The sequence below is a fragment of the Equus caballus genome, chromosome 27 (genome assembly GCF_041296265.1).
Source record: "Equus caballus isolate H_3958 breed thoroughbred chromosome 27, TB-T2T, whole genome shotgun sequence".
Lineage (NCBI taxonomy): Eukaryota > Metazoa > Chordata > Mammalia > Perissodactyla > Equidae > Equus > Equus caballus.
In genome coordinates, this window is record NC_091710.1 from 14,751,176 (window position 1) to 14,895,354 (window position 144,179).

The 144,179-nt window shown below is 46.8% G+C and overlaps 1 protein-coding gene and 1 long non-coding RNA gene across 9 annotated transcripts; one reads left to right on the top strand and one right to left on the bottom strand.

Annotated features, from left to right (window-relative positions):
- Positions 1–28,895: 28,895 nt before the first annotated feature.
- LOC138921112 (rho GTPase-activating protein 20-like) lies at positions 28,896–85,101 on the bottom strand. Of its 8 annotated transcripts, none has more exons than XM_070253488.1 (23): positions 84,838–85,101; positions 83,731–83,898; positions 76,976–77,125; positions 75,954–75,995; positions 75,233–75,317; positions 71,187–71,264; positions 68,869–68,935; positions 66,282–66,437; positions 63,385–63,554; positions 61,850–62,011; positions 58,973–59,082; positions 57,407–57,596; positions 55,732–56,197; positions 53,397–54,835; positions 51,568–51,772; positions 49,335–49,456; positions 47,857–48,470; positions 47,329–47,434; positions 46,340–46,424; positions 42,743–42,831; positions 39,792–39,953; positions 35,049–35,134; positions 28,896–34,680 (listed from the first exon to the last, which is right to left on the bottom strand). In XM_070253488.1, the coding sequence occupies exons 1-14, from the start codon at positions 84,900–84,902 to the stop codon at positions 54,687–54,689; spliced, it is 2,058 nt and encodes a 685-aa protein (XP_070109589.1). In that variant the 5' UTR covers positions 84,903–85,101; the 3' UTR covers positions 28,896–34,680; positions 35,049–35,134; positions 39,792–39,953; positions 42,743–42,831; positions 46,340–46,424; positions 47,329–47,434; positions 47,857–48,470; positions 49,335–49,456; positions 51,568–51,772; positions 53,397–54,686. The 8 variants fall into 8 exon arrangements, with proteins under 8 accessions (XP_070109589.1, XP_070109588.1, XP_070109592.1 ...); XM_070253487.1 differs by having other exon boundaries at positions 34,934–35,134; XM_070253491.1 differs by lacking the exon at positions 28,896–34,680 and having other exon boundaries at positions 34,687–35,134; positions 49,335–49,450.
- Positions 85,102–85,240: 139 nt separating this feature from the next.
- Positions 85,241–100,768, top strand: LOC138921113 (uncharacterized). Its single transcript, XR_011433398.1, has 4 exons — positions 85,241–85,373; positions 89,041–89,159; positions 98,794–98,989; positions 100,523–100,768. It is a non-coding gene; the product is annotated as an uncharacterized lncRNA (long non-coding RNA).
- The last annotated feature ends 43,411 nt before the right edge of the window (positions 100,769–144,179 follow it).

Sequence of the window (144,179 nt, forward strand, 5' to 3'; positions counted from 1 at the left end):
GCCAGACACACAGGAACCACCTGCCAGACACTTCGCAAACACCTGTTGGATATGCTGAGACCACGTGCCAGATACACTGAAACCAATGGCGAATACGCCAGAACCAGGTGCCGGACATGCCACAAAAACCTGTCAGACAAGCCAGAACCACCATCCTAACATGCTGGAAAAACCTGCCAGACATAACAAAATCACCTGCCAGATACACCAGAACAAGCTCCTGGATACACCAGAACCAATTTCTGGAAAAGGCTGGAACAACCTACCAGACAGACTGGAATCCCCCACTGCACATGCGGGAACCGAATGCCAGACATGCCGGAATCAACACCTGGACACTGTGAGCGCACCAACCACACACAACTGAATCAGGTCCTGGACACTCTGTAGCCACCTGCCAGACACGCTGGAACCACCTTCAGAACATACCGGAACCACATGCCAGACACACAGGAAACACCTGTCAGACACCATGGAACCAACTGTCAGATACGGAACCAGGCGCCCGGTACGCTGAAGCCACCTGCTGAATACGCCAGAACCATGTGCCACACACGCAGGAACCATGTTATGGATACGCCAGGAACAGGTCCAGCACAGGCCAGATCCAGGTGCCGGACACGCCTGAAACAGCTGCCAGACACCCTTGAATCACCTTCTAGACCAGCCTGAACCACTTGACAGAAAATCCATAACCTTGTTCCGGTGTGCCCAGAATGTGGTTACGGTATCCGGTACCTGATTCTGCCATATGTGAGAGGTGATTCCGGCATGTCTGACAGTTGGTTCCGGGATGTCAGGCTCATGCTTCCACCGTGTTTCACGGGTGGATCAGTGCTGTCCAGCACGTGGATCAGTTGTGTCTGGTGGTGGGTTGCAGCATATCTAGGGGTCGTTGCAGTGTGTCCAGAAGGTCGTTCCATCGTGTCCAGCATGTGGTTCTGGCGAGTCAAGCAGGTGGTTCCAGCGTGTACTGCAGGTGGGTCAGGCATGTCTGTCAGCTGGTCGAGGTGCCTCTGCCAGATGGTCCAGGCATGGCTGTCCCCTGACCCAGGCATTTCTGAAATGTGGTTCTGACGTGTCCGAATGATGTTTGGGCATGTCCTGCATGTGATTCAGTCCTCTCAGGGAGGTGCTTTGGGGTTGTCCGGCAGGTGGTCCGGGTGTATCCAGGAAGTGGTTCGGCATAGCCGGCGTGTCCTTTGAGAATGTGTAGCCTGGGGTTCTGGCATATCCCACAGGTGGTTCCAGCGTGTCTTGCACCTGGATGTAGCATGCTCGGCTTCCAGCATGTCCACCAGATGGTTCCAGCTCATCCTAAAGGTGGTTACGACGAGTTCATCAGGTGGTTCAGGCTTGTCCATCACTTGGTTCAGTCGTGTCCAGGACCTGGTTCCAGGATGTGCGACACCTCTTTCTGGTGTATCCAGTAGGTGGCTCCAGGGTGTCCTGCAGGTGGTTCAGTTTTGTCTGGCACCTCATTTCGGTGTGTGCGACACCTTTTTCTAGCACATCTGGCAGGTGATTCTGGCATGTCTGGCAGGTGGTACTTGCATGTCTGGCAAGTGTTTTGGGCATGTCCAGCAGGTTTTTCTGGCCTTAGGGCACCAGATTCCGCCGTGTCCAGCAACTGGTTCTGGCATATCCAACAGGTGTTTCTGGCATGTCTGGTAGGTGTTTGCAGTGTGTCTGGCAAGTGGTTCTGTTACATTGGTAAGGTGTTTCCGGCATGTCTGGTAGGTGTTTGCGGTGTGTCTGGCAAGTGGTTCTGTTACATTGGTAAGGTGTTTCCAGCATTTCCAGTGGGTGCCTCCAGGGTGTCCAGCAGTTGGTTCAGATGTGTGTGGCTGGTGCTTCTGGCGTGCCTGTGTGGTGGTTCTGAAGTGCCTGGCTGGTGCGTCTGGGGTGTCTGGCAGTTGATTCCCACGTGTCTGGCAGGTGATTCCAGCGTATCTGGCAGGTGGCTATGGTGTGTCCGGGACCTGATTTCGTCATGTCAGGTGGTGGTTTAGCATGTCTGGGTGGTGGTTCTGGCATGTCCATCAGTTGATTTTGACATTGAAGTTGGTTCTGGTGTATTCAGGACCTGGTTATGGCATATCCAGCAGGTGATTTCAGCTTGTCCTGCCTGTTGTCTGGCGTGTCTGGTGGGTGGTTCCAGCATGCCCGGCAGGTGGTTGTGATGTGTTTGGCATCTGCTTCTGGCATATCCTGCATGTGGTTTTACAGTGTCCGGCACCTGGTTCTGCCATGTCCGACAGGTGGCTCCAGTGTGTCAGGCAGGTGTTTCTGGGATGTCAGGCAGGTGGTTCTGGTGTGTCCGGCTCGTGGTTCAGCTATGTTTGGCAGGTGGATCAGTGCTGTCCAGCAGGTGGATCAGTCATGTCCGGTGGTTGGTGGCAGCATATCCAGGGGTGGTTCCAGCATGTCAAGAAGGTGGTTCCGTTGTGTCCAGCAGGTGGTTCTGGCATTTCCAGAAAGTGGGTCCACTGTGTGCAATGGGTGATTCTGCCGGTTCCTGCACGTGATTCCAGCATCTCCAGGACCTGATTCTGGCATCTCCAGTGCATGGTTCCAGACTGTCTGGGTGGTGGTTCCGAGGTGCCCAGCTGTTGGTTCCAGCATGTCAGGCAGGTAGTTCAGGTTTTTCCAGTGGATTGTTTCAGTATTTCCAGCGGGTAGTTCAGGTGTGTCTGGCAGGTTGTTCAAGCATGTCTGTCAGCTGGTCCAGTTGCATCTGGCACTTGGTCCTGGCATGGCCGTCCCATGTTCCAGGCATTTCTGAAACGTGGTTTTGATGTGTCCGAAATGTGGTTTTGCCTGTCTGGCATCTGATACATTCCTCTTCAGGAGATGTTTTGGGGGTGTCCGGCAGGTGGTCTGGGTGTTTCCAGGAAGTGGTTTGGCATGTCTGGCATGTCCTTCAATTATGTCTTGCCTGTGTTTCTGGCGTGTCCAGCAGGTGGTTACAGTGTCTCTGGTACCTGGCTCCTACGAGCGCAGCAGGGGCTTCCGGCATGTCTAGCAGGTGGAGCCACCTGCTGGAAATGCCAGAAACAGGCACAGCCGGACACACCAGAACCACCTTAAGAATGTACCAGAACCACATGCGAGTCACACAGGAACTACCTGCCAGACACCATGGAAGCAACTGTCAAATATGCCGGAACCAGGGGCCCGGTACGCTGAAGCCACCTGCTGAATACACCAGAACCATGTGCCGGACACGCTGGATCCATGTGATGGGTACACCAGAAATAGGGCCAGCACAGTCCAGAACCAGGTGCCGGACACACCTGAACCACCTTCTAGACCAGCCTGAACCACGTGATGGACAATCTAGAACCACATGCCGGGCACACCAGAACAAGTTGTCCAACATGCCAGAACCACCTGCTCGACACTCCTGAACCACCACTCTGTCTTGTGAGAACCACCTGCTGGATACACCAGAAACAGATGTTGCACATGCCAAAACGAGGTGCTGGACATGACTGAACCACCTGAAAGACATGCGAGAACCAGATGGCAGACATGCTGAAACCACCTGCAGGACACGTCAAAATCCCCTGCCGGATACAGGGAAACCATGTGCCGCACACGCCAGAATCACCTACCAGACATGCCAGGACCACCTGTTAGATATGCCAGAATCAGGTGCCTGATTCGTTGAAACTACCTGCCGGACATGCCAGAACCAGGTGTCAGACATGCCTGGACAACCCACATGACACGTTAAAATCACCTGCATGATACCCCGGAACCATGTGCCAGACATAATGGAACCACCAGCTGGACACACCAGAGCCACCTGCCGGATATGCCAGAAACAGGCACAGCACATGCAGGAACCAGGTGCCCCAGATGACTGATCCACCTGCCAGACAAGTCTGAACCATCTGCCGGACATGCTGAAACCACCTTCTGGATGTGCCTGAACCATCTGTGGCACACGCTGGAACCACCCACCGGACATGTGTGATGCACCTGCCTGACGAGCTGGAACCAGCTGTCAGACACATAAGGACCATCATCTGGGCACTCTAGAACCACCCACCACAGACATGAGAATCAAGTCCAGAATGCGCCAGAAGCAACTTCAAGACATGCCAGAACCTCCTGACTCATATGCCAAAATCACCTGCCAGATATGCCAGAACCACTTGACGGACACTCTGGAAGCACATGCCAGGCATGCCTGAACCACCTCTCAGATATGCCAGAGCCATGTGCTGGACATGCCAAACCACCTCCCAGACACACCTGAACCACCTGCTGGACATGCCTGAACCACCTGCCAGATATGCTGGGACCAGACCCCTTAGACGCTGGAAAAGCCTGACAGACATGCTGGAACCACCCACCGGACACACCAGAACCACCTGGAACCACCCACCAGACACACTGGAACCATGACTCTGACATGCCAGAACCAGCTCCCGGACATGCCAGAAGCACCCAACAGACATGCCATAACCATCTTCCAAACCTACCAGAACCACATGCCAGACACACAGGAACCACCTGCCAGACACCAGGGAACCAACTGTCAGATATGCCGGAACCAGGCGCCTGGTACCCTAGAGCCACATGCCAAATATGCCAGAACCATGTGCCGGACACGCCGGAACCATGTCATGGATACACCAGAAACAGGTCCAGCACAGGTCAGAACCAGGTGCCGGACATGCCTGAAACAGCTGCTGGACACACAAGAACCACCTGCTAGACCAGCCTGAACCACTTGACGGACAATCCAGAACCACATGCCAGGCACAACAGAACCAGGTGCCCAACATGCCAGAACCACCTGCTGGACATGCCTGAACTACCTGCCTGTCTAGTGAGAATCACCTGCCAGATACACCAGAAACAGGTGTCGCACACACCAAAACCAGGTGCCGGACATGACTGAACCACCTGCAAGACACGCCAGAACCAGCTGCCGCACACACTGGAACCACCTGCCGGACAATTCGAAATCACCTGCCGGATATGCTGGAACCATGTGCTACACATGCCGGAATCACCTACCAGACACGCCGAGATCACCTTTTTACTATCCCGGAACCAGCTGCCTGATTCGCTGAAAGTACCTGCCAGACATACCAGAACCAGGTGTCCGATACGCCTGGAAAAACCACAGGAAGTGTGTAAGTCATCAGCATGATACCCTGTAACCATGTGCCAGACGTAAGGGAACCACCTGCCGTATATGCCAGAAACAGGCACAGCACACGCCGGAACCAGGTGCCCCACACGACTGATCCACCTGCCAGACGAGATTGAACCATCTGCCAGACACTCCGAAACCACCTTCTGGGTGTGCAGGAACCTGTGGCACACGCCGGAACCACCTGCTGAACTTGTGTGACCCCCCCCCCACCTGAGATGCTGGAACCAACTGTCAGACACGTTGGAACCATCATCTGAATACTCAGGAACCACCCACCTCAGACGCGAGAATCAGGTCCAAAACTCACATGAAGCACCTGCAGGACACACGAGAATCACCTGCTTCACATGCCGAAATCACCTGCCTGATATGCCAGAACCACTTGACGGACACTCCGGAATCACATGCTGGGAATGACAGAACCACCTCTCAGATATGACAGCATCACGCGCCAGACATGCTGGAACCACCTCCCTGAAAGACATGAACCACCTGCTGGACACGCCTCAACCACCTGCTGAACATACTGGAACCACCTGCTTGACTGGCCAGAACCACCTGCCAGACACACCAAAATCACCTGCCAGATACCCTGGAACCAGGCCCATTATACACCAGAAAAAAGTGACAGACATACCAGAACCACTTGCTGGACACTCTGGAACCACCACACAGACACGCCAGAACAACCTGCCAGACACACTGGAAACACCCACTGGACACGCCAGAATCACCTGGAACAACCAGCTGGAGACACTGGAACCATGACTCTGACACACCAGAACCAACTCCCGGAAATGCCAGAAGCACCAAAAGCACACACCAGAACCATCTTCCAAACATACCAGAACCACATGCCAGACACTTCGGAACCACCTGTTGGATATGCCGAAACCACGTGCCAAATACCCTGAAACCATCTGCCGAATACACCATAACCAGGTGCCAGACAAGCCACAAACACCTGCCACACAAGCCGGAACCACTAGCCTAACACACTAGAACAACCTGCCGGACACTCCAAAATCAGCTGCCGGATACAGCAGAACCAGGTCCTGGATATGCCACAACCAATTTCCGGAAAAGGCTGGCATAACCTGCCAGACATATGTGGGAACCAACTACCAGACACGCCGGAACAAACACCTGGACACTCTGAAAGTACCAACAGCACACGACGGAATCAGGTCCCGGACACACGGTAGCCAGCTGCCGGACACGCGGGAACCACCTTCAGAACGTGCAGGAATCACCTTCAGAACATAGTGGAACCACATGCCAGACACACAGGAACCAACTGTCAGAAACACCAGAACCAGGTGCCCGGTACCCTTAAGCCACATGCTGAATATGCCAGATCCATGTGCCAGACACCCCAGAACCGTGTGATGGGCACACCAGGAACAGGTCCAGCACAGGCCAGAACCAGGTGCCGGACACACCTGAAACACCTGCCGGACACACTTGAACCACCTGCTAGAACAGCTTGAAACACTTGATGGACAATCTGGAACCACATGCCCTGCACACTGGAACCATGTGCCCGACACGCCAGAACCAACTGCTGGACGTGCCTGAACCCCCTGCCATTCTAGTGAGAAGCACCTGATGGATACACCAGAAACAGTATTGCACACACCAAAACCAGGTGCCGGACACGACTGAATCACCTGCAAGACATGCCAGAACCAGGTGCTGGACACACTGGAACCACCTGCTGGACACTTTGAAATCCCCTGCTGGATACGCCAGAACCATGTGCTGCACACGCCAGAATCACCTACCAGACATACCGGGACCACCTAATGGATACGCCAGAACCAGGTGCCTGATTCCCTGAAACTACCTGCCTGACATGCCTGGACAACCCACAGGAAATGTCAAAATCACCTGGATGATACCCCGGAACCAGGTGCCAGACATAACTGCCTGACACGCCAGAGCCACCTGGCAGATACACCAGAAACAGGCGCAGCACACACCGGAACCAGGTGCCCCACACGACTGATCCACCTGCCGTACAAGACTGAACCATCTGCCAGACATGCCGAAACCACCTTCCGGATGCGCCGGAACCGTCTGTGGCACACGCCAGAACCAGCCGCCGGACATGTGTGACCCACCTGCCTGACACGCTGGAACCAACTGGCGGACAAGTTGTAACCATCATCTGGACACTCTGGACCACCCAACGCAGATGCGAGAATCAGGTCTAGAAAGTGCCAGAAGCACCTGCAGGACACGCCAGAACCACCTGACTCACATGCCAAAATCACCTGCTGGATATGCCAGAGCCAATTGACGGACACTTTGGAATCACATGCTGGACACGCCAGAACCACCTCTCAGACATGCCAGAACCACCTGCCGGACAAGCCAGAAACACCTGCCTGACACGCTGGAGCAATCTGCTGGACGTGCCCAAATGACCTGCCACATATGCCAGAAGCAGGTCCTGTAAAAACCTGCCGGACACGCTGGACCCACCAGACGGACACGCTGAAACCACCAACCCAATATTGGCGGTCCCGCATCTGGTTCCACCATGTCTGGCAGGTGCTTGCTGCGTGCCAGGACCTTATTCTACTGTCTCCAGTGGGTGGTTCCAGAGTGTCCTTGTGGTGGTTCTGATGTGTCCGGCAATTGGTGCCAGCATGTCAGGCAGGTGGTTCAGGCGTTTCCAGGAGGTGCTTTGGGGTGTCTGGCAGGTGGTCCGGGTGTGCGTGGCACCTGGCTCCGGCGTGTTCAGCAGGTGGTTGGGTCATGTTCACCAGATGTTTCTGGTGCATCCTGAAGGTGGTTATGGAATATCCGGCAGGTGGTTCAATCATGTCCAGCAGCTGGTTCAGTCTTGCTCAGCAGGTGGTTCAGTCGTGTCCAGCACCTGCTTCTGGCATGTTCAACACCTGTTTCTGGCATATCCGGCAGGTGGTTCTGGCATGTCTGGTAGGTAGTTCAGTCATGTCCAGCAGGTGGTTCAGGCTTGTCCGTCACTTTGTTCGGTCATGTGCAGCACATGGTTCCAGTGTGTGCGACAACTGTTTCTGGCATATCAGTTAGATGGCTCCAGCATGTCCGGCAGGTGGTTCACTCATGTCCAGCACCTGGTTTCTGCATGTGAGACACATTTTCTAGCCTATCTGGCAGGTGATTCTGGTGTGTCCGGCAGGTGGTTCACACAAGTCTGGCAGGTGGTTCCGGCCTGTCCAGCAGGTGGTCTGGCCTTAGGGCACCAGGTTCCACTGTATCCAACACCTGGTTCTGGCATATTCATCAGGTGGTTTGAGTGTATCCGGCACCTGGTTCAAGCTTATCCAACAGGTGGTTCTGGCGTGCCTGGCAGTTGGCTAATGTGTGTCTGGCATGTGATTCTGGTACGTTCGGAAGGTGGTTCCGTCATTTCCAGTGGGTGCTTCTTGCGTGCCCAGCAGTTGTTTCTGGCAAGTGTGATGGGTGGTTCTGGCATGTGTGTGTGGTGATTCTGACATTCCAGATCAACATTCCAGGCATGCTGGAACCAGATGCCTGACACACAACTACCACCTGCTGGACACACCTGAACCACCTCACATCCTAGTGTGACCACCTGCTGGACATGCTGGAGCCACATGCTGGATATGCCTGAAACAGTTTTTGCACATGCTGAACCCAGGTGCCGGACACGACTGAAGACCTGCCAGACACGATGGAGCCACCTGCCTTATACACCAGAAACATGTGTTGTGCATGCCAGAACCAGGTGCTGGACACTACTGAAACACATGCTGGAAAAGCATGAACCCCCTGACAGCCTTGCATGAACCACCTGCCAGACACGCTGGGACCACCTGCCTGATATGCCAAATACAGGTGTCAGACATGCCAGAACCAGGTGTTGAGCACGACTGAGCCACCTGCCTGACCAGCCTGAACCACCTGGTGGGCACGACAGGACCAACTGCCTGATGTACCATAATCTAATTCAGCATGCACTGGAACCATCAGTTGGACATGCCGGAATCACCTGCACAGCACGCCAGAGCCAGGTACCGGACACTCCAGAACCACCTGCTGGACACACTGGAACCACAGGCCAGACATACTGGAACGACATGCCAGACATGAAGGAACCACATGCCAGACCAACCTGGACCACCTGCCTGACACCTGAATGCCCTGCCCAGAGAGGCCTGAATCACCTGCCAGACATGCCCAACGCACCTTTCGGACACATAAGAACCACGTTTCAGAAATATGTGGACCTCAGAAGGGCCATTCCTTGACCATGTGCTTGATGCACCTGGACCAGCTGACAGACATGCCTGAACAACCTGCCGGACATGCCAGAACTACCCACTGGACACACCGGAACCATCCAACAGAAACACGTGAACTGCCGGGGTCCAGCCCCAGGCGAACAGGGTCTCCTGAGGGATGGACGGCGTCGGCGAGGGAGCAGGCAGTGAGACAAGGAGTTTAGTGTCCAAGTCTAACTTTATTTTGTGTATGTATGATTTATATAGGGCTCAGGGTATGCAAGGATGATTTCATGAAACAGTGCCAGGACATATCTTTGGCTCACGTAAGCGGGTTTTTGCAAGGTAGACAATAGTCCTAAGAGTAATTGATTGTAAGGTAGATTGTAAGAGCAATGGATTGTGTGCAGGCCCGAGGGGAGTCAAGCTTCTGTAATTCTGTACTTCAAGGAGGCTACCCCCAGCGGCCTCCTGACTCAATGGGCCGTGGCAACCACCGTCCTCCCAGAGAGATCTGTGGGGGCCACAGATTTCTTTGTTCCCTCTCCACTCCCATCGCTTCACCTGACCAAAGGACGGGTCAGAATGTTCTTTCCCTAGAAGATGTTTTTCCCCAGAACTTTCCCTAGAATATTGTATTGTATCATTCTCATTCCCAGGGCCAGGCTGAATTCCCCTGAAACACCACCAGGTGTAGAACAGAGTAAGCAGAAGCAGGAAAGTCAAAAGTACCAGGGAGACTTTTTGCAAGGGCAGTCTGGTAGATTCCCTTGAGGGTCGCCGTGAGTCCCCTCATCTCTCTCCTGGACCGTGTCACAAGGCAGAGGCTTAACTTGTAGGCTGATGGCTCCTGGCAGTGAACCATCTGCCTGACACGCTAGAACCAAATGCCAGACATGTCGGAACCACCACCCAGACACTCTGGAACCAGACATTGGAGACTCCAGAATCAGGTCTTGGACAGGCCGGAAGCACCTTCTGGACACTCTGGAATTACATACAGGAAGTGGAAAATCACCCACCGGACACAACGGAACCATCTTCTGGACACACCGGAACCAACTGACTGACAGGCTGGAACAACCCCCGGATATGCAGAAACCAACCGCCGGACACGACTGATCCACCTGCTGGATAGCACTGATCCACCCACCAAACACGGCTGAACCAGCAGCTGGACACACCGGAATCACCTGCCTGACACCCTGGATCCACCTGCTGGAATCTCTGGAACCACCTGTTGGATATGCCAGAACCAGGTGCCGGACACAGTAGATCCACCTGCCAGAAAAGCGAGAACCACCTGCCAGACATGCTGCAGCAGCCTGCTGGACACACTGAAATCACCGGCCAGATGTGCCAGGACCGGGTCCCAGATATGCCATAACCAAATTCCGGACAGACTGGAAATACCTGCCAGAAATGCTGGAACCACCACCTGGACATGCCGAAACTACCAACCCATCCCGATGCAATCAGGTCTCGGACACGCTGTAGCCACTTGCCGGACATGCCAGAATCACCCACTGGAAATGTAGGAATCCACTGCCAGACACCCCAGAAGCAAACACCGGACACGTTGGAACCACACATTGGATATGCCAGGCCCAGGTGACGGAAACACCAGAACCACCTGCTGGACAAGCCTGAACAACCTGCCAGACTTGTGTGAATCACCTGCTGGTCATGCTGGTATCAAGTCTAGAATGCGCCAGAATCATCTTCCAGACAGGCCAGAAAAACCTGCCGGACATGCCAGAATCACCATCGGAAACATTGATACCACCAACCAGACATGACAAAATCAGCTCCTGGACACGCCAAATCACCCACCAGACATGCAGGAACTAACTGCCAGACACCCCGGAAGCACCCACTGGACACGTCAGAACCACCTTACAGACATACCGGCAACTCATGCCAGACACACAGGAACCCCCTGCTGGACTCACTGGAACCACATGAATGACACATCAGTACCATTGGCCAGACATGCCGGAGCCACCTGCCAGACAAAACTGAACCACCTGCCAGACAAGACAGAACCACCTGCCGGATACGCCTGAAATATTTGACAGACTCTCTGGAACTACATGCTGGGCACACCGGAACCACCAGTCAGATATGCCAGAACTGGGTGCTGGACACGCCAGAACCACCTTCTGGACAGGCCTGAACCACCTGTCAGAGAAGAATGAAGCACTTGCCCGATACGCCTGAATCACTTGGTGGACAGTCCAGAACCACCTGCCGGGCATGCCAGCACTATCTGCCAGATAAGCCAGAACCAGGTGCTGGACATGACTCAACCACCTGCCAGGCAACCTGAACCACCTGCTGGAGAGACCTGAGCCATCTGCCGGAGCCCCTACAACCACCATCCAAACGTGCTGGAACAATGTGGTGGACAAACTACAACCACCTGCCAGACACACAGGAACCAGTTCATGGGCATGCCAGAAACACCTGTTGAACAGGAAGTAAGAAGCCGACAGACAACCCTGATCCAGTCAACGGACACGCTGGAACCACAGGTCAGACAAAACAGAATCATGCTCCAGACATGACGGAACCATGTGACTGAAATGCCAGAACCACAAGCCGGACACGATGTAACCAAATTCTGGACACTCTGGAACAAATCATCATACATACCAGAACGAAATGCAGGACAACAGGGAATGACATTCCAGACACAGCAGAACCACCTGACTGACAGGCTGGAACCAACTTTTGGACACATCGGAACCATCATCTGGACACTCTGGAACCACCCACCACAGATGTGAGAATCAGGTCCAGAACGCGCCAGAAGCACCTGCAGGACATGCCAGAACCACTGACTCACGCCGAAATCACCTGCCAGATATGCCAGAACCACTTGATGGACACTCTGCAATCACACGCAGGGCATGCCGGAACCACCTCTCACATATGCCAGAACCATGTGCCGGACACACCGGAACCACCTCCCGGACAGACCTGAACCACCTGCCGAACATGCCAAATCCACGTGCTTGACTCGCTGGAACCACCTGCCGGACACGACAAAATCACCTGCCGGATACGCTGGAACCAGGCCCCTTAGACGCCGGAAAAACCTGACAGACACGTGGGAACCACCCGCCGGACACTCTCGAACCACCACACAGACATGCCTGAATGACACTCCAGACACACCTGAAGCACCCACTGGACACGCCAGATCCACCTGGAACCACCCGCCGGACACACTGGAACCATGACTCTGACACTCCAGAACCAACTCCTGCACATGCCGGAAGCACCCAACGGACATGCTGGGACCATCTTCCTAACGTACCAGAACCACATGCCAGACACAAGGAACCACCTGCCAGACACTTCGGAACCACCTGTTGGATATGACGCAACCAGGTGCCAGATACACTGAAACCTCCTGCCGAAGATGCCAGAACCAGGTGCCGGACACCCCACAAACACCTGCCACACAAGCCGGAACCACCAGCCTAACATGTCGGAACAATCTGCCGCACACACCAAAATCACCTGCCAGATACACTGGAACCACGTCCTGGATATGCCAGAACTAATTTCCATAAAACGTGGGAAACACCTCCCGGACACGCCGGAATCACCCACCGGACATGTGGGAACCAACTGCCAGACACACCGGAACCAACACCCAGACACTCTGAAAGCACCAACCCGACACAATGGCATCGGGTCCCGTACACACAGCAGCGACCTGCCGGACATGCCGGTACCACCTTAAGAATGTACCAGAACCACCTGCCAGACACACAGGAACTACCTGCCAGATACCATGGAACCAACTGTCAGATACGCTGGAACCAGGCACCCGGTACGCTGAAGCCACCTGCCGAATATGCCAGAACCATGTGCCAGACATGATGGAACCATGTGAGGGATACACCAGTAACAGGTCCAGCACAGGCCAGAACCAAGTGGCGGACATGCATGAACCACCTGCTAAACCAGCCTGAACCACTTTACGGACAATCCAGAACCAGTTGCCCAACATGCCTGAACAACCTGCTGGACACTCTGGAACTACCCGCCGGACATATGCCCAGCGTCCACCAGAAACGCCTGAACCACCTCCCAGACACTCTGGAACCAACCGCTGTAAAAGTCGGAACCACTACCTGGACAATCTGCAAACACCTGCCGGAGACACCAAAATCAGGTCCCGGCAGGTGGTCCAGGTGTGTCTGGCACCTGGTTCCGGAGTGTTCGGCAGATGGTTCCGGCATGTCCACCAGATGGTTCTGGCGCATTCTGAAGGTGGTTACGGAACATCAGGCAGTTGGTTCAATCATGTCCAGCAGCTGGTTCAGTCTTGTTTGGGAGGTGCTTCAGTCATGTCCAGCACCTGCTTCTGGTATGTGCAACACCTGTTTCTGGCGTATCCGGCAGGTGGTTCTGGCATGTCTAGCAGGTGTTTCCCTCAAGCCTGGCTGGTGGTCCAGGCATGTCCATCAGGTGGTTCCGGTGTGTCGGGCACCTGGTTCCAGCACGTCTGGCATGTGGTTCTGGAATGTCCATAAAGTGGTCCTCGCTGGTCCAGCAGGTTGTCCAGGCTGGTATGGCAGCTGCTTCAGGCTTGTCCAGCACCTGGTTCTGGCCTTCCCTGGACTTGTTTCTGGCGTAACCAGCAGATGGTTCCAGCGCGTCCAAGAGGTGGCTTGGCTGTGTCCGGCAGATGGTTTCGGTGTATTCAGCAGGTGATTTGGACGTGGCCACCAGGTGTTTCCACCATGTCTGGCAACTGGTTCTGGCATATTCGGCAGGTGGTTTCAGGGTATCCAGTACCAGATTCTGCCATATGTGAGAGGTGATTCCGGCATGTCTGGCAGTTGGTTCTGGGGTGTCAGGCTGGTGATTCTGCCGTGTTTCACAGGTGGATCAGTGCTGTCCAGCAGGTGGATCAGTCATGTCGGGTGGTGGGTTGCAGCATACCCCGGGGTGGTTGCAGTGTGTCCAGAAGGTGGTTCTGTCGTGTCGGGCAGGTGGTTCTGGTGAGTCAAGCAGGTGGTTCTGGCATGTACGGCCGGTGGGTCAGGCGTGTCTGTCAGCTGGTCAAGGTGCATCCAGCAGATGGTCCAGGCATGGCCATCCCGTGGTCCAGGCATTTCTGAAACGTGGTTTCTGACGTGTCTGAATGATGGTTTGGGAGTGTCTGGCATGTGATTCAATCCTCTCCGGGAGGTGCTTTGGGGTTGTCCAGCAGGTGGTCTGGGTGTATCCAGGAAGTGGTTTGGCATGGCCGGCATGTCCTTGGAGTATGTCTGGCCTGGGGTTCTGGCGTGTCCAGCAGGCGGTTCCAGTGTGTCTGGCACCTGGCTCCAGGGTGTTTGGCAGATGCTTCCAGCATGTCCACCAGATGGTTCTGGCGCATCCTAAAAGTGGTTACGATGAATTCATCAGGTGGTTCAGGCTTGTCTGTCACTTGGTTCAGTCGTGTCCAAGACCTGGTCCCAGCATGTGTGACACCTTTTTCTAGCGTATCTGGCAGGTGATTCCGGTATGTCCGGCTGGTGGTACACGCAAGTCTGGCAAGTGTTTCGGGCGTGTCCAGCAGGTGGTTCTGGCCTTAGGGCACCAGATTCCACCATGTCCAGCAACTGCTTCTGGCATATCCAATAGGTGGTTCCGGTGTGTCTGGCAGGTGTTTGTGGTATGTCTGGCAAGTGGTTCTTTTACATTAGTAAAGTGGTTCTAGCGTTTCCAGAGGGTGCTTCCAGGGTGTCCAGCAGTTGGTTCCAGCGTGTGTGGCTGGTGGTTCTGGCGTTTCTGTGTGGTGGTTCCAATGTGTCTGGTGGGTGCTTACAGGGTTTCCAGCAGTTGTTTCCCACATGTCCGGTGGGTGATTCCAGCGTGTCTGGCAGGTGGCTATGGCACGTCTGGGACCTGATTCCGTCATGTCGGGTGGTGGTTTAGGCATGTCTGTGTGGTGGTTCTGTCATGTCCGGCAGTTGATTTCGACATGTAAGCCAGGTTTTTCCAGTCTGTGCAGAAGTTTCCTCTGGCGTATTCAGGACCTGGTTCTGGCGTATCCAGCAGGTGATTTCAGTGTGTCCAGCAGGTTGTTTCGGCATGTCTGGCAGGTGGTTCTGGCATGTGAAGCAGGTTGTTGTGGTGTGTTTGGCATCTGCTTCTGGCGTATCCCACAGGTGGTTTTACAGTGTCCGGCACCTGGTTCTGCCATATCCTACAGGTGGTTCCGGCATGTCAGGCAGGTGTTTCCTGGGTGTCAGGCAGGTGGTTCTGGTGTGTCCGGTTGGTGGTTGAGCCGTGTTTGCCAGGTGGATCAGTGCTGTCCGGCAAGTGGATCAGTCATGTCCAGTGGTTGGTTGCAGCATATCCAGGGGTGGTTCCAGTGTGTCAAGAAGGTGGTTCCGTTGTGTCCAGCAGATGGTTCTGGCGTTTCCAGAAGGTGGTCCACCGTGTCCAGCAGCTGATTCTGCCAGTTCCTGCAGGTGGTACCAGCATGTCCAGGACCTGATTCTGGCATCTCCAGTGCATGGTTCCAGAGTGTCTGGGTGGTGGTTCCGACGTGCCCAGCAGTTGGTTCCAGCGTGTCAGGCAGGTAGTTCAGGTTTTTCTGGTGGATGGTACCAGTATGTCTGGTGGGTAGTTCCAGTGTGTCCGGCAGGTTGTTTAAGCATGTCTGTCAGGTGGTCCAGTTGCATCTGGCACTTGGTCCTGGCATGGCCATCCCGTGTTCCACACATTTCTGAAACATGGTTCTTATGTGTCCGAAATGTTGTTTGGGCATGTCCGGCATCTGATTCAGTCCTATTCAGGAGGTGCTTTGGGGGTGTCCGGCAGGTGGTCCGGGTGTTTCTGGCAAGTGGTTCGGCATGTCTGGTGTGTCCTTCAATTGTGTCTTGCCTGTGTTTCTGGCATGTCCAGTAGGCAGTTCCAGTGTGTCTAGCACCTGGTTCCAGCGTGCTCAGCAGGTGCTTCCGGCATGTTTAGCAGATGGTTCCAGTGCATCCTGAAGTTGGTTACAGTGTGTTGAGCGGGTGGTTCAGGCTGTTCCGTCACTTGGTTCAGTCGTGTGCAGCACCTGCTTTCAGCATGTGTGACACCTGTTTCTGGCATATCCGTCAGATGGCTCCAGCGTGTCTGGCAGGTTGTTCACTCATGTCCGGTACCTGGTTTCGGCGTGTGTGACACCTTTTTCTAGCATATCTAGCAGGTGATTCCAGCATGTCTATCAGGTGGTTCGCACAAGTCTGGCAGGTGGTTCAGTTGTGTCCAGCAGGTGGCTCTGCACTTAGGGCACCAGGTTCCGCCATGTCCAGCACCTGTTTCTGGCATATTCGGCAGGTGGTTTCAGTGTACCTGGCACCTGGTTCAGGCATATCCAACAGGTGGTTCTGGCATGTCTGGCATGTGGTGCAGGGGTATCTGGCATATGGTTCTGTTATGTTCGGAAGGTGGTTCTGGCGTGTCCGGTGGGTGCTTCTGGCGTGTCTGGCAGTTAGCTCTGGCATGTCTGGTGGGTGGTTCTGGCGTGTCTGAGTGGTGGTACCAGTGTGTCCGACGGGTGGTTCTGGCATGTCTGTTGGGTTGTTCTCGCATCTAGGGGCCTGGTTCCAGCATATCTGACAGATAATTTTGGCCTATCTGGCTGATGGTTCCAGCGAGTCAAGCAGATGGTTGTGGTGTGTCCGGCAGGTCGTTCATGCGTGTCCAGCAGGTGGGTTCAGGCCTGTCCAGAAGGTGGTTTCAGCACTTCCAGCACCAGGTTCTGGCATATCTGACATGTGGTTCCTGCATTCCCGGCATGTGGTTCCACATTGTCCATCAAGTGGTTCATGCGTATCTGGCAGGTGGTTCAGCTTGTTTGGCAGGTGGTTCTGGCATGTCCTGCCAGTGGTACTGGCGTGTCACTCAGGTGGTTCCAGTGTGTCAGGCTTGGGGTTCCTGTGTGTCAGGCATGAGTTTCCGGTATTTTTGGAAGGTGGTTGTGATGTGTCAGGTGGGTGCTTCCAGGTTGTCCGGCTTTTGGTTCCTGCATGTCCGGAGGGTGATTCCAGTGTGTCCAGGACCTGATTCTGTATGTTGGGTAGTGGTTTTTGCATGTCTAGGTGGTGGTTCCGGAGTGTCCGGCAGGTGATTTCAGCATGTGCAGCAGGTTTTTCCAGACTCTGTGGAAGTTGCTTCTGGTGTATTCAGGACCTGGTTCTGGCGTATCCGGCAGGTGATTTTGGTGTGTCTGGCAGGTTGTTCTGGCCTGTCTGGCAAGTGGTTTCAGGGTGTCTGGCCATGGTTCTGCCGTATCCGACAGGTTGTCCTGGTGTGTCTGGCAGGTGTTTGCGTGGTATCAGGCAGGTGACTACGGTGTGTTCAGGACCTGATTCCCTCATTTCAGGTGGTGGTTTTGGCATGTCTGGGAGGTGGTTCCTGTGTGTCTGGCTGGTGATTTAGGCATGTACCACAGGCTTTTCCGGCCTGTGTGGAAGTGTGTTCTGGTGTGTCAGGCAGCTTGTTCTGGCATGACCGGCATTTGGTTCTGGAATGTCCGTAAAGTGGTTCAGGGTGGTCTAGCAGATGGTTCAGGCTAGTCCTGCAGCAGTTGCAGGCTTGCCCGGCACCGGGGTCCGGCCTGTGCTGGACCTGTTTCTGGCGTATCTGGCAGATGGTTTCGGCATGTCCGGCACAGGGTTTCAGCTTAACCGACAGCTGATTTGTACTTTTCAGGCAGGTGTATCTGCCATGTCCGGCACCTGGTTCTGGTGTATTTGGCAGGTGGTTTCAGTGTATTTGCCACCTGGTTCCCGCATATAGAACAGGTGGTTCTGGCATGTCTGGCAGGTGTCTGGCATGTGATTCCGGTATGTTCAGAAGGTGGCTCCGGCGTGTCCAGTGGGTGCTTCTGGAGTGTCCGACAGTTGATTCTGGGATGTCTGTTGGGTTGTTCCGGCATATAATGGCATGCTTCTGGTGTATCCAGGAAGGGATTTCGGTGTGTCTGGCAGGTTGTTCCGGCAAGTCAACAGATGGTTGCGCATGTCCAGCAGGTGGTTCAGGCCTGTCCAGAAGGTGGTTCAGGCCTGTCGTGAAGGTGGTTTTGGGGCGTCCGGCACCTGGTACTGGCATATCTGACATGTGGTTCTTGCATGCCCAGCATGTGGTTCCAGATTATCTGTCAAGTGATTCAGGAATATCTGGCAGGTGGTTCAGTCTTGTCTGGCAGGTAGTTCATCTTTGTCCGGCAGGTGGTTCTGGCATGCCCTGCCAGTAGTACTGGCATGTCATTCAGGTGGTGCCAGCATGTCAGGCAGGGGGTTCCTGAGTGTCTGGCATGAGTTTCCAGTATGTCTGGAAGGTGGTTCCAACGTGTCAGGTGAGTGCTTCCGGGGTGTCCAGCAGTTGGTGCCCACATGTCTGGCATGTGATTCCGGTGTGCCCTGAATCTGGCTATGTCGTGTCCAGGACCTGATTCCATCATGTCAGATGGTGGTTTTGGCATGTTTGGGTGATGATTCCAGCATGTGTGGCAGGTGAATTCAGCATGTCCGGCAGGTTGTTTTGGCGTGTCTGGCAGGCGGTTCCAGATTGTTCGGCATGTGGTTCTGGTGTGTCCAGCACCTGGTTCTGGCATACCCAACAGGTGGTTTAGGCATGTCTGGCAGTTAGCTCTGGCATGTCTGGAGGGTGGTTCTTGTATGTCTGGCACCTGGTTCTGGCATATCTGGCAGGTGCATTCGCATTGTCTGGCACCTACTTCTGCTGTATCCGACCTGTGGTTCCAGCTTGTCAGGAAGGTGGTTCTGGGGTGTCAGGCAGGTGTTTCTGCTGTGTCCAGCTGCTGGTTCAGCCATGGTTGACAGGTGGATCAGTTCTGTCCAGCAGGTAGATCAGTCATCTCTGGCAGTTTGCTGCAGCATGTCCTAGGGTGGTTCCAGCATGTCCAAAATGTGATTCCATCGTGCCTGGCAGGTGGTTCCAGCGTGTCAGACAGGTTCTTCTGGCGTGTCAGGAAGGTGGTTCCATTGTGTTTGGTGGGTGATTCTGGCAGTTCATGCAGGTTGTCCCACCATGTCCGGCAGGTGCTTCCGGCATGTTCGGGACCTGATTCTTGCTTCTCTGGGGTTGGTTCCAGAGTTTGCAGGTGGTGGTTCCCATGTTTCCAGCAGTTGGTTCCAGCGTGTCAGGCAGGTGGTTCAGGCGTTTCTGGTGGATGGTTGCAGTATGGCCAGAGGGTAGTTTGGCAAGTCTGGCAAGATGTTCAGGCCTGTTAGTCAGCTGGTCCAGGTGCACCTGGCACATGGCATGGCACATGGCATGGCCGACCTCTCCAGGCATTTCTGAAATACGGTTCTGATGTGCCCAAAAGATGGTTTGGGTGTGCCAGACATCTGATTTGCTCCTCTCTGAGAAGTGCTTTGGGGGTGTCCAGCAGGTGGTCTGGGTGTTTCCAGCAAGTGGTTTGGCATATCCAATGTATCATTTAATTATATCTGGCCTAGGGTTATGTGCCGTAACCACCCACAAGACATGTTGGAATCATCTGCTGGACACATTGGAACCACCTTGTGGAGATGCCAGACCCACCCCTGGATAAGCTGCAACCAACAGCCAGACTCGACTGACGGCTGGAACCAAGCTCCTTATACGCCAGGAAAACTGACCACATGTGCCAGAACCACCTGCAGGACACACTGGAGGCACTACAGAGACACACGAGAACCACGCAAAACACACGTCGCAATCAGGTAGGGGACATGGTGCAACCTCCTGCTGAATGGTCCGGAACCACCTGCCAGAAATGCTGGAACCAGGTGTCCAACATGCCAGAACCACCTGCTGGACGTGCCTGAGCCACATGCCCGACTTGCAAGAACCACCTGCTGGGCACACTGGGACTACCTGAAGTATAATCCAGAAACAGGTATTGCACACGCCAAAAACAGGTGCAGGTAATGAATGAAAAACCTGCAAAACATGACAGAACCAGGTGCCAGATATGCTGGAAACACCTGCTGGACGCGTTGAAATCCCCTGCCAGATACACCGCAACCATGTGCCGCACACACCAGAATCACCTACCAGACATGCCAGGACCACCTGTTGGATACGCTGGAACCAGGTGCCTGATTCACTAAAACTACCTCCTGCACATGCCAGAACCAGGTGTTGGACACGCTGGGACAACCCACGGGACGCGTCAAAATCACCTGCATGATACCCGGGAACCATGTGCCAGACATAATGGAACCACCTGCCGGACACGCCAGCGCCACCTGCCAGATATGCCAGAAACAGGCGCAGCACACGCCAGAACCAGGTGTCCCACATGACTGATCTAACTGCCAGACAAGACTGAAGCATCTGCCGGACATGCAGGAACCACCTTTAGAATGTACCAGAAACACATGCCAGACCCCATGGAACCAACTGTCAGATACGCCGGAACCAGGCACGTGGTACGCTGAAGCCACCTGCCAAATAAGCCAGAACCATGTGCCAGACATGCCGGAACCACTTCCTGGACAGACCTAAACCACCTGCTGTGCACGCCTGAACCACCTGCCGAACACACCAGAACCACCTGCTTGACTCACCGGAACCACCTGCCAGACACGCCAAAATCACCTGCCGGATACACCAGAACCAGGTCCTGGATATGCCAGAACCAATTTCTGTCAAAGGCCAGAACAACCTGCCAGACACGCCAGAATCACCCACCGGACATGTGGGAACCAACTGCCAGACACGCCGGAACCAACACCAGGACACTCTGAAAGCACCAACTGGACACGCCGGAATCAGGTCCCGGATACACAGTAGCCACCAGCCAGACACGCAGGAACCACCTTAAGAATGTACTGGAAACACACACACAAGACACACGGGAACCAACTGTCAGATACGCCAGAACCAGGCGCCCAGGATACTGAAGCCAACTGCTGAATATGCCAGAACCATGTGCTGGACACTCCTAAACCATGTGATGGATACACCAGAAACAGGTCTGGCACAGGCCAGAACCAGGTGCCGGACATGCCTGAAACAGCTGCCACACACACCTGAATCACCTGCTAGACCAGCCTGAACCACTTGATGGACAATCCGGAACCTCATGCCAGGCACACTGGAACCAGGTGCCCGACATGCCAGGACCACCTGCTAGACCAGCCTGAACCACCTGCCAATCTTGTGAGAACCACCTCCTGGATACACCAGAAACAGGTGTCACACATGCCAAAACCAGGTCCTGGACACGGCAGAGCACCGAAATCACCTGCCAGATACGCCAGAACCACTTCACGGATACTCTGAAATCACATGCCTGGCATGCCGGAACCACCTCTCAGATATGCCAGAACCACGTGCTGGACACGCCGGAACTACAGGTGACTTTGGCGTGTCCAGCAGGTTGTTCTGGCATGTTAGGCTGGTGGTTCTGGCTTGTCTGGCAGGTGTCTGTGGCGTGTCCGGCACCTGGTTCTGGTGTATTCAGCAGGTGGTTTCAGTGTATCTGGCACCTGATTCCGGCATATCCAACAGGTGGTTCTGACGTGTCTGGCAGGTGGTTCCTGTGTGTCTGGCATGTGGTTCTTCTACGTTTGGAAGATGGTTCCGGCGTGTCAGTTGGGTGCTTCCGGCATGTCCAGGAGTTGGTTCTGGAGTGCCATAGTCATGGTTCCACCGTGTCCAGAAGGTGGTTCCTGCATGTCAGTCAGGTGCTTCCAGTGTGTCCTGTGGGTACTTCTGGCATGTCCTGGCCCTGATTCTCGAGTCTCTGGTGGGTGGTTCCAGAGTGTCCCATTGGTGGTTCCAAGATTCCGGCAGTTCGTTCCATCGTGGCAGGCAGCTGGTTCACCCATGTCCAGTGGGCGGTTCTGGCATCTGCAACAGACAGTCTGGAAAGTGGTTTCGGCATGTCTGGCAGGTGGTGCAGGCCTCTCTGGCAGATGGTTCAGTCTTGTCCCTCAGGTGATTCAGTCGTGTGGGGCACCTGGTTCTGGTGTGTCTTGCAAGTGGTTTAATCATGTCTGGCACCTGGTTTTGGCATGTGCGACACCTGTTTCTGGCGTATCTGGCAGGTGGTTCTGGTGCATCTGTCAGGTGGTTCTTACAAGACTGGCTGGTGGTTCAGGCGTGTCCAGCAGGTGGTTCTGGTGTGTTGGGCACCTGGTTCTGGTGTGCCCAGCATGTGGTTCCGGATTGTCCGTAAAGTGGTTTAGGCTGGTCTAGCAGGTGGTTCAGGTGTGTCCAGCAGGTGTTTCAGGCATGTCCTGCACCTGGTTCTGGCCTGTGCTGGACCTGTTTCTGTTGTATCCATCACATGCTTCCAGCGTGTCCGGCACATGGTCCTGGTGTATTCAGCAGGTGGTTTCAGCATATCAGGTGCCTGGTTCCAGCGTATCTGACAGTTGGTTCCATGGTGTCTGGCAGGTGGTTCCTGTGTGTCTGGCACGTGGTTCCAGTATTTTCTTAAGGTGGTTCCGGTGTGTCCTACAGGTGATTCCTACATGTCCTGCAGTTGGTTGTGCTGTGTCCCGGGCCTGACTCTGGTATGTCTGGTGGGTGGTTCCGGTGTGTCTGAGTTGTGGTTCAGGCTGCCCGTCGGGTCATTCCAGCTTGTCCTGCATGTGGTTCCTGCATATAAGTGGCCTGGTTCTGGAGTATCCGTCAGGTGATTTCAGCACGTCCAGTATGTTGTTCTGGCGAGTCAAGCACGCGGTTCTGGCATGTCTGGCAGGAGGTTCAGTCATGTCCGGTGGGTGATTTGGGCTGCTCCGGCAGGTTGTTCAGGCTTGTCCATCTGCCAGTTCTGGTGTTCCTGCCAGCTGGTTCTGCTGTAACTGGCAGGGGGTTGTGGTGTGTCCCGCAGGAGGTTCTGGCATGACTGGCGGGTGATTCTGGTGTCTCAGTCAGTTAGTTCCTGCATGTCAGTCAGGTGGTTCTGGCATGCCCAGAAGGTGATTCCATCATGTCCAGTGGGTAGTTCCGGTGTGTCCAATGAGTGGTTCCAGCATGTCCGGAAGGTGGTTCCATCATGTCTGGCAGGTGATTCTGGTGTGTCCCGTGGGTGATTCAGCTGCGTTTGGTGGGTGGATCAGTTGTGTCCAGCTGGTGGATCATTATGTCCTGCATGTGGTTACTGTGTGTCCGGGGCATGGTTCCTGCTTGTCAGAAAAGTGGTTCCATCATCTCAGGGAAGTGGTTCTCGCATGTCCATCAGGTGGTTCTGGCATGTCTGGCAGATTGTTCAGGCATGCCCGTCAGGTGATGCAGGTGCTTCTGGCACCTGCTACAGGCGTGGCAGTCCCATGGTCCAGGCATTTCTGAAACGTGTTTCTGACATGTCAGAATGGTGGTTTGGGTTTGTCTGGAGGCAGTTTGGAAGTGTTTAGTAGGTTCTTCAGGCGTGTGTGGCAGGTGGTCCAGGTAGGTATGGCAGGTGGCTTGCTGTGTCTAGCATGACCTTCCTGCATATCTGGTCTGTGGTTCCAGCATGTCTGGCTGGTGGTTAAGGGTTGTCCAGCAGGTGGTTCCAGCATGTCCGGGTGGTGGTTCCCTCCAGTCCAGCGGTTGGTTCCGGCGAGTCCAGCACCTGGTTCTGGCATATCTGGCAGGTGGATCCTGCGTGCCAGGCAGGTGGTTCCAGATTGTCCCTCCAGCAGTTAAGGCATATCCAGCAGGAGGTTCCATCTTGTCTGGCTGGTGGTTCCAGAGTGTCCAGCATGTGGCTGGGGCAAGACCGGAAGGTGGTTCTGTCATGTCTGCTGGGCAGTTCTGGCATTTCCAGTGGATCATTTCACTATGTCCGGCAGATAGTTCAGGCGTGTCCAGCAGGTTGTTGAGGCATGTCCGTCAGGTAAGCCAGGTGCACCTGGCACGTGTTCCAGACATGGCCATCCCGTGGTCCAGGTGTTTCTGAAATGTGGTTCTGACATGTCCAAAAGGTGGTCTGGCTGTGTCCAGCAGGTGGTTTGGGAGTGTCCAGCACCTGGTTTTGGCATATTCAGAAGGTGGGTTTAGCATATTTGGTACCTGGTTTCAGCATATCTGGCACCTGGTTCCGGCGTATCCAGCTTGTTGTTTCAGTGAACCAGGCACCTAGTTCCAGTGTATCCGACAGGTGGTTCCCATGTGACTGGAATTTGGTTCCTGCGTGTCCGGCAGGTGGTTCCGGTGGGTCCTGCAGTTGGTTCTGGCATGTCTATAGGGTGGATGAAGTGTGTCTGCCTGGTGATTGAGGCATGTCCAGCAGGTGGTTCAGGCTGGTCTGACAGATTTTTCAGGCTTGAGTGGCAGCTGGTTCTGGCATTCCTGCCACCTCATTCTGGTGTAACCAGCAGGTGGTGCCAGCTTGTCCCTCAGGTGGTTCCAGCATGTCCGTTGGGTGATGCCTGCATGTCAGTAAGGTGGCTCCAGTGTGTCAGGTGGTTCCGGCGTGTCTGGAAGGTGGTTCTGTCATGTCCGGTGGGTGGTTCTGGTGTGTCTGAGGAGTGGTTCTGGCATGTGCAGAATGTGGTTCTGTCATGTCCAGAAGGTGATGCTGTCATGTCTGGACTGTGGTTATGGCATGTCCGTTGGGTGGATCAGGGCTGTCTGTCAGCTTTTCCCTTCCTGTTCAGCAGGTGGTTCCGGTGTGCCCAGGACATGGTTCTGGCATGTCTGGCAGGTGGCTCAGACCTCTCCAGCAGGTGGTTCAAGTTGTCCGGCAGGTGGTTTAGTCGTGTCTGGCACCTGGTGCTGGCTTAGCTGGCAGGTGGTGCTGGCGTGCCTGGCAGGTGGTTCTGGACTGTCTCCCAAGGGATGCAGGTTATTGGGCCCCAGCCAGACACAATGGAGCCACCTTCTCGACATGCCAGAACCACCTTCTGAAAACGCTGGAACCACCCCCAGATATGCTGAAACCAACCACCAGACATGACTGATCCACCTGCTGGACAGCACTGATCCGCCTGCCAAACACAGCTGAACCACCAGCCAGACACACCAGAACCACCTGCCTGAGACCCTGGAAACACCTGACAGTCACGCCAGAACCTCCTGTCAGATACAGCAGAACCAGGTGCTGGACACCATGAAACCACCCACCGGATACACAAGAACCAGGTGGTGGACATGCCAGAACCACCTGCCAGACAAGCCAGAACCACCTGCCAGACACACCAGAATAGCCTGCCAGACACGCCAAAATCAACTACTGGATACCCCAAAACCAAATCCTGAATACACCAGAACCAACTTCCACACAGGGTGGAAAAACCTGCCGTACATGCTGAAATCACCTGCTGGACACGCCAGAACCACCACCCAAAGATGCCAAAGCCACCATCCGACATGACAGAATCAGGTCCTGGACACGCTGTACCCACCTGCTGCACACGCTGGAATCACTCACTGGACATGCGGGCACCAACTGCCAGCCACCCCGGAAGCACCCTCCTGACACATCAGAACCACCTTCCAGACACACTGGAAACTCATACCAGACACTCAGGAAACCCCTGCCAGACATGCTGGAACCACCTGAATGACACGCCAGTACCACTGGCAGGACATGCCGGAACCACAAGCCAGAGAAAGCTGAACAACCCGCCAGACAAGACTGAACCACCAGTCGGATATTACTGAACCACTTTACAGACATCTGGAACCACATGCCGGGCACGCTGGAACCACATGTCAGATATGCCAGAACCAGGTGCCAGACGTGCAGAAACCACCTTCAGGACAGACCTGAACCACCTTTTGCACATGCCTGAACAACCTACTGGGACACACCGCAATCATCTGCTTGACTCGCCGGAACAACCTGCTGGACACGCCAAAATCACCTGCCAGATATGCCGGAACCTGGCCTCTTTTACGCCAGAACAACCCAACAGACATGCCAGATCTACCCACCGGACACACTGGAACCACCACTCAGACATCCAGAACCACCCTCCAGACATGCCGGAACCAACTGCCAGACACTCTGGATGCACCCACTGGACACCCCAGAACCACCTTACAGACGTACCAGAATCACATGCCAGAAACACCTGAATCACCTGCCTGACACACCGGAACCACCTGTTGGATATGCCGGAACGAGGTGCCAAATACACTGAAACCACCTGCCGAAATCACCAGAATCAGGTGCCAGACATGGCAGAAACACCTGCCAGACACGTCCAAATCACCTGTCAGATACACCAAAACCATGTGCAGGACATGCCAGAACCACCTGCTGGATACACCAGAAACAGGTCCAGCACAGGCCAGAACCAGGTGCCAGACAAGCCTGCTGCTGCTGCATGACTAGCCTCAACCATCTGCTAGACCACCCTGAACCACTTTACGGACATTCTGGAACCACATGCTGGGCAAGGTGGAACCAGCTGCCTGACATGCCAGAGCCACCTGCTGGACACTCTTGAATCACCTGCCAGACTTGCATGAAGCAACTGCTGGTCACACCAGAATCACCTGCCAGAAATGCCAGAAACAGGAGTCACACACGCTGGAACCAGGTGCTGGACACGACTGAACCAACTGCCGAACAAGCCTGAAGCACTTGCTGGACAGGACTGAAATACCTATTGGACATGCCGGAATGACCTTCAGGACACGTTGGGACCATGTGGTGGACATGCAGGAACCACCTACTGAAAAGCCAGGTGCTGGACACACTGGAATCGCCCACTGGACGTCCCAGAACCAAAGTCCAAACATTCTAGAAAGGCACACTGGACATGCCGGAATCAATGCTGGACACACCTGGACCGCCTGCCAGATACCACCAAAGCACCTCCTGGACAGTCCTGAATCAGATGCTGGACACACCCAAACCACCTTTTGGACACGTCAGAACCACGCTTCAGAAATGCCTGGACCACGGGATGGCCATGCCAGGACAATGTCCCAAATGCAACTGAACCTGCTGACAGACATGCCTGAACAACCTGCTGGACACACCTGAACTACCTGCTGGACATACCAGAACCATCCCCTGGAAACGCCTGAACCACCTGCCTGACATGCTGGAACCAACTGCTGGACACATCGGAACCACAACCCGGACACTCTGGAACCATGCACTGGAGACGCCAGAATCAGGTCTTGGACACGTTATAAGCCCCTGCCTGACATGCTGGAACTACCTGAATGACACGCCAGTACCCCTGGCAGGACATGCTGGAACCACCTGCCAGAAAAGACTGAAACACCTGCTGGATACGCCTGAAACACTTGATAGACAATCTGGAATCACATGCTGGGCACGCTGGAACGACATGTCAGATATGCCAGAACCAGGTGCTGGATGCGCTGAAACCACCTTCCGAACAGGCCTGAACCACCTACTGGACACACCTGAACCACCTGCCTGACACGCTGCAACCACCTACTTGACTCACTGAAACCACCTGCCAGACACGCCAAAATCACCTGCTGGACACGCAGGAACCACCACCCAAACATACCAAAACCACCACCCAACTTGATGGATTCAGATCCTGGACACGCCATAGCCACCTGCTGCATGTGGTGAAATCACCCTCTGGACATGTGGGAAGCAGCTGCCGGACACCCCAGAAGCACCGACCGGACACATCAGAACCAGCAAACAGACACGATGGAACCACCAGCCACACATGCTGGAACCAACTGCCAGACACACTGGAATCACCCACCAGACATGCCGGAAGCACCTTCCGAATGTAACAGAACCACTTCCCAGACACACCTGAACCACCTGCTAGACACACCGGAACCACCTGTTGGATATGCTGGAACCAGGGACCAGATACACTGAAACCACCTGCAGGATATGCCAGAACCAAGTGCTGGACACAGCGGAACCTGGTGCCCTAATGCCAGAACCGCCTGCTGGACACACCCAAAACACCTGCCAAACTAGCGTGAACCACCTGCTAGACATGCTGGAATCACCTGCCAGATACGCTAGAAAAAGTTGTTGCACACGCCATAACCAGGTGCAGGAGATGACTGAACCACCCACTGGACACGCTGGAGCCACCTGCCAGATATGCCAGAAACAGGTGACGCAAATGCTGGAACCAGGTGCTGGACACGACGGAACCAAGTGACGGACAAGCCTGAACCACCTGCTGGACACGCCATAACCACCTTCAGGATGCACCGGAACCATCTGGTGGACATGCCAGAACCACCTGCCAAGCATGCCGGAGCCAGGTGCCAGACACGCTGGATCTGCCTGCTATACAAACCAGAACCCCAGACCACACATACTCGAATGACGTGCCAGACATGCTGAACCACTGGCCGGAAACACCAGGACCACCTGTGGGACACCCCCAAAGCACCTCTTGGAGAGGACTGAATCAGATACCAGACACGCCCAAACCATCTTTCGGACATGTCAGAACCATGTTTCAGAAATGCCTGGACCACGGGACGGCCATGCCTGGACCATGTGCCAGATGCACCTGGACCAGCTGACAGACACGCCTGAACCACATGCCAAACATGCCATAACCACCTGCTTGACTCACCAGAACCACCTGCCGAACACGACAGAACCACCTTCTGGACACGCCACAACCACCGCCAGATATGCTGCAACCCACTGCCAGAACGACTGATCCACCTGCTGGACAGCACTGATCCATCTGCAAAACATGGTGGAATCTCTGGTCTGACACCCCGGAACCACCTGCCAGACATGCTGGAACCAACTTTTGCATATGGGGGAACCAGGTGCCGGATACACTGAAACCACCTACCAAATGTGCCAGAACCAGTTGCCAGATGTGGAGGAAACACCTGCCGGCCACTTCCAAATCACCTGCTGAGTACACGAAAACCATCTGCCAGACACACCGGAACCACCTCTTAGACACACCGGCACCATCTGCCAGATACACCAGAAACAGGTCCAGGACAGGCCAGAACCAGGTGCCAGACAAGCCTGAAGCAGCTGCCATACTAGTCTGAACCACTGCTGGACCAGCCAGGACCACATTACAGACATTCCCAAATCACATGCTGGGCATGCTGGAACCAGGTGCCCAACACGCCAGAACCACCTGCTGGACACGCCTGAACCAACTGCCAGACTTGAGTGAAAAACCTGCTGGACATGCCAGAAATACCTGCCTGATATGCTAGAAACAGGTGTCGCACGCACAGAAACAAGGTGCTGGACACAACTGAAACACCTGCCGGACTCACTGGAGCCACCTGCTGGATATGCTAGAAACAGCTTTCTCACATGCCAGAAGCAGGTGCTGGACACGACTGAACCACCTGCTGAACAAGACTGAACCACCTGCTGGACATGATTGAACCACCTGCCAGATATGCTATAACCACCTTCAGGATGAGCCAGAACCATCTGGTGGACTTGCCAGAACCACCTGCCAAACATGCCAGAACCAGGTGATGGACATGCCAGAACCACTGGCTGGACATGAGGAATTACAGGCCAGACATACTGGAAGGACACACCGGACATGCTGGAACCACTTGCCAGACACACCCGGACCACTCACCAGACACCCCCAAAGCACCTCCCAGAAACGCCTGTACCACCTGCCTGAACCAACTGCTGGACACCACCACAAGGACACTCTGGAACCACCCACCGGAGATGGCAGAATCAGGTCCCAGCACACCAAAAGCACCTGCCAGACACGCTGGAACCACCTGCAGGAACTGCCAGAATCGGGTTGGTGGTTTCGGAGTGTGCAGGTGGTGGTTTCAGTGTGTCTGGCAGGTTTTTCCAGGACCTGGTTCTGGTGTATGAGGCAGGTGATTTCGGCGTGTCCGGCAGGTTGTTCCAGCATGTCAGGCAGGTGGTTCCGGCTTGTCCAGCAGGTGGGTCTCTCGTGTCTGGCACCTGGTTCTGGCATATCCGACAGGTGGTTTCATCATGTCCAGCACCTGGTTCCGCCGAATCTGACAAGTGGTTCTGGTGTGTCTGGAAGGTGGTTCCTTCGTATCCGGTGGGTGATTCCAGTGGTTCCAGAAGGTGGTTCCAGAGTGTCCGGCAGGTGCTTCCGGTGTGTCCAGGATCTGATTCTAGTGTCTCCAATGGGTGGTTGCAGATTGTCCGGGTGTTGTTTCCAACATTTCCGGCAGTTGGTTCCAACATATCAGGCAGGTGATTCAGGCGTTTCCAGTGGATGGTTCCGGTATGCCTGGCAGGTAGTTCTGGGGTGTCCAGCTGGTTGTTCAGGCATGTCTGTCAGCTGGTCCAGATGCATCCGGCACATGGTCCAGACATGGCCGTCCTGTGGTACAGGCATTTCTGAAACATGGTCCTGAAGTGTCCGAATGGTGGTTTGGGCATGTCCAGCAGCTGATTCAGGCCTCTCCAGGATGTGCTTTGGTGGTGTCCAGCAAGTGGTCCAGGTGTGTGCAGCAATTGGTTCCTGCATGTCCAGCATGTCCTTCCAGTATGTCTGGGCTGTGGTTCCGGGGTTTCCAGCAGGTGGTGCTGGCGTGTCTGGCACGTGGTTCCGGCATGTTAGTCAGGTGGTTCCGGCATGTTATTCAGGTGGTTCCAGCATGTCCACCAGATGGTTCCGGTGCATCCGGAAGGTGGTTGTGGTGTGTCCACCAGGTGGTTCAGGCGTGTCCAGTAGGTGGTTGAGGCCTGTACTGCAGGTGGTTCCAGCGTATCTGGCATGTGGTTCTGGAATGTCCGTCAAGTGGTTCAGGCATGTCCAGCAGGTGGCTCAGTCTTTTCTGGCAGGTGGTTCAGTTTTCTCTGGCAGGTGGTTATGGCATGTCTGGCCGATGGTACTGGCATGTCATTCAGGCGGTTCCGCCATGACAGGCAGGGGGTTCCTGTGTGTCTGGCATGAGTTTCTGGTATGTCAGGAAGGTGGTTCCGATGTGTCCGGTGGTTGATTCTAGCATGTCCAGCAGGTTGTTCTAGCATTTTATGGAAATTGGTTCTGGCATATCCAGGAACTCTTTCTGGCGTGTCCAGAAGGTGATTTCGGCATGTCCAGCAGTTTGTTCTGGCATGTTAGGCAGGTGGTTCCGGCTTGTCTGGCAGGTGTTTTTGTCGTGTCCGGCTCCTGGTTCTGACTTATTTGGCAGGTGGTTTCAGTGTATCTGGCACCTGGTTCTGGCATATCCAACAGGTGGTTCTGGTGTGTCCGGTATGTGGTTCTGGTACGTTTGGAAGATGGTTCTGGGGTGTCTGGTGGGTGCTTCTGCTGTGTCCGGAAGTTGGTTCGGTGTGTCTGGTTGGTGGTTCCAGCATGTCTGAGTAGTGGTTCCAGTGTGTCCAGTGGGTGGTTCCAGGTGGTTCCGGCGTGTCTGGGGTGTGTTTCTGGCGGGTCTGGTGGGTGGTTCTGATATATCTGTGTGGTGGTTCCACTGTTTCTGGTGGGTGATTCTGGCATGTCTGGCTGGTTGTTCCGGCATATAAGGGGCCTGGTTCTAGGGTATCTGGCAGGTGATTTCAGCATATCCGGCAGGTGGTTCAGGTATGTCTGGAAGGTGGTTCCGGCGTGTCCGGCACCTGGTTCTGGCATACCTGACAGGTGGTTCTGGCGTGCTCGGCATGTGTTTCTGGAGTGTCTGTCAAGTGGTTCAGGGGTATCCGTCAGGTGGTTCAGTCTTGTCTGGCAGGTGGTTCAGTTTGGTCTGGCACGTGGTTCCAGCATGTCCGGCCAGTGGTACCAGTGTGTCATTCAGGTGGTTCCAACATGTCAGGCAGGGGGTTCCTGTTGTCTGGCATGAGTTTCCAGTATGTCCAGAAGGTGGTTCTGACGTGTCCAGTGGGTGCTTCTGGGGTGTCCGGTAGTTGGTTCCCCCATGTCTGGCAGGTGATTCCAGTGTGTCCAGCAGCTGGCTACGACATGTCCAGGACATGATCCAGTCAAATTGGGGTGGTGGTTTCGGCGTATCTGACTGGTAGTTCCGATGTGACCGGCAGGTTTTTCCGGCCTCTCTGGTTGTCGGTTCTGGTGTAACCGGGACCTGGTTCTGGCATATCCGGCAGGTGATTTTGGTGTGTCCAGCAGGCAGTTCTGGTGTGTCCAGCACCTGGCTCCGGCATGTTCGGCTGGTGCTTCTGGCGCGTCCACCAGATGGATCTGGTGTGTCCTGAAGTTGGTGATGGCGTGTCCTGCAAGTGGTTCAGTCACTTCCAGCAGGTGGTTGAGGCTTGTCCGGCAGGTGTTTCACTCGTGTTCAGCACCTGGTTCCGGGGTGTGCAACACATGTTTTTAGCATATCCAGCAAGTGGCTCCAGCATGTCTGGCAGGTGGTTCAGTCATGTCCGGCACCTTGTTTCAGCATGTGTGACACCTGTTTCTGGTGTATCTGGCAGGTGGTTCCCACGTGTCGGGCAGGTGGTTCAGGCGTGTTCAGCAGGTGGTTCTTACGTGTTGGGCAGCTGGTTACAGCGTGCCTGGCATGTGGTTCCAGAATGTCCGTAAAGTGGTTCAGGATGGTCCAGCAGGTGGTTCAGGCTCATCCAGGAGGTGGTTCAGGCTAGTCCAGCAGCTGCTTCGGGCTTATCTGGCACCTGGTTCCACCCTAGCTGTACCTGTTTCTGGCGTATCTGGCAGATCGTTCTGGCGTGTCCGGGAGGTGCTTTTGGTGTGACCAGCACATGGTTTTGGCATATCTGACAGGTGATTTGGACATGTCTGGCAGTTGGTTCTGGGGAATTTGGCAGGTGGTTTCAGTGTATGCAGCACCTGGTTCTGGCATATCCAACAGGTGTCCAGTAGGTGGTTCCAGGGAGTCAAGCAGGTGGTTGAAGCATGTCAGTCAGGTGGTTCAGGCATGTCCAGCAGGTGGTTCAGGCCTGTCCTGAAGGTGGTTTCGGCACCTCCGGAACCTGCTTCTGGCATATCGGACATGTGGTTCCGGCATGCTTGGAATGCGGTTCTGGAGTGTCTGTCAAGTGGTTCAGGTGTATCCAGCAGGTGGTTCAGTCTTGTCTGGCAGGTGTTTCAGTTTTGTCTTGCAGCTGGTTTTGGCATGTCCGACCAGTGGTACTGACATGTCATTAAGGTGGTTCCAGCTTGTCAGGCAGGGGTTCCTGTTGTCTGGCATGAGTTTCCAGTATGTCCAGAAGGTGGTTCTGACATGTGCGGTGGGTGCTTCCGGGGTGTCCAGCAGTTGGTTCCAGCATGTCCAGCAGTTGATTCCAGCGTGTCTGACATGTGGCTACAACATGTCCAGGACATGATCTCGTCATTTCACTTTCGTGGTTTTGGCCAGTCTGAGGGGTGGTTCCGGCGTGTCCGGCAGATTTTTCTGGCTTGCCTGGAAGTTGGTTCTGGCGTATCCGGGACCTGGTTCTGGCATATCTGGCAGGTGATTTCAGTGTGTCTGGCAGGCTGATATGGCGTGTCAAGCACCTGGCTCTGGCATGTTCGGCTGGTGCTTCCGGCATGTTCACTTGATGGTTCTGGCGTTTCCTGAAGGTGATGACAGCGTGTCCGGCAAGTGGGTCCCTTGTGTCTAGCAGGTGGTTGAAGCTTGTCCAGCAGGTGGTTCAGGTGTGTCCAGCACCTGGTTCCAGCATGTGCAACAGCTGTTTTTGGCATATCCGGCAGGTGGCTCCAACGTGTCTGGCAGGTGGTTCAGTCATGTTGGGAACCTGGTTTCAGCATGTGCGACACCTGTGTCTGGTGTATCTGGCAGGTGGTTCTGGCATGTCCGGCACCTGGTTCTGGTGTATCCGGCAGGTGGTTTCACAGTGACCGGTTCAGGTGTGCTCAGCAGTTGGTTCTGGCGTGTCAGTCACTCGGTTTTAGCGTGCTGGGCATGTGGTTCTGAAATGTCCATAAAGTGATTCAGGCTGGTCCAGCAAGTGGTTCAGGCTAGTCTGGAAGGGGCTTCACGCTTGTCTGGCACCTGGTTCCGTCCTGTGGTTTTCCTGTTTCTGGAGTATCCAGCAGATGTGTCCACGAGGTGGTTCCAGCATGTGTGGCACATAGTTTTGGCGTATCTGACAGGTGATTTGGACATGTCTGGCAGGTGTTTCCACCATGTCCGGGACCTGATTCTGGCATATTTGGCAGGTGGTTTCAGCGTATCCAGCAGATGTTTCTGGCATATCCAACAGGTGGTTCCGGTGTGTCTAGCAGCGGCCCAAGATGTGTACAGGATAGTGGCAAAGAGTGTGGGCTTTGACTTGGGTTTTAATCTCTACCCTGCCACTGTTTTAAATCCAAAGGTTGAAGGCCATATATGGCCTTGGGCAAGAGACGTAATCCTTCACAAACCTCAGTTTGATAACAGTCTCTTCTCCATGGAGTTTTAAGATAAATTATATTACAGTACCTGGCAAATAGTAGATTTTCAATAAATGGTACTTTAAAATACTAATAATGACAACAACAATAATAACAATATCCTTGGATCTACCATTAGAAATTATGAGCATTTTTAGTTAAAGTATTGAGACATCAAGAGCAAGAGGTATTGGTATAAAAAATTAGTAAGAATGACAAAATTTAACATTAGTTGGCCACAAGTATAAACTGTGGAGTCTTTCTAGAAAACAAATATAGAGATGTTTCCCAATCAGTCTTACATGTTTAGAGGATGAATAGGCTCTCACTTAATCCGGAACACAGTCAGCCATTGCTTTGGATCAGCATTTTCCCCCTTAAGTGTCCATTTGGAGACTTAAAGAAAGTAGAACTCACTCAAACTTTTCTTTTCTCATCCACTTATTGCTGCTTTCTTCCAGCAATAATTAAAAGCTGTTGATGATTCTTCCCTCAGAAACTGTCTGAGAAAACATAGCAGAAATACAATAAATATGTTAATTGGCATTTTTATTATGTAGATGTTTTATATAAGGTGACAAATATTTTTCTTTTATGCTGCTTTAGAACTCATAAAATATGATTAAAAACACTGTTAAAAAATCTCTGTAAAATTTAAACACACATCTCCAAAATCATCTCTGAAAATGTATAAATACAGAGTTGACAGACTGCAATTATTTACAAGTCACACACACATATTGACAAAGCCTGGGAGGAGCTGGGTGATCTGACAAGATCGCGTGACCCTTTCTTGTGTTTTAATTTCCACCAGCATTGTAATAATGGTTTTTATACAAAAAAATCGTTTAAAAATTCCTGCAAATAGCTCAATCTAATTATGTCCCTGATGATCTAATTAAATGTTAAATTTTCAGTTATTAAAAACCCACATCATTCTTTAAAAGAAAATGTTTTAATTAATTGCTGTATATGTTTTATGTTTTACATATGCTATATATTACAAATTAATCACTCTCTTCGTATTAGCTATTTAAGCTATTTCTAATTTTCCTATTATACATAATCCTTCAATTAACATCTTTTAAAAGGTCAACTTTTGTTCAAGCTTCTCTTTTATGTCTCAACATTAGATTTTTATTTCCTTGGTCTTTACAATGGAAGACAGGAATGGCACTCTTAAAAACTGAAAGAAGTAAAGATGCCTGTCAAACAATGCAAAATTTATACATTTCCACCCCTTTCTGTCCTTCCCCACCACTGCCATCTCCACATAAGTGTGATCCCTTTCAGTGTGTCCAAGTTTCTGATAATTTCTTAGGATACAATCTGAGACAGGGCAGTTACTGAGTAAATTAGAAATTATAGAAACATTAAAGGAAATTATTGGTGGCAAAATAGAAAAATTCAAATCCTATATATATGGAAATAAGAAACATTTACATCAAAGAAAACAAAGATAAAAAGAAAGTCAATGGAATGGGGTAATGCTTGCCATTAGTATGTCAGAGGGAAGTCTGGTATCTAAAATATAGAGAACTGCTGATAAATATTTTTGGACAGTAACTAGGATCTAGTGGATGAATAAATATTGGCAGAGGAGAAAAACGAGAGCTGGAGGGAAAGGAACTTGCCCACCTTCTGAAGGAAAGTAGACTGTGAAGAGCGTGCTGAGTCTGTGTGCTTGATTGTGCCGTCTTGCACTCTCTCTTATTCAGGGTGATGAGTATTTTGTACACGAAGTTTAGATCTCATGAGTAAACATAAAGTGTGATGTGCACTGATAGAGAATAGATGCAGGAAATGGGATGGAATGGAGCAGGGTGCTGGAATATGTATATACAGTGTGATGAGCACTGATAGAGAATATATACGGGAAATGGGATGGAATGGAGCAGGGTGCTGGAATATATATATATATATATATATATATAGTGTGATGTGCACTGATAGAGAATAGATGCAGGAAATGGGATGGAATGGAGCAGGGTGCTGGAATATATATATATATATATATATATATATATATATATATATATACATATATAGTGTGATGTGCACTGATAGAGAATATATGCAGGAAATGGGATGGAATGGAGCAGGGTGCTGGAATATGTATATACAGTGTGATGTGCACTGATAGAGAATAGATGCAGGAAATGGGATGGAATGGAGCAGGGTGCTGGAATATGTATATACAGTGTGATGTGCACTGATAGAGAATATATACGGGAAATGGGATGGAATGGAGCAGGGTGCTGGAATATATATATATATATATATATATATATATATATATAGTGTGATGTGCACTGATAGAGAATAGATGCAGGAAATGGGATGGAATGGAGCAGGGTGCTGGAATATATATATATATATATATATATATATATATATATATATACATATATAGTGTGATGTGCACTGATAGAGAATATATGCAGGAAATGGGATGGAATGGAGCAGGGTGCTGGAATATATATACATAGTGTGATGTGCACTGATAGAGAATAGATGCAGGAAATGGGATGGAATGGAGCAGGGTGCTGGAATATGTATATACAGTGTGATGTGCACTGATAGAGAATATATACGGGAAATGGGATGGAATGGAGCAGGGTGCTGGAATATGTATATACAGTGTGATGTGCACTGATAGAGAATAGATGCAGGAAATGGGATGGAATGGAGCAGGGTGCTGGAATATGTATATACAGTGTGATGTGCACTGATAGAGAATATATGCAGGAAATGGGATGGAATGGAGCAGGGTGCTGGAATATATATATATATATATATATATATATATATATATATATATATATGTATGTATATAGTGTGATGTGCACTGATAGAGAATAGATGCAGGAAATGGGATGGAATGGAGCAGGGTGCTGGAATATGTATATACAGTGTGATGTGCACTGATAGAGAATATATACGGGAAATGGGATGGAATGGAGCAGGGTGCTGGAATATATCTTTAAAGTGGTTTTACTGTACCAGAGGACATGATTGTGTTTGCGACTCTGATAAAGAAATATTTTGAATGATTTCTTCTTTTGAAAGACAGCGTGCTCATTACCATTGCCTTGTCACTCTTGCTAATTTTTGTTAGTGTTTCCTTCTAGTCATTTCCCAAGTATTCCTGAGAAATGAAAAATCCACTTTGTGCCGGATTTTTTTTGCATCGCCTGCTGCATCTGACAGGCGAGCTCCACGTGGAGATGGGGGCGAGGTGGGTGGGGTCGTGTTCAAACAGCAGGACGGGGGCCTCTCTGCAGGGTCGACAGCTGTCAATGCTGCCCAGGGACATGATGCCCCAGGGTCACATGGCCTGGGAATAAATACTGAGCCCCTGGAGAAAGGAAAATGGACAGGAAGCGGCTCAGGTTAATAGACCGACTTATAAAAATCAGATGCATCGAACGCCACAAGTGTCCACAGCTGCATAAATGGAGGAACAGCACACAGTCCGTTGTGGAGGGAATATTACGCAGCCGTGAAAAGGAAGGAGATTTTTGACATGGGCTCCTTTTCATGGCTGCATAATATTCCACTGCACAGATGGACCCTATTTTGCCCATTCGTTTTTGGTCTCATTTATTCCTCCTGCAAACAGCAGCTAGATCACCGTCCCAGGATGCAGGCATCTGTTTTTGTGCTTTCGGCACCGAGGATGGAGTGTCGGTTTTTGCACGGGGAAGGAGACAAGCAAATGTGGGGACCGACTGGGCCCTTTTGATGGTGGTTTTGAGGTTGGGAGGCAATGCTGTCTGGGAGTCGGTTTGTGATGGGTGATTTGGGTCAGTCACGTCCTGCGCTTCTGAAGGACGGTGGTCGGACCTCAGAGGTGGAAGGAGGCAGTGCCCACCATGCCCTGTGACCTCCCCACCACCAGGCTCATCAAAGGGGGAAGCGGCCTCTGACTCAAGACCCGAGTCATCCTTTGAATCAGAGATCAGTTTTTTCTGAGGAAGAGTGGCCCTGAACTCACATCCATGCCCGTTTTCCTGCATTTTGCATGCAAGATGCTGCCTCACATGGTTTGATGAGCAGAAGAGGCTGGAGGGACCCGACCCCATGACCCTTCACCCCAACCAGCTCCGAGTCCCTCCCAGAGCACCCCCCGCCCCCGCCTGCCTGGGTCAGTGTGCAAATGAGCCTCACCTGCTGCGTGGCCCGTGAGGCCCTTTGATGTGTGGCCGACACCGCGGGACGCTGCCTGGGAAACGACTCAGGAAACGGCAGCCGGCTTAATTGAGGTGAACATGAAAGCCACTGCTGCGTTAATTGGGGCTGCTTGGCCCCCAACCGAGTCAGGACTCACATCTTTCACGCAGCAAGCTGGGCATTAATCACCCCCGGACACAGAGCGCTCAGCCGGGGAGCCCTGGGGGGGGGCCGGGTGTCATCAGCCTAGATATAAAGGAATGGGGCGCGAGCCGAGGGCGTCTGCGTATCAGATGCCAGAGGGAAGATGGGGTTTAGGGGAATCGTTAGTGGGGGGCAGTTGCCTCCGGTCCCCCCACCCAGGTCGTCGGCCTGCCCTGTCAGGGCTGCCTGGGCCGCTCAGGGGCTGGGAATCAGGCTGAGGGGTGGCCAAGTCTGCAAAGCGGGATTGGATGGGTGAGGCAGAGTGCAGGTCTGGAGAGTTCCAGGTGAAGGGCCGTTCAGGGGCTTGAACCCCAGGGATCCGTCCTACCCCATCCTGGAGCCCAGAGTCTGAGGTCAAGGGTTGCAGGGCTGTGCTCCCTCCGGAGGCTCCACGGGAGGGTCCCTCCAGCCTCTTCCAGTGTCTGGGGCTCCAGGGTCCCTGGGCTGGTGGCCGCCTCCCTCCCGTCTCTGCCTCCGTCCTCACGGGGCTGCTCCTCTGCATCTGTGTCTCCTCTTCTCATAAGGACCCCAGTCCCGTTGCATCAGGACCTCATTTCACCTCCTTAAAGAGCCATCTCCAAATCCTGACATGTGCCAAGGTCCTGTGGTCAGCGCTCCTGCCCTGTTCCAGCCTGCAGTGCCTGGTCCCCTGGGATGGGGAGGAGATGTCCTAGTTAGGTGTCTCAGGAGAGCTGATGAAAATTCATTTCAAGAGCATTGTGGTTTAGAGCGAGTCCCATGAGCAACAGACATTTTCAATATCTCATAGTAGCAATAACTTACTTTGGTTTACCACTTTCAAAGGGGAAATCTGCCTGTCTTTCTTCCTTTCCCCAGATATTATCCAGCTTTGTAATGCAAACAATGGCTCCCCTGTTGTTCTCACTGAAGCGCGGGTTACAGTGGAAGGCGAACTCATGCCCTCTCTTGAAATCTCAAGCAAGCCTGTTTTAAACCAAAGACCAGAGTTAGTAAAATGATTCAAGCTGTGCATTTGTATCAAGTGAAGAACATGCAACTTTCTAAAGAGCAAATCATTGTATAAATACCTGACGATTTTCTAAACAGAAATCACACTGACGGTACACTGGGCCAAGGACTGGATGTAATACATGAGCATCTGACAGGAAGCAAGACAACGTGCTGAGTTTTTTGCCTCGTTGTCTTGGTCATGTCATTCTAGTCAGCTGTCATTCCCCCTTTACCACCTCTACCCATGAAAGGTCTTCAAGGTTTTCTCACAGAGGTTTTCGGGTCACTTTGAGGGCACTTTATGCTTACTTTGCAGAGAATAACGGTTACCTCCTTCCTGCCCTGCCAGCCTGCTTTTAATCCCTATTAATGGCAAATAAGAGCTTTCAAATACTCGGCTTCCTCATAGTTAACCAAAAGCCAAGTCCTGACACAGCAAGAGCTAGACAACATCGTTAAAGTTCAGTATTCCGATGCTAAGTTGTAAAGTCGTGACAATAAATGTGGTAAACATTCCATGATGTCAAGTGGAACTAATGAAAGTGCTGCTTGGCTTTTTTTTTTTTATTCAAAGATTTTATTTTTTCCTTTTTCTCCCCAAAGCCCCCCGGTACATAGCTGTATACTCTTAGCCGTGGGTCCCTCCAGTTGTGGCATGTGGGACACTGCCCCAGCATGGCTCGATGAGCAGTGCCATGTCCGCGCCCAGAACTCGCTCCAACGAAACACTGGGCCGCATGCAGCGGAGCGCCAGAACCTAACCCCTCGGCCACGGGGCCAACCCCACGAAAGTGCTGCTTGGCTTTTTGACCCCAGTTCCTGCACTTGGATGTCAAGGCAAACACAAGTCCTGGCTGTCGAATCACTAACTCTTTCCCTCAGTGTCTCAGCGAACCCCATAGAGCACTGACAGAATCAGCATGTGCTCTGGTTTTAAAGCAACGTCTGCACTCTAGACCTTTTAACAATGATTCTCTGTATGTTTTGATTCACCCAGTAATGAACACATACACCACACTGTGTCTTCCAATGATTAAATTCACAGGGAAAAGACCAAGATAGCCAATGGCAATAGAATTTGTATTTGACTGAAAATCCAATGCCTATATTTCCTCTGCAGTGAAAAGCAAGATACTGTCATCTCTACTGCCTTCAGTGTTCTTTTTTTCTTGTAATTCCTCACATAGAATTTGCAGGACCAAGCAATAATTTTTTCAGTTTAGACCACCTTAACCACTTCAACCAGAATTAGTTCTGAGTGGCCGCAGTGTCAGTCTGCATCTCTAGTGTTCCTGGAGCTAAAGTTTCCAGTGCAATAACCCTAAATAAAGCAAAGATATCTATATCAGTGTGGTCCTGCATGAGAGGGGTCGTACAGGGAGGAGAGCAGATATTAACAAATCATGAGTGCTGTGTGCACAGGGTAAGGTGTGCTGGGTCCTACCTTATGTTGGGAGGAAAGATGGATGAGGACATAGGCAGAGGGTATATATGTTTTGTACTTTGCTGTGAGGCAAGCTTTATTGTGAAGGGAAGAACTGTGCCATCAGAAGCTGTACAGGCTGTGTGGAAGTAGCAGTTGGCTTAGGGTGGTGACCTTCATGCGGAACCAGAGGAAGCTGGCTGGAGGTTGGAGTGAGTGGGCCATTTGGATGTAAAATGATCAGATCAGAGCTGAGTCTATCTCCTGCTAACAGAGGAGGTGGCTCCCTTTGACTCACCAGGAAAAAGGTGACAGACACTCATGGAGTCTGTTTGCAAATTATTGAATAAACCTGTGTGCACAGCTTGACTTTGTGCCTTTTGTGTCCTGGTCATAAGACCCAGAAACACAGATGAATTAATGGCTGCAGTAGCTTTAGTGGTACCACTGACCTCAGGGATGGGCGTACTGGACAGCTTCAGGATATCCTTAGCCTTCTTGTTTTACACGTAGGTATAACCAGTGGTGATCACCAGGCCCAGGCATCCCAGGGCAGCCATGGATCAGCACGGATTTACCTGTTAGCTCCAATCTTACCCCATCCTAGCTCACCTCAGTCAAACCAGTTCCAATGGCAAAGGTTGATTTATTTTGAGGAAGTCTTGTAACTTGAGGGATCTGTTCAAATCTTCTAAGTATATAGAGTCTGCTCAGAAAACTGGGGTTCTCCATCCTGCCACTTGTCAGCTGTAGACCAGGCTAACACCATAGGAATCTGTGACCCTGCTGTTGCCCCCACTATGAAGATAGAAATGGCAGCTGAGCTCGCAAGGTCCGAGACTGCACTGTGACCTGCACAACTGCGGGGAGGTTTGTACGCACATCAGGACAGAGTGGCATCACTTTCAAGCGCTCAGACCAACTCGGAACAATGTCCAGTGGGGTCTTTTTGTTTTCACACCTTGTTTTTGATGGGCATGTAGACATAATGTGCATGCTTGGTTTTTTACACAATGTATGGCTCAGAGGTGGAGAGACAGCCAGGCATCACATTACAAAAACTCCACGTTTCCTTGAGCTCTAAGGCTTTCACTGCCAGGAAACACCAACAGAATGGGTTTCCTGCTCTTCCTCTTTGTCCTCAGAAAGTAGGACTCTGTTTTATTCTTGATTCTTCTGGTTTAAGATTCAGTGAGGGAAACGTTGTCCCCGTATTGGGAATACATATTGATTTATAGGATAATCCCGTACTGTGGTATAGCCAAGATTCTAAATGTGTAGTTTTAAAAATTCTAAACCAATCAGCAAATACGACAGACTTGCTAATCTTGCTGTTCACCTGTTTGCATTGCGCTTCACTGTGCCCAGAATTGTTATCAGCATGCAAGGTGTGACTCCTCCAGGCAAAGGCAGGTCACAAAGCACAGTCTGGGAATAAAAAAATATACATGTGTTAAATATTCCATTTGCACTTTTGGTATCCTCTTAATATGTTGCCTCTATGAATCATTACTGTGTTGTTTTGGTAGCAAATTTTCATTATTTAAAAAAAAATTTAATTTATGTTTTTATTTTTTATCATTTTAGTTGCAGTAACATTGGATTATAACATTATATAGCTTTCAGATGTACATCGTGATATATTTCAAATTCTGTGTAGACTGCATCATGTTCAACACACAAAAATGAATTATAGTCCACCTCCTCACATGTGAACCTAATCACCCCTTTTGCCCTGCTCCAGCCCCGATTCCCCTCTGGGAACCACCAATCCAATCTCTGTTGCTAGGTATTTGTTTGTCGTTATTTTTATCTTCTGAGTGAGATCATACGGTATTTGACTTTCTCCCTCCGACTAATTTCACTCAGCATAATACCCTCAAGGACCACCCATGTTGTCACAAATGGCCGGATTTCATCATTTCTTATGGCTGAGTAGTATTCCATTGTGTATACATACCACATCTTCTTTATCCATTTGTCCCTTGATGGGCACCTAGGTTGCTTCCATGTCTTGGCTATTGTGTATTATGCTGCAATGAACATAGCAGTGCATGTATCTTTATGCCGTTGTGCTTTCAAGTTCTTTGGATAAATACCCAGCAGTGGGATAGTTGGATCATATGGTAGATCTATGCTTAATTTTTGCAGGAGGCAGAGGAAATTCCAGGCCTCAAATGCAAGGGAAATGCATGCATTTCCCACACCAAGGGCCCCCCAACCTGTGCAGGGCTGGCTGCATCCCCAGATCCCTCCCCACGTTCCCTGCTTCTGGAGGACTCTTCCAAGAGAATGGGGACCATGAAGAGCAGCCAAAGCCTGATCAAGTCAGCGGGGACTGAAGGACAGTCTGGCAGCAGAAAAGCCATGCTGGCTTCCAGGAGAGGGGCTGGGTGGGTGATGGGAGGAAGCCTGGTCTCTAGGGAAAGTTGCTTCTCTTCTCCAAAGCAGGTATGTGGAAAGTAAGATGCCTCACAGGCCAGGCCAGGGCCACATGGCACTGCTACTGCTCCGCACACTGTCACCACTGTGGCGGAGAGGGATGCTGGAGCTCATGCCGACAGAGACCCTGAGTGCCTGTGCACAAGGAAGGAGTGGAGGCACCAGGTTTTCTATGTCCCGGTGTGGCCAGGACAGCGGCACTGCTCAGGGATGTCAACGCTATAATGAAGTCTGTGCTATTTATCTGGCTACTCAGAAAGGGTTTTCAAAGCAAGAGGAAAGAGGAAATAGGGTAGGAAGGCAGGCCCGGGCCAAGCGGCCTCCGTCACCTCCATGGAACCTCTCTGGAAGGGGTTTCATCGACAGCCTTTCTTTCTACTTCCTGGGCACAGAAACTGAGCAGGAACCCAATGAGAAGGAGGGTTCTGGCATGGAATGGGGTGTAGCAGCTCCCCATTGGTTTGATCTGAAACTCCCAGGCCATGGAGACAGAGGCCAGGTATGGGGTCTTGGGTTCTTGCCTTTACGTGGGCCCCAAAGGCTTTAGACTTCCCCCTCAGCTTCCTCTGGTGCACTAGAATGACTCTGGCATCAGGCTGAGGAAGGGAGGCTTTCTCAGAGATCAGCAGCTCTCCTCTGGAAAGGCCCCACCTCACCCCATGAGACTGACTCACAGCAGCGTGGCCCTGATGAAAGTTCACAGCTTCCAGAAACCAGCAGCCTCAAGGTAATGCTCTGAGGAGCAAGGGGCAAAGGAAAAGAGACTCTGCCTGGTTGGCTTCTGCTGGGGCTTGGGAGGGGTTGAGTGGAAGAGGCTGGGACCCCAGACCACCCGGGCTCTAACAGACCCTCAGGGAAGTGGGGGCTCTTCCCACCCTGTGATCACATGGCTCCTGCTACCAACAGAAAAGGTGAAGCTTGGCCAAGGCCAGCATTATTTGGGGGAGGGGACGTCACAGGGGAGGGAACGGCTAGGGAGCAGGAGCACCATCAAATTCCATGGTCTGGGCCGAGCGTGTCTTCTGCACGTGCAGTTGCCTTATTTGGAGGCAGGAGGTCTGCTACGGCACTATTTCCAAGGTATTACTATGGAAACGCAGCGTAACCCTGAACGCTGTTATTCTGCCTGGGAGTTTTTTCTCTCAAACCAGCCAGCTTTGGGGGATTTGCATGTGTGTCTGCTGTTCCCCTGCAGGAAGCTGTTCAGTCTCCAGGAACAACTCCCATTTGATTTTGCCAGGGACACTACCTTCCAGAGGATGCTAGCCTAGGACTCCTTGGGGAGGGTAGACAGAGGGCAGACAATGACCATCAGCTGAGAGCAGGCCCAGAGCTGCACTCTACTAGTAGGAGGGTTTGTGCAGCAGCCCAGGGCAGGCAAATCCAGGGGAGACCCAGGGGGCGTAGAGGAGAAGGGGGACCCAGTTCCACCCAGGCTGATCTCTGCCACTCAGTGAAGGAGAGAGCACCAGGAAGGACTGCTGAACCCTGGGGGTAGCCATGTTCTGCTATGCCTGGACCTCTGCCAGGCTCTGGGCCTTGCAAGATGCCCAAGGGACCCCCAGTCTCCACTCTGCTCGTTCTCAGGGTTACTGCGAGGCTCGATCAGGCAAGAACACTTGGTAACAGTGAAGCCTGAGCGCAGAGGAAAGGAATAACATTTACTGAGCACCCACACTGGGCCCAAGACCTCCTTTCAAGCTCACAAATAATCCTATAACTGGATCAAAACAAGCCCATCTTGCAAATCAGTTCACTGAGGCTCAGAACCTTTCCTGGTGCCCTGAGCCCCTGGACACTGGCTTGGGAAGAGAAGGAAGAGGAGAGGGGTCTTTGGGGAAGGACTGGACCTGGTGGGACCACCCCAGCCACCTCCCACTCTGGTCACATGGGAGTCAGAGCAGGGGCACAAAAATCAAGACCAGCACCAATTTTTTCCATTTATGATCAAGGCCCCAGAGCAAGAGTGGGGTCCCCAAATTGCCCTTCACTTGGCTCCCCTTTCTCAGCCTGCTCTCTGCAAGAGCATCTCTGTGTAGAAAGTGGAACAGAGCTGAGTCGTTCCTTGGACTGTGGCGCACGAGGAGTGTGTGCAGCCAGCAACCCCTCCTGGCATGCTCTTTGCTTCCCAGCAGCTGGAAGGACAGCCAGGAGAAGAGACACACGCTCTGCTACTGCTTCTCAGCACCTGCCCCCTGGCTGGAAGCCTCCTGGGGCAGCCCCAGGCCACACAAGCAGGCCACCCTGTCCCTGTAGTGGGTCCTGCCCTGTGGCTTGAAGAGGACCATGCAGATTGTAGCCCACAGACCACTGGAAGGATGGAGACAACGTGCAGGGCTGGTGACCACCTCAGCCCTGACCTGAATCCTTCCCTCACCCCTAATTTTAGGCTGGGTCCTGAAGTCCTTGAATCTTCTGGGGTACTCTCGCTTTGCCCCAGCTCCTCATCTCTGAAACCACAAAGTGGACACCAACTGGCAAACCCACTGCCTACCTGTGGCGTGGGTGTCTCGACTTTCTGCTTCTTCTTCTGGTTCTGTTTGTTGGTCCTGGGATAGAACATGAGCATCTCCAGCCACCTGGGGAGAGAAGAGAGGACCGAATCAGACCCCTGCTCTCAGGAACTAGGACCATTTCTTGTTGGGTGGTCCAGGCACCAGGCTCAACACTTCCGGACTGGAGGCACCCACCCAGTGGCAGGCCTTTGAACACCCAAGCAGGGCAGAGCACTGCCCAGATTAGAGCCTGCCACTGCTGGGGCAGGAAGTGCCAGCAGCACAGCCTAGGACAAGCACTGTGCCAGGGTGGAAATGTTCACTCTCTTGATTGTGCTGATGTTTTCAAAGGGGTATAAATTGTCAAAAGGTATCAAATTATGCATTTCAAATATGGACCCTTTATTATATGTCCAGTCCGTATTAATTAGAAGAGCTATAAATAAAACAAATAAGGTGTTGGCTTGACTTCTGGCTTCTGGTCCATGATGTTAGGAGCCTGGAAGTCTCCACTCCATCCCCAAACACTAAACAGCTGAACAAACTGAAAAGGCTCCAGCTGTTCTTAGGTTCATAAGAGCAGTGAGGTCATAGGGCAAATTGCCACCCCCAGATTGGGGAGACTCACAGGTGAACGCAGAGAATCACAACTGAGCCCCCGAGGGGACCAGTGCTGGGGCAGGGAAGCCTAACCTGTAATGGACAATCTGCAGGAGGCCCAGTGTGGACAAGTGTGGACCCTCAGAGAGTTAAAACTCCAGGAGGACCTGGTCACAGGGGCCCAAACTTTTGTGAGTTTTGCCTCCAGCAGCTGGACCTGCTTCTTACAGTGAATGTCTGAGAAAAAATATTGTGCTTCTCACAGAGGAAAGAAAAAATGAAAAATTTTGAAATATGCTAGAGCATTCTGTTCTTAAAAAGTCTGCTCTAAGGAGAAACTATTTTACTAGAACCTGACGTGCTAAGGTTTGATCAGGGACACACCTACCTGTGGGGACTCCAGCCCACTTCAGCCATCCCGCCCTGCCTACGTGGAGGACGCAGAGCACACGTGACGTTCTCTAAGCACATGGATGTGATCTCTTCTGATGCCTCTGGGAAGGAATTGGGTCCAAAGTTACCAGAAATGAAAGGAGAACGACCATTTATTGAGTATCCACTAAACGTCAAGTAGTTTATTAAAATGTCACCCTGTCAGATCCTCTCAACACTGCATTTATAAACACTGTACATCTTTTTCAGAGAATACATTTAGTGAGATATTAATTCTTTCAATGTCAAACAATTCTAGTTTTCATTTCTTCGAAATTATCTAATTTTGAAGTTTGATATTTCATGTACTACTCCTTCAGTTATATACTCTAAGCATTTTGTGATCACCAGAAATTGCCCAGTTTTTTTTTTATTGTGGTAAGAACCCTTACCCTATGGTCGGCCCACTTAACCAAGTCATAAGCGCACACTGCAGTACCGGGAACTCTGGGCACAGAGCTGTGAGCAGCTCTCTAGAACTTACTCATCTTGCACGACTGAAACTTTGTGCCTGTCGGACAGCAGCTCCCTCTTTCCTCTTCCCCCAGCTCCTGGCAATCACCATTCTCCTCTGTTTCTGTGAGTTTGACATTTTTTTCTTCTTTTTTGGTTTGGGGGGTATTTTTCCAGTTTTAATAGGGCATCACTGCCAAATAAACGTGTTATCTCTTTACAATGACATGATTTGATACATTGCAAAAGGATTCCCCTCATCAGGATAAATAATACATCCGTCACCACACAGGTTTCTCTTTTCTTCTCTTTCTTTTTCTTGCGAGCATATTTAAGTTCTCTCTTCGCAAATTTCAATGACACAATGCAGTGTTGTCAACTATAGTGAGTTGAACCGTTTCAGATAGCTCGCATAAGTGGAATCACACAATATTTGTCCTTCTGTGACTGGCTTATTTCACTCAGCACAATCCAGCGATCCCACTTTGGGGTATATATCCACCAGAATTGACATCGGAATCTCAAAGAGACATCTGCATTCTTGTGTTGACTGCAGCCTTGTTCACAAGAGCCAAGATATGGAAACAGCTTAGTGTCCATCGACAGATGAATAGATAAAGATAATGCCAAGAAATATTACTCAGCCTGAAAAGAGAAGGGTATTTTGCATATGCAACAACATAAAGACATTTATTTGACAAGCGACTGCAGACTTCTGTTTGGGCCAAATGGAGTGAGCCCCATGCAGCCTCTCTCTCTCAGATGACAAATGAAACTCTGGCCAGAGAACAAATAATTGCCATCTGATTTTCTAAATTCACCAAGTGAACAACTCCCAGTAACTTGAATCCTGATACTGACCAGGTCTGAGACAGGTTCTGTTGGGGTTTTTACATAAAACAATATTTATATATTACAAATGCTTTAAAAATATACGCAAAATAAATTTGAAAATATGCACCAAAATACGGGCAGAGCTTAATAAATGGTTATAAGGCAGTCCCCCTATTGACCACCACCAAGGTCATGCCCGTCCTCTGTGACATTTGTTCAGTCTTAGTTGTACAGGAGACTGCAAATTAGTACTTCCTGTGTCCCTATGTTACTGTCTCTCTAGGCATTTCATTGTGTGGAGTTCGTCAATGTCTCTGGAATGAATCATGAGAAGAATATTATTTATCGTATTATGTAAAGAATGACACTGAAATGAGTCTGACCGAGTTGGTGTGAACGTTATGCAGCATTTTAAATGCCCTTTTCCCTCAGCAGTGCTATCTGGGGCAGAAGGAACGGGCAGAGCAGCTGAGGGGATTTGGAATTAGAGAGGAGCAGGAGGAAGACAAAACTTCTCCAGTAATCTTTGCAATTTAACCACCACATTGGCGTTCTCACAGCGTGAAATCAAATATGATTTTATGTTCATTCCAGGATTGCTAGCACATCATTTCATAAAATGTGCAGGGTTATTGTTTCCTTTCCCGTCATCTGTATTTGAGAGCCCCAACTCACCTCAGACAAAGGTCCATACTGAATTATTCTGTGTCTTCTATTAAACAAAGGATTCTTTGATACAGTGCAGAAAAATATGTACTTTGATGAGCACGAAATTTGAAGAGAAGGAGCATCTAAAACTTAAGAGGAAAAGGAAGAATTAGAAAAAATAATTGAATTATCTGAAAAACACAAATAATATCAGCTTTCATAAGTCACTGTAAAATATAGAAATAAATGACTAATGACATACTACTTATAAATAGCTACTAAAATTAGGACATTTTTAGAGCTAACGCATTTATTATATATTCCATCACGAATAAGTTGGGAGGCCATAGTAATGAGCCAGGACCCCTGACCTCTGCAGGGAGCCCTCACCCAACCCCAGAAACTGTCTCAGACACTCTCAAGGCATCATGGGTCAGAATCATTCCTTCCTATAGGGAAGGTGTGGAGCCAATGGTGAATGGAGGGATTGGGAAGCTGGATATGGGAGAAGAACCCGGGGCTCAGGGGCCCTTCACAGAGCAGGAAAGTGCAGGGAGGAGCTCCCCCTGGTGGTGTGCTGCTTGACCCAGGTCAGAGCTTTCCCTGGGCTGTGCTGTTTACGTCTGAAGGACCACGCTGATGCACACTGCCCACCATGGGCTAGAGGATCAATGAGTCCTGTTTCAGTGGGTCCAGTAACTTCATTTTCCTCTCCCGCAATGTGTCAAGTTTCCACCGCTAGAAGCTCACAAGCTCTCTCTGCGCTTGGGGCGTCTGGCATGTGTCTCAGTGCGTCTTCATATCTGCTGTCCCCCAATTCTGTGTTCACCATCGCCCAGAGATTTCAGTCATCTAGTCTCAGCCCAGATGCCCCCTGGTGTCAAGGTGAATGTTTCTGCATATAGCACTGATGGTACTTGCACCTATGCTCTGCTCAAGTGATACCGTTCCTGATGGTTTGGATTTCATTATTTTCCTAGAATCGGAAAATGAAATTGCCCTACATCCTCTCTTCTTTTTCTCTCTCTCTATATGTAACATATAATATACAACATATATAAGATGCAACATGTATCACATAATATGCAATATGTAGCATTTCATACATTATAATGCATTTTACATACGAAGTTCTCTCCATATAATACATTACATATATTTATGTTTTTATATGTAATTTTATAATATGCATATTAGTTTAAAATAAATATAAATTCCTTACTTTATATGACTGTTTGATGTAGCTAATATATTTTTAATCAAGTTCTGTAGTTTTACTCACTGTGAGGGCTGATAGAACAGGAACGTTACTACAATGGAACCTCCTCCCTATTTTAGGGCTCTTCTCCCATTGCTGTACTAAAAACTCTCATAGCCTGTGACTGTAATGTACTGGGCCCTAATCAAGATTTTTTTAAGAGCTCCATGGAATTATTGAGTGTTAGGTGTCTAGCATCTGAATCCAAAAGAACAGATGTTTATCCAGCACTTTCCCAACCAAGGAACCACAGGGAAGAGCAGGAGACGTTGTGGATTGACCTGAGGGAGGTGAGCACTGAATGAGATGGCATTGAATGTGGAGATTGCTGTGGGTGGTATTGATGGATACCTGTGCAGTATTGTCATCCAGTCCGTGAACATGGCTGCCCTTTCACTTATTTAAATTCGTTTTTTTCAGTAATGTTTGTATTTTTCAGTTTACAGCCTTTTCTATTTTATTATTTTTGATGCTTTTGGAAATGGAACTGCTTTCTTAATATCCTCTTAATCTTGCTCTTTGTTGTTAATTAGAAAACCAACTGATTTTTGTAGAGTATTACTACCCTTAAGTCCCGTAGTAGATACCAGATAGAACCCATTAGGGGTTATGATAGGAGTTGGTTTTCCTATCTTGAAACAGTAGGATAACAAGTATTAAGCCAGGTGGGAAAATGAAAATGAAGCACTGCCATCCATGAGCAGTACAATGAGTAACCCTGGATCCACCTCTAAAGGCATTGAGGAAAAGTAGGGATTTTCCTGAAGGTTTAGTGGAGGCCAGAGAATAGCTATCACAAAGTACACCTGAGAGCAAAGCTTCTTCAAAATCCCCTTCGAGTAGCTCTGTCTTCCTAGATTTCCATTCCTTTTGGCAGCTGCCCCAACTCTTTCTTCTCCCTCTCTGCTCGTTTTCCCCAGTCAAGCTCATTTCTCTCTGCATCTTTCTTCTCCAAACCCCCTCAGCTTGCATATCCACCCAGTGATAAATACCAAGCCCCACCTCGTGGTCATCCACTCCTCTGCAGCTTCTCAAGGTTGCCCCAGGACTCTGAAGCACCAGCATTCTTTCCATCTAGCATCACTTTGGAACGTGGTTAGTGACATAACTCATCGGTGAACAACATGGGCTCTAAATTCTGACTTCATCTTCGCAAACCGGGTGACCTCAAACAAACGATATCCTTCCTCTGGAGCTGTTTTCCAATCTATAAAATAAGGATAATATAAGTACGTGGCCAGCATGATTGCCGTGAGTATTAAATGCAATGATGCCTGCAAAATACCGGTCTGTAGTGACTGTGCAGTAACTGTTAGCCATCAGTACTATTATTCATCTGCTGGAAAATTCTATGAGGTCAGTAGGGCAGTGGTTCCTGTTTTGATATGAACAAAGCAAGGACCCCAGTGGTGAATTGATTTGCTCAAGGTTGTACAAGACAGGCAGCCAAGCCAGAGGTCAAATCCCATCCCTTGAGTCCAGAGCCTTTGGATTTCTGCCCAATTTCTTGAGGTCAAGACCTGACAAGCAAGTGCTGGTGAATGGGGTCCCCCACAGCTTGGATGCTGTTTAAGAATTCTGAGGAGAGGCGATACCCCTTCCTGGCTTCAGTTTTCAGTGCCAACATTAAATTATGATGATGTATGACATGAAATTGTGTCCCCTGCTGGCCCCTGAAAGTTGCATTTCTTCTGAGGGCGACTACAGAGGATCCATTTTGCTGTTCTCAGTAGGTCTGGAGTGACCTACTCTAGTCCCTCTGCTTGGAACACAAAGCTCATTGCCCTCATGAGCCATTTCTCACAGCAGCCACTCAGGGACTTCCTACATACTTCTAGTTTGCCTGGATGGTGCCCCCCGTTGGGGTGTCATCACTTCATTAAAATACAGAATTAAAGTTTGTCACTGGACACCCAGCCAGCTGTCAAGATCCCCCCTCCTCCTGCCAATGTCACACACTTGGTACTTCCCAGTATAGTGTGGTGTTTAGGGAATTCTGGAGTCAGACAGATATGAGTTCAAGGTCTAGGTGTGACACTAAATGTGGACTTGGTTCAATTTTTCAGCCTCTCTGAATCTCCATTTCTTCATCAGTAAAATGGGTATTTGGATAATGAAAAGCAGGCAGTTAATACTTCCTCGGACTCTGGTAGTTCATGAGACTGTGTCAGTGAGCTATGACTACACTAATGTCACATAACAGATAACCATAAACCTTAGGGGCACATGACAATCAGCAATCCACAGAAGAACAAATGTAAGTAGCCAACCCAAATGTGGACAGACTTCCCTGCATTAGTAAACAAAGCATGTCCAATTAAAGAAAACCCAAGATACCATTTTTCATCTATACTTAATGGGAACTCTTTAAAAGATAGACTTTACTTTTTAGAACAGTTTTGAGATTGATAGAAAATTTAAGAAAGACAGCACAGAGAGTTCCCATACACCTCTGTTCTGGTTTGCTATTACTAGCATCTTACCTCAATCGGGGATATTGGTTACAACAGATGAAATTATACAGGTTCATTGTTATTAACTAGATGTATGACTGTTGATGTTGACCTTGATCGCCTGGCTAAGGTAGTGCTTGTCCGTTTTCTCCACTGCAAAGTTACTGCCCCCTCTTTCCCTACTGTGCACTTTAGGAAGGAATTCCATGCACAGGTCTCTCCCTGGTTGATGCCCCCTCAGCTCTCAGGATCAGGGCAGAAAAAGGAAGATGTGCACAGCTGACTCTCTCCCAGTTCAGGCCTCATCCTGATGCAGTACCACGTGACCTATATAGTGAGGGGTATGTCTTCAATAGCAAATATTTACTGAATACCTACCTGGTGTTGAGTCTGGTGGTTGGCAGTGGAATGCCAGGCTGTGCTAGACAGCCTCATCCCTGCTCAGGGAGCTTGCCCTGAAGTAGGAACATTAGGGTGGGAGGCAGACATGGGGCCATCCTTCCCCAACTTCACCACTGGAGACAGGGAGGCCAGAGAGGACACTGCTGCACTCATGGGTCTGTGATGGGATGAGCGTTGATGGGATGATAGGAGAGCAGGGAATCAGAGGCAACACGAGAGCTGAGGGCACCTGGGAATGACGTGAAGAGTCCTCGGGTTTAGGCGGAGATGTGGAAAAGTCCATGAAACGATATAAACAGAGGAAGATGGAGATAAACAACATGACCTGGGAGAAGTGAACTACCAGGGAAATGAGATTAGAATTCAGGAATTACGAGACCCTGGCAGGGCAAGTGCCTTAGGAATCCCAGAAGATGTGCTTTGGTTTGTCAGGTGGAGGGGCTTGGTCGGTTGAATGTGATCTACTGAGGCTGCTGGAAAGGAAGACAGGGAGAGGCCACATGTCAGCAGGGTGAGAAGTGAAGGGTGGGTGAGAGAGTTGACAGAGGGAGGACAGATTCCCCTCCAGGAAACCTTGCATGGGAAGTGTAAGATGGAGGAGTCCAAATCTGGATGTCCTTCACTGTGTGTCATAAAAATAGAATAATGTTAATTTGTAGATTTTTGTCACAGGGGAAGATAAATTCAAAGCTTATAGATTGATTACCCTTTAAAACATTAACTGTTTATGTCCAACAAAGAAAATTTGCTTCTTTGGCCCCAGCTTGGTGCCATAAAAGTACTATACTCAAAAACATTCTTTACCACCTTACTGGTCTCCTCAGTAAGATGAGTTGAATAACATTTGGACTCAAGTTTAGACTCTAGTGTGTGAGATTCATGTGTTTAACTTTGTGAAAATTGGTCTCTTACAAGTTGGGAGCGTATTTCCTGAGATGTCTGAGAGGATCCTTCCATCTAATCTACTGACCCTGTGGTGACTGAGGACTGGAATCTTCAAGCTCAGGAATTACTGTTCTTGAGTCCTGAGGTGATTCCCAGGAGCTACGAAAACTTTCCTTTTCTGACCCTGTATTTTTCTAGAAATTCACCACCCCCACACACTTTTTTGTTACAAGGGGCTGAAAATGATTTCGGGGGCATTAGCTGACTGGTGTCTACGTGATGAGAACATAACGGAGGTAGTAGAATTTTGGAGAAAGCGTTCTTGGTGGGATATTACAGGAAGGAAAGGAAAGGAAAGTGTCGAGTATGATTATGGAGACTCTAATCTTCAGTGACTGAAAGCATTGCAGACAGGGAGCTGGGTGGACCCACGCCACGTGGGGCCTCGGCGTCATTCTGCAGTTGTGCCTTTTTGTAAGTCACTATCACTCTCACTGGCTTGGATTCAACAGGTTGCTTGGTTGACACTCCTGAAATGAAAAACCAACGATTGTCTTAGTATAAGCATATTCTCAGATACTAGACTCATCTCATTGGGATGAAATGGATTTTCCTAAAGACTTCCTCAGAGCATTGAGGTAAATGTCTGAAACCAAGAAATGTCAAAAATAGGAAGGGGCTCATGATACAGGCCCCCAGGTTCTGAATCTAAACTCTACCTTCTAGAATGGACTCCTGCCCGTTAGCTGTGATTAGCGAGGCGCCAATAATACCAGCTCTAGCATCAGGGGCACTTCTACTAGCCTTCTTAAATACTTTTTCACAAATTTATTTTACATCCATTATCTTACTTAATCTTTACAACGCTCCTAAGATTTAAACATTATTACCCCCCACAGTTTAGAGATGAAGAAACTGAAAACGAGCTAGAATAATTGGACAAAGATCAAACAGCCAGGAAATGGTAGCACAGGAGTCTGCAGTACTCTGAAAGGTTGTCTGACATCAAGTCAGCTCCTTTTTTCTCAATGATGCTGCTCCTCTTAATCTGTTTCAACGAGCACTGGAATTCCTCGGTGCTTCAGGGACCACTGAGCAGCAGCGCCTCGGGGCCCTCACTCTGGTTTCAACCAGAGGACGTCTATTATACACATAATAGATTTGAAGTTTTGTTTGAAAATGTTCCCAGACACTCTATTATCCCATGATGTCTCCTAAAGCTGTTATGAGCTGCACCAGCAACTTCTTGAAGTCAGAGACCTCGACTTCTTTCTTTGGTCTCACAACAGTGTGCAACCCTGCCTGACCTGTGAGCCAGCCTGTGGAAGGAGGAGCAGATGGGAATCACTGCCCTTGGGATGTGCTCTGGGATCCCCCGTCTAGGTATCTCCCATGACCCCTGGCGGCCTCGCTGCCTGTTTCTCACCGAAGTCAGTCGAAAGATCTGCAGCCTTCTCGCTGCCATCACAATGCATGGAGCTCTCCCCCAGGAGGGAAGCAATGTCTTCTCCGAGGTCAGTCGAAGGATCTGCAGCCTTCTCGCTGCCATCACAATGCATGGAGCTCTCCCCCAGGAGGGAAGCAATGTCTTCTCCGAGGTCAGTCGAAGGATCTGCAGCCTTCTCGCTGCCATCACAATGCATGGAGCTCTCCCCCAGGAGGGAAGCAATGTCTTCTCCGAGGTCAGTCGAAGGATCTGCAGCCTTCTCGCTGCCATCACAATGCATGGATCTCTCCCCCAGGAGGGAAGCAATGTCTTCTCCGAAGTCAGTTGAAGGATCTGCAGCCTTCTCGCTGCCATCACAATGCATGGATCTCTCCCCCAGGAGGGAAGCAATGTCTTCTCCAAAGATCTGGAGGCAATTCTCAATCAAAAATTGCACAAGAGAAATCTGCAACACAAAAGGGTAAAAACGGGGTGTTCTTTTTCATATGGCATAGTTATAAATCACATTTCATACATGAATCTTGGCTCTAACAAAAATTGTGAAAGAATACTAAGAAAAATTCAGAGAACCAGTTTTCTCTAAGAACGAACTGTGATACTTTCGTGAGTACTTTGGGCACAGGTTTTAAAATACTTTTCATCAGTGGACTAAAGGCATAATTTGTGGTCTAGTTTAAAAGCTAACATTTTTATATCAATGGTTACATCTTGAAAACAAAGGCAATTTTCAAATGTAACCCACATAGGATGTTTGGGGGAAGATGTATAGTCTCTTATGAAATTTTATCTATTCATTTTCATTAAACATTTTTTCCAGTTTTGTTGAGATATAATAGACATATCACATCTTAGGAAAATTTATAAAGCACCCAATAGACACGGATAAGTGAAATTCATTTGTAAGTTTAGGTGCTGCTTAAACTTGGGCAGCAGAGATTTCTGTGGGTTTTTGTGAGGGAAGAAAGCAGCTGGAGAGACACCATTCAGTTTGTCTGGCTGCAGCCCCTCCTCTTGCATTGCCTGCCCCACCCTTACTTTCTGGAAAACTCTCTTGGGAAACAGCTATGATCTTATTGGGCATGTTGTAGCTCTGATAGGATGTTCTGGAATCTTTTACTAGTTTCCTCACCCTATAGCAGAGGCAAAATAGTAGCCAAGTATTTTTCTGAATGAGCCAAAGCTGGCAGAGGAAGGCCAAAGTGTGTGGAGCCATGGGTGCTCATATTGCCCAAGCTGCCTAGGATGTGCCAGTAATGACCAGAGGAGCTGGGTGTTGTCGGCATCGTGTGATGAAGAAACCATGGCTTGGAAACTTTGCCCAGGGTTACACATCCCTCAGTGATTAGGCTGAGAGTTGAACCTTGGCTTGTCACACTCCAAAGCCCAGGTTCTTTTCTGTCATATCGGGCCACTCCTCTCTCTGCTGTTCAGTCCGTCCAGAGTTTAGTCTCATGGACAGGAAGGGAGGAGAGACTCAACTGCTCACAGTTCCCCCTTAACAACCCTCCTTCCCATCCCCACAGAGGAGGATAAATGACTCTGCCACTCAACGGATACACTTTCAAAAACTGGTCTGTCAGAGTTAACACCGTCCATTTTGGGTTCCAAGTGGGGACTCTGACCCCTAGGGCACGCAAATGAGAGCTTTCATTACCTTTCTTGTGATGTCACTTTCTAATTCTGCGCTGCAGGCATTGGGCAAACAAAGAATGCTTGGGGCTATGCAGGTGGCTAAGTTGTAAGCTGTCATCTGATTGACGGACGAATGCTGCTGAATGTTGTGCAGCACTCCAAAAAGATAGCGCAGGAGCTCTGCATTGGCTCTGGGCAGCTCATCCAAAAGCCTAAAGACACAAAAATGGACCTTTAAAGACAGCACGTCATTTTGCTCAGGAAGTTGGAAATACAGAGAAAGGGAACAGAGGACTTCTTTGTAGAGCAGGCACAAAGCCCAGTGAACATGCACGAGAATGCAGAAATGGCCCTCCTAAACATGCTGCCTGAAATATTTTCCCTGAAACGCCTAGAACGTGTTCTCATTTGGGCACATCTTATTAACATCGAATTTAATCTAAATATATTTTAAAACTCTGAAACATTGCAGAAACTCTTCAATTAAAGTTCACAAAAGCTCATTGATTAAATTAAACAGCGATGAAATTTCAAAGGCTCCCTTTGTTTTGAAGGTAGCAATATAGGAACACTGTCTCAGGGTAAGAGCCCAGCAAAGTTCCAGGCAAAAATGTTTCATTGAGTTCAGTTCCTGAACCAGATAAGAACTTCTCTGGCTAGTTAAGTGTTTGACAAAGGTAAGACCATATCCCTGGAAGATTGGTCCTTTAGCATCTCTCTTGGACCAAAGGATTTCATCTGCTCTCAGTTTCATATTGTCAAATAAAAATGGCAAGTAATAGGATATATTGGAATATATGAGGAAGCCATTTTGGTGTAAACCTAATTCGGGCCTGACCTTGTCTTTCCAAAAGGGCCTGACCGAGGCCGTTGAGCATGCATTGTCTATCTGCTTTAGAGATTCCCTATGGCAAGAGCAAAAGGCCCTTGAGATAAAGGTGCAACTTCCCTCCCCCTGCCAACGTTGGTGTCTCCTTAAGGATTAAGCATCTTTCCTTAGGCTAGAAACTGATTGCTGCGCTCACCTGTGACCACCCAGCTTGAGACAATAGACTTGCCTCCTGCTGCGCCCTTGGAGATAGCAGACCCACTACCTGCTGTGTCCATCAAGTGCTGTGCCGACAGGGCACTCTTGTGGCTATTGTGGGAGGGACATTTAAATCATGTGAAACACCCTCTTTGAGGGTATATAACCACCCTATGTACCCCCACTTCTTTGGAGTGCTCTGTTCCTTTGTGGAAAGACCTCCCGGGTTATAATCCTAAAATTTAAGCTCAGAATAAACTCACCCAAATTTTCATTTATTGATTGGTTATGGATTATTCTCATCGACAACATATTCAGAAGGTAGAAAATGGTCAAGGATTCCTTATTAACAAGACTAGGAGAAGAACAAGAACTCAATAAGAGCAGTAAGGCATGCCACTGTTTTTGAACTGGCCTCCGTGGGAGTGGTCAAATCAAACTCTTTGGCATTGGTCATTATTTTGGTGGACAAAGCTGTAAAGTATAAGCTAATATTTTCCTAAGAGTATGTTGATTGTACTTTGGAGGTGTGCCCCAGTAGAGTAATCATGGCATCGTTACCTCTGAGTGGCAGCGATTTTCTCCTCCTCGTTCTCTCCATCAGTTATACTGACCCATTTAGCATAGAGGTCAGATGTAAAGACACTCCCTGGGATGTTTCGAAGAAAATCCTTACACACATCAAAAGAAGAGTATTATTCTTATGGCAAATACATATTGGACAAATTACAGGGAAAACATGGAGTTGAAAAGTTGAGTTTCTGTCCCCACTTCCTTCTCAGGCTCTCCACACTGTGACCCACGCAGCGCTCAGCTCCACCTCTCCACTGACTTGCACACCCTGAAGTGGGTGCTTGGACTTCTAAAACTTAGAAGCACCAAAGCAGAGTGGGCCACAGTGGGAGCGAAGAGAAAGCCCCCTTCTATCACCTGGAACTTCCTCTTGGTGTCCATTTTAGTAAACTAGTAGAAACTGACAAGGTCCGGTGAGACGTCATCCTCAATCCTGCTAGTTTCTTGAGAAGAAATACCCATCCCCGTTTGAGACACAGTGCTTGCTCTTAACTCAAGCAAGAGAAGTTCTGAAACAAACCAAACGCACACACCCTCGTGCTCTCGCACACATATTAAGAGAGAACTGAGCCTTCTGACTTGAGGTATGTGTGCTCCTTGGGAGAACACTGCATCACAATAGCCTCGTTCATCCTGGTTTTAACTGTATGAACGTTCGATCCTGCAGACTGGGAAGCAGCAGACATTGGAAATATATTAAAATCCCCATTGGGTAACAATGTGTTACCCCTTACAGTCTGTGAGTGGGACATACAGATCCTTCCAAAAGAAGAAACTTACTAAAAACTTAGATACATCGCAACTTCAGGCCTCTGAGTATCAGGGCTACAGACGCACAAATGTCAGCTTCCTAAGTGGAGGCCTGGAACATCTGTCACTTTAGAGGGCTGAGGAACAAGTTTAACATCGTAGAATTGGGCCTATTAAAATTTACGAAGCTTTAATGTTTGTGCAAGCCTGAGGGGAAGTTGTCACATTGTCTTGCTAGCTTCCAAGCACACCTAGCTTCCATTGTTCTCACTCAGCAGCACATGCCTTCTCTTAGTGGTGGCTTGCTCGAGAAGTGCCTCAGGGCAACTATCCTAATTAGAATCTAATGATGGTTCACTCATGCTAATCCCTATTGAGCTGCTGTTAGTGCCAGGCACTATTGTGAGCACTGGGGACAGAGCAGAGAAGCCAATGGACAGAGTCCCAGTCCTCTCACTTTGACTATGTTGATTGGTGTGTGGTACCCATGGTATTGTAGCTAGCCATGGTAGTTAGTGCTTTTCACCGTGTTTCCTATGGAGTGCTTCCAATATATTTGGAGGGAGGAAGCAGTCCAACTCTGGCCGGCTCTTCAAGTCTGGGAGCGTGCAGGAGGGCCCTTGCCTCATGCGTACCACACTACATGCACTCGGAGCATGTGTCTCCTCTCTGTTTCCTGAACCCTGTTCTGTGGGAGCCCATTGGTGAGGCTGAGTGTGGTGAAGCCAGAACATGACCCGAGCAGAATATGCCAAGGGTATTCACTGCTGGACCTCTGTTTTTAGACAGCTCAATGGCAAACTCAATGTGGTCCTGATGATGTACTCATTTCTGGTTTAGGTCAACACCCCAGTTCATTGGGCATGGTATTATCAAAGCCAAGTTGCAAAGTCTGATTCCCCACCAAGATCAGTCAACTTTAGGAATGTCTAAGAACTATACCCACGAGTGGCCACCCCCTTGCTAGTCTGTACTTATAACAGAAAGATAGGCAAGACTCTGCTGATGGGCAACTCTAACTCTTGCTGGAAAATCAGTTCCAGGTGGGCACCTCACAGAAGGCAACACTCAACTTGCTATTTGTATGCCTAGAGTATATTTCTAATCATCCCAATGTCACAGTGGTCGACTCTAAGCCACTTCTGAACTGTCCCTATTTATGACAGAGCTGAACAATCATGGGGAACAAGGAAAGACCAAATGGAATCTCGATTATAAGAGAATTTTAATAACCTATTGTAGTCATTTCTACTTATGACATTCCTCTTTACAGCTGTTAACAAATACCAAGATGGATTGAGTCAATTCTTTCCCTGTTCTATGATTCCCTTCATAGAAACATAACTGGATATTTGTGATTTAGCGGTATCATTTAAAAACCTTTTTTGTATAAATCTATTGAATTTTCAGAATTCCAAACAAATTTCGTTGCTGCACCTACTTTAAAAGTCAGATTTATAAGAAGAAGCATGTGGTAGGAGCTTGTTACTGTGTGACCATAATCGTGGGTGGTGGGTTAAGCTTAACAAACATTAATAAAGGATGCCAAATTTGGTAAGGGTGAAAGAAGGCAAAAAATAGTGAAGTCACCCCTACACTACTTTTAAATTAAAAGAGGCAGGCGAAAGAAGGATGAGGAAGTGAACGGAGCTTTTGCTCACTCATTGAGCATTTTTTGATTCATTGAATGACAAATGTTGGCTTACTGACTACGGTCAACCTCTCTATCTATTTTCAAATGTTTCATACGAATTTTCTTTTGTAAACTTTGCTTTCATTAGGACAATGGTGAAGAAGTCATCAAAAACAGGATGTTTGTTCTGGTAAACGTTCTGTATATCTAAGTGTGTGTTCAGAATTTTTATTATTATTATTCTGGGATAATGTTCAGGAATGAAGAAGGAGAAGGTAGTGTGTGATGAAAAAGGAAAGTATATCTAACATTTGGGGCTTTTAACCCCCAAACTAACGCCCTTAAATTTGGACTTCGTGAAGTGTTTTTCAGTTTCTCAATCTATTATGCCTATTATGGTTCCTGGGCAATCACGGTGAAGGAAATTGATCATGTACCTTCAGAGTTACGCTGTGTGTGGATAATGCTAGAAGTTTCCCTACCTTTAAGACACATGCGACCACAAGAACAGATTCACAGTTCAGGTTCACTTTGTCCCCAGCATTTAATGTCTCCTTTAGGGCTCTGCATAATTTCATATTGGCCGATTTTCTGAATATGCCCTCTGTGAGCGGCCCTTTTTGCTTAAGAAAGCAAAGCATATCCTATCGGGAAGAAGAGAAAGGAAAAATCAATGGCACCTTGTATCCAGGAGCCCAGAGCACCAGCTCCCCCCTTGTCTGAGCTGGGGTAAGCGAGGTGCAGTGCTGGAGGGGGGGGCATGCAAGCAAACGTAGAATTTTTTTTCTCAGTGTCTCTATTTTCTACCCAACCATCCCTTCTACACTCATATGCTGAAACATTTCAAACAGTTGTTAAGTCAGATTTTCCTTTTCAGTGAACTGACACTTTTGAATGAAACTTCCCTGCTTCCAGGCCTTTGTGGAATCACCCGCTCCTACTCCACCAATCTTTCCTCATCATGCCCTAATATAGCTGCTCTTCCCCAGCTATGGAAATCTTGGTGCCATACCCGTGTCCCATTGTTCGTTCCCCTTTAAGGGGCTGCGTACCCCATTTCTACTTCCTGGATTGCTTTCCCTCCTTTCAAATCGGGCTCTCCAAACCCCTCTCCTCCTCCTCTAATTACATCCCCTTCTCATCACTCTTTCCTTTCCTTTTGCTGCATCTTCATGTCCTCTGCTTGTGGTGCAGAAAGGCTCTAGGTATTGGAGTCAGGTAATCCAAGGGACCCGAATCCTATGATGCTACATCTTGGCTCTGTGGCCTTGGGCACAGTGTGCACTTTAGTGAGGTTACTTTTATTCTCATTTGTGAAGTGGGAATGATGATAATCATAGCTACCCCCTAAATTTGCTGTGAAACTTGCAAGGACTGAGGTAGTAGGAGCATGGGACTGGCATGACACATTTCTTCATCGTTAGCCTAAAATTCCCTAGATCTGGTAGAGTGCTTGGAGAGATACTGGACACTCAATAAATGTTGAAACTGACAATTCCATACACCAACTTGAGTTAACACAGGCCAAATTCTGTGGCTGTCACTTGACACATTCTATTTGGATGAAAGGATCCACATATGCCAGAGGCTGAGTCTGTATGCTTCAGCACTGGAAATACAGGTCAAAATCACCTGAGAGATTCTGAGGAGTGAGATTGAGTAGACTCAGCTGAAGGAGGCTGAAGACTACGGTGGAGTTCAGAGAAGATGAGACGGGGTGGACTCTCAGAGACTCATCCACATAGAGCCCATTTGCATTGATCTGAGCAGGCATATGTGGGTCTTTGCTGAAACCTATGGAATGGACATGGGTATCTTTTCTTTGTCGTGTTTGCTTTATGACTCAGCAGTACCTAAATCAGATTTTATTCTTTGACATAATATTAGCAAAGCTTTTCCCCCAAAGCCAGCGGCTGTCTAAAGATTTCTCCATTTAGGGATAGATTTAAACGAGACACTTGACCTCTCAGAGTTCTCCCTCCTCAGGAAAGCCACAGAAGACCAAAATGAGACCCACCAGAAGAGAAGGGGGCAGGCTGTCGCGTTCACACACATCCCCGAGGCTGACGCCGAAGAGCTGCCCTGGCTTTGGGGATGGTGGCGTCACGTGCAGAAGGTCCTGGCAGGTGCTGGAGCCACGCCGGAGGGCCCAGTTGCCCATAAAATTAATTCTCACTGACTTCTGGCCTGAATCCAAAGAAGAAGTGAGATTATCAGTAGTAGTTAGTTTAATTTACTTACGGCACATTCATTGCAATGGCAAGAAGAAAGAGGAACTGAGTCAGCTTTTGCACAGAATTTCCCACGTTTGGAAATTGGCCAACTGCATCCTTGTGGTGTTAATCTGCTCTTCTTCCCCTCATCCTGCAAACCTAGAGGCTTGCTCAGACTCGGGGTCACTTCTTCCAGGGGAAATGCTTCCTAGGCAGTGCTCTCTCCTGCCTGTTGCATGAGACACTTCACTTGTACTTGTCCGTGTTTTCTGATGTTTAGTATGAACAGTGGATTCAGGTGACAGATCACATTTTGAAAGCTAACCAGGTTTGGTTTTCAAATCAAGCAGAGTTTGGCAATCATCTACTTTCATAGTAAGTCTCCTCCCACTCTTAGATTCCCTGTTTGCTTTCTGAACGCCCAACCATGGTCAACTTTCTTTCAGCAAAAGGATCTGCCTTTCAAGACACAACCTGCCTGAGCCCACTTCTCAGCCGGCCTCTGGCCTCTGCTCTGGGGTCCACAATGCTCAGGCAGCTCCATGATGACTATCAGCAGTCAGGGTCCTTGGGAAGTGGTCATTAAATACTGGCTATGTGGTAAGATTCCAGGTGGCCGTGTTTCTTCGGACACCCCACAAAGCTACCCAGAGATGATTTTTAACTACCCAACAGCCCCTGTCAAAAGAATGCTTTTCAAAGGAAAGGTGATCAGCAAGGAAAAGCTGAGTTCCAAGTTTCTAATGCTCAGCTATGAATGTTTACCTAAGAAGGTACCTTAACATTTGTTTAAATCACATGTTTATACCGAATACTAAAAATGTCAACAGAGGAGCCAAGTTGTAGAAGGATAAACAGTGAAGCAACATTTCACCAAGTAGCCTTCAGCGTCCAACCACTCGGCCTTCCTGGGAAGGAGTGAGTGCATCTCCATGTCCACTCACGTGGATGCAGTGCTCCTGGGGCTGGACCAGAGAGAGCAGGATCTGAGAAACAGAAGGCTCCTGGTTCTGCCGCTTAGTCGGATAAGTTTACTGAAAACTCTTTGAGCTTTGGTTTGGTCAACTTTAATGTAAATGATGCTACCTACACCTCTTTGGACTAAATACTAGAAGGTCCCACTCAGCATAAGGCATGGCTCATAGCAGCCTTGATAAATCTCATCTCCCTCACTCAGAGGCCTAAGGAGGCCTAGACATCTGTCTCCTCCCCCCAAAGCAGACCCCACCCCCATTCTCCATTTGATTTCACTGCCTCCAGAAGGTAGCAGTCATGAAGGAATGCCACCACTCCCCTAACTAAGGCTTCTTCCTGCCTGGCATTTGATACCCCTACCATTTTAAAAAGAGAGAAGAAAGCCAATACATTCTTAACTCCAGGAGAAGATTTCTATATGTCTGCATGTACAAATGTTTGTCTCAGATACACGTTAAAATGTAGGTTGAGTTGTTGTATGCAACCTGGTTTTCCTACTCTTAACCTGATTTTATTATTTCTAAAACTATCCAAATGTATTCCATTATTCAGCTTAAACAAGAATGCTCTGAAGAAGTGTGCTCTATCCCTTGATACAAAGCTACACATTCAGCTACTCTATGAGCATAGACAGAAAGTATAGACAGTGAGCTAACATCTGTTGCCAATCTCCTTTCTGCTTGAGGAAGAGTGGCCCTGAGCTGACATCTGTGCCTATCTTCCTATATTTTGTATGTGGGTCGCCTCCACCACTTGGCTTGATAAGTGGTGTAGGTCAGCACCTGGGATCCAAACCCACAAACCCTGGGCCACCGAAGTGGAGCGCACTGAACTTAACCACTACACCACCGGGCTGGCCCCCAAAACCTAGCTAGTTTTAAACAGTCCTGGCAAGATTTAGTTTAGTGTTTCCTCATGCTCCAATTAGGGTCTGTGTATTAAAAAATAAATTTTTTGAAAATTTATCCTTCTAGAATAACAATCATAATAAAAATACTTTGAAGTAGAAATTCTATTCTGGCTCAAATACTTCCCAAATAAATAAAATGTCTTCTTCAGAGAAAGAAATATCAATGGGAAAATATTGGAGTGGTAGGGGAAAAAATGACAAGAAGGAAGATAAAAAAGCCCTGACCGTAAACATTCAGTCTAGTTTTGGTCTCGCCCTGGGTCTGAAGCAGACGTGGAAAGCAAGCTTGCTGTGGGAACAGACTTGAGAGTCCAGTTCTCTCTGGAATCCCAAGGCCACTTCAGCCGAAGCCCAGAAGAGAGTCCAGTTCAATTCCATAACTCTTCGCTCCACTGGAGTTTTTGATTCCAGGTGTGTCTAAGACATGTGGTCATTTGGTCCCCTCCCGTGACAGGCCGAGATACTGGACAAATCCCTGAGATCGGGAAGGCACGTTCTCGGGTTGTAGAAGCACATGCTCTGAGAAGACACATGGATGTGCAGACACAGAACTATATGGCAACAGTGCTCTGGGGATACAGAAAAGGGAGCAACTGTCTACCTAGAAGAATTAAAAAAGAAAAAAAACCTTCCTAGAATTGAGCTGGGTCTTGATTTCAGACCTTTGGAGTTTCTCTAAGCTTGATTCTGGGCGGGTACTGGGTTCCTGTCCACACGGGCCCTCCACCCACACATGGAAAATCAGCTTTGTGTCACGCATTTGGGAAGTGGAGACATGAGCCAAGAGAAGGCGCTTGCCGGAGGGGAGGGGCTTACCTTTCCTCTGCTGGTTCCTGGCTGGGTGCCTTGGCTTCAGGATGAATTGGCCTTGCATGTCTGGGGACTCCTGGAAGGTGGAGCCCTCTGGTCCCTGTGGCAGGAGCCCAGTGGCTGGACGATGGCTCATTTTAATTATGTAGGGATGCTCATGTCCTGTACAGAGAAAAATCTAACTATGCATCAGGATGATGGTGATGGATTAGGATCAAACCTCCTTACTGTGAGCGTGTGGGCCACACCAGTGTGTGCTGCCATTCTCCTGCAGCTTCTGGATGAAGAAGGCTGTGCTCCCGAGCGAGTGCCACGTGCACCCTCACGGGCGACACCTTGCAAAAAGCAGGTGCCCAAGCAAAAGAGTTTAAAATGGAAAGAGAAAAAGATTTTTAACCACGTTGCTTTCTTTGGAATGCATAGATCCGTAAGTGCATTGCACAATGTTGACTTTTGCTGTGTTTCCCTCCGAGAATATTTAATGCCTTCTAGTTTCTGCCTTGACACTAACTAGATCTGTACATCTGAGGCAAATTGCTTGACCTCTCTGAGCCTGACATTCATCCTTTTAAATGCTTACCCTCACACAGACTTATAAGGATCAAGGAAAATATATTAATAAACATTGGTGGTCAATGGTTTTTAAAGAATTGGACCATATATGTTCAGAATTGCTGTGATCACTGTTGTCTCACTCGTAATGTCATTTTAACACAGAGTTTTTGTTTCCTTTTGTCAGTTCTAAAGACAAGGGCTCCTCAAGAGCAGCAGGGCTCTGTGCCTTCAGCTGCCCTCCCACGGCTGCCCACCCTCCCAGGGCCCTGCCAGGCAGCCATCAGAGGGAAGGCTGCATGGTGTTGGAAACCCAGAAGCAAAGTGCAAAACAGTGTTTACAGAGTGGAAAACTGCCCCCAACATCACCGGGAGTTGCCTGCCATGTGATTTGTTTTGCTCTTCCATGCTTTAAATTGCTTCCTCTCCATAGAGTTCTCTGTGGAGAATTGCACTTTTCCCCAACAGTGTGGTGTGGATTTCATTCTTGAAGAATACAGGCATGCCTAGTTTTATTGTGCTTCCCTTAATTGCATTTCACAGATACTGTGCTTTTTACAAATTGAGAACTTCCGGCAACCCTATGTCAAGCAAATCGATCAGCACCGTGTTTCCAACGGTGTTTGCTCGCTTTATGTCGCTGTGTCATATTTTGATAGTTCTTGCAATATTCCAGTCTTTTTCATGATTATTATAGTTGTTATGGTGATCTGTGATCAGTGTCTTTGATGGTACTATTGTAATTGTTTTGGGGCACTATGAACACTGCCCATCTAAGATGGAGACCTTAATGGATAAATGTGTGTGTGTTCTGACCTCTCCACTGACCTGACATTCCCCTCTCTCTCCATATCCTCAGGCCTCCCTGTTCCCTGAGACATGACAATATGGAAGTTAGGCCAGCTAGTAACCCTACAATGGCCTCTAAGTGTTCAATGAGAGGAAGAGTCACACACCTCTCACCTTAAATGAAAAGTGAGAAATGATTAAGCTTCCTGAGGAAGCCATGTCGAAAGCTGAGGCGGCTGAGAGCTAGTCCTCTGGCACCAGAGAGTTAGCCAAGTCATGAACGCAAAAGAAAAGTTCTTGAAGGAAATTCAAAGTGCTCCTGCAGTGAACACATGAATGAGAAGAAAGCAAAACAGCCTTATTGCCGACAGGGAGACAGTGTTAGTGGTCTGGATAGAAGATCAAACCAGCCACAACACTCCCTTCAGCCCAACCTCATCCAGAGCAAGGTCCTCACTCTCTTCAATTCCGTGAAGGCTGAGAAGACCTCCTGCCAGGTCTGCGACAGAGCCTGTCCCTTCCCTTGTCTTAGTCCCTCTATTTTCCACACTGAACAAATTTGCTGATCCAAGAATTATTATTATTCTTTTAGCTCACTTGCTCTAATAACGATTTTAGGAGAGGTGTAATCGATTTATCAATAACCTCAAGAACAATGCTAGAAAACTCGGCCTGAGAAACAGCAAAGTACCGGTGGTTTAGTCAGTGAAGATGTGAGGAGTTAACTGCGATTATCTCATCTTTCTTATGATGCTGAGAAAAGTTTCGGACACAGAGCAAGTATTAAATAAATATTTGTACTTGGATTCAGAGGTATGGCTGGATTTTTTAAGATTCTCACAAAATAGAGGCTACTTAGTAGTTAGGAAATGGAACAGAGGAATTCAAGAGTGGAATATAAAAAAAATAAATAGATGGGAAAAGAAATTCCGATCCAGGTTGCCATCATACCTGAGGAAGTAAGTATGTATAAGTTTTTCAAGACAGCTCTGCTTGTCAAGTAAAAAAGTAAAGAAGAAAAACTCACATTTCCCACAAACTAGACCATAAGCCATGGAATGAAGAGATGTTATCAGTGCCTGGGATAGAGTAAGTGCTTAGTAATTATTTAATAAATGTAGGAAGGAATATTGCATAAGATTTTCACTTTTAAGGGTCTTGGAGCTTGAGACTGAGCAACCGTTCCTTTGAGACTTCAGAGTTGCAGTTTTCCACCCAATCAGCCCCCTCTGAGATGTTCCCAGACACTTACCAGTGAGTGGGCATGGGGCCTCTTTCTTGCCGGAACTGACCCACAGCTGGTAATCTTTCTCAGAGCCCTTGGAAACAAAAAGAACTATGTGTCACACAAAATCTTTCACAGCAGGTACCAGTTCCTTAGCATTTCTGCTTCCAAAAAGAAAAAATTGGGGCCAGTATAAATGCTATTTGGTCAATGGGGGTGGCTACAGTTTTTCGGAGTCAATGGCGCCGATTTCAGTAACCCCTTATTCCTCTCACAGCCTCCAATAGACCCTCCCTGATTCTTGTCCCTGTTGATGAAGGCCAAGGATCTATGGAACCACAATGCAGTCAGCCCCTCAATTTGGGCGTGGCCGATAGCAAAAGAAATCACAGTTATGCCCCCTTTATTAAGGAGGAAAAGTCTAATCTTGAGAGTCCTGCCTTCTGCTATCTCCAAACTCCTTGGAGAATGTTGGCTTTTGCCTTCAAATGTCCCTGCCCAGACAAGCATGCTGTCCAGAGAGCCACACGCCCTGCCATGACTGTTCCATGAAAGTAAAGCTTGAAAGGCCTCGATGGCTCAGCAACCCTGAGCTAAAGGAGGCGGAAGCCCAGGAGGCCTTGAGGAGATGGCCCAGCGAAGTCAGCGCACTGACTCTGGTGCAGACGCGGGAAAGAAGCCACAAGAACTGTAACCGAGAGAACAGGTCAGATGCAGAGCACAGCCACTCCCAGCAGAATCGTTGCCAGTAATGCTGTAAAGCCTACTCGGAACGAACAAGTCAAAATTATAAAGACAGCTGAATTATTTTAAAGAGTTCTCCAAGAGAGGATAAAGCAAAAAATGTTTGAAACGGAATTGTTGGTGATTGATAGGTACCGCGCTTGCCCTTGACTCCCGATTAAAAATCAGTCTAGCCCTTCTGAAGGAGAGTCCCAGCTATGGCAGCCATCACACACACATACACAGGCACACACACGTGCCTGCACAGCTAAATCTGCTCAAAATTGTGTTGCAAATAGGAAATGAGAGCTAATAAAAACCTTTTCTTTTAAGGTAGGGATTGGAAACACTGTGTTGGAATCTCTTCAATCAGGCATACATATATAGCCAAATAGGCTCAACTCTTCGTTAGAAGAGAAATTTTTTTGTCTAGTGAGATTGATCACTTTACGCTAAGGAAAATTAAAATCATGAAATAAAATGAGCTATATCATTAATCAATCTCCCTAACCTCATCCCTAAAAACACTCACTCTCTTCCAAGGTTTAATTGTTATTCAGAGTGTACATATCTTCTAGGTTAGAAATCAATGCAGAAGTGTGCTTTACTCATGCATATAAATTCCAATTCATTTAAAATGTTTTATTATTAATTCTGTTTGTACAGAAATCATTGGCTCCTTATGGAAAATTCTGGTTGTGCTTAGCTTTTAAGAGGCTTTATTATACCATTGGGTTAGGCAAATTTTAAATACAAGTCTTGTAATTACGCCCTGTCACTGTAACAGGGCATTTTTACATTTCCAGAGAATTTTATTTGAGGAGCCGTGCTTTACAAGTGCTTCCTTGTTTTCTGTCCATCTGCATGTTACTCTCCCTCTCTTTTCCCTGACACAACCTCGTCCTCAAACATATGTATCTCTCACCAAAAAGAATTTCAACAGCTCACACCAGCTCCATCAAAGTATCAAAGAGCAGACACTTAAAAGCAGAACAGGATGAAAGTGATGTGGACACAAACGCCCCCGGATTCGTGGTCTCATTCAGAACTTGTCTCCTCCTTTACCAATTCACAAAGGGCATCAGCCAACTCATCCTCAGGGTCTGCATCAATGGGGTGGAGCCTATAGCCAGATGGTCTTTATATCAAAGTTCACAAGAAAACATCTTATTTAGGGTTCATCATACTGAGATTGAGTCCTTGAATGACAACCAGGGCAAATGGCGATGGGAGGGGAGGAATCAGGAAAGATTATACAGAAGGAACAGTCCAGTGGAGGAGGAAATATTTAGAATCTTATGTGATTGTCCATGTATAAAATACATACAATAAAAATGCATGTTGCCATTAGCACTCTAAAATTATAGCCCAATTTCATTATGCTATTACTTTCCATTTGCACAAAATTTAAAATGGGAATACAAGAATAGCAACCATATATAGGTTAATAATATAGCTTTGCTGCCTTCAATTTCCAAATTTGAAGGGGGACAAAATATGACTTTGAAATCCATAATAATCAGTTGTCATGATGGGTGGTGCATTATGCAAACACACACACGCACACAAATCTCAAAAATTAAAGTTGGTTTTTAAGTAAAAATAGTTTGCAGGTAACTTACAGTTATTCCAAGCATTGGTAGTGACATGTTGATAATGTTATTCACTGTATCCGAATTGGTCACTGTTACAGTTACAGACTGTAAAAAATAAATGCGAAAAAAATGCTATAATTTAAATTTGAAAAATTTAAATAATTTCTGTCAAATTACTATCCGTATTCTAAAGGCAAGCTTGTTTTCAGGTAGTGACACAGCACACAAACCCCTAAATACCATTTACTTTCATTCCTTTGTATAACATGAGGCTAGTAGGAAGCATTTCAGTAAATCAAACATTTCTCTGAAAGGATTTGTGGCACAAAAAACATAACAGCTTAAGCAAGGAGAAAGACTGAGAATTCCGGGCAGGCCTGTGGGCTGGTCCTCAGCACCTTGAGGCTATTTCTGTAATGGAGGGGGGGTGGTTTAAAAAGGAGGAGCTGAACCCTTTCTCTTCCTGAGTTGTGCTTTTGTAATATGGCTTTATTTCTTTGCAATTACATACTTGGTGTTCGTAAAATCAGAAGAACTGGCTATAAAAGGCATTTTTAAAAGCTATTCTTTAGTGAGTACTTTCTTTGTGTCTGGCATGATGGTCACTAAGTTTTCATTGTCAAGATATGTTGAGAAAATTAACTGAAACCAATGAGTCCAGGAAATTAGACTGAAAATTTGAGAAACTCAAGTTCCATTCCAAACTCTGCCAGTGACTAGGGTATTCACAATAGCTCCCTGCCACACCTCACAGTGAGAAACTGCTCCATTAAAATAGGAAGACAGTTTACAGAAAAGTACCCGAAAGCAATTAATAGGATTCTGAGACATCTATTGAACTCTGAACTCCAAAAGACATTTTAAAAGAAGAAAAATGGTAACCAAGAACACTGACTGCGCACATAGTTTTGGAGTATTATCAGGCAGGAAGGCCCCTGTCCTAAATCAACGGTGCTTAAAGAAGACAGACAGCATAAGGGGACACTCAGAGGCTTGAAGATGACATTAAAAACAAAGGGAATCCTTTCATAATTCATTCCTTGTCCTTTCATTGTATTTTTCTTCGTATGAATTCAATTGCTTGATATGACAGATGGCCCTGAAACTTGCTTATAATGGGACTTCTATCAATGAAAGCATTCATTGATTTCCAACTACTTGTAGCCCTAAGGATTATGAGAAAGTGCTTCAGAACCCAGTGGTAGAGTTCCGAGCGCCCAGACGCAGGCATGCTGGGAGCTTCCTGTGCTGACATGTCTGGGGGCATTCAAACATGGGGTTTCCCTCGGGACCTAACCAGAAGTAAGGGTGCTGCTGTTTTTAAGATGTCTGAAGTCCCTTCAATACAATCAAAAACTCTCCCATGAAAGATTTTTTAAAGTAAAAGAATCTCTTTTCAAATGCTAATCATCACTCCCAAATTTATCTGGTCTGTAAGATAACGGTTTTTCCTGGCATAAGGAACATATTATGTTCAAAATAGTCATTCCAGGGATGTGTGTATTTCTTCCTGCATGTTGTCTGTTCTCCAAAACAGATAAATTCCAGTAGACAGAGCTCTTTGCAAACAAACGCCTTAAAAAAAAATAAACTATTTCATCAAATAATTTGAAAAAAATGGAAATGTGATTTTTTTTTCATAAGAACCAAAGTGTTACTTGATATATGAAGAACCAGGAAAATGTGATCAATTCTCAAGAGTTGAGGACAACCCTGAGATGATCTAAACGTTCAAATTATTAGCCAAAGACAGCTATTACAATTATGCTCAATTATAGAAATGAAAATATGGTCATAATAAACAAAAATATAGGAATCTCAGCATAGAAATTAAAAATATTGAAAAATAGAAATTTTTTATCTGAAATCTGAAAAAAAAATTGAAACTACACAGGCTAAATTGCATAATGAAGATGACAAATGGAAGAGGAAATGATTTTGAAAGTAGAGAATACAAATTATCCAATGTGAAGAGTAAAGGGGGAAAAAGAAGATTGAAAAAATTAACAGAACCTGAGGGGCCTGTGGACAACATCAAAGTGTCTGATATACGTGTAACTAGAATCTCAGAAAGAAAGAAGAGAAAAAATGGGGAAGAAAAAAAATGAGGAAATAATGACCAAAATTTCCCAAACTTTAGACATAATTTACATTCATAAAGACATAAATTTAAAAACTCAAGAAGTTTAGAAAATGCCAAACAGGATTTTGTTTGGCAAAAAAACAGATTCAAGGAAAACCATGCTCTAATACTTACCCACACTGCTAAAAACCAAAAATCAGAAAAAATCTTGAAAGCAGCTGAAGAAAAATGACAGATCATATGCAGATGATTAATGTTTGAATGATCACAGACAACTCATCAGAAGCATAAAGACCAAAAGACAGTGGAACATCTTTAAAGCGCCGAAAGAAAAAAAATTGCAGGCAAAATTCTACATCCAGCAAACACATCTTTCAAGAGTGAAGGTGAAATAAAGACATTTTCAGATAAAAGAAACTAAGAAAATCTGTTGGCACCAGATCTGCATAACAAGAAATGCTAAGGAAAGTTTCTCCAGGGTGAAATGAAATAGAATTAGAGGGAAATTTGGATCTTCAGGAATGAATGAAGAACATTAGAAATGTTTGTTTTGTGTAATGTTTATACAATTAAAGTTCATTTTCAAAAATTTAAAGGTGATTTTCCATGAAAAATTCTGACTGCAACCCCTGCCCTAAGTGAAATGAGAGCAGGCAGTGTGCTTTCCTAGGGAACTCTGCAGTCTTATCTCCTCAAGCAGAGCATCTCTCCGATACTCAGAAACAGATCAGAATATTTGCACGGCTTTCCTACTGGCCAGGAAATAACTGTCTTAAACTGCCTCTTTTTCCACCTTCACATACTATCGTGTGTGATCGAGAGCTCCCGTAACAGATAACAGAACAAAGTGATATGAAAAACACCCAGAATATTTGCTCCTCAGGGTCAATGTCTTGGCTCCTGCACTACAGTTTCAGAGATCAAATTCTATAGAAACAACTGAGGTGAATGGTTTTTTTCCCCAGTGGCATCAACAAAATAAGGTAGAAATATACTGATCTCTTAAAAGTCTCAAACTTTTCAGTTCAATTAGTGCTGACATTCCTCAGAATGAAAGACTTTTCAAAACTTCTCCGCATTTTTAATACCTGACCCTCCAGTAGATTCTCTCCTAGAAGAGGGACATTACTGAGGCCAGCCGGCAAAATGGGAACATGAATGGTAGCTTCAAGTATTACACCAATGTTCAATGTACTAAAGGCGATAACTGTATGGTGTTATAGAAGGGACTACCCTTATGCTTAGGACATACCCAAGTGTTTAAGGATAAAGGACCGCGACGTATGTGTGACCCTCAAAAATAGGTATCTTCATACACAATATGGAGAAGGAGAGAGAGACAACAAAATAAATGATAAAGCAAATGGAGTAAAATGTTAACCAAATAGGTGAATCTAGCTAAAGGGTATATGGGTGTTCTTTATACCTTTTGTATTTTTGCAACTTTTCTGTAACTTTACAATTATTCTAAATAAAACATCCTAGGAAGAAAAAAACTGTGGAAACAACCCAGGCCACTCTGCATGTAGCAACAATTGGAAAAAATGTTTCATTCTAATAGGAAATACCTGGTTGTGAAAATCACTTTATTACAACAAGCCACTATAATTACCATTAGCAGGATCCAGAGAAACATTAGGAACGTTTACCATGCAATATTCTTTCCATGCTTAAGCACTGAAGCCATCATAGATTCCTCTTGCTTCATATCACCTGGGATTCACGTTTTACGTCACAGTATGGATACGGGAAAATACAGTTTTCCACTTGGTACCTTCTAAATTCTCTCTTTCTCTTCCCCTCTCTTCCTTTCTCCCTCCCTCCCCCTCATCTCCCCTTCCTGTTTTTCTTTCCTTCTCTCTCCCTTTCTCTCTCTCTCTCTCTGTTTCTACCTCCATCTCTCTCTGTCTATGTCTATGCCTTTCTCTTTCATTCTGCCCAAATAAAGAACTTGGAATTTAATTTAATTTTTGCTCTTAAAAATACTCACACAGACACAGTTCTTAATGTCCTCAGTGATGATTTTGAGGGGAATGCTCTCTGGCTGGTCCTTCTCTTTGGCTAGATTGATGCACCTAATCACATTCAATAATAACCCAAAATAGAGTAGGATGCATTAGCTATTAGCTTCTTTTCAAATAATCTATACTGCTAATATTTTCAGTCTACTTGGTTATTTTTGAAAGCATATAAATAGACTCGGCAAAACCAAATTATGAGTTGGAAGAATATGCAAAAATACTTCGTGAAAGTAAGACATGACCCAGAAAATAACGGGTTGCCCCTGTCGTGTGAGATTTGGCAGTAGATCCAGTCCTCAGAGCTTTCCTGCCTGATTGGAGAGCCCAGCACCTTCCTGGGTTCAAGGGTAGGAAGTAGCAGCTGCTTTGAGAATCACTCAGTAGAGTAACCTGCACTTAGGGAAATTGAGCGTGTGTTTTGAGAGTAACGTTGGATCCAATCATTAGGTTGGAGAGAAGGGGAAGATGAGAGTGACAAGCAGAACTTCCTCAAAAATAAGCAAAACATGCATGTAAGTGAGAGGACATTTTTGCAGTAGCAGCCGGGTAAATCTAAACAAGGAGTTATTTGAGGATGCTCGGACAGCTTCTACTAGAGAGAGGGAGAATAGTTTGAGGGTGCTGCCATGAAGAGATCTGCAATCTTTTATTGTGGATCAAAGATTTAGAATATGTATACTGAAAAAATACCTTTGAAGGGAAGAGTGCCATTTTTCCTTTAGTTCTGAAGAACTGCAATTTAAAAAAAGGGAGAAAAATTAACTACATAAAATACTTATACTAAGATATTAGAACTGCCATTGCAGATGAAAATAGCAGCAGCCGTTTATCACTGACGTGGATGTGCGTGTCAGTTGTGCTCTCCTCATCGTTGGGCATTTGATGGGCCCTGCTGTTTTCCAAGCAGTGTTACAGCGATGGGAAATAGATCGTAAAGTGGGAGAGCAGTTGGTGTGGAATCTAAACACATAATTGCAACTATGTGAGGCAAGCTATGTGATCACGGGCAAATCAATTAACCACTCTGAGTTTCAGTTTCCAGAACAGGAAAAGGGTTAATTATACCTCAGAGCGTTCCTGCAGCTGGCAGTGCTATTCAAATATAAAAAAGAACCCCTGTGAACCCAGAAGTGTAGACTCAGGATGTCCAGGGTCAGGGGGCCACATTCCCCATCCTCGTGCCAGTCTTAGAACATGCCTCGGAACACTAACTTGTACTCTTGGACCATACCTTTGTCTTGAATTGTCACCTCTCTATAGACACCAAATAAGACAATATGTACACAGCAATTCAGGCAACCCAGTATTTGATGACATGATTAATTTTATTTGCATAATTAAATACTATTTTTAAGGGAATGAATTTGAGAGTATAAAAGCAAATTTTCAAACTGACTTGGACTATTTAATGCTACTTGCTCACGGAAGATATTCCAGTGATTTAAAAACACAGCTACTCACTGGGGATTAGGGGCAGGATGTTGAGAGGGGCCTTAAACCTTACTCCATGTACCCTGAACTTCCACCTCCCCAAGTAGCTCCTAGAGCCCATTTGAAAAAGCACTCATCCAAAAAGGAAAGGAAATTACTCCAATAGTTCCCATTTTTCATGATCAATTTGCACATAAAAACCTTTTGGGGGAAAGTACATACAAGTGTCATTATGAGAGGTAAGAAAAGGAGTCATTGAATACAAAAGCTGTAGGTCTTACCTGAAGGTGGCCACAAAGTTCACTGTGGGCCAGCCCAAGACAAAGGACCTCTTGGCAGAGGTGTCCACTTCTCCAAATTTGTCCAAACAGTTGGCAATCCATATGGTGTTCAGGGGTACTTTATTTTTTATTTTAAAGTGTTTTTTGTAACTAGAAAGATAACCAAACAAGACCTCTGTTAGTTTGTTTCTTAAATGTTATGGGAACAGCTGTGCTCATGGTAAGATGCCAATTCTCACTGCCCCAGGGTGCAACGTGCCTCCTTTAGCTCTGTGACCCTCTGTGCTCCACACAGTCAGGGGTTGGATGGGTCTTTACAAAGTGTGTGCTGAGTGATGCCTGGGCCAGGAGGGCCCTGAAAACACAATGGCAGCAAATAGCAATTTTTCTGCATGTTGAGGATTGAGTACGGACCATACTCTACATTTTAGAGCTTTTTTAGAGAACCATTAATTCATTTATTATTCATTTATTATTGTTATATTTGTTATTATATTCACATATATCATTTTATTTACTTAATGATTTATTACTATAATTAATTTATTATTTGTTCATGTCTTGCTTACTTTAAAAAGCCTTTGAGTAGCTGAACAAAGATACATGATACATGATTTATAAAGATAATTATACAACTTTTTTCTTGAGAATCAGACTAAAACAGCAATAAGCTTGGATCAGAGGGATTTAAAATACATTTTCAGCCTTAATTTTTTAAAAGATTTTCTAGCGTTTAAGCATAGGTTATTTTAAATTTCCTTTATTAAGATTTCATTCATACCATTTTCTATCAGGTTCCGGATCAAACTGAAAAACTGTTAGCGCGCGGACTGAGCTCAAAATTCAACCAATCAATCGATTGGTCCCACATCAGTGCCCAGGAGGTCTTACATGTGAGTCATGGAGATATTTCCCATTTATCTCTGAGGAATCGGAAGGTGATCGGCTTTGTCAGCAATGAAATGGTTTTCCGACAGTTTCTGCCTAATCTCCTTTGACCTCTGACATGGAAACCACTATATCTCTCGGTTAACTCACAAATTTAACACTCAGGTGAGCCTGAGATTTAGACGGTACAAGTCCTCTGAAGGATGCCTAGGGAACACGGGCACGCCACTTCGGAATTGCCTCCTATTCAGAACCACATGTGGAAACGCTAAAGCTAAAATGAGATCCAAGACACCTCAGGTTCAAAAACCCCTAAGACTCTGCTGACTCATGGAACAGTTAAAGCAAAAAGGCTTTGATGGGATTTATGAAACGAAAATAATTCTGCAGGAAGCCTACCTGAAGGATGACCTAGATTCAAACGTTAGGGTACAGTGGATGCAAATATGCCTTGTGACACAGGTGGCTTCTTAGACATTTATTTCACATTTTTACCCTATGTTGATGTATTTGAATATTTGTGTGAAACACAATCAATTCTCAGATAAAATAATTGTTCTAGATCGTAACTCTAAAAGCATTACGAAGCTAAAAATAGTCTACTGCCGATAGGAAAGAGAGACACATGTCTACTTGTTTTTACAGATTTTAAAAGTTTTGTCATGTAGATGTCCATGTGTGGAGACACCTAAGGTACTGTGTGGAAAATTCCAAATATGTGCACCTGAAAGAGTCGTTTCTTTAATTCTCTCCGAAGTTCCATGAAGTCCCAAGATTATCCACTTCCTTGAAACCAAACCACGGAGTTTCTGTTTGGTTTTCAGTCTCCTATAACATTTATTGAGCTCCCACCACATGCCAAGCACTATTCTACATATTTTACAAACATTGCTTCACTTAATCCTCAATCCACTATATCTATTAGCTCCGTTTTATAGATGAGGAAACTCACAGAGAGATTAAGAAAATTGCCAAAAGCAAGAGATGGGCTTTGAAGCCAGACAGCCTAAGTCATGAGCCTATGCTCACAACCACTCGGCCTCCATGAGTGCTGACCTGGACAGTTCCATGTAGTGCCCTCCTCATCGTTCCTACCTTCAGCCTCCTTTCTCCCCCCAGAGCCATCAGGCTTTCTGATGGCATTGTTCTCTCATTTGAGAGTGAGAGGATCAATCTCCTGACATTCTATCAACAAAGCTAAATGCTAGCCTCGAAATACTGAAAATGTATTACAACAAAAGCTTGTACTACAGTGGATTCTCCTGAGATCTCACCGCGTTTCTCTGCTCTCAGTGACTGACTCTTCAGATTACATCAGTAGAAATGAGAAGTGATGAACCTTACAAAACATGGCTCAAAGGGAGCAGGAGGAAAAAGGCAGTTTTTATTTCTAACACGTGGGTCCTCACTATCCATCTGCTAAGATGATGGTATCCCTCTCGCTTTCTTCTACCTCAACTTGGACACGGGAGCGTGATCCCCGGTGAACTGTGGAAAGTCACAGATTCTAGGGAGATTCCCCTCATTCTAAGGCACAGGTGTTCCCTTAGATGCTGGGAGTAGGGGTCATGGTATCTTCTGCAAGAATCTTTGTAATGCCACTGATAATAAGCTAATAGTCATCTTCATCTTTTGACCTAAACAAAATTGGATTTCGTTGTTTCTATATTCTTTAATAACTAAATATGAGGACAGAGATGTCTGAGGGGGGTGTGAGCTAAGTAAGTACAGTCTCTTCCTTTCTATACGTTCTCCATGGGCCTCTACGAGTATTAGTATCTTATGAAGTAGATGCTGTTTAAAAAAACAAGTCATAATTTCATTTGAAAAATAACCTCTTATTTAGCATTCTAATGAATATCAAAAATGTTAACAAAGTTCCCATCTGACTTTAATTCTTGAGAACCAAAGTTTCTAATGTAGTATGAAAAAAATGAAAAAAATATCCAAACAATTTCCACTCACTGTTATTAACATCCAGCACAACGGGAGAAATATAATTTCCTCATGAAGAAAGGACATATAAATCCCCTTTATTATTACACACAAACTAAAGTTCATTTAGTCTGACTAATATATACGCAGCAGTCAGTCAAGTATTTACTCCCTTTGTGTTGGTTTCTGTAGCATCAACCTGGAGAAGAAAGAGTTTCCAACTGAAGCCTCAAGGCACACTGAGGAAAAACGGAACCTAAGTCACTCCACCCCCTTCCCTGAGTAGAAAAAGCAGGCACTAAACTCAGGTGATTAACTTGAACAGATCGATCCAGGACATAACACAATCCTCCATCTGAGAGCGAGGCATGACAGAAAGGAAATAAGCGGCTTGTTGCGGGTGGCTATTTCATTGAAGTTGTTATTTCTTGGTAGGAAAAAAATAAATAAATTTTCTCATATAACAGTAATCACGAATGTCCCCAAATGTTTACTATGGAAATGATCTAGTAGCCAGCTTTCTAAAAGCTGTGGTAAACTCTTGTACAAGGTGGCAGCATTGAGTACTGCTTGCTTCCTGCTATGGACTGAATTGTGTCCCCAACTCCCACCCCATTCCCCACCCTCCAATTCATACCTTGAAGCCCTAATAGCCAATATGTCAGTTTTGGGAGATAAAGCTTATAGGAGGTAATTAAGGTTAGATGAGGTCATAAGAGTGGGGTCCTAATCCAATAGGATTGGGAGGAAGAGAGAGAGCTCTTTCTCCACAGGCACACACTGAGGAGAGGCATGCGAGCCCATGGGGAGAAGGCGGCCATCTGCAAGCCGGGAGGGGAGCTCTCATGAGGACCCGACCCTGCTGACAGCCTCATCTCAGATTTCCAGTCTCCAGAACCATGACAAATTTCTGTAAATAAATAAATTTCTTTTCTGTGTGGTGAGGAAATGACTAACTCTCATCTGCTTGGTACCTGGTGAGAAATGGAACAGAATGCTCAGGGAACTGAAAAACAAATGAGAAGTCTAGCTATCAAAAAAAAAAATCAGAGGCCAAAATAAAGATAAGAAAATATACTTAAGATGAGTGAAATTGCTTCCAGGTGTAGCCTTGGAGATGGTGATGTCATAAAGAGGACAGAGAGAAAAAGACTCTGTCCAGGGCTTGGCATGAGGTCCACTTGAAGCGCTAATAATAAATAAATGAATCTCTGTAAATACATTTCTGTGGTTTAAGCCAAGCAGTCGATGATATTTGGTTTTGGTAGCCTGACCAGATGAAGACAGTTACCTTATCAAAAATCTCTGCTCTCTCTATATCAAGGTCTTCTGAAGCAAATCAAATGCCTTAGATCACCTACACTTTCCAACATTCCCAATGGATGTAGAAAGCATATAAAAGTAATCTTGCAGGAACTGAGTCTCATAAACAAGAATATTATTGAATAAATTGATAGAGATTGTGTCACATTATGAAACCCTTGAGCAGACACAGAGAGCTCTCTGAAAAGCAGTATGTGAAAGATGGCATCTTCTGTGATAATGGACCAACCAAAATAAAAATTCAGCTCTGAAATGGATGCAATTTGCTAGGAGAAAAGAACACTGTATCAATATAAAATGTTTTTGGCAGAGTACTGTAGGTTCTATCAGACCCATTCAGAGGTTAGCAGTATCTGAGACAAGTGGCTTCTGGTAGGAAAACAAAGGTCGCCTACTCTCCTAAATACTGTAATAATTACAAAGGTGAAAAGAAAAGTGAAGGAGAACGTATTCCCCTTACAAATTGAATGTGAGTGGTCTGCAAAGTCCTGACAAGCAGGAGATGAGTGTTGTGGTTGCTTGCTTTTGTGTGTCTCAGGTTGAGCACAGAGGAATACTACATGGTGTGACAGGAAGAGCATGGCCTTGGGATGAAGGCAGACCTGCAGTGCAGTCTCTCCCACCATTTTCCTGTGTATGACATCGGGCCATTTCCTGAGCCTTCCTCAGTCTTTGTCTTCCTATCTGAAGCCTGGAGATGATGACAGTACCTGCCTTGGAGGGCTATTGGGGAAACTAAACAAGCCATCTGTGATGCTCCTCGTGTGGTCCCAAGAATGCATCCAAGAAATTTCAGTTTCCTATACTAACCTTGCTTAAATAAAGAGATTGGTAACTAGTCTACACTTTTTAAAATAATGCCTCATTCCCTCTATCAGGAGCAGAGTGCCTTGAATGGACCTCATGCCAAGCCCTGGACAGAATCTTTTTCTCTCTGTCCTCTTTATGACATCGTCATCTCCAAGCCTACATCTGGAGGCAATTTCACTCATCTTAAATATATTTTATCGTCTTTATTTTGGCCTCTGATTTTTTTTTTGATAGCTAGACTTCTCATTTGTTTCTCAGTTCCATTTCTCACCAGGATGTGAGGTAGCCATTTCCTCACCACAAAGGAAAGGTTGATTTCAAGGATGAGAGAAAAACTAGTTGATTGTGGTGTGTTCTGTGAAATCCAGACAAAAGAGAGAATAGAGGCAGCAGCACCACAGGTTGGGTAAGAGACTGTGCTGAAATTAACAGACCTAGTTTCAAACGTGGACTCCACTAATTGCTAAGGTGGTGACCTGGGGAAAGGCAGCAGACCTCCGGGCATCAAGGTCCTCCATAAGATAAGGAAAATGAGCCTATCTCACTGGGTAGTTGCAAGGGTCAGACAAGATTCGGTACATAAAGTCCTCAGCATAATTCCTGACAGAAAAAACTTCTGATAAATCATGCTTCTTATTATTAACGTCGCTCAGATTAAATATAGCATTTTGCAAAGTCGGTACTTGCGTGTCTTACCTATGACATGGCGTAACTAACTGAGAGCTAGCGGTGAGGGCAGCCAAGAAAAGAGTTTTCATTTTCTCTAGTAATGAAAAAGCTTCTCGATAGTTTGTTTGGTGAAATATTCTTTGTCTTTTATGGTGTTTCATAAATCATGAAAACAGAGATGAAGAAAGTAAACAGATGACCTTGCATCCACCTACCGTTAGACGTTAATTGAGCAATTACCATGTTTTAGGCTGGATGTTGGTTACATTTGTGTCCAGGGTTGGGAAGAAAGTGCATCCATTTGGTTCTGTCTCCAACATATGTTCCAAATCTGTCTGCTGCCTCTTCTCACTGCCACTCCCAAGATGGAGTCCCTGTCATATTTCATCAGAACCACTGCCTCCCTAACTAGTCTCCCTGCGTCCACTCTTGCTTACCCACCAATCTGCTATCTAGCAATAGGCAGAACAATATGCTAAAAATATAAACTAGATATGGTCACTTGCTTAATTAAATACGCTTCAGCATAATATTTCAACCTTTTTTGTGGCCTGTGGAGACCCTGTGTGGCTGGACCCCTGACCACAGTATCTTACCTGATATTGTGCCCCACACTGCAGGCTCCAGTCACATCAGCCTTTCCTGAACCCCTCCCTCCAGAGGGCTGAGTTGCACCCACTGAGTCCTGCTGGTCCCTCATCCTAGAAGGCTCAGCCACCTAGTCTAGGAATGCGGCTGCTTCTCACCCCATAGGTTTGGTTTAAATGCTGCCAACTCAGAGAGACCTCCATAGACAGCCCCTCTCTAGGATGCTCCCATTTTCTTCTCCACATGGTACCCTCTTCTCTCTCTTATGAGAAGCACTAACTTCAATGTGTAATTTCCCTCCCCTTATTTTTATCATCCGTCCGGAAGCTCCAGGCAGGAGAGACCCTGCCTGTCACATTCTCAATTGTTTTCTCTACAGGGACACGGCACAGAACAAGACCTCTGTCGATACTTGTTGACTAAAGGGAGGATCAAAACATTTGCAAAACCAAAAGAAGAAATCCACTTAACATTTTCCCACAGTAAGGGTTGGTGAAAATGCAATCTGATGGTAATCAGGAGAGCCTGTAGTGTACACGTACTTGGTGTTAGTTATCAGCAACAGATCGCTGAGCAAGAAGAGGTGTCGCTTCTGCCTCCTCCAGCCTCTTTTGAGTTCCACGGGGCCGTGGATCAGCAGAGTGCGACCGGCACTCTCAGATGACGTAGCATTTTCACTGTGGGTGTCCACCTCAACAGAAGAGCTTTCCCTGCAAAGCAACAAATACCACAGGACAACCAGTCACCCATCAAATACCTGATAGAGTTTTGTGCCAAAGGTCAAGGTTAACACGACACTAAAAATTAGCCTCGATCCCCAAAACAGAACTCTATAGCTCAAATTCAAGTCTCCAAATTACAGAAAGCTATTAAAAAAGATGAGGGCACACAGGGAGTTGAGGTAGATGGAGAACGGTTTCCAGGACATGCCCCAGAGCATGCCAACTCTTAGAGGTGGGGAGAAGGGGGCAGCAGCAAAGCAAAGTTGGCCACGAGCTGTTGGGAACGGGAGAACCAAGAGGCCAAAGGTTGAGAATATTACAAGAAGGTAAAAAAAAAAAAAACCCCAAAACCCAGGACAATTTGTGGCCTGAGACAGATAAAATAAAGTGACCTAGAGATTTGTGAAAAAGTAATTGCAATTTAGTTTCATGTTAACATAAAAATTTAGATAACTGAAGATTCTGGAAAATTGACTCCAATCATAGCTAAATCAGTATTCAAGTTTTGGGGGGAAATTCTCAAAGATCAGCAAATAATACTGGAAACATCAATAAGTTTCTAAACACAACAGGGTCTTAGATATTATTTTGTTGAGCTATAACTAAGCTCTAAGCTATGACTCTTTGGTCATAAAAGGTAAAACAACTAAATTTCACAGGACACAAAAACTCTTTCATGAATAGGGAGATATTGTCATAGGTCTACAGAAAATTCTCCCTCATGGAGCCAAGAAAGAGTCTCCCTTGAGTATGTAAAGCCTGCTTTCTGTACTCAGCAGCACTGAACCTTGTGAACATGAGTAGCTTTTCATGAAAGCAGTGCTGAAGGTAAGAATCGGTTCCCATGTTTTAGGAGAAACAAAACAGAACACTTCCTGTGACTGCCAGTCCCTTTGGACGATCAAGAGTAGTATATTCAAAGACTACCTGCGGAGGTGAAGCCTTGAACGACCGCCTGAAAGCTGAAAGCGCTTTTTGATTGACGAAAACATCCCGTTTTCTTCAATTCTTGGCACTGACTATCGAGCACGTCTACAGCACTTGGCAGAGCACTGTAAACTAGGCACTGAAGCCTGAGGATTCTGGAGTTGTCAAGGTCACCGGCCGTTATGACGTTAGGGTTCTAAGGCGCATGCCATAACTGACAAACTGACATATCTGTTTCCCTGGTTTTGCCTGCATCTTTTGAGTTTTTAAAACTAATCTATTTACTTTGAGATAATTGTAGATTCACAGGAAGTTGTAAGAAACAACCCAGAGAAATTACATCAACCTTTTACCTGGTTCCCCGAATGGTACTATCTCTCTAAACTATAGTACAATACCATAATTAAGATAGTAGCATTGATACAGTCAAGATACAGGACATTTATTTCCATCACCACAGGATCCTTTCTCTGCCCGGTCTCCATGATTTCTTCTGGTACCAGCATATCCAGTAATCGTCAACCCTGAAGCGAGAGGTCAGGGTCCAGTAGAGTCTGGCTGTTTTTCCAGGAGATGCAGAGGGAGGGCAGCTGAGTCAGCACAGGCTGGGAGAGGGAACCTGCAGACACAGACAGGCTTGGTTGCTGGGCAAGAATCATGGGAAATTTCTTAGAAGTCTAAGCAAGGGAGAAGTGATGTTGGGGGCTTCCCTCTGTCCCCAAAGCCTGTCCCCAACTGTGCAGTGAGAGAGGAGCGCAAGGAGGAGGGGAGACCAGGCCATGGTGCACACATCCCCATGGTCTCCACCCTGTGCCATAGTAGGCGCGGCCCATGAAAATGGGTTTCCATCCAGTGACTGCCCAGCCCCTCCCTGAGCCCTGGTGCTGGAGCTCAGCTCACACCACACACTGAGGAGGATGGAGGTTGGCCTCACCCCTTGGGAGAGCCCTGGGAGGAAGCACCTACCGAGACAACACAAAGGTCCCTGCTCAGGGGACTCTGCCAGGCCAGAGAGGACAGAGCTGCTCAGCCTCCTTCAGTAAGCACAGGGTCCAGCCCCCAGGCCCAGGCTCCTTTGAGTGAATGGTCCTTGCTGAGCAGCTTTGTAGGGACCAAAGGGCTGTCCTACACTGCCCCCTCCTGGTCACAGGACACACCCCTCACCAGGGCCAAAGCCCTGAGAGCACAGCTGGTTTCTGCAGCTCACCAGGTCACTGTCTCTATTCACACATCCATGGTCTGATCATCTGTTAATGGCATTCACATACATTGGAGGCAATGACTCTTGTATCACTCTCTCATAAGGCAGTGCACATGGAAGGTGGAAAAATGTACAGAAATTGGAATTTAAAGTGTTTTAACCATGAGACAAGATGTTGCAAACATCATATCCCTTCATTTTAATGTGGTTTAGGGAGCGCATCCATGTTCAGTGTTCCATCACTTGTGCATAAAGCAATGAATTCCAAATAATCTCACATAACCTTATCTGTGTTTTAAACTCCAATTTTTAGGTAATCTATTGCCTGTACTAGTGAGAAATCAAAGAAGCACAATGAATCCTAATATTTGAGCTGTGCAGCTCCCATCACGCCATCTTGTATTAGAGTAAAGTCCAACCTGGCAGAGAAAGTCTTAGACCCTCATTTGTTGGCTTCTGTCATCCATCTCTCCCTGTTCAGAATCATCTCTTCTATGGACACACAGCTTACCAACCCCATCATCCTCTCTTCACAGGTTTTCCCACTAGGGTCCTTCATAGGATTTTGGGTTAAAAAATTGAGTATTAAAATTTCATTGATCTTGTGCTGGATCATGAGCTCTATATTTAACATCTTGTTAACAAATGTCTATCATTAGGGGCCGGCTTCATGGCCGAGTGGTTAAGTTCGCGTGCTCCGCTGCGGCGGCCCAGTGTTCGGATCCTGGGCGCACACAGCTAGTCGGGCCACGTTGAGGCGACGTCTCACATCCCACAACTAGAAGGACCTGCAACTAAGATATACAACTGTGTTCAGGGGGGTTTGGGAAATAAGGCAGAAAAAAAAAAAGATTGGCAACAGTTGTTAGCCCAGGTGCCAATCCTTAAAAAAAAAATGTCTATCATACATGTTCTTAAGTGGAATGTTATTTGACTTCTATCAAGTTCACCCACACTCTGCAGTTTATTTGCTCGTGGAGCTTGTCTCCTGTGCTCACAGTTTGTTCCCCCTTCCGCCTGCTCCCCATGGTTTTTTCCTCAGTCCCTGTAGGCCCAGCGCATCCTTCTCTTTCTCTGCGTGAAGCCGTGGAACCCAGTCAATCTCCCTGGTCACTGTCCCCAGGGTCAAGGGGGAGTTTCTCTTCTGTCCTATAGACAATGAGATCACCATTATTACTTAACCTCTACTCTTAATTCGACTCAGAACTCCAGGCTCAAGCTGTCCAGAAAGCAGAAATCATTATCTTTGCCTCAGATCTGCTCTTCAACAAGGTTTGAAATTCAGGAGAATTTAAATACTCTTTCAGCAAACACTGGCTGAGTTTGTCCTTTGTGCCACAGTTTTCTGGGCTCTGTAGATACAGCAGTGACATAAGAGGGGAAAACTATTCACATGGAAGTTAGATCCCAGCAGGAGAAAGAGGCAGTGCATAGACTCGCATAATTCCTCTGGGCATCTGGAGCCTGCTCCTGCTGGCTGAGAGCCCCTCATCTCCCTCAGGACGTGGACACTGAGATTCTCTGTGCTCTGTCCCCAGCCTCCCCTCAGCTGCACATGGCTCTGCCCCATTCCAGGTGCCACGTGCAGGAGCCCAGCCCTGCTCCCCCAGCCTTGCAGAGTCCCTCAGTGTGGCCTCATCCCACAGTTTGCCCACTGTATTCCATTCTTCACTCTGTATTTAGAGCGATATTTCAAGTGCATGTATCTGATAAAGGCACCTCCCTGCTTAAACGTTTCACGCAATTTCTCTCACTGTCAAGATTATGTAAAGCTGTTGAGTGTCACATTCAAAGTCTCTGTATATGTGACCATCTTTATTTCCGACCTCTTGGCTCACCTCTCCCCTGGAGCCTATACAAAAGCACAAGTAGGGCCCCTTTGCTAAGAGGATGCTTAACCCTGAAACCCAGTGTCACCTTCTCCTTTTGGTACTTCTGGTCCTCCTTTCCCACCGCTGTCCCCTTCCATCAGGACCAGGCTCACACATCACCTGCTGGAGATACTGACCATGCTGAGATGAGCAAATACCTGTTTTTATTATAATAATTTACTAGGAAATTTCCACACTTACATCTGATCCCATTGTGCATATTCTCTTAGATAAAATTTAAGCATAGAAATACTGAACAAAGAATGCAGTTATGATTCTTATCATCATTTTGTTTTTCTGATTAGTTTACCCTGTTTACATTCCCTAAAGAAGTGGATGTATATTGTGTTATTACTTTTTATTTAAACATTTCATATTTCCAATTTGGTTGGTGGAGTATTATCCTTGGACTGAGTCAGACATCTAGGATAAAGGGTTGTAAGAAGAGATTTTATAGCATTTGAATTCCAGAACAACTTTAATATGACGATCTGTAAAAATGTGACCCATTAGAGAGCCTGGAGGACTATTCCTCATGATCATTTAATTTAAAAACTGTGACAGACAAGGACGTCCCTGCGTGTGGGGCAGCTCATAATCTAGAACGTCCTCTGCAGGACCAAGGATGCTGCTCTCATAGCAATTCTAACAGATCGCTTCTTCTGATGTGTGACGTTTGTTTTATCTCTGTTTTAAATAGAGAAATTCTAACATAAAGTGACTTAGAATAATTATTTTTGATGATTTATTTATTTTCCTGTCTTCCATCAGGGAATGGGACTTCCCTTTGATTCCAGTTTCCTGAGAGATTGTTTCAAAATCACAAACAAGTTCTGAAATTTTATCAAATTCTTTTCTGTTGAAATAGTCACTGGCTTTTCTTTAATGGATCACAAGCCTGTGGTCTGGAAATAGTGACCACTGACCACTGACTCGTCCCATATGAAAAACTCAATCTGATTTGAATCATAGTCATCAATATAAAAGTTAAAATCATAAGAGTTCTAGAAAAAATACAGTAACATCTTCATGTCCTGGCAATAGACAAATTCTTCCTAGGTTGAACACAAAAATGACTAACCATACGAGAACAAAATACATTACCTAAAATTTTTAAATATCACTTAACAGGCGAGTGACATCAGCAAGATGATGGAATAGGCGGTCCCCCACTCGTGTCCTCACTCAGCAACCATGATTTGGTGGCCATCAATGGAGAAAAGTGCCTTTGTGGGAGCTTCTGGATCCAGGTAGGAGACTGTGAAATCCTGGCAGAACCCAAGGCTGAGGAGTGGTGTTTGAGAAGGCAGGCCCATGCTCAGGGGGTCCTGACCACAGGCCCAGATCAGTGCCATACCCCTGTGAACATGGCACATCTTTTTTTGTCTTCTTCTTGTCACCTGCACCATTTGTCAATGGACCCAGCAGGAGTCACTCCCGTCTGTGCCTCAGTTAGCAGGCCTGACAACCGTGTCCCTGGCTGTGAGCCCTGAAGCAGCCCGTGATCCAGTTCCAGCCCCTCTTAGCCACAGTCCAGGAGCAGTCCTGCCCATCCAGGAACTGCACAAGACAAATGCTCATCAGTGCCCCTGGAGGCAGGCCTGCTGCCCTCAGTCTGAATGGGAATCTTGAGGCAGCCCTGTGCCCTGGCTCCAGCCCTGTGCAGAGTGGTCTGTGGGCAGGAAATGGGCTGGGGACAGGCCCATTTAAGCCCCAGGAAGCAGGCCTTCAGACTAATACCAGCTGTGGACCCTGAAGCAGACTTCTGTCTCAGCACAGCCCTTATCAGCTGTGACCCAGGGCCAACCCTGCCCAAAAAGGAAACTGTCCAGTGCCCAGGGGGGAGCCACACCCATCCATCCACTATCTTCTCTTGATTTTGGGGTAAAGCATTGCCTAGATCCTCCTTCTCACTGCACTGAGGGGTTGTCTTTCTTGAAATGCATCCATCACACTTTGGTTTCTAGGAGAGTCCTCTTGATTTCTCCTACTAGACTCTGCTTGCCTGGGAAATGACGCCATCCTAACGCCTGCTTCCAGGCACAGCCTTTCAGCCCCCACAGGGGATGACTGGGATCAGGATGTGTGGACCATCATCCTGGACCCTGCCCAGTGGGAGAGCAGGCCCCCTCATATGAGGCCTGAGGTCCCATCTGGAGCCAAGTTTCAGCCTCTTCAGCCTCCTGCTGTCTTGTTGGCCAATTTTCTTCCTCAAGAAAATAAGAAGAGAAGCCAAGTAGGCATTATCAATCTTTTTTGCATAAAATAAACCTCTGGAAGCATTTTAACATGACCCCATTACAGAATCCCGCTCCTGAAGTTCAGATTAATTAATCTGGTAGAAAGGGTCATTTTCTGGCTTTTAAAAAGTGGAAAGTTTCTAATATGGGGGCAGCATTGAGAAGGAGGGGGCTGAGTTCATCCTTCGTGTTCTGTTCCTCTAACAAGATGCTGAAATTGAACAGGCACAGGTGAAGTTTTCATCAAATGTAAGAGGAGAGTAAACTAGAGATGCGCAGGCCTGGCCTTCCTAATGAGTAGACACATTTGTCAGAGCTGATCATATCTCCTGAAAATGTGAGCTTCAAATAATCCTGTCTCAACTAGATGGAGCCATCATGTTGTCTCAATTGATTGAATCACCCCACACCCGCACTTTTCCCAAGAGCCCAGCCTCAGTTCCTCTTTTTCCCAACACCATCCTTCAATACTTCCTTCCTCCAAGACATGGGGAATCCGAACTTATTCCTCTATCCCACCTGCTCCACCGGTTAGCCAGACTCACAGTCTGACATTTGTGTCGTCCACAGTTCCTACCTAGTCCCTACCTACATCCAATCCTCCTCCTCCTTCATTTTCTATGCAGCACCTGGGCCTCATAAACAAATCACATACTGTTGATCCCCTGACAACCCCTCTAATGCTCCCATCTCCACCCCACCAAGCTCACCCCTCCTTACTCTCCCAAAACAGCTTTCCTGTACAGTATATTTTGCTTGTTTGTACTCTCTCTTCCCCTAGACAGTGTCACCACTCTGAGCATGTGAACCCTTCCTATCTTGTCCACCTACTATCCTGAGCCCCTACACCCAAGTTTGACCCAAATTAGGTGTTCAGTAAATGGTGTGGATGCACATAATATGGAGAGTCAACTAGCCTGAGTCAAACAGAGCTGGACTTTGTTTCCCTGATCCTGCCCTGACTCCCTGATATGGACTGAACTGTGTCCCTCAAAATCCTAGGTTGAGACCCTAACCCTGATGTGACTGTCCCTGGAGATAAGGCATTGAAGGAGGTAATTAAGGTAAATGAGGTCATGAGGGTGGTGCCCAAACAAGTGGGACTGGTGTGTTTATAAGAAGAAGAAGAGAAACCAGGGATGAGCACACAGAGAAAGGTCACTGTGAGGACACAGTGAGAAGGCAGCCACGCACAAGCCAAGGAGAAACCAAACTGCTGTCACCTTGATCTTGGACTTCCAGCCTGCAGAAATGTGAGAAAACACATCTGTGGTTAATCCACCCCATCTGTGGTGTTATGTTATGGCAGCCCTGGAAGACTCACACACCCCTGGTGGACTCTGTCCCCAGGGCAGCCTGCCCCAGCATCCAGGAATGTCTGCTCGATTAGAGAAAAACAGACAATGGATTGAAACCAAGGACAAGCAGTGGTGGCAGTAATTGAAAGACACAGACTCTTTTCCTCTTATGTGATGTCTTCCTTGTTAGAGATTAAGCAGCGTGTCTCCAACACTCCAAATCTTTGCTTCAGAGGTCCTATTCCTGGTGGAATGGAAGTACTTTGATTTTTGCTACACTCTTCTCTTGGACCAATCCTTACCATTCACTGGTCTCCTCACTAATGTATGAGTTGAATACAATATTTCACATGGCTCTATCTCTACTTGTATGAGTGAACCGTTCACTTTTCTGAGTCAGGCTAACTCTGATCCAAGCTCCAGGACACAGAAGAGGAACGTAACTGGGACAGAGCCCCTGAGACCTGGGCCCTGTGAGGGGGAGAATCTCAGAAATCAGCCCTCAGTGACCTGAGGAATCACTTGTTTGGGGGAACGTGACAGAAGGGCTCTGGACTGGAGTGTGTGTCTAGACATCCATGAGCTGGGCCTCTAGGACAGGTCCTCACCTGAGAGAGGAGGCACTTGCAGGGGAGGAGCCCGGTGATGGCAGGCAATGGCCACTAGTGTGGGTTCTTGAGATGTAATTGCTCTTCTCACTCCCTCTGGGAAGAGGACATCCTCATGAGGGAGTTTTGCCCCTTTCTCCCTCTCCAGAGAGTATTGAATTTCAGCCTGGGGCCTCCCTGATTGGAGTTGGTGTCATTTCACCTGAGACTGACCCTTTGCAGAACATTAGAAAGACCAGGACACCAGAAGCAGAGTCTTATGAGACAGGTGCCCCTGGCCTGTGTTCCCTGCCCAGCTCCTAGTGTGCACAGTAGTTGACCCAACATGAACTAATGACGAGGGTGGAGAGCAGATGATGCACATGCTGGGACCACTGAGGGAAACCTTCTGTCCTTTCCTCTCCTCTCCGACCCCAAATCTCCCAGTCATGTGGTGAGCCTGTGATTTGCCCCAGCTCCAGCTCCAGGGACAGGCCTTTCATTTTCCAAACCAATCAGACAATCCCCTCCCTGCTCACCATGATGGAGTCAGGGGAGACAGTGTGAGGTATCTCTTCCGGTCCCGTCCTCATGAAGTCTGAGATTCCTGTTCCATGGATCAGGGAGGGCAATCTCTCTCATTCAGGAGAGTTTATTGTGTGGGTGTGATGCCTGGGACTGCAGGGACATTTTTGACCCATGTGGGATATCAGCCTAGGGACATGTGAGATCATGGACATTGGACAACTCAGATAAATCTCAGAGAAGGAGGGAAGTCCATTGAGATGACGCACTTGACAACTACAACCTTCCTGTCACCACTGAACAAGGCAGGAAGGCTTTTGTCTGTATTTCCATCACAAGGATGAGCTCAGGACCTCAACCCCCCACGTGTGTCCATAGACCATCATTCAGGAGGTACAGCTCACTCACATCTCACCCAGTCCCTGAGAACCAGCCTCCAAACCTCTTCCTAAATCCCCTTCCTTCCCTCCAAAAAACATGCGGCGTCTGACCGAGGGAGAAGTGGGCTGGGTGGAGGCCCTGAGGCTCTGGGACCCTGGCATGGAGGTCACTGGACATGGGTCACAGACTCAGGTGGTGGCTGTTTTCCTAGCTGCCATCACCCCATGGAACCTCCAGCGACTGGCCCACAGCGCCTCCTGCTGCCCCAGCTCTTATTCCTCTCGGCCTGACATGAGGGGTTAGGAGCCCTTCAGACAGAGATGCCCTGCCTCCACCCCTGGCTCAGCTTCTGCCTCTCACTCCCCACAGGAAGGGGCCACACCCAGGCCTTGCTCAGGCTGCAGCCTCTTGGTCACATTCAGCTCAGAATTCACTGCTGTGGCCTTCTCACTGAGGACCATCCACATCTGTCTCCACTGTCCCCATACTGATTCCACTGCTGGGCTGAGGTGGGGTGTCATAACCCATCCCCAGTGCAGGGAATAAAAACACAAAGGCACCACAGATCTGACCCTGTGCACTCACAGTTTGGGACCCAAGAAATTTGGTCTGTCTCTCTTTCACTCTGTTTTCTCTCCAGCCTCTCCTTCCTGTCAAGCTGAGCCTCAGTCCTCGCTCCCTATGGGCAGAGGCTCCAGAACAACATAAGCAAGGAAGTGCTGAAGGAAGGACGTCATTGTCCCCACAGTGGGTGCTGCTCCAGTGCGGCCCCTCAGATATCAGAGGGAGGGATGGGTTAGCAGCAAATGCCAGTTAGTGGGCAGCACACGGGGTCACTGTGCCTGGTCCATGTCAGGCTCTGCAGTGGTGGCATGTCACGTGCACCGTGACCTCTGCTTATGCTAACCCACACTTTCTCAAGGGGAAACACGTATGAATAAGTCACAACATAAATAATAAAGGTGCCCATGTAACCTGTCTACTCACTGCTGACATTTTTACTCTGTTTTCATGTAAGGAAACATTCCACCATTTGTTCAATTTTTTATTTTATTACGTGCTGAAATTTGTAATTGTTTTTCTACAGATATGGTCAAATTTTTAATTTTTTATACTGGAAACAGAATCATATACATTTTGAACTACATTTTAGATTACATACTTTTAACATGAGATACTATGTTTATTCATTGTGACTCAGATAATTTTTTCATTCATCCTAATTAATTTTCAGTACAATCTCTAGACTTCTAGGTACATACTTACAGCTTTCATAATTAAAATCTAATTCTTCATATTTAAATGTTTTCTCTTTTTTTCTATTCTTGACTTGACACAAATCTCAGGGTAAACCTTTCAGAAGAGCTGTGTCGGCAGTCATCACGTGCGGTCCAAGACCGAAATGGAACAATTCTAGTCTTCTCTGTTCTGGGATAATGCTTTTCTCTGGTTTAAAGATACACCATCCTTAAGCCATTGAGGAAGTAGTCCTTATTGCTTTATTTCTACATTTATTTTTACAAAGGCAGGCATGGAGATGAATTTAATTGTCATCTTCTTAAGCGTTTATTGAAAACGTCATCTGTGTTTTTCTACTTAAACCTTTGCAATGAGAAAGGAGCCAAAAAAGGATGGTTTTGAAACAAATCCACTCATTTCACTCTCACGATTGAGTCCCACTTCTGTCTCTCTTGGCTTATGGTAAACCTTTACATCCACTAATTCTGTGTTCGATTTCCAACACCAGCTGTGGAGTCTTCTTTTCCATTTCCAGAATCTTCCAGGGAACTGACAGACCTAAGGCCTGTGCCTTCATTGAGTGATAAATGATGAATAGTGGTCTCTTCTTTGCCTTGATAAACTCTCACCGATTTCTCCTGATCTGGCTAGAGAAACACACGTTTGCAGTCTTGACACAGTCCTGAGGTCAGGGACACAAACCGTCCCAAGGATGTGGACACACAGGCGTCAAGGTACCCTCTTTCCCTCCGCCCAAGTGGGTCCTGTGACTCTCGGAGCAGCCTTGTCCCTGGGTTCCTGTTCATGCAGGAAGGTCAGTCCTCACAAGGGAGCCTGGGGTCTGAGGGCAGGGAGCCCCCAGGGAGCAAGATGCACAGAGCTGAGGGTCAGGCCCAGGGGATCAGGATGGAAGTGACTGCTCCTGGCCTCAAGAGGACAGGAAGAGGGCCACCATCCTGGGATTGGGTAAAACAGGAAAATAGAGGCATATTTTGGGTTTCTGACAAAGATCTGGGATTGGATTACATGGGTTCCTTGTGGTCAGATACTGGCAGGTTCTTAACTCGGCTGGACACATTGGCATCACCCTTCTGTTGACTCTTCCGTCAATTATCTAGAGAGAATTTGTGCCCTGAAAAGAAAGCTTCTGTCTGTGCAGCAGTGATGAGGGTGAGAACAGGCTGTCAGGAATGGCGCAGCCATCCTCAGAGCCGCAGCTCCCACAAAGTCTCCAGACATTCAGGGATGGCAGCAGATGAACGGCAGAGTCACCCGGATGTAGACTCAGATGAGGAAGTGACCAGAGAGTGACGGGCTCACAGGGGGAGGGGGAGGGGCTGCATCGTGATTCCTCACAGATCTGGACACTGTGTCAAGATCATCTCATGTCTGGTCCCAGTGGCCAACCCCGTCCTAGGACAGGATCTAAGAGACCCTCAGGAAGATTTCCTGCCAGACCTGAAGCCAGTGGGTCTGTCTCAGATGCTGTGAGAAAAGAACACCTGGGTCCACGTTTCTAGGGCTTCTGCCTGGATGCTGTTGTCGCCAGGCCACACTGATCATCTCAAGGTGCTGCTTTCTCTGCTGTGGATGATCCTGTTCCTGAGACCTGACCTGACACCACAGATGGATGTGTGAGCACAGCTTGGAAGCAGGAGCCTGAAACACATAAAAGATGGAGAAGGGGAGGTTTGGGGTCCCTGCTCATGTTGTCCACAGCCTGACTCACTTAAGGATTCACAGCAGACGTTTGGGATTGCCAGAGAGGATGATAAGTGAGGGGGAAATTGCAAAGATAACGAAGTCACCCAGTATGGGAGCCACAAAACCTGAGCGTTGACTGAGAAGAAAGCTCTGGCTGTGGAGACTGTGAGGCGAGGAGCTCCCAACTCGTGTTTCATGTCTTCACTGATCAGGTGAGGAGACACTCTGCAAATTTAATAATAATGCTACAAAGTCAGCCCCTCGTTAGCACTGAAGGGGGGTTGACTCTTGCTGCCCAAGGAGTGTGACTCTCGGTCCCCAGCCCTCCCACACTGGAAGAGCACTTTGGCATCTGGGTTGTGCTGGTTAGTGATGCTAAGCTTCATCCTCGACTTGGAAACCAGAGCTGTTGGCCGAGGGCCATGTGGAGACTGAGAAGAGAACTGAGGTTGTGAGAGTGTGGCTGTTCCGATGGGTCTGGAGCTTTAACTGGATATCCCAGGGGCTGATGTGTCAAAACCACTCCATTCTATCCAGCGCTTTTTTCTGGGGCAGCAGATCTTGGCTTTCCATCCGGGAATCCCAGTTCCCGCAGGAGGCTGGCTCAGCAGGGAGAGAAGCAGAGTCCTGTGCGCACAGGACAGGTCCACGCTGCAGGGAGCAGGGCAGCCCTGGGCAGTGTGCCTACACGTGTGTCAGGGAGCCATTAAAGGTGTGGTGTTCAAGGTCAGTGAGGAACAGGGGGACCCAAGGCATGGTGAGGACAACCTGAACCCTGCCCCTTAAGGCCCCAAAGCTAAGGCACAGCTACCTCACATCTCTCATCCTCCTCCACACCCAGAGGGAAGGGAGGGGCCTGTGGAGGTTCATGTTACTTGTCAGCTTACGTATGCCATGATATTCGGTCAGGACCCAGATATTTGGTGGTACATTACTCTAAGAGTTTCTGTGAATGCATGTTTTCAATGAGATTAATAATTAAATCAGTAAACATTGATTGAAATTGATTACTATCCATAATGTGGGTGGGCCTCATCCAATCAGTTGAAGGACTTGATAGAGAGAAGACTGACCTCCCCTAGGAAGAGGGAATTCCGCCAGCTGACTGCCTTCAGAACCCAACTGTAACTTCTACTCTTTCTTCCCTGGGTCTCTAGCCTGCCAGCCTTCTGCACATTTTGGACTTGCCAGTCTCTATAATCATGTGAAACAATTTCTTAAAATAAATTTCCATAGATAGATACACACATACATACACACATAGGTAGATGGATAGACGATAGTCAGATACATACATAGATACATGGATAAAGAGAGAGACAGACACATCCTACTGATTCTGTGCTCAGGAGAACCATAAGTCGTACACAGCCCTTCATCCAAATCTCTGCCTGCTCTTCGCTCGTTCTGGCCCTTTGCAGGATCCTGTCCTGTAGAACAATCTGTGATACGCGGTGGCACAAGGGCAGCCTGTGCTCTGGGCCCTACACAGACCTCAGGAGGTCGTGGTCACAGGGAAGCAGAGGTCCAGGAATATTCCTGGATGGTTGTGCACTGTACACAACCCCACGAGACCAGGCTGTCGGCGCCCCATTTGTTGAAGGACGGATTCACACTCTTTCTGTGACAGGCCAGGCAGCTACCGCCAGTAATCCATGATTTTGTGAGAAGGGCCTTTGGGTTTCCTGTCCAGGATTCATGGATGCAGGTTCCACTTCTGAGCCTTGGAAATGATGTCAGGGACCCTGGGAGCACCTTCTTCTTTAGAGCCACTGGGTCACAATCCTCATGCACAGGTGACAGATCAGAAGGTGCTCCTTGTGGTGAGGCGACAACAGGAAACCCATCACCCCCGGCGCACATGGTGGGTGCCAGCATGGGCTCAGGGCCCAGTGGCATCCAGCCCTGGCCTGCTGCACCCACCCTCTGCCCGTCAGCCCTCAGAGCAGGTTCCCCACCTGGCCTCTGACTCTTCTGGGACTAACGCTGCTCTCCTTGCCTCACCTTGATCATCGAAAACAACCTCTCTGTTCCTGGAGTTCAAAGACGATGCTCCACCCCTCCCTTCCCAGATGGATCGGCTCCCCAGGAGGGAGAGAAGGAGCATCCCAGGGCTGTGTGCCATTTATGTCTGCTCTTAGCTTTTTCTTTCTTTGCTGAGATCTTCTCCCTCATGGTTCATCGTGATTACATTTTACCTGAAGACCTTGCAGCGAGTCTTTGGATCATTTCGGGAAGAACTGTTATCTTAGTGACAGTCAGTTTTTTGACCCAGAAACTAGGAATATCTATTCATTCATTTATTTTTTAAATTTCTCTTGAAAGGTTTTGTAATTTTCAGTATACAAGATTTGCAATTTTTCTCAGATATATCCACGTTTCATTAAATATTAGTAATGTTGTATGTTATTGTTTTTCTTTTAAAAATTGAAGGTTTATTACTGCTATATAGAATACAATTAATTTCTGCATCTTGGCATTTTATCACAAAATCCAAACTGAAACAGTCAGACCGGAAGCATATCGCAGTCACTCGACCCTGCGCTGGGCATGGGCAGACTCGATCTCTTTTGGCCTCCTCAAATGTCTCCACTGAGAGAATCTTCTCTCTCAACAAGCAATTTTTGTCTATGCAAACATGAGTTGGATAAGAATATATTAGCAATGATATTCTTCATGATATGAAGAAAAGGGTATGACTTTGTCAACTGTTCTGGTTCTAGGAAAATCAGGTCTTGTCTAAGATGTGACAGCAGAAGCCATCTCCTGAGCCACCAGAGGGGCGAGCGCACCAGGCCAAGAGAGTGGGGGGGGTGCGGTTTGTGTCTCACGTCCTCGGGGGTCTAGAGCACATGTGAGCATTAGTGATGCCGGGCCATGTGTTACAGTAATAGTGAACCTCGTCCTCAGGTCGCAGCCCGGGGACAAGCAGAACACCAGAGTTAGTTGTGTCATCTTTGGATCCAGAGATGTGGCTGGGGATCCTGGGCCCTGATGCTCATTTGAGTCTGTGTGGCAGAGCAAGAGATACCTGGGGGCTCCCTGGCTTTGGCTGGTCCAGAATATCCTGTATCCACCAACACTGATGTCACTGCTGGCAGTGCAGGTGAGTCTGGCATATGCTCCAGGTGATGCAGAGGCAAGGTGGCTGAGTCAGCACTGGCCGGGAGAGGGAACCTGCAGACACAGACACCCGTGGATGATGAGGCAGAGACTAAGGTTAAGCAGCTAGAGGGTCTCAGCCACAGGGGGCTGACACAGGCTCAGGAGCTGACTCTGGACACTGCAGACTGTCCCTACCTGTGCAGGGAGAGAGAGGCATGAGGAGGAAAGGAGTCCCGGCCATGGTGCACACAGCCTGCTGGGGCCCCAGATCAGGGCTGGGTGGCCCCCAAATCTTTGATCTTCTCCATTGACCTGAAAGAGAAGGGGCTGCTCACACAAAATTATTCCCCCTAATGATGATCCCACTTTTATCCTGAGAACCAGCTGAGTCTGAGCTTGATTCCTTAGATGGAGGAGCTGATGGGTGAGTTCAGAGTTTGCCCCATCAGAGGGACCAGGGAGGAAGCAGCTGAGGGACCTTACTCAGACCTGTGAGCAGAGAGGACACAGCTACCGAGACCCCTCAGCAAACACAAGCACCAATGTCCCAGCCCTGGAGGATTTGAGGGATTACCCAGCAGGGGGCACCCAAGGTGCAACCTTGGGGAAGACCCACAGCGCCCCCTGCTGCTCACTGTTCTAACTTCAGTCTCAGGTTGGAAATAATGTCAGGGACACTGGCTTGACAGCCTGGTCACTGTGGGTCCACAAACATCCATGCGCCACAGCCCGTGCTCTGCCCCCACGTAAGTGATATTGATAAACAACCTGTTTAACTGTGGGCTTCCTGGCCTGCTAGGAGGAAGAGATGTGCAAATCTGACCACAGGACAATGAGACTGAGTCTGCAGTGAGTGAGGAGGCAGAGGGCTCTGGGAGCAGAGACCCGAGCAGCTCCTTCCACAGGGGCCACATGAAGGAGCCACTGGAGCCCTGGGTCTGAATGGAGACCGGGGTTCTGCTGGTGGACAAAGCAATAACTGTTCCTAGGAAATGTGCTTGATTCTTGGAAGATCGGCAGTGTTTGCAAATACTCAGGGACATTAAGTAGACTAGGTTGGTGGTTGGGTGGCAAACCATACAGGGGACCTTTGCAGTGGTCTACGGCACTGAAGCTGTGGTTCTGAGGAGAGCTGGAGCCCGATTCGAAAGAAATTTTTCTTTCACCAAGAAGGGATTGAGATGTATTTATGACAGCTTTAGTGAGGTTTAATTTTCAAATAATCAACTGCCATTTTAAAGTGTGTAATTTGGCAAGCTCTCATGAATATATGAACACACTGGTGAATCCATCACCACCGTCAAGGCAATGACTGTATCTGTCATTATGTTGACATCACCAGTTTGAAACCACTCCATCCCGCCATCCCCTCCCCAATCCCTAGGTGATTGCTGATCTGCTTTTGTCTGTATAAATTAATGTCCATTGTGTAGAATTTTATATAATTCAAATCTTTGTTCTGGTTTCCCAGCTTTACTTGTCTGGCTTCCTTCATTGAGCATATGTATTTTGACACCCATCCCTGTTTTCACAGTTATCCACAGGCCATTCCTGGGTGCACAGTATGGACGGGCCGCAGTCTGCCTCTCCATCCGCCTGTTCATGAGCGTTTGGGTCTTTTACACTTTGGGCTATTTATACATAAAGCCGTTATTTATGTTAGAAGTAAATTTATTTCTTTGCATTTATTTAATATGTGAATTTCATATATTAAGTAGTTAAAATAAAATTTAATATGTAACTTTATGTTATAAATGAATAAACCTGCTGAGTATTTGTGTACAAGTCTTTGAATGAGTATGCACTTTACTTTTTCCTGGGTAAACAGAGCAGCTGGGTCTTAAGAAGCTATATATTTAACCCTTTTAGAAACTGCTCAACTGTTTTCCTAACTAGTTTGTCGATTCCATGCTCCCACCAGCCGTGTGAGAGTAGCTTTGCCACCTCCTCTCAGTATTGTACTTTTGTCCCTTCTCATGTAGGTTTAGTGGCATATAATTTTCATTTTAATTTGCATTTCCATAATATATAATGATGTTGAAAAATTTTTCATGAGCTTATTTGCTATCATGTATCATCTTTGGTGCAGTGTCTGTTGAAATATCTTTCCTAATTTTAAATTGAACTCTCCTGTAATTATGGAATGGAAAGAACTCTGCAACATATTATCCACACAAGTCCTTTATTAGGTAAGTGATTTGCATGCATATTCTCCCAGTCGATGGCTGTCTTGTCCTTCTATTAGCAGTGACTTTCAAAGTGCAGGGTATTTCATTTTTGATGATTTCAAATTATCAATTTGTTTTTTTGGTTTTTCTTTTTTTGGTTGGAGCTTCTGGTGTTGCAACTAAAAGGTCTTTTCCAGCGTGAGCATTCTTACATATTTCCCTTTATGACATTGTTTTCTTTCTTTCTTTTTTGTTTTGCTTAAATATATAAAACTGGAAAAGCTGAGTCAAACTAAATGTTTAGATTTCAATTTATCAGAAATTGGCAAAAGTTTTCAAAGCATCTCACATTCCAAATGAGTAATATAGGTGAGTTCCTCTGGCCCCACATCCCTGTCAACATTTGGTTTGTTAGACTTTCTCATTCCATCAGTTTCTGTAGGTGCATAGTTTCTTTTTCTTTCTTTTTTTTTTTTGAGGAATATTGACCCTGAGCTAACATCTGCTGCCAATCCTCCTCTTGTTGCTGAGGAAGACTGGCCCTGAGCTAAGACCCGTGCCCATCTTCTGCTACTTTATCTGTGGGACCCCTGCCACAGCATGGCTTGCTGAGAGGTGCCATGTCCACACCCAGGATCCAAATCAGTGAACCCAGGGACGTCAAATTGGAAGGTGCAAATTCAACCACTGTGCCACCAGGCCGGCCCCAAGTAGCTGCATAATTTCTGTAGGTGCATATTCCTTCCTCTCCATTAAGCCGAGGCAGCTCTGATTGTGCTAATTGGCTCACTATGGGCCACCTTTTGGTCCAGGTCTCATTATAGTTGGAATTTCCCTTTTGCTGATGACTTATAAGGCCAAGCACTTTTTAAAATTTTTTATTTATTTTCCTTTGTGAATTGTTTGTTCAGATCTTTTGCCCATTTTAATGGATTGTTTCTCTTTTTATGTGAAAATAGCGATTATTAATGTACTTTTGATGTAGCCATTTTGGTCACACATGTGTCATATGACACCTGGGCAGTTAGTGTGGAAGGTGAGGAGAAGTGACCAGGCCATGGTGGACACACCCAGGCCTGTTGAGGACTCACAGTGCAGAGAGAGCTGTCCCAAGTCTGTGTGTCTTTTGTCACCCAAGCTGCAAGGGAACTAGGGCTCTCTCAGTCCCTTGGGCACCATCTGTCCCCAGGCCCCAGGGGCGGTAGGAAGTCACCCCCTGTGGGTCCCAGTGAGCACTGAGCCGGGCCGTGGATGAGTGAGGGGAGGAAAGGGCAGGCAGGATTCCGGCTGCACCGGCTGCCTCTGAGGCTGGAGTGCTTGCTTTTCAACAGGTCACAGAGTCCTGCCTTTCAGTCTCAGGGGTGTCAAGGTGGCCTTAATGCATCTTTCTCATTTCTCCCTCATTTTTCTGGATTAGCACCTCTTTTCTTCACTGTGATGGGGTCGGTCCCTCCTCCTTCTCTCTCACTCACCAAACCCACGTCCTGGACACCTGAGATAAAATGTCTCAAGATATAAGAAAGAGTCAAGTGCTTTTACTCCCACCATTCTTACTGTTCCTATGTCTCTCTGCCTCTGTCTCTTTCTCTCCTCCTTAAATTAGCATGTGCTTTTGAGTTTATTGCGAGAGTTCTAAAATCCTTGGTCCAGAAGATCAGTGAGTTACCTCTAAGGTGGTCACTCCAATGAACTCCAGTGAGGCAGGAGTGAGGGGCGTCATCCTGGGGTTTCCGCCTGGAGAGGAGAGTATTCCTGCTCCCCTAGGGAATGACACCGCATGAGACAGCAGGGTGCACCAGGTTTGCTTTCTACATTTGCACCATTACTGCAGGACCAGGTCACTCTGTAGCAGCTTTCCAGCTGCCTGCTGCCTGGGGAGCTCATGGTAGGAAGCTATATGCCTTGCTCTTCCCTGGAGAAACAAGAAGAAAAAATCCAACACTTTTGATGGTCAGGACACCAGACACTCTTTCTGGGAGCCATGTGACAGTGTCGGTAGCAGGTCAGAAGAAACAGGATCATCCCACTTCCCCATTCATCTGGATCACTGTTGCTTCAACAAATGACACAGCAATGCAGTGAGATGCTCCACAGACTGGCTGGTGGGGATGGTTGAGTAGCGGTCAGCCCCAGAGCTGGAGCCCCAGAAATGATCAGGAATTCCATCCCCCTTGCTGTGGCTTCCTTCACTCTTCAGGCACGTCACATCCTGATGGGTCTTCCTAGGGTGCTGTTGACACCATCCAATGTAGAAGGTGCTCTGCTCACTGCTCAGGGTGCAGCTGAGCATGGTCAAAGCTCCCAGGGAGGCAGACGCAGAGAGTAACTGAGTCACACAGGCTGACTGAGTCTGGAAACACAAACAGCCATTATGGTGGAGGGAGGGAAAGAGGGAGGGACATTTCTTCCATGTGGTTGGGAGGTAGTTTAGTGGGCTGGGGAATCAGGACCGTCCTGACCTGAGCAGTGCAGGAGGAAGGGGAGGAGAGTGGAATCCAGGCCGTAGTGCAGACGCCCCGGAGCTCTGCTGAGATGGAAATGCTGCAGGTCTTTCTCATCCTCCTCAATCCCCAGAGAATAGAGCCCTTCATACAAATTTGCTCCTCTTCTCCTGGCCAACCAAACACCTCCTCGGTTCATGTTTGCCTCTCCCACCACACACACAATGTCCTGAGATCATTATTTCTGGGAGGGGTAGACCTGGGCTGAGACTGGGCTGAGAATCACCAGGAACGCCGAGACATCCAGCTCCTGGGCCCAGGGGGCAGTGAGCAGAGACCAGGGGACAGGTGTCTGGTTTCCCAGCTCTCAAAGATCCCTTGGCAGCAAGCCTACAGCGCCCCTGCTGCCCCAGGCCCAGGTCCATCATATCTGTGACCAGAGGACAGGTGACCCTGCCAGAGGCTCCTGCCTCCCCCACTGCTTTGATCACTGCCATTCCCTGAGGGCAGAGCGAGGCCCTCCTCAGGGGCAGCCTCCCACCTCATTTCAGTCTGTCTTTGTCTGCTTGGGCCTCCTCAGCAGGAATCAGAGACAGAATTCACCCCCTTTGCAAGGAGTCCTCAGGGGAAGGGGCCTCATATGCAAACCCTACATGAAGGAAAACATTCATTAGCTGAGAACAGGGACAGGTCAGCCATGAAGTCACTTCCCAGGCTGCTCAGGAATCCAGGTCCCTTTCCTCCTGCCTGACCCCTCACTAGATGTGCACAGAGGACACACGGGGGTGAGAGTTTCGAGGATGAAGGCGCACACTGGGTTGCTCCCTGGGGAATGAGGAGAAGCCCAGGGAGGAGAAGGGGAAGGGACTCCTGTGGCTGGAAGAGTCAGGAAACTCGAGGGTCCTTAGGAACTAAGGGACTAGAGAGGTCGGGAAAGGAGAAGGGATGTGAGGAGCACTCCTGAGGAAAGATCTGGGAAAAAGTCCATGTCTTTTCTTCAGGAAGTCATCACAAATGACATTCTTTGAAGCATTTTCCTCAAACCTCTGAATCATTGTGAACAGAGCCTGGGCCCAGGGGAACGTGACATGTGTAGCTATTAGGATCAATCTTTCCTATTAGAGAGTTTTGAAAAGAATGTGGTTCATACTCAAGAACCAAAGCTCTGGGCAGGGGTGGGGAGGTTAAAAATGAGAACGATTTATATGCTTTTATCTGGCAAAATATCCACTCTACATGATTTTGCCAGAAAGATCACCTCCAGCCAAAAATAAAACAAAAAAAACCAAAAACTTTTACCAAAATAAAATAAAACAAAATAAGCAGATAATAAGATCAAATAATAAGATTTCTATAGCCAGAAAACTTTGAGAATTCTATGCACCAGACTCTTAGCTCACTTGAGTCTGGGGAGTTGTTAGGGGCAGAGAGCACATCCTGGCCGTCAGTTCGGTGCGCTCTCTGTGTGTTACAGTGGGGTTGCGTTATCTTGAGATATTAATACACCAAAATGTTTAAATGGATTAGTGAAAATCTAAAGTCATTATTTAATCAAGAGTAGTCAATGAATTTTCCTGGGGGAAAAAAGCTCTATTTTAATTTTGCATTTACAATGATACCACCTCTTGAAATATCATTTTCTCTGTAAGTTTTGTTATTTTTAAACAATTTTGATTAAGTCACACAACAGGGACTTTATGAAATTTTCTTCATTATTGAGCAGAAATTAATTTTTACAAAATATTTGCACCTTGAGTTTTTTTGGCACTGCTTCCTTTCTGATGATGCAGAAATGTTCATTGTGAACTTCATTTTGCTTTTCCTTCCACTTCAATAAACAAGGATTTGCAGGTCTGCCTAGTCTCTCACACACAGGATGAGGCTGCCTGTGTCACCTCTCCCCATGGATGCTCTCTCCCTGGTGGGGCCCCTCAGCTCTCAGGCTCAGGGCAGAGAGAGGAGCACGGGCACAGCTGACCCTCTCCCAGTTCAGGCCCCATCCTGATCCAGTACTACTCGGCCTGTGTAGTGAGGAGCATGTCTTCAATAGCAAATGTTTACTGAACACCGATCTGGTGTTGAGTCTGGGGGTTGGCAGTGGAATTCTAGGCTGTGCTAGACAGCCTCATCCCTGCTCATAGAGCTGAACCTGAAGAAGAAACACGGCGGTGGGAGGCATACAGGGGGTCTCCCTTCCTCACTTTCACCACTGGAGGCAGGAGACCAGAGCAGACACTGCTGCACTCATGGGTCTGTGGGGGATTGAAGGTTTGTGGGATCACAGGGGAGCAGGGAGTCAGCGACAACACGAGAGCTGAGAGGACATGGGCAGGACTTGAAGATTCCCTGGGTTTAGGTGAAGATGTAGAGAAGTCCAAAAAGTGGATACAAACAGAGGAAGACAGAGATAAATAACATGACCCCGGAGATATGGGCTACTAGGAAAAATCGGATTAGTTAGCAGGACAAGTGCCTTAGGAATCCCAGATGTGGTTTGGTTTATCAGGTGAAGGGTCTTGCTCACTAGTTGAGCGTGACCTACTGGGAGTGCTGGAAAGGAAGACAGGGAGAGGCCATATGTCAGGAAGGTGAGAAGTGAAGAGTGGGTGAGAGAGTCAACAGAGAGAGGACAGATTCCCCTTTAGGAAAGATCGGACGGGAAGTGTAAGATGGAGGAATCTAAAGTCTAGCTGCCCTTCTCCATATGTTTCTTGTAAATGGAATCACGTTAATTTGTAGACTTTTACACAGAAGAGAAATCCAAAGCTCATAGATTTATTACCCTTGAAGACATTAACCAGTTTATTTCCAACGTAGAAAACTGGCTTCCTTGGCCCAGTCTTGGTAGAACAAATGTACTATATTTAGAAAATACTCTTTAAAATCTATTACTGTCTCACTAGTCTCCTCAATGAAATATAAGTTGAATAAATTTTTGACACGTGTTCTTACTCCATATGTTTAACTTTTGGAAAATTTTCCCTGACAATTTAGGTTACTTACTGAGATCTCTGAGAGGATCCTTCTATCTAATCTATTGACCCTGTGGTGACTGAGGACTGGAATCTTTAAGGTCAGGAATCGCTTCTCTCGAGTCCTGAAGTGATTCCCAGGAACAACTAAAACTTTGATTTTCTGATGCTATATTTTTCTAAAACTCCACCCCCGACACACATGTTTGTGACAATGGGCTGAAGATGCTTGGTTGGGGTCATTAGCTGACTGGTGGAAAGGAAATGAGAACATAAGAGAGATGGTAGAATTTGGGAAAAATCAATGATTCTAGGTCTGAGGACATTACATGATATGATTGGATAGACAAAGGACATTCCAGAAGGACCTTGACATGTAGAGTCCAGGTGGAGGAAAAACCAGGACAGTTCAACTGAGGCTCTTAATAGTTTTCTCTATGTCCTCGATGGGCAGAGTCACAGCAGAGGTAGCGTCAGGCTGAGTGCTCTCATTCCCTTGGAACTTTACTCTGTGACGTGGACACTCCCAGAAATGACACAGTGGTGGCCAAGGGAGCAGTTGCTGTGGTTTGGGAGCAAAAGGAACTTCCATGTGGAGCATATGGACAGAGGTATTGGTTCATGTGATGGTCCCTGAGTCTGGTCCACATTGGAGAGAGTGAAGGCGGGGAGAGGTGTCCGGTGAGCTTTGGAAGATGCCACCATGGAGGTTTCTTGAGCCTTCTTTACCTTCTTACTAAACCTGGGAAGAAGAGGTCATCAAGAGAAAGCTTTTTTTTTCTTCTTTCTTCCTCTCATGAGACTACCTAAATTTCAGATCAACACGTTGTGGATGGGAATGAATCTGTCTTGTCCCGGAATTGATCTCTTGTAGGAATATCGGAAAGGCCAGGGAGCCAAGCTGTGGCTTTATGATACGGGAACAGTCTGGCCTGTGTCCCCTTCCCTGATCCAAGTGTCCACAGTACATGCCCCAACCTGAACTGACGATGAGGGTGCAGGGAAGAGTGAGGAAATGTTAGAGACCTATTTGGTAAAACTTCTATCATTTTCTTCTCCTATTTGGACTCCAAGTCTCCCAGACATGCAGTTGGCCTAGGATTGACCACACGTGCTCCTGGATAGCCCTTGTGTTACCTAAACCAGTCAGACAATCCCCTCCCTGCTCACCATGGTGGAGATGGGTGATGGTGTAAGTGAGCTCGTCCAGCCCTCCTGAAAGCTGATTTCCTGATCAGTGGAACAGGGAGGGCAAGTCTCTCTGGTTATGGACTGATTGTTGTGTGGACATGATGCCTGGGACTGCAGAGGCAAGTTTGGTCCATGTGGGAAAACAGCCTGGAGACGCTCTATATACTCATGGAGGACGTAGAGACAATCACAGAGAATCCAGCAGCGTTCATCAGCCCTGCTTACAGTTGGTCCTTGTGAAATTTTGCCATTTGTCTTCCTGATACCACAATCCAAACTTTGTAGCCCACCCTGAATTTCTGGTTCTAAACAGACCGAAGTATCCCTCTGTCCCTCCTTCCTCGGAGAGAATTCTCCAGACCAAAGACTGTTAAGCAGCCAGGTTGAAAGCCCCTGCAAGATGAGGTTCTCTCCTACGTGACGGGGGTCCCTGTGCCTGGCTCAGGGCCACTTTAAACTCACTTTAGCTCATATGTGTTTAACAATTGAAGGGACTGATTGAACTTCTGGAAAATCATATCTTCTGAATGAATGGATTAACCTAGTGATAGCATGACATACATATCTTAGAAAAATCCTCTCACTATTTTCATTTGGTTCTAATGTAAAGCATTGCCTAAGTCCTGGCTCCCTCCTCATCCCTGCAGTGAAGGGCTGTCGTTCTCTAGGTGCATCCATCACATTTTGATTTCTAGTAGAGTTTTCTATATTTCTCCTACTAGACTGTGTTCATCCTGGGACCTAATGAGCCCATCCTAACACCTGCTTCCCAGCACATCCTTCCCCGTCCCCCAGGGGATGACTGGGATCAGGATGTGTGGACACGTCTGCCTTGACCCTGCCCAGTGGGAGAGCAGACCCCCTGCTCTGAGGCCTGGGGTTGTATCTGCAAATGAGTCGTCTCAGGGTCATCAGCCTGTCCATTCCTCTTGGCTCATTTTTCTCATCAACAGAATGACAGATGTAGCCAATTAGGGGTTATCTATTCATGATACATAAAAGAACTTTCTGGAAGCATGTAAACACAAACCTATTACAGAATCCCACTTATTGAGTTTAAAATTAAGTAATCTGGTGGAAATTGTGGTTTTCATCTTTTCCAAAGTGGAAGATTTCTAATATGGGGGCAGCACTGCGAACGAGGGGACTGAGTTCATCCTTCACATTCTATTCCTCCAACGACATGATAAAGTTTAACAGGCACAGGTGTAGTTTACATCAAATGTGAGATGAAAGTAAACCGGAGACGTGCATTCCTAGGACTTCTTGTGAACAGCCCCATTTGTCAGGAGCTGATCATGTCTCCTGAAAATATAAGGTTTAAATAATCCTGTCATAAATATATGGGGTCATCATGTTGTCTCAAGTAATCGACTCATTTACGTCCCGCACTGTTCCCAAGAGCCCAGCCTCGGTTCCTCTCTTTCCCATTTTCATTCTTCAGTCCCTCCTACCTTCAAGACATGGGGACCCTGACCTTTCTTCTCCATCCCACCTGCTCCTCCCCTCCTCCAGGGCTCCTAGTCTGACATCGTATCATCCACACCCCCACCTGGTCCCTGCCTTCACTCTCCCCTCCTCCTAGTTCACCTTCTATGCAGCACCTGGATTAAATACACTTAAATCGCATTCTGCTGTTTCCTTGTTCACCGCCCTAATTCTCCCATCTCCACCAACCGCCACGCCTCTCCTCACTCTCCCAGGACATCTTTCTTTCAAAGCATGTTTTGTTTGTTTGTTCTCTCTCTTCCCCTGAGAGTGTCAGCTTCCTGAGCATGGGGACTTTCCCATATTTTCCACCTACTATCCTAAGCTCCTAACCAAAGTCTGACACATAATAGGTGTTCAATAAATTGTGTGGATGCACATCATCTGGACAGTCATCCTGAGTCAAACATAGCTGGACTCTGTGTCCTTGGTTCTTTTCTGACCCCTTGATATGGACTGAACTGTGTCCTTCAAAATCCTATGTTGAGACTCTAACCCCCAGTGTGACTGTCTTTGGGTATAAGGCATTAAAGGAGGTAATTAAGGTAAAAGAGTTCATGGGGGGGGTTCTCCTAAGCAAGTAGGGCTGGTGTCTTTCTAAAAAGAGGAAGAGAAACCAGGGGTAAGTACACAAAGAAAAAGCCATGTGAGGAGACAGTAAGAATGTACACATCTGTGGGCCAAGGAGGGTGGCCTCAGGAAAAAACAAACCTGCCAGCACCTTGATCTTGGACTTCCAGCCTGCAGAACTGTGAGAAAATACCTTTCTTTGGGTTAAGCCAACTCATCTGTGTTTTTTCGCTGTGGCAGCCCTGCCGGACTAACACACTGCATGGATGCTGTGGCCAGCGCCGCCTGCCCCCACATCCAGGAATGTCTGCTCGATTTGAGAAAATCAATAATGTGTTCAAACCAGACACAGGCAGCGGGGGAAGAATGGGAGAGGACGAGGACACAGTCTCTAAACAAAGCACCCTGGATTGAGTCATAGAAAGTTTGGGGCCAAACAAACCAAGGAAGCAGCTGACGTGGCAGAGGAGTGGGGGCTGCGCAGGGAAGCCCCATGGCTGGGGGGGAAGCAGGTTTCTGTCTCACTTCCCCACAGGCCTGGAGCACTGTGTGAGCACTCAGGCTGTCATCATAGCACTCACAGTAATAATCAGCGTCGTCCTCAGACTTGAGCCCAGTGATGGTCAGGGTGGCCGAGTTGCCAGACTTGGAGCCAGAGAATCCTTCTGGGACCCCAGATGGCCGTTTGCTGTTATCATAGATGATGAGTTTGGGGGCCATTCCCGGGAGCTGGTGGTACCAGTGCACATCATAATCACCGATGTCGGAGCTGCTTCCAGTGCAGGAGATGGTGACCCTCTGGCCCAGGTTCCCAGACACTGAGGCCGGCTGAGTCAGCACAGACTGGGCCCAGGATCCTAGAAGAGGGAAAGACACAGAGATGGTGATGCTGGGGTCTAGAAACAAGATGAGAAAGCAGGGTGACATGTATCTTCCCAGGGCCCCTTGTCCCCATAACTAGTCACCTGTGCAGAGAACAATGAGGGTGAGGAGACGGGTCCAGGCCATGGTGGAGGTCATCACCGATTCCCACCGTCTGTGGCCCCACAGCTGAAGCAGAGCTTCTCCCAGATCTCTCCCTTCCCCTCTTCATACTCTACCAGAGGGAGGGCCCACACATGCAAATCAGACCCTCCCAGCTTTCTGATCTCTCACTGGGCCTTGGTTCAGGTCTCACTGCCTAACGATGGCCAGGGAGTGGGGAGTTCACAGCTGTGATCCCTGAACAGAGGGCACCAGGCAGTGCCAGGGGGCTGGTCCCAGCTGTGATCAGCCACAAAAACCTCAGGAACGAGCACTGAGCACCCCCCGGTGTCCAGGCCATGATTCATCAGGTGTGACACAGTGACTAAAGCCAATTAGAAACAGCTCTGGTCCCCACTGCTCTGCCCACTCTCCCCTTGCCTTAGGGTCAGGCCAGGTGGCCCCTCATGTTGCCTCCCCACCACCCAAAGGCAGTCTTTATGCTCTGCTCAGCCTCCTCAGGGGTGAGCATGTTCGTGTCACCGTTGGCTGTTCAGCGGTCAGGACTGAGGTGGTGTCTCTTATCAAACTCCTCTTAGATCAGGATCAAGAACAGAGCAGTGACCGGCCCCATGGAGGGAGGTCCCCTTCTGTGCAGGACCCAGATTCTTTCCTCGTATGTGATCCCTCCCTTGTTAGAGATTAAGCAGTGCATCTCCAACACTCAAAAACTTTGCTCCAAAGCTTCTATTCCTGCTGAAATATAAGGACTTTGATTTTTGCTATGCTCTGTGACCAATACTTACCATTTACTGGTCTCCTCACTAATGTATGAGTTGAATAAAATATTTTACACTGGTTCATTCTATACTTGTATGAGAGTCAGGTGTTTGCCTTTTTGATTCAGGGTCACTCTGATCCCAACGCCCAAACATAGAAGTGGTAGGTGACTGGGATAGAGCACCTGTCACCTGGACCCCATGAGGTGGAGAATCTCAGCAATGACCCCTCACTGACCTCGTGGAGCATGTGCTTGGGGATGGGGGTAGAAGGGGCCAGGAATGGAGCATGCATCCAGAGATTCAGGAGCTGACCCTCTGGGACTCGTCCTCACCTGAGGGACAGGGTAGATGGTGGGGAGGAACACATGTGATGATTGGCACCAGCTGCTACTGTGGTTTCTTGAACCTTAATCATCATCTCACTCCCTCTAGAGAGAGGATGTCCTCATGAGGGATTTTTCCTTCTTTCTACTTCTCCTGAGAATCTTGAATTTCAGATTGATGCCTCACTGATGGGAGTGGGTGTGATTTTACCTGAGATCGATCCTTTGCAGACCATTAGAAAGGTCTGGGAGCCAGAAGCAGAGTTGCGTGAGACAGGAACCTGTGGCCTGGGTCCCCGGTTCAGCTCCCAGTGTCCACAGTGCTAGGATCAACATGAACTAATGATGGCAATGGAGGACAGAGTGATGTGCTGGGTGGGGACCACTTAGGCAAACATTTTGCCTTTTCTTGTCCTCTCTAGACCCCTAATTTCCTAACCATTTGGTGAGCATGTGAAAAACCCCCACTGCAGCTCCAGAAATAGGCCTTTAATTTCCCAAACCGATCAGAAAATCCCCTCCTGGGATGCCATGACGGAATCAGGGGAAATGGTCTAAGTGCTCTGGTCTGGACCTCATGACAACCAGGATTCCTGTTCAATGGATCAGGGAGGGAAGTCTCTCTCATTCAACAGGATTTGTTGTGTGGATGCGATACCTAGGACTGCAGGGACATTTTTGATCCATGTGATAAATCAGCCTGTGGACACAAGAGATAATGGAGAGAGAACATCTCAAGTGAATCTCAGAGAAGAAGGAGTGAAGCTTATTGAGATTCCACACTTGACAACTAAAGAGAAAACTTTCCTGTGTCACCACTGAACACGGCAGGAAGGTTGTTGTCAACATTTCCATCACTGGGATGAGCTCAGGACCTCAGCCCCACATCATTGTCCATGAACCTTCAGCCAGGAGGTACAGCTCACTCAGGTCCCATCCTCTTTCCAAGAACCAGACTCCAAACCTCTTCCCCACATCCCATTCTTTACCTCTTGCCTCCAAAAATCGCACAGTAGCTGATGATCTTTCTTCACCTCTCCTGATCTACTCTTCATCCAGGATGCCAGTCTAATCTTTGTAGCAAATCCACAACCCCCAAAAGGTCTCTGCCTTCACTCTCACCACCTACCCACTCATCTTCCTTGTAGCATCAGGACTTCATAAACTTAATCAGATTTCATATATTCCATGTCAAATCCTCTAATGGTTCCTATTCCCCATCTAGCCCAGCCAATTGTTGGTGTTTCCTAAATGGCGTGGATGGATGTACCTATGAACATTCGGCTACCCTGCATCAAACACAGCTAGACTATGTGTCTCTGGTTTTTCCCTGACCCATCGTGGACTCTGGCCTCATGGCACCCTGACCTTGACATTGAGGAATATCTGATGAATGTGAGATGATCAGATAACTTGTTGCTGCCAAGGATGGGCTTTGGGAGCACAAACTGAGAAGATGGGGCTACAAGCTGTACACCATGTTCCCTAGACTGGGTATGAGAACCTAGTTTTAGGCCAAACAAACAAAGGTATCAAAAAGCCAAACTTCAATGAGAAAACTCAATGCCCAAGTCTGCAAGAGCCAGTAGAGCATTCTCTGTGCCTGCTTTTCCCAGAACACTGCCCTCTCAGGACATGTCCAACAGCACCTCTGCTGGTCTCAGATCCAGGGGCCAGTGCCTCTGACTCCACTCAACTCTCCTGGAGGATGTCCTGATTTTGCTCACAGATCATTGTGATGTCACTACCCAGAAGAGCAAAACAAGTAGGTCGTTTCATGGGATTTGAGTCTGAGACATTAATTGCCTGTAGATAACCAATGACCTCCGGGTGGATAAATACGGGATGCATCGCACAGTCCTCACGGCGCCAGATATTTCAGGTTTACCCAACATTTTACTTTGCTTCTGCCATATGTCTGGAGCATCTTAAACCAAGTTCAAGGCCTAAGACTCTACAGTGTACTCTGTTGGTTCATACTGGTGAGAAATCTGTCTGGGATACCCTGACAGGCTGATTTATGTTGTTGTCACCGTTATTGTTGCTGTTGTTGTTGTGAGGGATTCCTGTTAGACCCCCCAACCCCACTGCACAAGTGCTGGTCATGCCTTCTCTAGTGGCCACTGGAACACAGCGCTGTTGGAGAAAGGCGCCCTCCCTCCTGCTGATCACTCTGGGCTCATTTGCCCTTAATGGCTGTTCTTGAGATTTATTCTTTCTTCTTTTGAATCTGTGATATATTTATGGTAGTTTTTCCCATTTTAGTCAAGTTTTGTCAATGTTTTTAGTCTGAAGATTGATAAGTAAACCATTACTATGTGCATCTCTCTTTTTTGAGGTCCGTCCTCCCTCCTTGACTTAGTGGCATCCAAGATGTGTTACACAACTCACACTGGGCCCTGACCAGGTTTACTTGGTAGCTGCTCCATATGCTGATGTCATTAATGAACAAGGCTGTCTGTAAATTGTTTTGTAATATCAGGGCTCTCTGTGATAAGGAGGGTTGTGTCATAGGCTCTAGATCCCAATGACCTGAGATGCTTTCAAACATCTCCCCCTCCAAAATAAACACACACAAAATCTGTAGCTGTAAAACCGGCAAGATTTGCGGGATTAAACTGGGGAAAGAGAGGAGGTGATGGGTGTGAGAACACAGGGCATGATCAGCAAAGCCTGGGCCAGGCTCATGGGACATGTAGGGGACTGAGCAGAGGAGGACCTGGGTCTCCTGGCTCTCGCTGGCTGACTTCTCTTCTCCATGCATGCATGAGGCAGGGAGGTGCTTGTATAGGTTCTGGTGACAAAATGATTTACTTGCATTGGAAAAGCAGTAATAAAATGGGGTTTTTGTTTTTTTTTTTTGCATCCATACAGGTGGACTGACTAAAAAGCATCAGATCCTCTGGTTTTAGTAGCACAAGTGACAGCAGAAGCCAAAACCTGGGCTGGTGTTGCCTCCAGGCAGGGACAGAGGAGAGTTAGGTCAGACTGGGGAGTGGATCTCACTCCCCACGGACTAGGATTGGCATCGAGGTTGCATGCAGCTGTTTGACAGTGACAATCAGCCTCATCCTCTGGCTGGAGGCTGCAGTAGTCAAGGAGGTTATCTTTACAGACCTGGATCTGGAGATTGGTCTGGAACCCCTGCTGTCCTAGGACACACACTTAGGAGCTCTTTCTGGGAATCCTTGATGCTGATTTCCATTGTAACCTATGTTTCTGTTGATTCCCTTAAAGGAGACGGTTTGGGTCCTTCTAAAGAGCTTCCTGGGTTGGATTGACTTCATGCACATATCGGGGAGTTTCTGCTCGCTCATATTCCACTGTCCTTCTCTTACACTTTGTCTAATTGGAAAGGTCCACTGAGATACAAGAGGAGAGAAGAACTCAAGTGTGTACCTGTAGGCTCCAGATCACACACCGGAGGGAGTCCCATGTGCCCTGAGGGGGATCGGCGGTAGGAAAGTCACAACTGTGGGACATACTTCACCCAGCTTCCATGCTGCAGGCTCACCATTTTAGTCTCCCCTTCTTGCTGACATCACAACCGTACGTCCAGGCACCCAGCAAGTGTGTCAGGCCAGCTCTGTGCCTGGAATTCCTCCTGGGATGTTTCTCACAACATCTTACATCTTAATCTTTTGTGCTTGAACACAGTGAGCCTCAGCCAGATCTGAGCACAAGAGCCTGGGAGGGAGGGAAGCTCTCCGCTCTGACCCCTCACAGAGCAGAGTCCCTGCTGTGGAGGACTGTGTATCTGCTGGATGGACCCTGGGTTCCCACCAAGAAGAAATCTAGCAAAGGCTAATTTCCCATCTTTCAAGACAAACAGCCCAGCTACAAAGGCTCTCATTTTATCACACATGGGTCACCAGGCAAAGATTCAGTGTCATCATGAGATTTGTATTTTGTTTGGTTTAGTTTTCATTTTGGTGTTTGTTTACCTGAGATTGCAGGTATATTGACTGGAAAATTGGGAAGACAGCCGATGTGAACCAGAAACTACTTCCAGGCACAGCTACTGCATCTACAAGTTACTGTAAAATTGCAGAAGCGTCTATTCCAAGAGCCTGAGTGGGCTGAGGTATTTGTCCCAATTTCCCATCTGCCTGTGTCACTGTGAGAAGCCCTATTGTGCACAATCACACAGTAATAATCAGCCTCATCCTCTGGCTGCTGCCCAGAGATGAGCAGAATCCTTGCGTTGGCCGAGGCATCTTTGGATCCAGAGAAGCAGCTGGGGACCTGGAGCCTGGTGCTTCTCTGAATCCGTGTGGTAGTAGAGGAGATGCTGGGAAGGGGACCATGCATTCTGCTGGTACCCACCCTGCTTTGAGTAAAAATCCTCCCTGAGCCGCTGTGTAGGGACCACAGGGCAGTCCCACATCACCCCCCTGCTGGTCATATGTGGAAAAATGAAAAATGCCGAAAATGCAAGAGATAATGTCTGTGAAAAATAGGTAAAATACGTGCTTTTCTAGGAAGGATCAAAATTGGCTCTACTGGAAATAAAACAAGTAAGCTTACCTATTTTAATACAGAAATACAAAATGTTATGGACCCACTCCACAGAATGACTGAACAGACAGATATTCTCACATGGAAGCTCTAAAAACATCAGAGACCAGAGGGTTCCAATCTACTTGCTCTATTTTTAAATAACACTTAAAAGGATGGAAAACTTACCAGTTCTTTTAGAGATCAGTTATATCAGTTATAATGCATGTTACAGTTAAATTACAGAAAAATAAAAATGGCAAACGAACATTAGATATTACGCAAATGTTCTAAATAGAATATTAAGGAAGAGATCTCAATACTAGATTAATGAATTGATGAATTATTACCAAGTGGCATTGATTCCAATGATGCAAGTTGTATGCAATAGTAAGAAATATTTTAATATAACACACAATATAAATATATATATATAGATATGATCATACGGTCTCAAATGATACTGGGAGGGATTTTGATCAAATTTAGCATCAATTCCTAATAAAAGCCACATAAAACTAAAAGCCACAAACAGAAACATTTATAATACGGCCAGACACACTCTCTCACACACGTATAATGAAATCCTAGTGGCAGCATCTTAGTCAATGGAGTGGTAAAGGGCAGCATTTCCAAAAAGATCAGCAATAGGCAAAGGTGATTCCCTTTGCCCATGTACCTCCATTAATATTCCACAGTATTCTGCAAGCATGAGAAAATCCAATTAAAGTAATTATAGCAATGGTTTGGACATAGAATTCATGGGAACAAAGAAGTAGACATTCTTAAAGATCCAAATGAACGTTGTGGCCTTAGATACTCTGGTCCCGGTGCAGAAGTGACAGCAGAGATCACCCCAGTGAGTGACTAGTCACTAACACTCACTAGTACTGGTAACAGATAGTGACAGAGGCATGTGAGTGGAACAGGGGGAGCAAAGGGGAGGTCTTGGTCCACCTGCCCAGCAGTGAAGAGCATCTTGTAAGATATTAGGCAGTCACCTGAGGTCTGGGGTAATCATCTGCATCCCACTCACACTGCATCCCAAGTAACATCAGTCATCACACTTATGGGGCTTCTGTCTCAGAGCCAGAATAAGCCACATGCAGACTTCCAGGGCAGAAAGTTTCTGCCCAAGTGACCAACACACTGAGACAGGCGTTGTGAGTCTGGTGTCACAGCACCTGCTCCATGTGGAACCAAGGAGAAGGCAGGTCCTGTGCCTAAGATCTTGTAAAGGTCCCCTACCAGAAGCTGGAAGAACAAGACTTCTGGATTTGGTTGAGGCACCACTGAGCTCTGTCTCCTGAGGGTCCACTGTGTGGACTCCGCCCACAAGCTGTGTCTTGTCTTCTGCACAGTCTTCCCAGGAGCCCACTTCCTCCTTGGAAGTGCATTTGGGCTCTAATGGTCTGTCAGCCCCACCTTGTTCAAGACTCCCTGAGGAAAAAGGAGGCAATGACCTACATTTGAAGCCATCAATTAGGAAGCCAAAACCAGGAGCTCACAGGGTCACGGGAAGCCTCATGGGTGAAGGCAAGTCCCACATCAGTGAGGACACAGGTCGCCCAACTGCCCTGGAGCCCAATGAGTGGTTGAACATCTGTCTGACCCAACACCTGCCTCTCCTAAGTCTGAGGACACTCCATTGCTGCCCCTGCTGGTGACTGCCCATCCCACAGCCGTTGTGACATCCCTAAGCACACCACGCAGAGTGTTCGATTTTACAGCAGTCTTCCCCAACGTTACTCCCAAGAGAGTGGAATGAGAAAGGCCTTCTAGGATTACATGGGGACAGTGATGCTCTCACACCTGCACTTCTATTTTCATGAAAAACTATAATTATTTTCAAACTGTCAGTCTCTGTCCATTCCACCCTAGAGCTCCAACCTTGCCTGCTGTGGCAGACACTGACCTCGGTGTGTGAGAGGACAGTGAAAGGGCTCAACAGGAACACACCTATGCTGACACGGCCCTGTGTGCATGTGGGTTGTGCACATGGCTCTGTGTTTTCTTGTGGGTTGTGCATATGGCTCTGTGTGCATGTGGGGTGTGCAGATGGCACATTGTGCATGTGGGGTGTGCCCTGGGATATTGGGACAAAGGAGCCTGGACGAAGCTGTGATATGTAAGCTGGGATCTGTGGGATGAGTCAAGTGATCACCCTGGGAAAGACTGGAAGAGCCTTCAAATCAGAGGTCAGGTCATGTACCGAGGTCAGGAAAAGAGGGGAGGCTGGTTGCTGGTGACGCTGGTGGATGGCCACTTGAGGTCAGAGAGATGGACCCTCTAAGCAGGTGAACCCAGAACCTCCAAATGGAATAGAAAAGAAAAATCTCGAAAAATTAATATTCTCTTACTTAAACCTTGAAATCCTTTATTACACATTTTTAAGGTGTATGAACGTGCATCTTCATATAGCCACAAATGCATTCACAATGATGTTGCCTATACATTTGTTAATCATGCAAATGAAGAAATTTTCACTTATTGTATTATTTTTAATACTCCTGAATAGGCCACACAATTGTCAGCTGGAACCCAGTCCCTGTCCTTTCCTTGGCAGTGAATGCTGCTCTGGGAGGTCCCCATGCACAGGGTGAGCCTGCGGAGCTCAGGGTTTGTGTCTCCTTCCCCACTTGCCTGGGGCCCCGCGTGCGCACTGAGGCTGCTGTCCCACATGGAGCAGTAATAATCAGCCTCGTTCCAGGCTGGAGCCCAGAGATGCTCAGGGGGCCACACTGCCTCACCTGGAGCCAGAGAATCTCTCGGAGACCCCAGAGGCCCAGATGTTATTCCTGCTGGTCAGGAGTGTGGGGACATGGCCTTGGGGTTGCTGCTGCAGCCACGCTGCCCCCTCATGGCCGACATTTTTGCTCTTTCCAGTGCAGGTGAGTGTGGCCATCTGTCCTGGGGACTTGGTCACTGAGGGCGGCTGAGTCAGCCCTGCCTGGGCCACAGACACTGTAGGGCACAGAGATGAGTGTGAGGGCAGGATCCCAGCTCACTGTGAAGGAGGGTGGGGGCATGGGGCAGAGCTGGGGGTGGATCTCCATCCCGAGGGTAAGTCACTCTCACCTGTGTGGGGAGTGAGGAGGTGAGGAGGAGAGGAGCCCAGGGCACGGGAGAGACCCAGACTCTGAGCCCTAGAGCTGTGCTGTGGAGACGGAGCTGCCCTAAGTCTCTCTGGATCTCCTGAAACTTTCATCGGGGGTGGAGTGGATACACTCAAATCAGCCCTTGCTCTCTGTCTGCCCCTGGCCTCCCTGCCCTGGTCCTCACAGGGAGATGGAGGTAGAGGAGGGATGAGCTGCCCCAGGGGGTGGAGGCCCTGGCTCTTGATGACCCTGGGTCCTGGAGGTCAGCACAGCCCAGTGAGCACACTGATGGCTGAAACCCTGGAGCCCTGGGTGGCTTCCCAGCTGGGAGGGGCCATCTCAGGATTGTCCCACACTGTCCCACATGCCCTCAGACCCCACCCCACCCGGCCTCTCTGACACACCTGGGCCCTCCGGTTAGAGGAGGACTATTGTCCCGATGCTCTTCATGAAGCTGCTCCTGGTGTCAGAGAGGGACCTGGGCAGCTGGGATTCTAGACACCGGGGGTGTGGGTTGAGGGATGTCCCCGTCACTACAAAGAGGCCACAGCAGCTTGCCTTTCAGCTGCATCAGCAGAGTATGCACAGAATTTTATTAGATCATCGATTATAAGTCCAAAAATGGAGAATATTTTCTCTTTCAGTTTTTCATGAGAATTAGACCCCAACAATTTAATACACTTATTTTCCTAACACTGTCATCACCAGGAGCTTGGGATCGTGTGAGATCCGTGTCGGCTCCAGCGCAGTCTCTAGGTCCTTCTTGTTTCTGACATGACTGGAGTCAGCCTCGCTCTGTCCCCATCACTGTCTCTCTGGAGAGACCGGGTGCCCTGGAAAAGGAGCTCCTGCCTGTGTGGACATGAGCAGGCAGAGGGTGCATCGATGGGAATGGCTCAGTCTACAGGGGATCAGAGGAACGGACATGCTCAGATCGACAGACCCATGTAGGGGGCTCAGACCCTCAGATGCTGGTGACAGAGGTGACGTCAATCACAGAGGAGTGAAGGCGTGATCAGGGGCCCCAGGGGGGTGGTTTATGTCTCACTTCCTCGTGGGCACACAGCACTGAGTACACTGAGGTCTCTGTCATATGTGTGACAGTAACAATCACCTCGTCCTCAGGCTGGAGCCCACAGATGGTCAAAGAGACCACGTTGCCTGACTTGGAGACAGAGAATCATCTGGAATCTCTCAGGGCCTGGTACTTCCAAGAGTCAGAGTTTTGGTGCAGCACCACTGACAGCTGGAACCAACACACACTATGGGATCCAATGTTGCTGTTCCCGGAGCAGGAGATGGTGACCTCCTGGTCCAGGGTCCCTGACACCGAGGATGGCTGGGTCAGCAAAGACCGTGCCCAGGACCCTGAAATGAGGGACACAGAGTCACAGAGGTGGAGAGTCAGGGCCCTTCCCACACCCCAGGCTGGACACCAAGGGGAAGGAAACGTCCCTGTATCCTCCTAGGGACCCGACCTGACCCCAGAGTCCAGTCACCTGTGAGTGAGTGAGGAGGGTGAGGAGAGGGGTCTGGACCATGACAGAGACGCCCCAGAGCTCTCTCTCCCTCCCCCAGATGACACAGGGCTGCCCAATTATCTATCCCTCATCCCTACCCTCACTCTGATGGGAGCAAGAGCCCTTCATCCAAATTGTTTCCCCTTCTCCTCCCCTCACCTCTCCCAGCCTGTCTGTGAACCAAGATTCAATCCCCTTTGCCTTGGAGTTTATCATTGGATGACATGGAACTGGTAACTTATGATATGGGCTCTTCTGGGACCTTGGGAGGAAGGATCTGCTGGGGCCCAGGGGTCACTGAGCAGAGGGCACCAGCTAAGCAGCCAGGTGCTTGGGTCACAGCTCTCTCTCATCACATGTGGTTCAGACACACGCCCACCGCGCCCCCTGCTGGCCCTGGTGCGCTTTGCACCATGTCAGAATACACTGTCAGCATCCCACCTGCGGGAGGGCAGGGCCTCCCTAAGCATTGCCTTCTCCACAGTCCCCTCCTCACAAAGGTGTGGGACCCTCACCCAGGCCTTCACTGGGCTGCAACCTCCTCCCCACACTGACCCCTCAGTTTCATAGAGAGGCCTCCTCACATGGTGGGCTCACTGATGCTCCTTCAGTTGTTACACAGTGGAGCGCAGGGCCCTGAGAACTGGCCCCAGAGGGACAATTTGTGCTGCTTTCTCACAGCAGAAGGACAAAGGCCCTGAGACCAGCTACGTCTCACTGTTTGGGAAGGTGGAGGCACTCCCCCTCTCTCTGACCCCACTTTCCACTGAGGCAGGTGCAGGCCCCTGGACCCTCCCCCTTCATGCCTCTCATGTCCCCCCTGGTGGAGATGGGGGTCCATCAACAGGAACAAGGCAGGGAGGTATTGAGAAGAGGCTGTTCTTCATCCTCAGAAAGACAGAGGTCGGCTGCTCTGGGACCCACCTCTCAGCACAGCTGTCCAGGATGACGCTGGGGCTGCAGCCCTGGGACCTAAGGGGATGGGGCTCCACGAAGAGGGCAGCGTCCCCAGGGTGAAACTGAGACCCTTGTAGGAGGGAGAGACTGAGGAGTGAAGGGGGCTTAAGGGTTGAGACCCCAGGAGACAAGGAAAGCAGACTTTGAGTGACTGAGCCATGGCTGAGTGACAGAAGGGAAGTTTCACACCATCCTCTGGCCCACAGGGACCCTCACATCAGAAGATGACAATGAGCACACATTAGAGCGGATGGAGCTGAGGTGATGGGCTACTTTGAGCAGGGGTCATGCTAGAGGTCCGGGGGACCTGCACAGCTGCCTCTATTTATCCCCACCAGGCACCTTCTTAAGGAAACATTCAGAAAGGTGTATTTTGCCTACTCTTTTCCTTTTATTTCTTTCTCTCTCCCTTCCACACACACACACACACACACACACACACACAAATATAGGTAGAAATGTGTCATGAATCAGCCATGATGGGCATTCGTACTGAAGAATTTCATACCATGAAAGAGACCAACTTTGCTTTAAACTTGGCTACTCTCTCACTTTTTTCCTAAAATTTTTACCTGTTCTGTGTATTTTGTGTATCATCACTTCTCTTCCTATGTATAGTTTTCGTGAAAAAATAATAAACGTGTGTGATTGAGCATCAATTTATTAACTAGAACACAGCTTTAATCTTACTCTTTTTTGTAACTAAAATACTCCATTTACAAAATAATTATGTTTTTTACCCAACCTGTTCACTCTAACAGAACTGTACTAGTGAAAATATTGTGATATTTCTTTACTAATTTCTCAGTGAATAATTTAGCCTTTCACAGTGACAATGAACACAAATTTCTCAGTGAATTCATAGAGATAGGAAGTTCACTAAATACGTAGTCTCCGTTGCATAGAGAGAAAAAGTAGGTAATATATAGAGATGACTAGAGAAGAATTTACATAATTTGATAACTCAGATAAATATGGCTTTTCAAATGGAATTTCCAATGATTCTATTTCCAAATGTGTGGAGGTATAATTAACAAGTAAATATTGTATTATATTTAAGGTGTGAAATGTGATTTAATACATATATACACACACATTTTCAAATGATTACCACAATAAGTTAATTAACACATCCATCACCTTTTTGTATTTGGTGAGAATACTTAAGATCTACTCTCTTAACAAGTTTAAACTTTTCAACAATGTATTATTAACTATAGTCACCATGCTATATATTAGAGCCTCAGAAATTATTCATCTTTTTTTTTTTTTGAGGAAGATTATCCCTGAGCTAACATCTGCCGCCAATCCTCCTCTTTTTGCAGAGGAAGATTGGCCCTGAGCTAACATCCGTGCCCATCTTCCTCTACTTTATATGTAGAAGGCCTGCCATAGCACGGCTTGACAAGTGATGCGTAGGTCCGTGCCTGGGATCCGAAACAGCAAACCCTGGGACACGGAAGCGGAGTGCACGAACTTAAATGCTGTGCCACCGGGCCAGCCCCAGCAATTATTCATATTAATACTGAAAATGTATACCATTTGCTACTTTTCATTTAAATAGGAACAAATTTTATGTTCTTTGTCCTAGAAATGTCAGGTGACATCTCAGAAATGGTAGAAATGGGTGGGTTGGTATTTCAAATAAAAAAAAATGTACTGTATTTATTTCCATCACGTCAGCTTTTAGGCCTCTCACTCTGAAATTTTCACTCTCCACTATAGTTGAGGTGCAGGTCTATTTCCTACATATAGCTCGTTTCCAGAAACAGAGAACAATTATTGTGACACTCTATTCAATTTTTCAAACAAACTATTTACTCTTCAATGATGCACTACAAGATATAAAAACACACTTATATAGAGAACACCAGGTGGGCGCCACAGTGTGGGGCATACGTTCACTCTGAAAATCCTATGATGACCCATCTCAGTGGTTCTGCGCTGATGGACACCTTGTCCTCCATTTTGTCACTCTGTCAGTGCTGAGGTCAGATTTGATGGCAGGTGAACAGTTCTGAGCTTTATACCAAGTGTCCTCCAAGATGGGAAACCAGCACTGCTGCTCTAGAAGTATGTTCACAAGGATTCTGTGAAGTGGTGACAACAAATGGGCTGTCTAACTCTTCTCAGAATATTTGACACTACTTTTCATGTCCCCTTCTCCAATACATTATGCAGAGTTATAAATGCGTCTTATAATTTTCTTTTATTCCTCAGTTTATATTTTTGAAACTTCATTCAAATTGGTTGTGTTAAATTGTGTATCCATTTAGAAAAATGTACAATTTCCTAATTCCAATCTTGAACACTCTCCTCCAGAGAATATAAACAGTGAGAACACACCCAGCCCAAAATAACTGAATTCAACACACAGAGGAGCTGGAGCCAAGAATCAGGTGCTGTATTTCCTGGGGAAGAGTGACAGGCAGGGTTCCCACTGTAGGGGAGGATGACAATTCCTCTACCCTCTACGTCCTTCTGGTTAGTCTAAGAATTAAGTTGACATGAGACAGGATAACAGGAGAAAAATCAAAGTACAATAACATGTACACATGAAATAAACGCAGGAAAACCGAGTAACTCACCAAAATGGCCAAAGCCAGCACCTTAAATACCATCTTCAATGAAATAAGATATAGATAAAGAAAACACAAACCAATAAACAAAACAACACAAAAATATCCTTAATAAATATTTACACAAAAGTCCAACCTCCCCCCAAAAAAACATACCAGCAAACCAAATTCAACTGTACCTTAAAAAATTTATACATTATGAACAAGTAAGATATTTGCTAGAATGCAAGGATGGTTTAACATAAGAAAATCAATCAGTGTAATATAGTACATTAACAGTATGAAGGACAAAAAACACATGATCCTCTCAATTGATGTATAAGAAGCATTCAACAAGTTTCAACACTCTTTCATGATAAAAACAAGACCAAAAAATTCAACCAACTCAAAATAGAAGGGCCCTACCTCAAGATAATAAAGGTCATATATGGCAGAATCACAGCTAACATTGTACCCGATGATGAAAAGCTGAAAGTTTTTCCTCTAAGATCAGAAAGAACACAAGGATGCCCACTCTCACCACTTCTACTGACTATACCACTGGAAGTCCTGGCTAGAGCAATGAGGCAAGAAGAAGAAATAAAAGACATCCAAATCAGAAAGGAACAGTTAAAACTGTCTCTGCAGATGATAGGATATTAGATATAGACAACTCTAAAGACTCCACCAAAACCTGTTAGAATAAACAAACAAATTTAGAACATTTTCAGAATACAAAAACAAAATACAAAAGTCAGTTGTGCTTCCACACACTAACAACACACTACCTGCAAAAGAAATTTGGAAAACAATCCCATTTACAATGACATCAAAATGAATAAAACGCTTAGAAATAAATTTAACCAAGGAACTGAAACATCTGCACAGTGACAACTAAAGAACATTGATGAAATAAATTGAAAAAGACACAAATCAACAGAAAGATATCCAATGTCCATTGGAAAAATTAGTATTGGTAAAACATCTATACTACCTAAGGTGTTATATAGACTCAGTGCAATTACTTTCAAAATCCAAATGCTATCTGATACAGAAAGAAAAATATTTGACCCTAAACTTTACATGGAACCACGAAATACCTCAAACAGAAAAAAACAATGTTGAGAAAGAACAAAGCTGGAGGTCTCATAATTCCTGATTTCAAAACATATTGCAAAGCTACAATAGTCAATGAAGTATTACACTGGAAGAAAGACAGACATCTATACAAATGAAACAGAATAGAGAGCCCAGAAATAAAGTCACGCATAGATGGTCAACTGATCTTCAACAAGGTTGCCAAGAATACACAATGGAGAAACGATAGCTCTCCAAAAAAGGTTTGCAGAAAACTGAATATGCATATTCAAAAGAATAAAACTGAGGAGTCTGATCTAACACCATACACAGAAATGATTTCCAAGTGGATTAGAATTAAACATAATAGTGGAGACTGTAAAAGTGTTAGAAGAAAACAGAATAAAAGGATAATGACATTGGTGTTGGCAATGATTTCTTGGGCATGACATCAAATCACAGGACACAAAAACAAACATTAGAAAAGGGAGGTCACAATTATCTGAAAATATACACAGCAAAGGAAACAGCAAGTGAAAAGACAACTTAAAGAATGGGAAAAGAATATTTGTAAGCTATATATCTGATATGAGGTTATTATAAAAAATACATAAAAGAACACCTATGACATAACAGAAAAAGTCAAATAACCTGATTGAAAAATGGGTAAATGTTTGATGTAAAGTGATGCAGCCACTGTGGAAAATAGTCCAGGGTTTCCTCAAAAACCAAAAGTACAACTACTATATGATGCCGCTCTCCCACTTCTGGGTACTCATCTGAAAAATTGAAATCAGGATCACAAAGAGAAAATTTCACTCCTGTGTTCATTGCAGCATTACGCACAATATTCATGAGGTAGAAACAATGTAAATGTCCTCTGACAAATGAAACAGTAAGGAAAAAATAATATATACATGCAATGGAATATAATTCAGTGAGGAACCAAAAAAACAAAAAGGATATCCTGCCATATGCTACAACATGAATGAACCTCAAGGGGCATTATGCTAAGTGAAATATGCCAGACACAGAAGGACAAATACTGTAATACGGCACGGTTCCAGTTATACGAGATTTCTAAAATAGTCAAACTCATCCAAATGCTGCAGGAGCAGCAACGGCACTCATGTCTTAGCCCTTGCCCTTTCTCCAGCAGTGGCAAATGCCACCTGAGACCTGAGGCTTCAGGAGCCACAGCAGAACCCATGACCCAGCCCCCAGTGGTTGCACTCCTGACACACAATCTACCAGCAGCAGGGAATGTCTACAAGACCCTGGTCACCCAGCAGTGACAGTGACACCTGTGAACCTACTGCTCCTGGCAGCAATGCTGCCATAAAACCTGGGAGCAGCAGCACAAGTGGAGCACAGGGCAGCCTCACCCAAGCCCATGGAAAGCCAGTGGGAAAATATGACACTCAGGAGACTCCAAATGCAGAGGAAGTGTTTGCAGGCTGGTCACCCTGATGGTGACACCTGAGAATGCAGGAACATCATAAACATCAAGGCACCAACAACCTTGGAATCACAAGCAGCACAGGGACGGTACTGACAATGCCTCTGCAGTGGCAGTGGATGGTGAAGTGTGCAGGCTCTCAAAAACATGCAGAAGCAGCCTAGAATCAAAGTACCCAAAGTCTTACCCAAATAAGAAAGGTGTTTACTGCCACAAATGCACTGGCAGAGGATCAACTCATCAAGCACCATGAAGAACTACAGTAACAAGGCAGAACAAAAAGGAAATGAGAAGTCTCTAGAAATCAAACTGGAAGTCATGGAAGACTGCCATCTGACTGACAGGGAACTCAAATAGCTGTCATGAAGACACTCAATGAGCTACAGGAAAACTCAGACAATTCAATGAGCTCAGAAATAAAATTAATGAAGAGAAGGAGTACATCATCAAAGAGACTCAAACTTTCAAGAAACAAACAAACAGAAATTCAGGAGAAGAACACGATAAATGAGATGAAAAATAAAGTAGAAAGCACTGGAAATACAGCAGCCCATATCAAAGAGAGAAGTAGCAAACTCAAAGATAGAGACGTAGAAATGATTCACGTAGAAGAGGAGAGAGAACTAACATTTTTTAAAAAATAAAGAAATTCTATGAGGAATATATGAGTCAATTAGGAAAAGCAACATAAGGATAACAAGTATCCCAGAAGGAGAAGAGAATGAGAAAGGAGCAGAGAGCTTAGTCAAAGAAACAATAGCTGAGAATTTCCCAATCCTGAGGAAAGAACTGGATATACCAGTACATGAGAGAAATAGAACTCCTAATTATCTCAATGCAAAAAGACCTCTCCAAGGCATGTAACATTAAAACTGTCAAAAGTCAATGATGAGAAAGAATATTGAGGGTGGCCAGAGAGATGAAAATAATTTACAAAGGGAACCCCCATGAAGCTATCAACAAATTCTTCAGCAGAAACTCTACAGGCTAGGAGAGAGTGGAATGATATATTCAAAATATTGAAAGACAAACACTATCAGCCAAAAATACTCTATCCAGCAAAGTTCTCCTTCAGATATAAATGAGAAACAAAGGCTTTCACAAACAAATCTGAGAGAGTTTATCACCAGTAGACCTCCCTTACAAGAAAAGTTCAAAGGAGCATCGTACCTGAAACTAAAAGGAAAAGGTTGACAAGATTTCAGCTTGGTGATAAAGACACAGACAGAATCAGAAAATTGCAACTCTATATCATACTAAGTAAACAGTTATACCATAAAGGCTAAATGGGAAAAAAACACACCAAAAATAACTATAACCACTTTAATATAACAAACTCACCACACATAAAGGATAATTTGTGACAATAAAAACATAGAACAGGATGAAGAAAAGGATAGTATCTTCATAGGCTAATGGAGATAAAGTGCTATCAGGAGAAAAAGGACCTCTCATCTAGGAGATCTTTTATACAAACCTTATGTTAACCACAAAACTGGAAAATCAGAGCAGAGTCATAAATCATAAATAAAAAGGGAAATGAGAAAAACATCACAAAAACCCAGCAGACTGAAACTGCAGACAGAATTACAAGGAAAAAGAAACAAGGAAACATAGAACAACCAGATAACAATAGATAAACCCTCGCATATCAATAATCACTCTAAATGGGAATAGATTGAATTCATCAATCAAAAGACACAGAGTGGCTGGATAGATTAAAAGACAAGACCCAATAATATGCTGCCTCCAAGAGAGCTAAGTCAGGTCTAAAGACACACAAAGGCTCAGAATGAATGGATGGAAGATAATACTCCAAGCAAATAGCAACTGGAAGACAGTAGGTGTCACCACACTTATATTAGATGAAATAGACTTCAAGCCAAAAAAGATAGCAAGAGACAAAGGTGAGCATTCTATAATGATAAAAGGGACATTCCACCCAGAAGACATGACATATTCATATGTATGCATCAAACATAGGAGCACCAAACGATATAAAGGAACTATTAACAGAAGTAAAGAGAGAAATTGACAGCAACAGAATAATAGTAGGGAACTTTAACACCCTACTTACAATAATGGATAGATCATCCAGACAGAAAGTCAACAAGGAAACATTGGCATTAAAGCAAACACTAGACCAGATGGACTTTCTCTCTCTATATACATAATATTCTACTGTAAAGTACCAGCATAGATATTCTAAACATTCTTCTCAAGTGCACATGGAACATTCTCAAAGATAGACCATATGTTGGAAAACAAAATAAGCATCAATAAATTTAAGAAGACTGAAATCATATCAAGCATCTTTTCGGACCACAGTGGTGTGAAATTAGAAATCAACTAGGAGAAGAAAACTAGAAAACTCACAAATACATGGAGACTAAACTACATGCTACTGAACAACTATTGGATCAATGAAGAAATCAAAGGAGAAATCAAAAAAACACCCGGAGACAAATGAAATTGAAAACACAACATACGAAAACTTACAGGATGCAGTAAAAGCAGTATGGAGAAAAAACAGGAAAAATCTCAAATAAATAATCTAACTCTACCTAAAAGAAGTAGGAGAAAAAAGACAAATAAGCCCAAAGTCAGCAGAAGGAAGGGAATAATAAAAATCAGATCAGACATAAATGAAATATAGACTAAAAAAAGAAAAGAAAGGATCCACGAAAATAAGAGCTGCTTCTTCAAAAAGAAAAACAAAATTGACAAACCCTTAGCAAGACTCACAAATAAAAAAAGAATGTTCAAATAAAATGAGAAATGAAAGAAGAGAAATTACAACAGATACTACAGAAATAGAAAAGATTATTTGAAAATACTAAGAAAAGCCATATGCCAATATATTGAATAACCCAGAAGAATAAGATAAATTCTTAGAATCATATAACCTCCTGCAGCTGAATCAAGAAGAAATAAAGAGCCTGAATAGATCAGTCACTAGTAAGAAAGCTAAAGCAGTAATACACACCTCCCAGAAAACAAAAGTCCAGGACCAAATGGCTTCTCTGGTGAATTCTACCAAACTTTCAAAGACTTAATATTTATCCTTATGAAATTCTTCCAAAAAGTTGAAGAGGATGGGACACTCCCTAACTCAGTTTATGAGGCCAACATTACCCTAAAACTAAAGCCAGATAAGGACAATGCGAAAAAGGAAAGTTACAGACTGATATTGCTGATGAACACAGACGCAAAAATCCCTAACAAAATATTAGCAAATCAAATACAACAATACATTAAAAGAATCGTACACCATGATGAATTGGGATTTATTCCAGGGATGCAGGGATGGTTCAACATCATCCACAAAACAATCAATGTGAGACACCACACTAACAAAATGAAGAATAAAAAACTCATGAACATCTCAATAGATGCAGAGAAAGCACTTGTCAAGATCCAATATCCAATTATGATAATGACTCTCAATAAAGTAGGAATAGAAGGAAAGTACCTGAATGTAAAAAAGGCCATATACCACAAACCCTCAGCCAACATCACACTCAATGGTGAAAAAGTGAAAGCTATTCCTCTAAAGACAGGAATGAGACAAGGATGTACACTCTCACCATTATATTCCACATAGTATTAGAAGTCCTAGCCAGAGAATTTAGGCAATAAAAAGAAATAAAAAGGATCTGAATTGGAAAGGAAGAAGTTAAACTGTCACTATTTTTGGATGGCATGATTTTCTATTTAGAAAACCCTAAAGAATTAACCAAAAACTACTAGAAATAATTAATGAATACAGTAAAGTTTCAGGGTACAAAATCAACATATGAAAATCAGTTATATTTCTATACACTAACAAGGAACTAGCAGAGAGAGAAATCAAAAATAAAAATCCATTTACAGTCTCAAAAAAGTGAATAAAATACCTACGAATAAATTTAACCAAGGAGGTCAAAGACCCATACACTGAAAAATATGACACTATTGAAAGAAATTGAAGAAGACATAAAGAAATGGAAAGCTATTCCACGTACATGTACTGGAAGAATAAACATAGTTCAAATGTCTTTATTACATAAAGCAATCTGCAGAATCAATGCACTGTGAATGAGAATCTCAACAACATTTTTCATGGAAATACAATGATGAATCCTAAAATTTATACGGAACAACACAAAACTCTGAATAGCCAAAGGAATCCTGAGAGAAAAGAACAAAGCTGGAGGTATCACACTTCCTGAATTCAAAATAGACTACAAAGCTACAGTAATCAAAACAGCTTGGTAGTGGCAGAAAAACAGACACTCAGATCAATGGAACAGAATTGAGAGCCCAGAAATAAACCACGCATCCATGGGCAGCTAATTTTCGACAAAGGAACCAAGAACGTACAAGAGAGAAAGGAAAGTCTTCAAAAAATGGTGCCGTGAAAATTGGACAGTCACATGGAAAAGAATGAAAGTAGACCATTATCTTACAACATACACAAAAATTAACTCAAAGTGGATTAAAGACTTGAATGTAAGATCTGAAATCATAAAAGTCCTAGAAGAAAACACAAGCAATATACTCTTAAATGTCAGCTTTAGTATCTTTTTGAATATCATGCACCCTTAGGCAAGAGTAACAAAAGGAAAAATAAACACATGGGACTACATCAAACTAAAAAGCTTCTGCATAGCAAAGGAAACCATCAACAAAATGCAAAGACAAACTAACTTAGGAGAAGATGTTTGCATTAATATTTGGATTAGTATCCAAAATACATAAAGAATTCATACAACTCAACATCAACAGTAAAACCCAATTAAATAATGGGCAGAAGATCTGAACAGACATTTTTCCAAAGAAGATATACAGATGAACAACAGGCACTTGAAAAGATTAGGGAAATGCAAATCAAAGCTACAGTGAGATACCCCCTCACACCCAAGCAGAATGGCTATTCAAACAGACAAGAAATAGCAAGTGTGTTTTAGGACGTGGAGAAAGGAGAACTCATATACTGCTGGTGGGATGTTAACTGTTGTAGCCACTTTGGAAAACAGGATGGAGATGCCTCAAAAACTAATACTTGAACTACCATATGAAAGAAAGAAAGATGGAATCCTTTCTCCCCCAATCCTAACTCCCTATGGCTTTTCACCCCAGATAGCCAATTTCTTTGCAAACTTATTAAAACTTAAAAGAAATTACACTTTAAATGTCCACGATAAACTTCCTGGGAGGCATAATGGATCTAGAAAGGAGATCTCTGCCCCAAATGATCGCAGGGAAGCGGGAAGGAGCATTTTGAGGACAAGCTGGCACAAAAAGCACGGCTCTCCACTCCTAATCATCTGTTTTCATTATGGTAAAATATGTATAACCCAAAATTTACTGTTCCGACCGTCTTTAAGTGTGCACGCAGCGGCATTAAGTCCATCCGCAATGCTGTGCAGCCATGACCACTACCCTTTTCCAGAACACTCCCCATCTCATACAAACCCTGTTCCCATTGAACATGAACGCCCAGCCCCCTCTCTCAGGCCCTGGGACCCTCGGGTCCGCTCTCTGACCGTTGATCCGCCTGCTCCAGCTTCTCACGTCAGTGACATCCGCCCTTCAGTTCCACCCTCTCAACCATCACATCTATGGTTTGTAGTTTTCTCTCAAAACTGCCCCAAATGACACCGACAGGAAATGCAACTGCAAAACAGTGATTTTCCGTGATCGCTATCACATCAATCGACGATAAAGCCGTTGACAAACTACTTTCTGCAGTTTTTGAAATTTCAATATTACCCAAAAGACCTAAATGACGAGGCTGTTTAGCGTTGAAATCCTGCACAACTCGCCCAATTTTACCCTCGTGCTTCCCAAAGCCTCAAGTTAAATGAGCCAAACCCACTGACTCCGGGCTCAGGAGCCACTCGGACGCCCTGAGCCCCGCCCTGTGCCCCCTCGGCCGGACCTGGAGCCCTCGGTCCCTGAGGACAAACCTGCACATCCTCCTCAGGGGGCACGCGGGGCGGCCACACCTTCCAGTCAGTCAGCGCGTTCAGGACGAGGAGCGCGAGCGGAGTCTGGTCCCTGCTCAGCGCCCGCGACTGTCGCCTGCCACACACGACCGGGGTCGGCGCCCTCACCGGGGTCCAGGCTCTGAGGGGCCGCTGCCGCCAACGTCCCCGCTGCCAAGTCCGCTGACGCCCAACTGCCGCCGCCGCCGCCGGCTCTGAGGGCCCTGGGGGAGGGGCTGGCGGCTGCGGCCCCGCCTCCAAGCGCCGACCACGCCCCCGACACGCCCACCGCGGACTTCCGGCCGGCGGGAGAATCCGCTTCTCTCCTCAGGGCCAGTTCCTTTAGCGCCCTCTCTGGTCGCGGTGAGTAATGCAGGAGGGCTGTGCAGGGCTGCGTGATGGACATCCAAAATGCCGCCAACCACGCCTACCGTGTGCTCTTGATCTGCGTCTATCCTTCTGCCAAAACCATTCAGCTCTGAACGCTCTAACTTTGACTTGTACAAGCTTGTGGCCTTATTTCTCCCACTTTATTCTCTTATTTAAGTGTTTTAGCTATGCGTGCTCCTTAGCTTTTCCATACACATTTTGGCATAATTTTTTCTGTATCTACAAAATGTCTTGTTGAGATTTTGATGGGAATTATATTAAATACATATATCAATTTAAAAGAAAATTGACTTCTTTACAATACTAAATTTTGCGACTCACGAATGTACTGCATCTCTCCATTTATTTAGATCGACTTTTTTTGATTAATTTCATCTGCATTTGAAAGTTCTCAGAATCCAAGATCTGTACAAGACTTCTACAAATTTTTTGTGTATTTCTTAGAATTACACTTAAGTTTTTCATCTTTGAAGAATAGTAACTGATTATATACTTTAAATTTCTGCCAATGCTGTCATTGCTAGTATACTGAAATACAAATGATTTTTGTATACTAATTTTGTGGCCTCCAAATTTGGTGAAGCCACTTACTACTGATAGATATTTTCATTTGTAGATTCCGTGGAAATTTCTATGGAAACAGTCATGTCCTTTGCAAAAAAGGCATGGTTGCATTTCTTATTTTTCTATATGCATGCCTTTTCTTTCCTTGTCTCATTGCACTCACTGGAACTTCCAGTATGATATTAAATAAGAGTAGTGAGGATGGGCCTCCTTGCCTTGTTCTCAGTGATAGCAGGAAAGTGTTAAATATTTCCTTCTTAGGGATACTGATAGCTGTAGGTTTTTGTGGATCAATTTTATCAGGGTGAGGCTGTTCTTTATGCCTAACATACTGAGATTTTTTTAATCATGTGTTAAATTTTGTCAAATTGTTTTATATATTGATTGATATAATCATGTGATTTTTCTTCTTTAATCTTTTCATATGGTTAATTACGTTGATTGATTTCTCATATTGAGCTAGGCATGCATCCCTGCAGTAATACACCGTTGGACATGCTATATAATTCATTTTATATATTGCAAAATATAATTTGATAATATATTAGGGAATTTTATGTCTATAATTGTGAGGGATATCGGTCTATATATTTTTGTGCATTTTAAATTAATGTGTCTTCTATGTTGTTGGATTTAGTGTCTATGAATGTTGCTTGGGTCTTATCAGTTCATCACATTGAGTTCTCTTATATTCTTGCTGACTTTCTGTTGAGTTTTTTATCAGATGTTAAGAAGGCTTTATTGAAGTCATAAGGTGTATTTGTGGATCTACTTCTCCTTTCACTGATATCAGTTTTGCTTCACATATTTTGCATCTCCTTGCTGAGACTTTCAATTATTCCATTTATTTCAAGTTTATTCATATGTGTTAATTTATTTTGCTAATAGTTGCTTTTAATCATTGTCAGATAGGTAATTCTAACATTTTTGTCATGTCTGTGTTGGCATCTATTGTTTGTCTTTCTTCACTGTGTGATGTTTTCCTGATTCTTAGAATGAAGAATTATTTTCAATTGAAAGCTGAACATTTTGGGGATTGTATTATGAGACTTTGGATAGTATTTAAACTTTTTGTCTTAGCTGGCTTTCTGTTACATCACTCCAGCAGGGGAGAAGAGGTGAGCAACACCTCATTCTTTCCAGGTGTGGGGAAATGTTCAGACTCCCCATTGCAGGTGGAGATCTTTTCCCTGCTGGGAGGGGGTAGGAGTGCAGACTTCCCACCAAGCCTCCACAGATACTCCCTGGATGGGAGAGGTAGGAGTGTCTCCTTATTGATGCAAATATGCCTACACTGACTCCAGGAGGGCAGGCCAGCTCATTACCACATGGTAGTGATAAAGGTCCCCACTCTGCTCTTGGCCTGCTCTGTGTCTACCTCTGTGGGTATGTGGAGGAGCACCCACCCCTTCACTGCTGGGTGGAGAGTGGAAATCCAGCACCCACAAGCTCTCTACTGATGCCACAGGGAGAGGGCTGCGTTACCACCTGACATTCCTCCCATTGAAACCTGGGGTCTAGGTACCTCCCTCTACCCAGAGCTGACTCTAGTGCTCCTTGTCACTGACCAATATCTTGGAAATGACATTGTGTCATGCTTAAAGTTTTGTTTGAAATGACCATGAGACTCTGTCTGGTCACTCAGGTCACTCCCCTGTGGAACCCTCATCTGAATGCCCTAGGACTGCCCTGCTGCGAGGAAGCCCAGGTCACTTGGGGAGGTCTCACATAGGTCCTCTAGCCAAATTCAGCATCAACTACACACATGGGAGTGAAGTCACCTCCCCTGGATTCCAACCCCTAGTTTTCCAGTCAGGCCCAGCCAGGGGGTCTTCTCTGCTGAGGCCCCAACATCATAGAGTAAAAAGAAGCCATCCCTACTATGTCTTGTCTGAATTCCTATCTTGTGTCCATGAGCAAAATTAAGTGGTGTGTTTATGCCAATATTTTGGGGAAATTTAAAAATTTTATCCTTGTTGATTTGTTTTGTACAGTAATAGCAATAAGAATAATGCTCTCATAGAAAACTCAAAATGTACAAAAGTGTGTGTATTAAATCTGAGTTTCCTCCTTCCTTCCTGACAGCCTTCCAGCTTCTGCCACTGGAAGAAACATGGTTAAATTTCCAATTTACTTCTGGATTTATTAATTGAACAATCATTAGCACCGACTCTGTAACAGGCATTTTTCTAAGGACTTCACAACACTGCATTTTATAATGATTTCTTAGAGATGACACCAAATGCGCAGACAACAAAATATATTTACAAACTGGATTCACGATGTTTTTGTAAAATGTGCATCAAAAGACACTATCAACAGATTAAAAGGAAATCCACAAAATGTGAGAAAATATTTGCAAGTCATATACTTAATAAGGGATTATTATCCAGAAAATGTATGGAACCCTTAAAACTCAACAACAAAAAACACAGACAACCCAATTCAAAATTAGGCAAAGGATTTGAATACAAATTTCTCCAGTATAGATATTCAAATCACCACTCTCTTGCATGGATGGTTTAAAGAGCATTAGTGCTCAGCAGGGGTGGCTCCTAATCATGCTCTGTCCACTGTTAGTTGGCGGATCATAGACAACCACAAAGTAAAACAAACACATGGCATAGAAAAGGAAGATTGTGAGGAAAATGTATGATTCTTAGTGGTTGTTTTAAAATGTGTGTATTTCAGTATTTTCTAGTCTTCAATAATTGATTATTTTTATAACAAAAGATTAGTGAATACATAAAATTAAATGTTATGTCTGATATTGAATCCAGTTCCGTAATAATAGTTTGTGAATAATCAAGGGCAAATTCCTAATCAGCACATGATGAATGAAGTGGAAACGTATGTGGATCCTTGGAGACAGTCTTGGAAGACAATTCCGTTGGGCTTCAAAAAAGATAGAAAGGGACAGGACTCTGTCATGGATTCATAGCATGTATTTTAGTATTTACACGTTTGTAGACTGGTTATTTTGTGTTGCTTTAGTATGTCATCACCTAGAGTACCAAGGGCTCTATTCTCATTTCTTTCTTGTACCTCTCCTTGCCCTTTCTTCTTCCCACAAGTAGATGGTACAACAGCGGCTCAATCCGTGCCTGTGAACCAACCACATCCATAAACACTGGTCCTTGGTCTATGTCAAGTTCCCTGAGTAATTGATGAGCAGCACCACCATTGAACTTAGTTATTCTGTGTCTTTCTTGCTCCCCAAAAAGATCTTGTGGAGAATGTTCATCAACCCAGGGCAGATGGGAGGTCCCATGCATTACCAAGCTAAGAGAGACTTTCTTTGCCTAAGGTAGAATTGTGATTTTCTTGGTTCCTTTCTTTTTCAATCAATTTCTGATATACACACCTAATCATATGCATTACACACTCCCTAATTTTGACTGCCTAAGAGTGTTTAGTCAAGGGGTTGAGGAGGAGGATCTTACAATTGACACCTGACTCAAGAATGGATGCAAAATTGGTGGGATCAGATTAAAACTGTACATTACTTAGCCTTTTCTACAGTAGGGATTTTTCCTCTTCAGATTAAGAATTTTGTAACTGTCAACCAAAATGGCCCTGACAGGTACATTCTCCAAGACGAACTCCTGCCTTTTCCACAGGTGTTGTCTCCTCTAGCTTTTGTGGGCCTTGACATGACCACACTTTCCTATCTCATTTTTCAGTAACCAAGGGAGCAAAAGATCTGTGCAAACAGTGCACAGAGTAATCTAAGACTGTTTACTTTTTTGTAATTGCAGGTGGCATCAAGAAAAAGACAAAATGGTATATATTGTAGATTCACTCTGATGAAAATGGTATATATTGTAGATTCACTGTCTGATGAAAAATTATAAGAATTGTGGCGCTTACATGCTGGCTTTTGTCTGGAGTGCCACCCTGGCCCCAGCCACCTGTTGGGAATGATGCTCGCAGTTTTAGTCAAATAAGTTGATTTTCCAAGTAACAAAATTCCACCATGTTTCTACAATCCCTGGAGTATTCTTGTAGTGACAGAGGGATGGAGTGTCTGGGTGATCCTCTGTGACAGTCCTGGAGTGAGGGTCATAGGCTGTGGCTATGGAGGAGTTCCCAAGAGGAGATGGGACTTTCCTCTGCCACTGCAGGGTCTAGAGGAGGGTGAGGAGATTGTAGAGAGTTCATTGTAGAGATTTGTTGAGGAAGGAGCAAGCAGGGAAGGTGCACCCTCAGTGCTGGGGCAGCCACAGCTGATTCTCAGTCAGGCCTTTACACAGGCTGCACAGGGGCAGCTCAGGTTAATAGTCAGCGGGATATTGGGGTCACACACTTAATTAATCCACCAAAGCAGCAGCTCAGACAGCCACTTTCCCAGTTAGTTTACGTTAACTGCTCATCCAGCGTTGGTCAGTTGACTGAAAGCTAGTTCTTGTCAGAACCGTCATGTGAGAGTTGCGGTGGAATGTCTGGGCTTCTGAGGCAGAGAGCCAAACAGATACTGGTCACTCAGGGTGGTCCCCTAACCATCAGGAAGGCTCACCAGGAGGCAGGTGACAGTGTAAGCATGCTGGGGAAGGTTGAACACAAGTTTGAACACCCCTTTTCCTTCTGAGGGGCTTTAATCCAGGTAAATTGCTTCATATTTGGATAAGGGATTGAAATGTGGAGGCAAGAGGCCGGATCATGGATTTAGCCCCCACCAACTTTTCTTTTGGTTTGGATACATCATCCAGGGCATCAACTTTTTCCCCAAAGAAACCTGTCATTAAGTTGTTTTCAGGAAGAGAATGATGGAGGATCTTGATTCAGGCATCTGGGGTGTGATCTACTGGTCTCAGGTTTTCCGATTTCTGTACCCAGGGAACCAACTACATTCCTGCCTCAGATCTCTCATTCATCAGTGTTGTGACTCTGGACAGGTCACTTAACCTCTCTAAATTTAATTGCCTTCAACTGCAAGAGGCGTGCTATGTCCCCTGTTCTGCACCCCGCATAGGGTTACAATGGGGATCACAGGAGATGAAAACAGACATTCTCCATGAACTGTGGGCATCCTTCCCATGTAAAGGTTGGAGAATAAGCTTCCATCCTCCCCTGTTCTGTAGCCATCCCCTCTCTGTAGTCAACCACCAGCAACATGTAGCTTATTCTTCAGACATTTAATAACTGAAGTCTTATTGAGCATTTGTGATGAATCAGTACTTGGTCTTAAAGCTTTACTTGTTTGTAATAATGATAGTCCTATAATATAATAGTAATAAATGGGCCCTTCAAGTTTTCATATGACAGCGCAGAGAACTGAGACACAGAGCAGTTATGTAACTTTCCCAGGGTCATGTGACATCTAAGTGGGATTTGAACCCAGGTCATCAGGCACCTGCACCCATGCTCTCTGTCACTGTGCTCTGCTGCTTGTGTTGTCTCATCTAAATCAAAGTATCTTCCCACACAATCCAAGTGTTTTAAGTGAACACTAAACTGCGTGCTTTTCTGGAAGCACAACTTTAATGCAAGTAGTTCTGTTGGGCAGCCTGTGAATAATGGTATCAAAAGTTTGAACTGAGAAGAACTTATTATTGACTTTCCTGTGGTCTTCTGCCAGCAGTATGTCAAAAGCTCTCTCTAGTGTGATTGCATATCCCAGGATCTAACCTTATGGATACAAAGAGAAAATTGTGCTTTGTTTAAGGAAAGATACAGCCCAATTCCAGCAGTGGGTAAGAACAGTGGGCATCTTGTCACATGCCAGGGTGCACAACACACAGGACTCCATTGAAGGTGCTGTGGAAATTCAATGTGTAAGTTAATTTAAGGATAATCATCATAATTTTTCCATGTCCCTTTTTCAAGACAATACTATAAAAATGCTAAGCCATGTCTTTCTTCATTTACATAGGAAAAGTTTAACTTACCAAGTCAATCAGTAGTGTTTCAACTACAGGAGTAAAGATGCATTTATTGTCCAAATTTGGCTCACATTTAACAATAAACCATGTGTCAAACTAATATTTATATATCAGCTGCTCACTTAGCATTAGCCAAAATAGATCTCTCATGGAAATACTGCTGCCATATTATTCTTTAATTAGTAGACTTTACTATTTAAAACAGTTCTATATTAATAACAACAACAAAAATCGAGCAGATAATAAAGTTTTCATATCCTTCCGCCCACCTGCCAGTTCCTACTGTCATTAAAATCTTGCGTTAATGTGGAGCATGGAACAGTTAATGAACCAATATTTACACATTGCTGTTAACTCAATTCCTTAGTTTACATTAGGGTTTATTCTTTTGCTGTACATTTCTACATTCTACATTCAAATACATCCTGTCTTATGTCACCATTACACTGTCATGGAGGCTGATTTAACTATCCTAACAACATCCTGTGCTTCACCTATCTTCCATAATTGATTAGGACAAAGTATTAGCCAATAGTTACAATGGAATGTTTTACCTAGAATTGAATCCAGTCACCTAAGAAAATATTGCATGTAATCAAATGAAAAATCATATAGAAAAGAGGATAATTGCAGTGGTAAATATATGTACCTTTGGAGAGTGAAATTGTTTTGGGAGGTGACAAGAAGATAGCACCAGCTCAGCAGGATTTCACAATAGGTGAGAGGAGTAATGGAAATGTGTAACTGAATCATTGCATGTAGTTTAGGATCATTTGTGACTATTTCACATTGCGTTAGGCTGCTTTTTTTCTACAAAGCTAAATACTTTTTTTCTCATTTATTTTCTGCTGTTTTCATTTCTCTCTCCTTCTTCCACTAAGCAAGACTGGCCAATCTCAGTTCAGTCTATGCTTTTTAAAGAATCACATCCGTACACTCCAGCCACTTCTCTAAATAAAGCAAAGCTCCAAGAGCATTTCATGAGCAACACCACCGCTGAAGGACTGTTACTCTGAGTCCTCCTAGCACCCCAAGACAAGTCGGAGGAGCTTCCTACTGGCAGGGCAGACAAACAGGCTCCATGAAGTGCCAAAGTAAGGTTGTGTCTCATAGAAATATTGTCTTCTTGAATTTTTAAAACTTAGTTTCAAATTTGAAAATATGACAATATACATTAATTATGCTAGAATACATATCTTGGGAGAATAGAAGGGTAGAAGGTTATAAACTGAATATTTACATTCCCCCAAAAATCCATATGCCAAAGCCCTAAACTCGCATGTAAATGTATTAAGAGGTGAGTCTTTTGGAGGGAACCTTGGATGAGGTTATGAAGGTGGAGCCCTCATGGTGAGTTAGTATCCTCATAAGAAGAGCAAGAGAATAGAACTTCCCTTCTCCTTACCATGTGAGAAAACAGATACAAGGGGGTGGTGTACAGGCCATGAAGAGGCCCTCACCACACACCGAGTGCACGGGCACCTTGTTCTTTCCCATCCTCCTCTCCAGAACTATGAAGAATAAATGTCTGTTATTTAAGCCACCCCGTCCATGGTGTTTTGTTACAGCAGTCTGAACTGACTAACACAAACTCTTACAAACAGATGCAGGATTCAAGGGGGCATTTAAAAATGGCTGCATCACTGAACCATCCCTTATTGCCTCGTGGTTAACGTTCCCTGCCCACCTCTTCAGCAGCCTGGGTTCACTTCCTGGTCACGGAACCACACCACCTGTCTGCCAGTTGCCGTGCTTTGAGGGAGGTTCACATAGAAGAACTGGAATGACTTGCAACTATGATATACAACTATGAACTGGGGCTTTGGGGAGGAAGGAAAAGAAATGGCAGAATCAAGTTATAAACTGTGTGGAAGGGGGACTTATCCTTAGTAGCAATTTCTCTTTGGATTAAGAATTTTGTAATTGTAGACCAAAATGGACTTGAGAATTACAGCCCATAGGAAAAGGTAGTATTTTTCCATATGTCCTGTATGCTTCTGGTGCCCGTGGCTTGACTACTGCTTTCTCTCTGGTATTCTATACTCACTAAGAAGACACAAGATCTGATAAAACCTACACAGTATGATCTGACCCTCAGTGTTTTCTTTTCTGTGATTGTAGGTGACTTCAATGACACGTGAAAATGGTCTGCATTCTGGAACACTTACATGCTGAGGAAAACATCCAAATGAACAGAAAGGTGGGGCTTTCTTGCTGGCCTTAGTCTAGAGAGCCTCCATGATTCCAGCTTCCTGCTGGGAATGAGGATGGGGAGTGTGATGTAAGAACTGTTTTCCCAGGTAAAGAACTCTGGCAACATTCTGCAGTCCCTGGAAAAGCTGTGTTCCCTTCAGGGGTGTGGATTTGTGTGCAGGGGGCCTTAGGGATGCCTGTGTGTGAGTCTGTGGGATGTTGCTGTGAATGTGTCGGGAGTGCATATGACAGAGAATGTCAGTTCTCCAGAGATACGTCCTAGTTACACAGCACAATTGTAAGTGCCACCATCCTCAAAGAAAACCCCATAGCCACTCTATGCTTTACATACATTGACTTGCTCATCACTCACCACAGCCATATCTGTGGGTGTGTTTGCTGTTCCCACTCCTCAGAAAATGAGGTGCAGTGATGAGTGACCCAAGCTCTTGAGCTCCTGTGTGAAAGAGTCTAAGTGTGTATGCAGGGCTGTGGCCCCAGTGTTGAGGCTCTGAACTACTTTATAGCCTTCATCACTCCACAATTGGATCATTAGTCCCAGTGCAAGGGTGTCCCAGCATCCATCCATGTTCCTGAATCACCTGGGCATACAGAGGTCTCAATCGCTGTCCTTCATTATAAGGTAGCCTCTGTGGTCACATCACACAGATCATATATTGGCGCACATTACCACAAATGTTGGCATAGTAATTAGCAGAAAAAGCATGGAGAAAGCCCACATGCTTCTGGTCAGCCACAGATTCTGAGAGATCCAGACACCGTGTAGAACAACCTCACCAAATTTTGATGGTGTGGGGTCATTCCTCAGCATCTAGGCCAGAATAGATAAGAATATAGGTGATATTTCAATGGTATTTGATAAGATTATAAAAATATGGCTAAGAAGTGTTCAAATTCTGTGAGCTATCACCCCTGGGAAGATTGTCACATAAGAATAACAGTACTACTTGGTTATTACCCTGGTGCCCGTCACTCATTGTAACTCTCTTGTATAGCTCGGTCAGAGAGCATCACTGCTCACGCCAGCCCTCCTCTCTGTAATGAACTTGCCCACTCCTGGCTGGCTGGTGTGAACCTGGCCGGCTGCTGACCAATGTACACACACATATAGTTAGAGAAGCAAGACTGGAAATGAAAATATCACGTGCGTAATAATGTTTAGTTGAAATGGTAGGACATCCGTATTTTCCAAATTTCTAAAATTGATTATCTCTATGTCAAATATTTAGTGAATAAATAAAAGAAAAATTTTCCTGGAATTAGATCAGTCTCCCAGTGTAAGGTTGCTTTTCATCAATTGGAAAATCTCATACAACCGAGGGGAAATGCAGCATACATGGCTCCATGGAGGCTGAGATGGTTTGAAGGAAGTCAAGAAGCCAGTGGCAGTTAGCTGGATTTAAACATGGGAAAGAAGAGTGATGGGAATTCGTTTAATCATAGCGTGTATTTAATTCCATTTGTAAGTGGAACACTGCACGTTGGTTTAAGCTGTCTTTAGCTCCAAAGCTGAGGATTCTGTGTCTCATTCTTCTCCTTTTCCTCTTCTCTTCTATACTTCTTCTGCCAAAGAGGATGACCTAGCAGCAGCTTATTCTATGCTTGTTAATCAACCACATCCATACACTCTAGTTCTGTATCCATATCAAGCAGGGGTCCCTGAGTAATTCCTGAGCAACACCACCAATGACTGACAGTTAATCTGTGTCCTCCTCACTCCCCATGAGGGCCTTTTGGAGGAGCTTTCTCATGAGAGAGTGGAGACCCCATGTAATGCCAAGATAAGGCTGCCCATCTTTGTCTGAAAGAGATATGGTGGCTTGTTAGTTTATTTCTCTTTCAATTGAACTCTTGTATGAATATCTGACAATGTACATGATAGAAGATACACACAGTTTCGTTGTTGGGGGTGAGTTGTCAACTGTGACTCTTTTATCAACTGATGCCTGATTCAAGAGGACATTCACAAATAAGAGCATCAGCTGACAAACTGTGTGGTAGGGACTTGTCCTCAGCACAAATTTTCTTCCTGGGATTAAGAAATTTGCAATTGAAAACCAATAAATGGTAAATCATCCTGGAGAAGCCCATGCTTTTTTCACTGGTGT

Excerpts from the sequence above, each read along its gene's own strand:
- LOC138921112 (XM_070253488.1), bottom strand. The coding sequence starts at position 84,902 with ATGTTTTCGTCAATCAAAAAGCGCTTTCAGCTTTCAGGCGGTCGTTCA. Across the intron at positions 75,318-75,953 it reads TGGCACTCTTCCCTTCAAAG|GTGCATCAATCTAGCCAAAG; the intron begins GTATTTTTTCAG and ends GAATGTGATTAG. Across the intron at positions 66,438-68,868 it reads GGCCCCATGCCCACTCACTG|GACATGAGCATCCCTACATA; the intron begins GTAAGTGTCTGG and ends TTCTCTGTACAG.